Source organism: Saimiri boliviensis, chromosome 1 (genome assembly GCF_048565385.1).
Source record: "Saimiri boliviensis isolate mSaiBol1 chromosome 1, mSaiBol1.pri, whole genome shotgun sequence".
Classification (NCBI taxonomy): domain Eukaryota; kingdom Metazoa; phylum Chordata; class Mammalia; order Primates; family Cebidae; genus Saimiri; species Saimiri boliviensis.
The window spans coordinates 265,816,239-265,960,417 of NC_133449.1; the positions used below are offsets into that span (position 1 = coordinate 265,816,239).

Below are 144,179 nucleotides of genomic sequence, written 5' to 3' on the forward strand. Positions count from 1 at the left end.
AATCAAGCCCAGTTTGTGGATGCACCTGCATGACATTCTTGTATTAGTAGAAAGTCAACTGATGTAGCATTATCGCACCACTCAGCGGTGATCCCGAAGTGGGGGGAAAGAAAATCTGTCAATGGGCAGAAATTGTCAATGTTGCCTGAACATAAAGATGTTCAGGGGTCCAGGTCAACACAGATTTATTGGTTATGGCTAATGGGCACTGGATTAGCTGGGGAAAAGACATTTGGAAGGCAAAAGATTGTAATATTGGTGTCATGAAAGAGTGCAGATGTATATGACTAGAACTTATGGGATGGGCACAGAATATAAGGATATGTGTGACCTATACATTTGTTCACAATAACCATGTATTGATGAGAAATTGCTAAAAAATAAACTGGACACATTGACCTGTTTTGTGAATGTCTGTAAGCCTCTTTCCCCAGTCTGATGGATTGTTTCCTCACAATTAGACTCAGGGGATGCACTTTTGGCAGGAATGTCCCCCAACTGATGTTGTGTCTTTCTCAATGGAAAACATCAGGTTGCACATGATGCCAGTTTGTCTCATTGGATTGGAATTTGAGATTGCCATTGAATATTTTGGACAAATTGTGCTGATGAACCAACAGGCAAAAGAGGGGTCACTACTTTGTCAGCAGGGTGATTAATCCCAATTATCAAGGGGAAATAGGATTGCTGTTATAGAACAGGACTAGGAAAGAGTATTTTTGGAACCTAGGGGATCTTGTGGGTCACCTCAAAGTAATGTCATGCCCACTGGTAAAAGTTACCTTATATTTGTATTATATATTTAATTTACATATTTAATATGAACTTTTAATGCAAGACTGCCGAAATCTAGTATAAGCAGGATTACCAGAGGCTCAGAGCCAGCAGGAATGAAGATTTGGGTAACTCCACCAGATAAGTAGCCTGGCCTAGCTATGCTGCTGACTGAGGCCAAAGTAGCTCATAATAGGTTGTGGAGGAAAAAAATTATAAGTGCCAACTACAGCCTTGTAATGATAACTAGAATGATCATAAACATCAATATTTTCTTTCTTTCTCTGTTATGTATATTTTTAATATATTTATTAACCATTTTCCACTTCTTTCCCTCATCCTCACAATTTTATAAATGGCCTACTGATGTTGGTTAACTTTGTAAGGTAATTTATATCTTGTATAATATAATATAAACGGGATTTATGGTGGGGTTGTGACTGAACTAGAGAAGAAATGAATATCACCCAAAGATAGATGAAGAGACTTAGAGGACTTTGGATCTCTCCTTTTGAAGAAAAGTGAGTACTTTTTCTTTTTGTGGCATAAGAGACAGGAACTTTGAATACAGGCAGAAAGTAAGCATGTATGTTGAAAAGTCAGAGGAACAGTCTATGGACTTTGTAGTGGATTGGTGTTCAATATCCACTCAAGCTTTCTTCTAGAGTACTTTCTTCAACTACAAAAATTACAAAGTAAAAAAATTACTTTCCCCAGACTCTCTTGCAGCTAAGGTTTTGGATGGTATTTAAGTTGAGCTAGTTAAACATATTTTTGCAAGATCTGGACAGCAGGAGTGAGGTGAAGGCCATACTTTTGCTGCTCTGGCGTTCTTTTTTTCTGGAAAGCACAGTCATGGAAGGTTTTTTATCTTTTTTTTTTTTTTTTTTTTTTTTTTTTTTTTGCAGCGTTAACATAGATAACAGCATCTGATAACCGAGTTGATGAGCACTAAGAGGCTGGCCAGGGGCATTGCTTCTGCTGGTGTGTGTCATGGCAGGCAGGTGCAACTTCCTGATATGGCAGCTTCTGCATTGTTGCAGCTTCCTCGTCATGGTGGGGACAGTATGATTTCAGTGTCAGCTGCTTCCTGATCACACAAGAGATAGAAGCTCCGAGGTACCATTTCTACTTTGTGGCTTTTGTTCCTGAAAGGTTGATTTGGAGGGTATTTATTTAACTCTCTCAATGATTCAGTAAGCCATTTAATATCCTATAATAAATAGTTTTTCCTGCTTAAACTAGCTACAGTGAATTCAGTTCTTTGCAAGTAAACCCTGATCAATGTAGAGCTTTAGGGACCCAATGTCCGTACCAGTATTTTATATGAGAAGCACACAAGGCTCAAGTATGGCTTCTCCATTGTCGATCATGGTTATGCCCTCTATTATTATGGAAAGAAATCTGTCAACAATTACATGTCAGTTTCTATCTTGTATTGTTCTTTCATCAGCCTTTGGTAGGAAACAGTTATGGTCTGAAGAGCATGAGACAGAAAACTGTCGAGACACTGAGGAGTTAATGACAGTGCTTCTCAAACTCACCTGCATGTTAGAATTGTCAGGGGAGCTTTGAAAATGCCTAATTTTTGGGCAGTCTCCAGAAAAATTAAATCAGACTTTCTGGGTCTGGGCCCCAGGATTCAGTGTTCTGAAAAATTCCCAAGGAATTCCAATGTGCAGCCAAGGTTGGAGAAGCCCTGCCATCTGGGAAGAGAGAGAGGTGAACTCTCCCGTTATGTATGAGTAGCAGTTGGGGAGAAATCACATAGTAAGGTAGTAATTTACTATTTTACAGTGAGAAATTAAAAAATTGGGCTTAAATCAGCACTGTGTCGGCAGAGCTGAGTTCCTATCTGGAGACTCTATGGGAGAATCTGTTTTCTTGCCTCTTCTGATTTCTAGAGGCTTCCTGCCATTGTCAAAGCCAGCAAAGTCTGGTAGAGTCTCTCTGGCAATGCCATATCTCTGGTTCTGACTTTCCTGCCTCCCTCTTCCACATTTAAGGACCCGGTGATTACACTGGACCCACTGGGAAAACCCCAGATAATGTCCCCATTTCAAAATCAGTTGATTAACAACTTAATTTCACTTTCAGCTTGAATCCCCTCTGGACATGTAACCTAACATATGCATAAGTTCCAGGGGTTAAGATGTGGTTGTGTTTGGGGGGCCATTATTCTACTTATCCTGAGATAATAAAGGACAGGGGCACTGGGGAAGAGGTACCCTAGTGGATTCCTCCCACACACTTTTTAAATCAAAGAGGCAATTGGAGGGTTTATAGCACTCAAAAATCATCATGCTATTGATTCAGTTGTGATAGGAAGCCTGGTACATGGTATATTCATACTTCTGTAAGAAGTAGGTTTAGCCAAGCCAGAATGGATTGCTAAGAAACTAGATACATTTGTGATTTGTGCCTTGCCACTGTCACTTATTTGCAAAGTTATATTTAATGACTTGAAACTTCTTTGCAGTCACCTGGATGCCTGGTTATAGATGACGGGAGAATGCAAATACGCAAACCTTGCAGTTAGCTGACCTGTAGCCTCATGGTAGGGACCAGGAGGGGCCTGCTGCACAGAGGTGGTCCTGCTGGCTAGTTGTTTTTTGTTGTTGTTGTTTCTTTCTTTCTTTTTTTTTTTTTTTTAAAGAGTGACTGAATATTAACCATTCTAAATTGAAAATTGTTCTTTTGGCAGATGTCCTCCAAAATGGATTGCCTCATATCTAATCCCTGCCTACTGCAAGCTTATTCATCCAGTTCCGCTGGGGGCACAATGTGCAGCTAATTCATCCAGGCAGATTCACTGGGAAGCTGTTGCTCATGAGAGTATTTCTGAGATTATTTATTTATTTATGTATTTATTTTTGCTGACCTTGCTGAATGACTGGTAAGACTCATTTAAGTATTTTCCATGCCAAGAGTATCAGAGCCATGATCCACAGTATAGAACGCCACAAGCTTAGCATTCATTTGTTGCCATGCTAGAGCAGACTCTGTGTCTCCAGAAAATTCCTGGTTTTGCTCACGGGGAACCCTGCAGATGCTCACTTTGCCACTTGCTTTGCCACAAGCATCTGAATCTACCCTTAACCAGCATCTCAGACTCTCTACACACTGAGTTCTTGACTGGAAACTAGTAATCTATATCTCCCTGGGGCCACAGTAAAGGGGCACGAGGGGCAGAGTTAAGTTGCAATAACAAGACCAAAGTTGGGTATCTTCAGCTCACTGACTGTCTCCGTCCAGACGCTCAGGACTTTCAGTGTCCCCTCTGTGTGCCCCGCCCTACCGCCTTCCTGATGATTCCAGAGGCTCCTGCTGTTTCGTTCTCTCTGATCCCCAGGTTGGCCTCCTGGGCTCTGGCTCCCAGGTTGCTGCTCAGGCTGCCTGGATACTTCTCTCTCCAGCTAAATTTCAGTCACAATGGGCTTTTCTCAGTCTTGACTTTCTATTTTTGTTTATTTTGCCCCTGTTGCTGCTGATTCTTTATTCTAACAAATAATAGTATTGTATGTGTTCTTGCGGAAAAGCTCTTCAAATTCTCCATGGGATCAGTACAGGACACAAATAAGCAAACAAGAATATTAATCTTGATGTCCCTCTCTCCAGCAAAAGATTGGTGATGAACGTCAGCTGTTTATTTTAATCCAGCACATTGAAAGGGCAGGGGTGATGGTGCAGATTTCTCTCATTTCACTATGGGAGGTCTTGGTTGCCGACCAGGAAAGGAAAGCTTTACCCAATCAGACACACTTTCCAGATATTCCAGATAGGTAAATGGGCCATGAAACCAATAAAACCTGAATTGAATCTCAGTGATGAAGAGTGGAAAAAAAATCATCACCTGGGTCTTTTATTTTTGTAAAGAAAAGAAAATAAATAGAGCTAAGGGCATTTCCACTGTTGGAAAATGTTTTCTGACATAAATAAAAAGTATAACAATTTTAGTTCAATTGGAGGCATTAACAATCGGATAAAAATGGTCATTTTGGATTATGCATCCAGGGTAGAAATGATCCTGCGGGAAACTTGTCAGACTTTCTGGCTGATTGTTTCTCTTTCTTTTTCCTCTTCCTTTTCTCTCCCTCCTCACCTCTTACTGTGCATTCTTTCTTATATCTTTTCCTCCCTGTGCCTACTACTGGGTGGAGTTTCCATGTGGGCCCCACTGTTGTGCTAAGAATAGCACTAGCTACTATTTATCAAGCCTTTACCACTTGCCAGGCACTGTGCAGAGCACCCTAGATACATTACCTCACTTATTGCACCCAACAGCCCTCCAGGAGGATGGGCATATTTGTGTAATGAACCCGGTCTTGACACAGTGCTTCATTGCTGTATTATGCTCTTTGTCAGCACTCCAAATAATAAAGTTTATTGGTATTCTTAACTTTTCCATGCTTGACTTAAAATATATTGTAAATATCATGTTGGCCACTGAAAAGAACTAGCAGGCAGGTTATGGGGAATTGGAGTTATGTTTTATTATTATTATTTCTTATCCTTTCCCTGAGCAGTAATTACTGGCGGTAAATGAAAGTTCTGGGAGCTGTGGTTTCATATGGAAATTTAACTGCTTCCTTCCCTGCAGTAAAATAGATACTGGTGAGATGGAGCCAGGATGAGTAAGGGCATAAAATGCAGGAAGGTGCTAAGCCTTGAACTCAGCTTCTCCTTATCATCTCAATATTAAGCATCATTTTCAATGCATAATTATATGAGAAAATGAAAGTGCCAAGTCTCTACACTGTACATTCCCCAGGCAAGAACTTCCAGGTTGTCTCTGGAAGATCCAACCTTTTCAGTGGGAAATCAAGAGAGGAAGGTTGGTCAGTGGAGGCTGGGGTTTCTGTCTTGCCTTTGTCTTCCTCCCAGAGTGTACATTAGCTCCACTTTGCTCACTGTCCTAGTGAACTCACCTGTGTACAGAGTTCTCCAGAGTTCTTCTGCTTCCCAGGTAAAGCCCTGAAAATTACTTCCTAAGTCAGAATCTATGGGGCTCCTGGGACTGGCACATGGTCTACCGCCAGGCAGCCTGGTTTCCACATGGGGGCACAGAGCCAACTTGTTGAGGTACGAGCACACTGAGGGAGCACAGCCTTGCATCAGATGCTAATGACCTTTCATCACGTGCTCTGTAAATGAGGCTGGAACAACCGTGGTTAAAACTGATGCAACAGGACAGAAGGGGCTGGGAGCACTGGGAGTTAAGTTACCCTTGTGAAAGGGAAGACAGAAAAGAAGGTTAGAAATATCTTGAAGCACTGAATTTAAACTACCAGCTGCATATTTACCTGAGTAATATCTCACTCTTTTCAGATGACCTTAAAGGGAATATAATTAAGTCACTTGGAGGAAAAGTGGTGAGGGATGTTAGAGATTCATCAGAATATCAGCTTTTCCTAGTTGTAGTAACATGAATGAGGTCGCAACAGCAGTTTTGTTATTGTTACTGTCATTAGTTTTTGAAGGAATACTTTACTGTTGTTTTAAAAAAATGAAACAAATTACTGGAGTAGGCTGAATAATTGTCCCTGAAGATACCAGATTCAAATCCCTGGAACCTGTAAATGTTATGACATATTGAAAAAGTGTCTTTGCAGGTGTGATAAAGAATCTTCAGGTGGAGAGGCAATCCTGAATGACCCAGTGGGCCCTAAATGTCACCACAGTGCCATCCTTCTAAGCAAGAAGCAGAAGATCTGGCACACACAGGACAGGGGAAGGCAATGTGACCATGGAGGCACAGACAGGAGTGATGTGGCCATAAGCCAAGGATTGTTGGCAGCCGCCAGTGGCTAAAGGGGCAAGGAACAGATTCTCCTCTGGAGCCTCTGGAGGGAGAATGGCCCTGCTAATATCTTGATTTTGGCCCAGTGATACTGATTTTGGACTTCTGGCCTTTAGAACTGTGAGGGAATACATTTCTGTTGCTTTAAGCCATTGAATTTATGATAATTTATTACAGCAGCCACAGAAAACTAATGCATGGATCGAACTTGAACCTAGTGAGTTAGATTACTTCAGGGAAACACAATAAATAGTTAACAGGGCTTGTCGGGGGGATGGGAAGTGAGGTGAAAGTGTGAAGGCAACTTCTATGGTTTACTTTTATATTTCCCTATTTTTCAAATCTTTTACAAGGGAATGAATTCATGTACTATTTAAAAGGACATATAAAATGTAAGCAAAAGGATTTATTGTATCTCTTTAAAATAATTTAGAACAAGTAATGGCTGCAGAACCTTAAAAGGTTTTTCTAGCATGTTTCCAAGATACAGTCTTGGTTATTTGTGATGACCCAGACTGTGCTGTAACACAGCACTTCATACCAAATGTTAGACTGCAGTGGACTGTGTGAATCTTACCCAATATGACCATTTTATTATCAAATAATCTATTTATTTCAGATTTCTAACACGAATACAAGCTTCTCCTTTCTTTCCTTCCTCTCTCTTTTTCTCCTTTCTACAGCAAGTTCAGGACTGTGCTAGGTATGACCTGGGATAGAAAGAGCATATACTCAGCTTTTGCCTTCAAGAAAATTGGATATTGGCTTGGGAGATAAATGAAAAGGAAGCAGATGATCTGTTATAGAAAAGATAACACTGTAAGCTCAACATGTATGTGATTAAGTTCTAAAAGTGTAAACCAATAGGGAGTGCTGTGAGGTGTCCCTATGGGTGCAGATTGCAATACATCTGACCATACAAGTGTAAATAAAACCCTATTGAATGTCCCCTCTCCCTCACCAATTGTTTTTAGTGGTTGCTTCGAGATTTCTTCCCATCGTTCTCAAATTGTTACTGTGAGATTAACTGGCAAACATTTATCCTTAACATAAGAAGTGTGAACGGAATCCTACCAAGTGATTTTTGCCAATAGTTCCCATTCCCGCTGCAAACAGTGGTGTGTTCAGGCTTAAGTTGTAAAATGTCCACATTCACCTGTCACTTGGGAATGCCTCTGTTGGAATGCATCATGCTCACTTATCACACAGCCAGCATGAGAGGCAGAGTGGAGTTGAACCAAGCAGTTTGCCCCCAAAGCCTGCAGATGTAGCCACTGCCTTCAGGAAAGGGAAGGGAAACTAACCCTGCTGAGTATCTACTATGTACTAGGCACTCTGTTAAGCACTTTTACACACATCATTTAATCCTCATGACAGTATTTAGAAATAGCTATCACTTCCCAGTTCTGTAGATGGGAAAGAAAACGTAGGCTCAGAGAGGGTAGGTAAGTTGCCTAAGGTCACATAGCTGGTACAGAGTGGTAGAGCTAGGCTGAAAACCCAAGACTTTCTGAGTCCAAAACACATGCCTATTCGATCATTACAGGTAATAAGAATAAATGTCTTTCAAATTTAGTGGTGAGAGATGAATAAAAAATGGTTGTTGGTGATCCTGGGGCATTGGTGACCCTACACCCTCTGCCTGCCTGGCTTCATATCAAGCTTGTGTTCGCCAGCACCTGTACCCCGGCATTTCCCTCCAATCCCTGCCATCTCCCCTGTGGAGTCCTCTCCTCCTCTCCTACCCCTAGGTCTCCTTTTCACCCACCCTTCAGCCATTTAATGATCTCATCTTTAATTTTCATTTATAACTCTATGAGCTCCTGGATCACCCTCTCCCGAGATGGGCTTTTTTGGCATTGGAAAGCGTATTAAAGTGGTTTTGTAATGGGTACTTCTGTTTCTTTTGTCCTGCTCTGAATTTCCTGAGGGTAGGGACCACATCTCTTTTATTCTCTGTTTCCCTCAGGTTCTGTCATTATGCGTAGGCAATTAGCAATTATTTCCTTTTGTTTTCATATAGGGTCTCGCTGTGTTCCCCAGGCTGGTATGAATTGGCACGATCTTGGCTCACTGCAGCCTCCACCTCTTGGATTCAAGTGATCTTCCCCACTCAGTCTCTTGAGTAGCTGCTGGGACTATAGGTGTATGCCGCCTGGCTAATTTTTTGGTAGAGACAGGCTTTCACCATGTTGACCAGGCTCCTCTCAAACTCCGCTCAAGCAATTGGCCTGCCTCGTCTCCCAAACAGCTGGGATTACAGGCATGAACCACCATGCCTCGGCTCGCAATTATTTCTCGACTTGAATTGCCTTCTGGTTGCTCACAAGTCCCATGCAACCTCTTCTCCTCAACTTATTCTTTTTGTGCCACTTTACTCCCAATTTCCACCCTTCACTATCCATGACTGTGTCCTGAGCTCAGAGATAACTCAGTGAGTGAGACCTTCCACCATGATGGCAGTGTTCTGCATCCACGCTGTCCAACGTGGTAGCTGCTAGTCACATGTGGCTTTTGAGCACTTGAAACTTGGCTAGTGTGACTGAAGAACTGACTTTTTGGTTGCATGTTAAATATAATCAACCAATTAATTTAAGTAATTTATTTAAATAATATAGTTAATTTACATTTTAATAGGTCCTGCCATATTGGATCACACAGCTATCCAAACATGGAAGGAACAAGCTCCTCAGTCTGAAGCCCAAACTTGAGCACAGGCTTCTGCAAAATTCTGCAGAAGAATATTCTTGAGTTTACAGAAAAAAAGTCTGATGGAAAGCTGTACAATTCATTTTCAAGCGGGTCATGGCTTCTGTTTGTTCTCAAGTTGTCTTGAGCAAGTCATCATGTAGTCAGTCTGTGGACTCACTTGTAGATACCACCTGTTGTCTATAGGGTGGCAGTTCCATTAAAATAACATTCACATCTGGGGAACATAGGGGAGATGCCTACGTGGTCTGTAATTGAATTGCCCTAAAATCCCTCCAAAGACATTGAGATGCTAACTAGAAAAATTCCTCCCCCCCTTCATTTCTGTCAAATTTAATTTTCTTGTTTTCTTTTCCTGAAACTCTAGTAGCTGTCAAGAATGTATTGCTGGAAGCCAAATCTGTCATTTTGTCTTCGGCAGTTGAAGAACTTTCATTTTTCGTTCTAGGGGTAATGCAATTCTACTTAGAGGACAGCTAAGTGAAAATGTACTCCTGAAACAAGATTTGTTCTGCTGGCTTCCTTGAATTTGTCAAAAAGACAAAAATTTCACCAGCTTCACTTTGTAATAATGCCCTGAAATTACTTGGCATCATCTTCCACCTACTTTTCTTGGCTCTATTATCTAATATGTGTAGTAGGGAAGAATAAAATGAACACATTCACAATTTAAGGTTCTGCTTATACATGTATTGTCAAAGCTAATTGTTTTAAACAAGGTGTTTTATCTTTGATTAAAGTGATCAGTGCCTATGAGTATAAAAGAGATGATGGTAATTTCATGGTCTTTTTCATAACAGAGTCCCATACTTAACACTTCCATGTGCTGACACTGATAATGAAGATACAAGACCTGCCTTCAGCAATAGTTAGTCTTCAAAATAGAAAGGTGAATCGAAATTCCTTGAGATTTCTCCTTGTTCTATCCAGTTAGAAAGAGAAGCATTTTTTTAAAAAAAATCCCCATTGCAGAGAGGGAAACTGAGACCACCAGTCAATCAAAGGAAAGATTTTTACTTTCCCAAAACAAGTGGGTATCAGCAATGTCAAATATTCAACATAACTTGCAAGCTTTCCCAGCACTATCTTCAAAGCACATAAGGCATCTCTTCAGGTCAGCCACTTGCTCTTGACACAGACCTGATGTCTACTGCTGTGTGATTGATGTTAACAATGGATACTGAAAATTCCTCAGAAGAATTTTATTGTTTTTATTAAGTTGATCAAGTAGAAAGGTGAATACTATTGTCATCCCTGTCCTGACAAGGTGATTAACGTTTTTGTCTCTGTGGATTCCTCCTCCCTCCTTACTCTTTATCCCTAGCATGGGCAGACTCACGTTACGACGTCATTGCTACACAGCTCAACTTCAGTCACCCAAGAGGGTCTCCTGGACCCTCCTGTCATGCATACACATGACAGGCAAGGGCATCAGAGGTGAAATATACAGAAGCAATGGCATTACAGATGAAATGAAAACTTTCCATAAACATTGTGGATGCCCGATTCAAGGAAAGTATGTTCCATCCAAATCAGAAATGCCTTTTAGCTACAGTGGTTCTGAGGAAGGTACTTCTCAGAGGACGTTAAAAAATATGTAAAGGTGTTATATTTTTGGTTGTTACAGAAATGAGGATGAAGAGGTGGAAAATGGGAAAGGGTGATGGGGATGGCATCTGGTGTCAGGAAGCAGGGATGTCACATGCCTGCATTTTTCAGGGCAATCCCACCTTATGAATTGTCTCATCAAAAATGCCAATAACACCTGTACTGGGAAAGAATGGAAGGGAAAGGGCGCAGCACTCAAAGAGATGCCAACAATCGTCATTTGGAATTCACCATTATATATATGATTAAATTTATTTTTTTTTACTCTGTGCTAGGCACTGGGGTACAATGGTTTTAAAGACACCCACTTTTGCCCTAAAGAAGCATACAGTTGGGGAGACAGACCATATTTTGCCATGATAGCAGTAACCCAGGAGGCCAAGGGAGGCAAAGAGGGGTCTGGAAAGGGAAGGAGGTGGGCAGAGTGGTTTGGGGTGTGAGGGGACAGCTGGGATAGGGAGGCGAGGTTTCCAGGTGAGGACCAGTGTGTGCAACTAAGGCCTGGAGTTAGAAGAGCCTAGTGCCATGGGGCGCCATTTCGTTCTGCTGCTATTTCTTTCTGACAGAGGTGAGAGTTGCAAATGGGGATGGAGAGGGAAGCAGGGGTTCAGTAATTAGAGGCCCTGACACTCTGTGCAGGAGTTTAGGCTGTCCTGGAGCCATGAGAAGCCAGTGGTTGGTGTCATTAAGGGAATGACATTAACCCATGTCAGGGACGGCACACTGAATTGAGAGCTTTCTTGGTATTAGTATTATTGTCCCTTGTCTTTAGACACTGGACAGGAAGGTCAGGTGCGGTGGCTCATGCCTGTAATCCCAGCACTTTGGGAGGCCGAGACGGGTGGATCACAAGGTCAAAAGATCGAGACCATCCTGGTCAACATGGTGAAACCCCGTCTCTATTAAAAATACAAAAATTAGCTGGGCATGGTGGCATACGCCTGTAGTCCCAGCTACTCGGGAGGCTGAGGCAGGAGAATTGCTTGAACCCAGGAGGCAGAGGTTGCGGTGAGCCAAGATCGAACCATTGCACTCCAGCCTGGGTAACAAGAGCGAAACTCCGTCTCAAAAACAAAACAAAACAAAACAAAACAAAAAAAAAAACAGACACTGGACAGGAAATCCGTTGAGAGTCACCTGAGAGTCATTGGCCTCTCCTTGAAGCTTCACTACTGTACAGCCTTACTGGCCTCACCAGCGTGGCCAGGTCACCATCACTGTCATCAACCATCTGGCAAGGAAGTGTCTTCTACCAGCAGAGACCACTATGCTTTCGAGAACCCAGGCTTGTTACGAGGCTGGAACTACATGACTCCAGCATCCCCTCCAGAAGAAGGATGATTAAAGCCAAAACCTATAGAATCCAATGATCCAAGTTGGAATTCCACCTCAGGTCATGAAGTCAACAAATGGGAACAAAGATTTGTTGACTTCATGACCTCAGGTGGATCATTTAACCTCAGTTTTTTTCATCTGTAGAATGAAGATAATGATAATAATGGTTTTTGTAAAGATTAGATAATACATATAAAGAACTCAGCACTTAATAAGCACTCAATAAGCATTAGCTATTATTACAACAGAATGCAAAGAGTCAAATTCAGCTCAAAGTTTAAGAGTGTGTCCTCTGGAGCTACAGTGTTGGGTTTAAAAATTTTGGCCCAAGACTGTGGCCTTGGACAACCTACTTAAACTCACCCCACCTCATTTTCCTCACCAATAAAAACAGGGGGAAGATGATAGTCTTGACTTCAGAAGGCTGACATAGCTTGATTTTAATGATGTACATCTCTTAGAACAACACCTGACTCATATAGTAAGTGCTCCATAAATGTTAGCTATTATTTCAATGGAGTCAGCCAGGCAAAAGTGATGGAAAGGAAGTGGGACTCTAGACTTTGAAGGATTAGAGAGTGCCTAAATAAAATGACCGGAGGAAGAAGGGAATCAATATTTGGATCCTTAATAAGTGGCTTGAACTTAACATCAAAAAAGTTGTTTGGAGAGTTAAATAAGACACCCCAATGCCCACTGCAGATTGTTTTCTTATCCCAGTTTTGCTGCTGAGTCTTACTGAGTTTAGGTAATTTACCCAGGATCACATGTTAGGTTGTGGACCCTGGCTGCATCCAACTTTAAATCCTTGCTCTTCCCCCCCACCTTGCTGAGTTCGGCTACATGGAAAAGGGAGGTGGTCCAGGAGAGGAGGGGAACGAGGAATTAATTCTGCTGGAGTCAGGGTTGGTGCCTGGCTCCCAGGTGGATACCTTTAAGTTCAAGATGCTGGGGTGCTGGCCTCTCAATGACCACCAGATGTCAGTGCTAACAAGAGAGTCCTCCACTTGGGTCTGTTTCCAGAGCTAGGGCCCAGGGCACGCTTATTCATTCATTTGGCAAGCAGCACCAGCAGGAACGGCTGTCTAAGAGAAGTTTAACTTGGTCATGGTGCCCATCTTCAAATTCATCAGTGTTGGATAATTTTGGAGGGCTGGGTCAGAAGAACATACATTACAACCCCAAACTGAATTTGGAAAACATGTGGTGGTAGAACACTTGGCTCTTTAAGATAAAAGCCCACAGCATCACTTCCTAAGATACAATTTGTATTTGGAAGATAAAGCTCCTTGAAGATGATCAGTTCTGGACACAGCAAGGCACTCAAACTCTTGAATTCAAGGGGTAAAGAAGTTATTGATTGGTGATTGGTTACTGATCAGAAAAAACTTGGAACTGTGGCTTTACACTTGTTAATCATGAAATGGAAGTTACTCAAGTTACAAGCCTATACACACATGTGCACAATTATAATAAAAATTTCCTGAAACAACACTTTAATACATGTGATATTTTCTGTTCTACTCTACTTTCTTCTTTCATTAAAAAAATGCTAATTGAGGCCGGGTGCGGTGGCTCAAGCCTGTAATCCCAGCACTTTGGGAGGCTGAGGCAGGTGGATCACGAGGTCAAGAGATCGAGGCCATCCTGATCAACATGGTGAAACCCCGTCTCTATTAAAAATACAAAAAATTAGCTGGGCATGGTGGCACGTGCCTGTAATCCCAGCTACTCAGGAGGCTGAGGCAGGAGAATTGCTTGAACCCAGGAGGTGGAGGTTGCGGTGAGCCGAGATCGCGCCATTGCACTCCAGCCTGGGTAACAAGAGTGAAACTCTGTCTCAAAAAAAAAAAAAAAAAAAAAAAAAAAAATGCTAGTTGAAACCCTCTAAACTGACAACCTACAATTTGAAAAACACTGGCCTAGGAGATTATACCACAGTGTGTTTTGGATGAAGTTCTGGGTTTGCAGTGCTTGACCAGACTTAATTTCCATGGTTAAGACAGTCTAAGGGGGAAAAACACCTGCTTTGGATTTGGAGAGAGACTCAAATTGCAATTTTACCTTGAGTAGGTTACTTATTTTCTGAACCTCAACATTTTCGTGTGTAAAATGAATAGAATTATGTCTATTCACAGGATCGTTGTGAGGTACCAGCTACACAACAGCCTGCCTTCCCTCCCTCCCTCCCTCCCTCCCTCCCTCCCTCCCTCCCTTCCTTCCTTTCTTCCTTCCTTCCATCTCTTGCTCTCTTTTTTAGAGACAAGGTCTTGGTTTGTTGCTCAGGTTGGAGTTCAGTGTCATGATCATAGCTCACTGTGGCTTCAGACACCTTGGCTCAGGCAATCCTCCCGCCTTTGCCTCCTGAGTTCGGATTATACGTGTGAGCCACCATGCCCAGCCCAGGCTACATATGCCTTTCCCTTCTGTACTTGAAGGTTTTTTTTTTATTACATGTGGTAAGAGAACTTTACAATTTAACTAAAGGAGGCATTTCTAATGTGGATGGGGGATTAAGTTTTGAAACCAGCAACTGGGAATCTTTAAGAATAGAGTAATCCTGCTTGTGTAGTTCAGCCACGTCGATGCTCAAAAGCGGCATCACTGGATGAACTGCCTCGCAGAGGTGTGGGGAGAGGAAGATACATCAGTTTATAGTGTTGTTTCCCTGGGATGCCTCTGTCGGACCCTCTGACCCTCTAAGCATGATTTATTTCTGGTAGGGCCCTCTTCCTGGCTTGCAGACAGCTGCCTTCTCATTGTGTCCTCACATGGCCTTTGCTTGGTGTGTGCTTGTGGAAAGAGAGCTCTCTCTCCCTGTTCTTGGAAAGCCACTAATCCTATTGGATTTGGACCCCATCTTTATGACCACATTGAACCCTAATTACCTCCTATAAGCCCCATCTCCAAATATAGTCACATTGGGGGTTAGGGCTTTCACATATGGATGCTGATGAAGGGTGGGAGGACACGATGTAGTCCATAGCACCCCATATTGCACAGATATTAAAACCTACCTCTCTAGAGGAAGGGGCTTTATCGTCATTGCCCTTTACAGTAGGCATCCCATAAATACCTGTTGAATAAATGAAAGGAGGAACTGCACTTTCTCTCTACATTCTAGTGTTAGTGTGGGCACATTTATGACCCTATTATAATACCCGAAGCAAGCACATGTATATGTCAGTGACTTCAGCTTTCTTTCTGATCTAATCCTCAACAATCCTGGAAATTAGGAATGATTTTCATCATGACAGGGATGAGAGGAGGCACAGAGAAGTTAAGGAACTCCCAAAGTCACACAGCTCATAGGCAAAGCCAGGATTAGGGTCCTGCTCTGTCAACTCTGACGTCCATTTCTTTTTAGAGCCTAGACCAGTGGTTCTCAAACGTGGGGGTGTGTCAGAATCTCCTGGTTGGGTTATTAAGTCAGATGGCTGGGGTGGGTGAGGTGGCATGCACCTGTAGTCCCAGCTACTGGGAAAGTGTTGGCAGGAGGATCCCTTGAGCCCCGGGACTTCCAGGCTGTAGTACGCCATGAACATGCCTGAGAATAACTGCTGCACTCCAGCTGGAGCAATACAGCAAGATCCGTCTCTAAAAAACTCCCCCAAACCAAAAAACAGATTGTTGGGTACTACCCTCTGAGTTTCTGCTTCAGTATGTCTAGGGTGGGGTCTGAGAATCTGCATTTGTGAGTTCCCAGGGAATGCTGATACTGGTTGTGGGACCACACTTTGAGAGCCAGCGCTGTGGCCATAGCTCGTGGGTTCCTTTTTCCTTCAGACTTCGGAACTGTTTTCTGGCTCTCCAGCCTTCCTTGAGCCCCTCAGTGGATAGTTTGCTGGAAGTGTTCCTGTTTGCACGTGGCCTGCTCTGGGCTGCTCCGGCCCATAGGGGCCTAGAGAAAGGCCTTGACCGCAGGGTGGCAGCAGCGGCCCAGGCACAGAGAGTTTGTCCCCGCGCTCAGGACAGCTCATTAGCGCACCATCCACTGGGTTCCCACCGGCCGGGGCCGGCTGGCTCTCCGTTCGCGCTTGGCAGGGCAGAGAGGAGGTCAGTGGGAGGGGACCTGGCAGAAGGGAGGTCGCTGGCACATGGAGGGGCCGTTTTGTTCTCTGGGAGACTCTGCGAGAGGAAGCTGGGTGGTCTCAGAACATCGGATTGTGACTTTCACAAAACCGCCACGCAGCGCGGGACCGCTGGGAGAGCCCGCGGGACAAAAGGCCTCTGGGGAGGCGAGCAGGGGCTGCCGGGCCGCCCTGGGCGCAGAGGCCCGGGCCCCTCGGTGAAGAGGCCTGGCAGTGTCTCCTGATGCCGGTTTCCAAGGGTGACGGCCTCCGCAAAGCGTCCCCCCTCCCCGCACCCTCGGGCAATGTAGGTCTGTGGCCTCTTCGGGGAGTTCCTTCCAGCTCACAGCAGGCCCAGATGGCGCGGGGAGCCACCCTCCCTTCCTCCAGCGCCACCCCGTGCCTCTTCCTCCCTACTGAGCCGGGATTGTTCTGAACGTCTTAAGAATCTCCCTGAGTGCCAGGAACTGTGCTGAGAATTTTATATCTAGTTATTATCTATTTAATTCTCTTTACACCATAATAAAGAAGTTATGATACCCATTTATGATGGGGAAGTTGAAGTTTAACCTATCACATGCCAAGGTCAGTTGACCATTTAACTCAGGTATATTTTAACTCTAGCATCCCCTCCAATACACAGTCACTTGATAAGAAAGTTGGTTTGTAGCTGGTGGGTTTCATGCAATCCCCACATCTACAGATGAGGACGCTGAGGTACAGGGAGGGGACCAGCCAGGGGCTCTGAACTGCTTGAGAATTCAGGTGTGGCCGGCACGGTAGCTCACGCCTGTAATCCCAGCACTCTTGGAGGCCGAGACCAGCCTGACCAACACGGAGAAACCCCATCTCCACTAAAAATACAAAAATTAGCTGGGCATGATGGTGCATACCTTTAATCCCTAGGGAGGTTGAGGCAGGAGAATCCCTTGAACCCTGGAGGCGGAGGTTGTGGGGAGCTGAGATCACTCCATTGCTCTCCAGCCTGGGCATCAAGAGCAAAACTCTGTCACACACACACACACACACACACACACACACACACACACACGTGAATTCAGGTCTAACAGGTGTGGATGCAACCCATCTCTGTGCAGAAGTTTGAGTTCAGCCACCATTCTGAAGTGGAAGGCCTTTAAGTTTTATGAAGCATGAAGCTATTTTTAGTCTAGCCATATGAGTTTTCTAACATACCTACTGACTTTCTCGTGTTTTTTACTTCTTTAGCTAACAGCTCCTCATGGGCTTGAATGAAAGAAGACCTCACTGAGGCATTGGAGTGCCAAGGACAGGGGAATTTGGTGATAGTGGTCGGAGGCTTGTGTTGCCAACAAAAATCTTTGTGTGCTGAGTTCTCCCCGAGGGCAGGCCAGTCACTAGTTCATCGTGCAGGGCTGAGCTGACTTTCAGATGGTCTTCATTTTCCCCTGTGACAGCTATGTCTGGAAGCTCCTAGCTGGCTGCTTCCAGGATCTATGATCCTCTGAGGCTAAAGAGTTGGGAAAAAAAATCCAAAAGTTGTCATTTGACACCACCTTTAGGACACTCACTACCATCTTTACATGATTTTGCATATGTCACTATTGGAAAAGAGCTTATGATTTTATTTTGTTCTCCTTCTGTGGTGTCAGCTGGGTCTTGTTTTTTCATATCCTTCAGCCTTGGCTTAAAAAGGGGGTTTTTGTGAGAATGATTCCCATTCATGAAGGCTGGAGTTCCCTGAAAAGACTGAAAAGTGCCTCATTATTAACTTTACAGAGACTGGAAGTGATCAACTTTGAATAGCACAATATGAAAAAATATGGGTACTTTTCTAACAGGTGCCCCCCAAATGAAAAAACGTATCCATCATTGGAGAACAATATGTGAATGCCAAAATTTTCAGCCCTGTAATAGATTACAGAAAGCATTTTATGTTGGGGCAGGGGAGAGGGTAGAAGTAAGGAGTGAGAGAAGGAAAGAAGAAAAATAGGAGAGGGAAGAAAACAAAAGCAGATGTCAGCCTTAAAATATCTCAACTATGGAAAACTGAAGTGTTGCTTAATTTATTCAGAACAGTTTTGTGAAATCTTAGAGGTGATTCATCAAGCTTCTTAACTGTGGTCACAAGATTTACAAGCACATAAGCACATAAGAAGTGATAATGTCATCAGAACAATTAATAGTAGGAAATGTTAGATCTAAATTGCTTTTTAAAGCATGTTTTTGCTTTCAGAGAGACATTCGAAATGGGGATGATTATTTTACAATGAAGATCTCCCTACCCCAAACAACCTCTTTCATCTATAATGTCAGCTTCATAGAAGCAAATATAAATTGTTCTGAGTTCCAGGTTTCATGTGTCTGGAGGGTTGCCAGATTAACACATAAAATTACAGGATGTCCCATGCAGTGTTTTGCATACTTATACCACCACATTATGTGTTATTTAATACTCATACTAAGTGTTTGTTATTTACCTGAAATTCAAATTTAACTGAGTGTCTTGTATTTTATCTAACAACCCTACATGCTGTGAATGTTTCAAAATTGAAGGTTGAGGCAGCAGTTTTGTGGGCAAGATGAGGCGTGACCTGTAGGAAAATGTTGCCACGCCACCTTCTGAGTACCTATCTGTAGCTGCAAAACATGTTAAGTGACAGAATGGGAAGATAAGAATCCAGAAGAGAAGTTAAGTAAGGCACAAGGTAGACAAAACAGGATAGCCAGAAAGGAAGGGGGTCCTCTGGAAAGGCTGTTGGAGGAGCAGGGGGAACAGAGGGAAAAGTGACATTGGGGCACTGAGAAATTTTAAACCTGGCGTGATAGCTTTCACAGATTGCTCCTTCTCTGGCACTGCAGAGTTGGAATTCGACGTTACCCAAGTGAGATTTTTTTTTTTTTTTTTTTTTTTTTTTAAGACGGAATCTCCCTCTGTTGCCTAGGCTGTAGTGCAGTGGCAGGATCTCAGCTCACTACAACCTCTGCCTCCTGGGTTCAAGCGATTCTTCTGCCTCAGCCTCCCAAGAAGCTGGGATTACAGGTGTGTGCACGCCTGGGTAATTTTTGTATTTTTGGTAGAGAGGGGGGTTTTCACCATATTGACCAGGATGGTCTCGAACTCCTGACCTCGTGATCCACGTCGTCTCCAAAAGTGCTGAGATTACTGGCGTGTTCCGCCGCGCACGGCCCCAGGTGAGCTAAGAGGTAGTGCCGCTGCTCCCCCGAGGGCGCCTTGCGAAAGCGGCCCAGAGTGAGCTCCGGGCTCCCCCTGGTGGCCACTGTGAGGCTCGCTCCCCGCACGCCGCCTCGCGGATCCCGCGGATTTCTCATCTCCCGCTCTCGGTCTCGGACGCTGCGCATCGTCTGCCTCGCTCTTCCTTCCCTCCTGTTTTGTCAGAATAGCGATTTGGAGCCCGCCCTCGTCGTGACACCGCCCTCCTGTTCTAGCCCCCGGACGCGGCCGCACAGAACTGGCCATTGTTGTCCCAGCTCTGGGACCACCCGGGTGGGAGAAAGGGAAGCACGGCCGCTGCGGAGGCCGCTGGACTGACGGCAGCCTGGGGCCCGGGCCGGCGGCCACCCGGAAGGAGGGCGCTCGCCTGGCCCTGCCGCCCCGCGGCCCCTGCGGCGGGGATCCAGCCTTCCCGCCACGCTTCCTCCGGGCCCCTTCAGCTCGCAGAACTCACACGTGTTTTCAGCACTGTGTAGATGAATCAAGGATTTACTTTTTTTTTTCCTGTGCCTTTATTCATAGGCATAGTGCGGTTAAGTGAGATTTTTTTTCTCTTGAAAAGTAGAATCCTGCTTGCGTGGGACAGTGGTGGTGCCAGTATGAATGTGGGAACAGGAGGACATAGACCCCTAACTTCTGAGGGTAGCATTTAAACATTTTATTACATGTATTTACTTATAAGAAACATTTTTTTTTTAAATATCAGCCTGAGGCCGGGTACAGTGGCTCACTCCTCTAATCTCAGCACTTTGGGAGGCTGAGGCAGGGGGATGGCTTGAGGCCAGGAGTTTGAGACCAGTCTGAGCAAGAGCGAGCTCCCGTCTCTGCCAAAAATAAAAATGAAAATTAGCCCGGGCGTGGTGCTGTGAGCCTATGGTCCCAGATACTCAGGAGGCTGAGGATCACTTGAGCTCAGGAGTTTGAGGCTTCAGTGAGTCATGATTGCTCCTCTGCACTCCAGCCTGGGCAACACAGTGAGATCCTGTCTCTTAAAAAATAAAATAAAATAAAACGTGAACCTGAAAAATTTTCACAGTTCCATTTGTGAGCGTATCTGTGACTACCACATGTAGGGATCTATGCCCACTTCCGCATCCTCTTCGTCATACTCTGGCTGAGAGGCACTTCCCTCTCCACAGACCTCCCACAGCCCGACGATTTGCTTCTCCGGTCATTGTGGAGGTGACCAAAATCCAGTGTGGGCCGCACAAGGGAAGGAAATGGTCCCGGCAGAAGGGAGCACTTCCTAGTGGATTGATTTTATGTGGCACTTTCCAGAACATCTCACAGGGGGAAAATACTGATCTGCGCAGGGTGGCCTTGGTTCCCTCAGTCTGTAAAAAGCCTTTCTTTTCTCAAACTGGTCATGTGAATACCATATATGCCTTCAAAAAAGTTAGGATGTATGGTTCAAACACAGCGATTTGTGTAAAAAAAAATTTTTTTTTTAGTCGTGAGAACTGTTAAAGAAGCTGATGGAAATGAAGAATTTTAGCCCCAGAGAAAGGCAAATGCACAAAACTTTCCCCACAATTTCAAGGGCAATGAACCTATTGAAGTCTTCATGTGGATGACCCAGGGGCCCATGGATCCGATTTAAGAACTTCCTCTAGGTGGCTGCCACCTGCAGGTAGAGAGGGTCAGATTATAGTCTCCTGATACTACTGCAGTCTGGAGATTTCATGAGATTGCCTGCCAATTCTTTTTTAAAAAGCATGATGAAAAGTGTTCATCCGTAAGTTGTTCTTAATGAACAGAGCAGTTGACTAGCGTAATGGCTGTTTCTGGAAATACCTTGAGATCTTAGTTTGCTCTTTTCACAAATGGTGGTAATAATCACAGAGATTAATCTTCCTAATTTTAAGATCAGACAGGAAGTAACTTGTTTGGAAGGGCCCATGGTGGCATTACACTTTTGTAATCCCAACAAGGAAATGATTCAATTCATCTGAGAAATCTGAATCTGACATGGACAAGGAAGTGTAGCCTGTTGCAGCAAAGTGCTCTGCTCACCTCCTCCTGTTTCCAGCTCCAGTTCTTGGAGTTGAGCAGGAAAGCGCGTCCTTACTGATTTTCTTGTGGCTGGCTCCCCCAGCTGGCTCTGCCAAGATTTTACCTTGCTGCGAGGACCCTTCCAGAGCCTGCCCTGAGCTTATTGTAATACTTCCATGAATGGAAAATGTGTTTTCCTTTGAGGAGAAGAATAACAAAACCATGCAAAGATGTTAATGTAAAACTATTCTTTTTTCTTTATTGAAAATACATCTACAAAGTAATGCTTCCCAGTCCACACTGAGTGCATGTGTGTGCAGAGCCTGTGATGGCTTGGCGAGAGGATGGGCTCCCTAGAGGACTTTTCCATAAGAAATGGTTAGTATATATATTAAAACACACACACACACTGTGTAACAGAATTAAGTTGAGAGGATTAAGTCTTTGCTCTACTAGTGTCTTTAGATGACAGCCACATACATTAACATTTGTAGTGTATTTCCCAAATAGAGCCTCGACATTAAATGCTTACTCCGCCACAGCCTAATGTTAATTTTTATATACAGAATGCTTGGGATCTATATAAAAATATCTCTAATTGTAGATCAGGGGATGTATGTCTAGATTTTCAGTCTGTTAGCATAATTAAGTCCATTCTTCCCCGTTTTCAGCCAGAAACTCAAACACAGCTGCTACTGCCTGACAGCTCCCACTCAGCGTCTTTGACTGGATATTCCTCAGGGGGTAAAAATTAATATCTAAACCTGGGAGCTGACTCGCCTGAAACTAATGCCCCTGCTGTTTTTTCTCATAACCTCTTTGACAGTGTCTTCATACTGATTCATCTTCTACCATTTATCTTATGGACACAAACAAAACAATAGCAAACCCCATTCCGACGGAAAGTTTTGAATGATTTGATAAGTGGGATTCCAAAACAAAGAAATATTTTGTTTCTCTCATTCTAAGGACTTTTGATTAAAGTAAAACACTTTCAAATAAGGAACTATCCACTCAACTCATGGACTTCTATTACAGAGCTCATTCATTTGACTTCTTGCAAATATATAAGTGGTTTTATATTTTGGTAGGCAGACTTCATGGGGCAATGATTTTGGACCCGAGAGAAAAAGTGTTTCAGGTGAAAATAAAAGCCAAAAAAAAAAAAAAAAAAAAAGAACCATTTCTGTTTTATTCTTCCTTAAGGAAGACCTGTACTCTTGGTGTTTTAAAATCCTTTGTCGATGATGTTGTCTGTGCTCCACTCTTTCCTAGCTCTTTACTGTTCCATAGTGTGACCACAAGCACCCCTGCTAGTTGCTAGTCTTCTGTTCTGTTTTTGAAATCAATCAAAAGTTGAGGAGTGGGGGAGACATTCTTCCCAGAGTAGTCCATTCAGTTTGGGAAGAGTAAGAAAGAAGGAAATACTTCCCCTTTGGGATGAACCGGGCAAAGGGTTTTATGAATAATCCCACTCTTGGAATGGCTTCCTGCTTGGCAACTTGCATAACCTGCATTTTGGACACAGGACCTGGTAGGAACCGCACACAACCATTCTGTCCTTAGTTCACTCCCATTAAAGTGTCCTTTCTGAAGCCCCATGCTCTATGGATGGTACTTGGCACAGGGTGTTCTGAGGGGAAATAGGGGGCAGGCTCTTTCATGACATCATAGAATGTCCGGGCTGGAAGATACCACAAAAGCATCTAGGGAAGTCCCTCATTTTACAGATGAGGGCACTGAGACCTAGAAGTGAGATGTGACTTATTCAAGGCCACATGAAAACTGCGCCTTCTGCCCCGCTTCACAGCTGTGCCAGATGTATGTGCACCGAGCTACTAATGAAATAAGTATGCCAGTCAGAAGAGAAAGGGACAAAATCTTACTGTCCAACTGATAACCGGTTGTAATTCAAGTTGTGAATATTTTGAAACTAAAACTCAATTGTATTCTGAAAGATTTTTAAATTTCAAAAATTGATTTTAAAATGTTTTTAGCCTATTATTTGTTTCTTGAACTTATATTAAAAAAAATCACATTCACAAGATTATGTGCCACATAAACTTGTAAGATCTGATCTTAGAAGATCTGATCAAGATTATTTTTGATCTTGGTACCTTATTAGGTAAGACTAACATGAAAAGATTTAAAAATTTCAATTGTGGGATGAAAATTATATACTTTGGCCACTGCAGAATCCTCCCTTTTGTTTTTTGAAGGATTACTTTCCAATCTTATGAGAAGGGAGGAAAGGGGAGATAAGGGGCTTGCTGGAGAGAATGAGCCATAACAAGATGGAAAGATTTTATAATGGATTTTAACACCTGGTGCTCAAGAAAGCCTTTCTTTTTGTTAGTCTACATCTTGGTTTCACTGTCGATGGGTTTCTCAGTTTCACTGTCCTGTGCAATCAGCTGATATGGTTTCTTCATTTCATTCTCTTCAATCACTGAGTTACCCATTTCAACATCTCGGTTCTTCAGTTCATGTCGTGACAAGTGCTCCACAATCCCAGCTCCCAGGGAGTCTCCCAGTACGTTGGTGGTGGTCCGGAGGCGATCCCTGTGGGTAGGGTGGGGAGGAGGGAAAAATGAGGCTCTCACGAGCAACACAACACAAGGTTTCAACGTACACTAGGAACTGGCCAGGGAAGCACCTCTTACAATTCAGTTTGGTGTATCTACCAACTGCAAGATTACATAATAGACACATGATGTTCATAATAGTAGCTATTAAAAGTTATAAGGCCATATAGATGATGGATGTTCAGTTATCAGTCTGACTGTAGTGAGGGTTCCAACAGTGGGGAACAGCCCTTCTCTTTATGCTATTCTCATAATAATACTGAGATGTCATTTGTCCCTCTCACTCTCATTTTCTGATGAATATATAGCGGAGTTTTGCAAAGACCACATGCGTGATGTCACAACTTTCTGAAGCAGTTGTGAAACTGCAGAAACAGTTGGGAAACTCCAACCGTCTTGTATTAAGCCAAACATTAAGGAATTCAAAATACAAAATAGTGCCACTCTTTTCACTAAATTTTGGGTTTGAGGTTGGGCACGGTAGCTCACACCTGTAATCTCAGCACTTTGGGAGGCTGAAGTGGGTGGATCACTTGAGGTCAGGAGTTTGAGACCAGCTTGGCCAACATGGTGAAATCCCGTCTCTACTAAAAATATAAAAATTAGCTGGGCATGGTGGTGGGTGCCTGTAATCCCAGCTACTCAGGAGGTTGAGGCAGAAGAATTGCTTGAACCTGGGAGGTGGAGGTTGCAGTGCATCAAGACCGTGCCATTGCATTCCAGCCTGGGCAACAAGAGCGGAGCTTCGTCTCAAAATAAATAAATAAATAAATAAAATTTGGGGGTAAAAAATGGTAATTTTTTTTTGCAAAAAAATGCTATTTATGTTAGCATATACCACCTTTTTGTTTAAAGGTGACAGTAATACATTCATTTTATTGATTTATCCTTTTTTTTTGAGATGGAGCCTTGCCCTGTCACCTAGGCTGGAGTGCAATGGCATGATCTCAGTTCACTGCAACCTCTGCTTCTCAGGTTCAAGCGATTCTCCTGCCTCAGCCTCTCAAGTAGCTGGAATTACAGGGGCATGCCACCATATCCAGCTAATTTTTTGTATCTTTAGTAGAGACGGGGTTTCACTATGTTGGCCAGGCTGGTCTCAAACTCCCGACCTCATGATCTGTCTGCCTCAGCCTTCCAAAGTGCTGCGATTACAGGTGTGAGCCACTGTGCCCAGCCTATTGCTATCTTTAAATAAGACATTTAATATATTAAAAATGGAAACATAAGTTTGTCTAATATAAGTATGAATAGGTACAACTCATATAGATAAAATGCTTTTTTAGTTTTCAATAATTTTTTTTTTTTTTTTTTGAGACAGTTTCACTCTTGTTGCCCAGGCTGGAGTGCAATGGTGCGATCTCGGCTTACTGCAGTCTCCGCCTCCCAGTTTCAAGCAATTCTGCCTCAGCCTCCTGAGTAGCTGGGATTACAGGTATGCACCACCACACCTGGCTAATTTTTGTAGTATTTTAGTAGAGACAGGGTTTCACCATGTTGGCCAGGCTGATCTCTATCTCTTGACCTTGTAATCCACCAGCCTTGGCCTCCCAAAGTGCTGGGATTATAGGGTTGGGCCACTACGCCTGGCCTAGTTCTCAATAATTTTTAAATGTAAAGATCAAAGACTTGGAGAACTGTAACTTTCTATGAGAGTGCTCATGTTAACTGATGCTGGCTGTGGGCCAGACAGCAGGCTGCATACTTTCTGGGCATCACTGCACTGAATCCTATGGTACCCCCAGGAGGTGGAGGGCATGGGCCCCCTCATTTTACAGAGGTGGAAACCAGGATTGTTGGGTAATCTGCCCAGTTTCACACAAGGCCAGGACACAAACACAAGGACAAGCAACTGGGGAGTGAATCCCCCCCCACACTCGCCCATTCTGGGGCTTTACTCACACTGTCAAGCTCTTCATGGTCACAGTTCTAGTGAACCCACGTTGGGTTCCAGCACCTACTGTGTTCTTCTAGGCATTTGCTTTGGGCATTCTGGGTAAAGATTTTCAAAAGTGGAATGAAATGTTCAAGAAAAAGGCACAGAGAATGCCAGCTGGAAAAGCGAGGGAAGGGGGCACAGGGATGGTCCTGCAGAGGTTAGAGTTTGAGAGTGTGGAGGGCACATTTCTTGGAACTTTCCCCAGATCTACAACTCCATTCCACTTAATGACACCAGCTCTCTTCCCACTGCTGGCACAGCCCAGCCTCACCGTGTTGGGCTGGGATGGGAAAATCACAACCACTGGAATGGGAAGCACAGAAGCAGGGCCCGAGCTGGTATGTGGGGCCTGCAGCTTTGTTCCAGCCGCCGTGGCGATGTGTTGTGCAATTCAGAAACAGCCTTGCTGATTCATGTTGGCTTCACAGACAGCAGGTTTCCCAATTCCTGAATGCTTTATGGAGTGAGATGTGTAGCAGCCATATGTGCCCCTCAGGCTGATAGGGGAGTGAGTGCACATGGTGTCTGGGGTTCGGTCTCCAGATAAGGACCAGGAGTCAGATAATCAGGACAATTTAACTATGGGCCAAGTGGCCCCTCTCCTCAGAGTTCTTTCTGTAGGGATGCCAGGCTGCCTGGTGCCCTAAAGTGACAAAGGGGGCCCCTCGTGACAGCAAGCTGGATGCAGGCCAAGCATACTCACAGGAACCAGTCCACCGCAATGATGAGTGTGATGTCGTCAGTGGGCAGGCCGACAGATGTCAGCACGATGACCATGGTGACCAGGCCCGCCTGAGGGATTCCAGCTGCCCCAATACTGGCAGCTGTGGCTGTGATGCTGTTAACAGAAGTACCAGAGCAGAAAACACTTTTACAAAGCTCCCCAAGTAGACCATATACCCTGCAAAAATATACACGGTGCCAGTGCCTGACTTGACATATAACATAAGAGGACCTGCTTCAGAAAAAACGTAAATGTGGTATTATTATTATTATTATTATTATTTGAAACAGAGTCTCACTCTGTTGCTGAGCCTGGAGTGTAGTGGCACAAACTCAGCTCACTGCAACCTCCTGGGTTCAAGCGATTTTTGTGTCTCAGCCTCCTGAGTAGCTGGGAATACAGGCACATGCCACCACACCCAGCTAATTTTTCTATTTTTAGTAGAGACAGGGTTTCACCATGTTAGCCAGGCTAGTCTCAAACTCCTAGCCTCAAGTGATTCACCCATCTTGGCCTCCCAAAGTGCTGAGATTAGAGGCATGAATCACTGTGCCTGGCCCATAAATGAGATTAGAAAAAAAAAATCATTGAATGAATCGTCATGCTAACGAATATTTATCATGTGCTTATGATGTGTCTTCTGATATGCTAAGCATGGCCTATTTCATTCGGTCCTTATACAATGACCCTTGTGAAGTTGTACCTATTATTCCATATTTTTAAATAAACTGGCAGCTATGCACTTTTTAATATCTCTGAAAGTATTTTGTAAGGCAAGGTCTAAAATGATGTGGAGTTACAATAATAATTTGTTTCTAATAATTCCCCTCTCCAAGTGGTGGGTTGTAAAGTTACTGAACATACATGATTAATGTGAAAAGAATCAAATTTGGTTTATTAGTTTGGTTTGCTTAGTTAATTCAAAAGCAAAATGATTTATGAAAAAAGTTCTGCAGTTTTAGAAATACTTTTTATGAAGCCAGTGTAGACCTGGCTTGCAAAACAAATGTTTTATAAATAGTAAAGTATTATCTATCTATAAGTGGTATTAATAAAGTATTAAATCTGTCACAAAAAGTATTCATACTGTCCCCCTTCTAAGGTATCGGGACTTTTAGCTGGTTTATGGCTCCCAAGAATAAAGACTACATTTCCCAAACTCCCTTGAAGCTTAGATTAAGTTCTGGCCAATGGACATGCCTGAAAGCGGTTGAGCAACTTGCAGCGTATACCACCTCCCCACTTTCCACTGGTTAAAATTTAGGGGTGGTGATGAGCCATCTGGGACCACCTGGATAATGATAACACCCTACGGACTTAGTTCCTTATACCACAGAACACCTATCAATCGGCCTTGAAGGCTTTGTGGAGCAGAGAGCTATGCTGAATGAAAGAGAAATACATTTCTATCTTGTTTGCCACTGTTACTGTTATTTTTAACTCTGTCGCATGCAACTAAATCTTTTTTAATAACTCAGAGCCTTTCAATCAATATGCCAAAATGTAGGTTACAGATGAGCTGAAATAATGATTTCCTAAGCCCCACTGTTACTACTTTGGGCTGGAGGCTTCTGGAACTCCCAGGTCAGTGAGTGACCTCTGGTCCTGATCAACCTTGTCCTTTTTACTCCAATGCATCCTACTACAACTATTATCATTTTCTACCAACACAAAACATATACACAGAGTCTAATAACTTATTTCTAAATAAACATAACAAATGTGTGGTGACTGAGATGAAAAGAAACCAAGAAACCAAATGCAGGCCATAAATGTGGATTTGAACTTGGTCTGGAAGTAAAAGCTGTAAAAGACATCTTTTTGGGGACAATGAGGGAAATCTGAATATAGACTGGATATTCCGGAAGTATTTTTAAGATTCTCCCTAATGTGATTATATAGAAAAATATCCTTATTCTTAAGAGATGCATGCTGAATTATGTACAGGTGAAATGTCATAATGGCAGAGAAAGAGAAAGAAGCAGCAAAAAATGGCAAAACATTCACAGTTTTCAATCTAGTAAAGGATGGTTGTTATAATATTCTTTCAACTTTCCTGTATGTAGGGTAAGTTTCATAACAAAATGTTGAGTGATAAAAATCCCCCCAAATCCCACTTATTTTGCTCTCCAAAATATATTTTTAATTACAATTAAGAAAAACCCACAACAATGAAGAGCAGATGCTGATCTGGATTGTGAGGCTTACAGTGTCCCATTGCCATTAGACTCATGGATCCCTTGTGCAAAAGAACTTTCAATAAGCAAAAAGGGGAGATTACATTTGAACATGGGTATGCCTGGTGTATCTCTGAAAGGATACAGAAGTAACCTGCAGGTAACACTGGTTGCCTCTGCAGAAGGAAACTAAGAGACTGGGGAAAGATATGGAAAGAGAAATAACTTTTCACTAAACACCTCAAATACAATAATTTTTAAAAATTCTCCACAAAAATCAGATTCTTGCTCTGCTTGTCAATGGGGTCTGTCATCTCTCTTGCACTGTCTAATCTAAAAATTCACGCAAGAGAAAAAGTTCATCAAACCTTTTTTCTTCTTTTTTGAGACGAAGTCTCGTTCTGTCACCCAGGCTAGAGGGCAGGGGCGTGATCTCAGCTCACAAGCAATCTCCGCCTCCCAGGTTCAAGGGATTCTTTTGCCTCAGACTCATGAGTAGCTGTGACTACAGGCGTGCACCACCACGCCTGGCTATTTTTTTTGTATTTTTATTGGAGATGAGGCTTTTACTATGTTATCAGGCTGGTCTCAAACTCCTGGCCTTAGGTGATCCACCTGCCTTGGCCTCCCAAAGAGTTAGGATTATGGGCATGAACCACCGCGCCCAGCCCAAAGGCCTTCTTAAGAAAGGGTTGCATAGAACTCTTTCAATGTACCTGATTGTAATAATCTGTCCGAAGTTCAGTTCAAAGTTGTTAACTTGAGCAATGAAAATGGCAGCCAAAGCCTCATAGAGGGCAGTCCCATCCATGTTTATGGTGGCTCCTACGGGGAGCACGAATCTGGTGATGCGCTTGTCCACGCCATTGTTCTCCTCCAGGCACTTGAAGGTGATGGGTAGGGTGGCCGAACTGAGAACGGTGAAACAGGGCATATCAGCGAAGCGTCCTGGTAGTTCTTTCTGTGTGTTTGGTCTTTGGGACAGACACTTCCTTCCTCTCCCATGTCCTAACTTAAAGGGAACTAAGTCAGCACTTGCATAAATGAGGGAGCGGGTTAAGAACAGTGTGGTCCCCCCACGGGGTCATTTGGCAACTCTCCTGCTTCTGGGTTCCTCTGTGAGGCATCACTTGTGATATCATGCCCCCATCATGACAGCCTGTGCCAAGTCACTCTGCCACTTCTCCCTCAAGCGGATGTCAACTAAAGAGAGATGTGTCAGTTGATTTCCAATTTGTCCCCACAAAAGATATGTAGCCCGGCATTCCCTGAATCCCAAATGGATGTGATTGGCATCAGCAGTGAGAAAGCTAACTCAGCATTCCTGGAAGTTTAAAACCCAGAACAAAATGGCTCCTCCTACACCCTACTTGAGGGGTTCTGGTTCAAGGTAACATTTCAGACTCATTTTCCACACATATCTACATACCTTGAAGAGGTTCCCAGAGCAGTGACGAGTGCTTGCAGCAACCCTCCAATAAAAACCCAGGGGTTTTTTCGTGTTACCAAGAAGTAGAGGAGAGGCAGGACGATGACTGCGTGGATGAGTAAGCCAACGATGACAGTCACGGTGTACATGGCAAGCTGCCCCCCAATCACGCCCATGTCTTCCATCTCCACAATCTTCCCAGCAATCAGGAAGAGGATGCCCACAGGGGCGTACCTGGGGAGAAGCAACGCCAGCTCAGTTGGTTTCCACCAAGCTAGTCCACAGAAATGTCCAAGTGATAAATAAAGGGGAAAGACAGTTGATTGCCAAACTTTCCTGCTAAGGATACTGTGGACTTCTTTTATCTCTTTTGTAAATATAAATTTCCCCTGGTTCTTACAGAATTGGGCTTTCCCCTCACTCGGAATTGCTCAAGGACGCAATGTTTTTCTCTTAAACTTGGGGTAAAAAATGCAGATGCAAAGCTCTCGGGACCCACCTCTGTCTTCCTAGCCAGCCCTTCTTTCACCACACCGGGGTCACTTTTCTGGTCCTCAGATGCCATTCCATCCCTCAGCCTGCTGCTCCCCTCCTAAGTGTCCTGAACAGCCAGAATCCATCATTCCAATATGCAGACTTTTGGAGCATTTTCCACATCAGATTCTAATTCCCAGGTTAAACCAAGAGGCACACAACGCTATGCCAGTGTCTCAGGTTTGCAGTCAGCTCTCTGGTTCAAGGGCCACTTTTATTATCGCCTTTCCATATCTACGTACCACTTACAAGATAACTTAGTACTGTTCTTCAAATCACCTTTTTTACTTAAGTAACTTTAAGAGGAAATTTTATTTTATCATGCAAATGCAAATCTAGTTGCGCTTGCCATAAATAGAAGATGTCCATAAAATAAATTCATTATTAAACTTAATAATGTACATGTATGGACTACTGCAATCAAGTTACAGGTGTTCTAATGAAGTCATTATTCACCACAGGCTGCTACTGCCATTTGTGAGCTTTCCCCCTGCGGACTGCAAGAAAAAGCAACTGAGTCTCAAAATGACTTCTACATGTTGAAATAACCCAGGTTGCTTAAAGGCCTCCCTGACTGGCTTTCCCTTCTCTTTGATCTGCGCAGTAAACCACACCAAACTCACATCACCAAACACAGAGAAGCCAATCACCCTTAAGGAGAAGGGTCGCCTGGGAACTGTGGAGGACTTGTTTCAAATTGAAAAATACAATGCTTCTTTCAAAAGTCCTTTAAGAAGCCAGGCCAGGAAGTCATAGGAACACCTGTTTTCAGGAATATATTAATTCAGCCTTGACTGTGCAGGCGAACGTATAGCTAGACAAGCTGCATGTGAGGTTCGTTCAGTGGCCTTGAATGGGCTTCTTTCATAAGAGAAGTGAAAGGTGGAGGCATTTTAATCCTATGAAGATAAATGTCCACTTTCATTCCTGCCAGGATTTAAAGGAGCCTTCCAAGTGGGGCTCCTGTGGAGACCGTATTCTGATCCGTCTTCGTGCCCAAGTTCATATCCATCTTGTACAAATTCCTGAAAAATGGATTTCTCTGGGCTTTGGTGGCATTACAGACAAAGGACATTTTTAATCATGTTGGTAAGTGAGTACTTTTCTTAGCAATGGATGCTTTCCTGCCTCAGGTGCCACGGAGGAGACTGGATTAAAAATAATAAATGAAAGAGAGGCAACCTTCATACGAGGCCTAAGCTAATCAAAGGCTTCTCTCCTTGTTGGGTAAAGTTTACTTTCCAAGGTCCATGTTCCTCTTGGATTTATAGTCTCTTCCTTTGTCTCCTGCTGCCAACTTTATTAAAGTAAATTTTGTTATAAACTGTGGCTTGGCTTTTAATAATCCTTTAAACATTGCAGCAGAATGGCCATTTACATTTCTTAGGGCTGAAACAGATGAGGAGCCCTCAGCTTTCCTGATGGCCTAGGGGGCCTCTCTGTTTGCGTTTCCCTTTACTGGGAGCACCCTTCTTCTGGCATGGTGGTATGATTGGCTTCCTCTGTCATCAGGTCTTAGCAAAGTATGTCACTTCCTCAGAGGCCTTTCTGCATCATCCAAGGCAAATTTTATGCCTTCTCCTAGGTACCGGCTAGTTTATTTTATTTTTTCACGGCACCTGGACTGAAGCATATGGTTGATTGATTTGTTTGTTTATTGTTGTCACCCTTAAAAGAGAGTAAGATCCGGAACATCCTTGTATGTTTTCTTTATTGCTATATCCACAGTGCCTGGCACTATATGCTTAGCATATACAGTAGACACTCAATAATTATATCTTGAATGATAAACTAGATACAAAATGGAGAAATGAGGAATGAGATTCCATCAGCACTAAGGTAACAGAAGTGACAGCTTTTGAAAACAAGGAAGCAAACTTATTAGGAGAGGCTTGCAGATAGGTTCGGGGTCTCTAGAGGCCCAGAGATTCATTTATTTTCCTGTGCTTACCAGAGTGAGATCATTGCAGTTAGCCCTCCTGTCTCATGTTGACTTCCTCAGGACAGAGCACATGTTGATGGCAATAAACATCTTGCACATAACATGTACAGCAAATGGAAATACATACCACATTATTACTGCTACCAGTCTCATGATGGCTTCGTTAAGAGAATCAAAGAACTCTCTCAGGGCCTGCCCCTGTTCCTTCATGTTTCCAATCACAAAACCGAAGCACATGGAGAAGACAACTAGTCCCAGGGCATTGACTCCATTCACAGATCCTGGAACTGGGACCAGCTCCTCTGTGATCCGGGTAAGAGTCTCCATGGCCTCAGACACATTGTTTATCACAGCACCCACGAGCGTTTCGTTGGCCTGGATGGGCACTTTAAAGCTTCTCTTCTCATAGTTGGTTTTAAACTTAAAAATAAAAAGCACAATGAGCATTGTAGGTGACTTTTATTTTTTCTTTATATTTTCCTGTTGTCAAATTTTCTAAAATGATAGATATTACTTTGTATTCAGAGACTAGTGTTATAGAAAGTCTCTCTCTCTTTCTCTCTCTCTTTATCTAATCCGTGGAAAACTTCCACTACTTTATCAACATAGAAACATATACTGAAATACAAATAAATCATGTCACACATACACGTACACACACACAGACACACACACACTCAAATACATAACAAATGATAATAGGAAAGAGATATCCAGTTAAAGATGCTGGACTAAACACACACATGTGCTTTTGCTTTCTTCTGAAACCCTAATAAAATGACTACGATGGAAATTTTTTTAAACCATAAACCCAAATATTCACAATAATCCTTTTCTTTTCTGTGGGGATCATGCTATGGTATAATGAATAAATCACCTGGTATCCTTTCTCTCACATTCCACAGCTGTGAAACAAGAATAACGGTGCTGGTTCTACCTCACAGTGCTGTTGTGATGATCAAATTAAACAGACTATATGAGAACATCTTGTAAATTGTAAAGTACCATATTTAACGTCTGCTAATGGTGCTCAATGACAAAGCCCTTCAGGGATTAGACTTGGATTTCAGTGAGTATTCAAAATTAAAAATCCCTAAACAACCAGTCTCCAAGCCATTTTTGATATCATCAATTCTTTTTTTTTTTTTTTTTTGAGACGGAGTTTCGCTCTTGTTACCCAGGCTGGAGTGCAATGGCGCGATCTCGGCTCACCGCAACCTCCGCCTCCTGGGCTCAGGCAATTCTCCTGCCTCAGCCTCCTGAGTAGCTGGGATTACAGGCACATGCCACCATGCCCAGCTAATTTTTTGCACTTTTAGTAGAGACGGGGTTTCACTATGTTGACCAGGATGGTCTCGATCTCTCGACCTCATGATCCACCCGCCTCGGCCTCCCAAAGTGCTGGGATTATAGGCTTGAGCCACCGCGCCCGGCCTTGATATCAATAATTCTTAAGAATAGGTGCCTGATTAATAGCTGATGACGACAGCTCACTTTCTCCAAGTCTGTAATGGGGTTTCTCTTCTAACTCAAGAGATGGTCTTTTTTCCATCATCTCTTCAGTTTCTGCAGGGATGCCCCAGGCAGAAGATACTGGCCACATGAAACAAGTAAGCTCATCCCTCTACGATTTTAATGAGAGTAGGATTCCTGATCTTGATGGTGATCATAGGGAAAGCACCAGTGAGAGTAACAATGAATGGATAGTGAGTGAATCTAGAGTCTAGGGGAAGAGAGTGCTGCTGTATATGAAGTGCTTGGGCATCTCTTTACTAAGGGTTAATGGAAGACTTTCTTATCCACTGGGAAACAACTATTCCCAAACAAAGGCATGGCCAGCTGTCAATACTATGGACACATTCTTGAACAGTCAGTAGTACTGATAATTTCTATTATCAGCCACAAAAAAATTGGCCCCTGTCCATTTATTCCAATCAACTCTCAAATTTCTTTATTCTATTGGGTGCTTATGCATTTTATGGAATGTCCAGGGTAGATTTTCAATCCTGATCAGCCTTTCTTATGCCTCTAACTCATTCCCCTTAGACTCTGCAGCATACACAGAAACTGCAACCTTATTTGTATTCTGGTCTAAGCCAACTAGACCTGGGGAGAAACATTTTCCTTCCCTTCAAAATCCTGTAAATGCAACTCCAAATCAAACACAATCAATCTGCATGAGTCAGTACTTTTTCCATTTGAAAGATCTGGAAATCAGCATTTTTGATATCACCCAGGGCCAGCTGACTTACTGGAATCGTCAGCCCCATGGTGCTGGAGTTGGCTGGTTGGATTGAAAGGCACTTCTTATTTATAGTTATAGTTGTTTTTGAACAAAGAAAGTTAGATTTTGGCCTCAGGCTTATTTATTTTTTTTAAAGAAAGAATTTGGTATGAATGTTTCAATGTGTGCATGCATTACATATTAAAAATAGTCTTAAAAATTATTCAAGGGAAAAAAACCAAAGGGAGACTTACGTGTGTAAAACTAAATCTTCTACTAGGTTGGGGTTTTGTTTGGTTTGTTTTACAGATCCTAAGCTGAAGCGTTAGGGAATTACAACAGGAGTGAATTGACAGCATCTGGAGAAATGTTAGGGAAGTATTATTTAACCCAGAGTGTCTGTTTCCTTTTTAATATTTTGGGCAACAAAGCTTTTACATTCAAATGAGGTTAAAGTGAGCTTTATTGATTTTATCTACTAACAGTAAAAGATATTTGTATCCACCAGACAGAGGCAAGAGTTGCTTGTATATGAATTAAAAGGAGCTGGACCTCACTGTAGCCTCCAGGTTGGTATCTCATCACCCTGACTATTCCTTTCTTTGAAGCAGAATGGAGTAGCAGAAAGCAGATAGAACTTGGAGTCAATGCAATGAATTGGAATTCTGAATCTGCCACTTACTACTTGTGAGAATTTGTGAGTGATACATAATCCCCGTGAGTTCTTGTAGATGAGCTGTCCCGTCAGTGAAATGAAGACAATGATATTTATCATATTTATGTGAGGACTAAAAATAATGTTAGAGCCTGGCATGTAGCAGGATTTCCATGAATGATGATGCCATTCCTTTCTGCTTTAGCTCTCCCTTAGAGTCCATTAGTTCCTTGGTAGACTTAAAAAAAAAAAAAAAAAAAAAAAACAACTAGCCCATTAATATTTAAATAAAACCCAAAAATCTGAATAATGTCTCTAATCTTCTTTAAGGCAAGTTATAAATGTATTTTATATTGGTGTTTGCTTGCTTGGTGGACTTTTGACAGTGGGGAGCGGGGCAGGGAGAGGAGGGGGTCTTGTGATTAGCCTTCTTAACAATGCCAGACTCAATGAGCTATTTGTGTGCAAGACACACTGTGTCTGGCAACAGCTTTCAATACAAGGTAAGAACCATCCCTTCCCAAAAAATTTCCTAGAGAATGCTAGTGTTTTTAATCTAGTTGACAAGGGAAGTATTTCTTATAGCAGAGAAATGAGGGGGTGGAAAAAGAGGGTCCCACCTGGCTTGGTATACAAAAGAGGAATTTCAAAGGTGAGTCTGTAGAGTGTTTACCTGTTTAAAGCAGGCTTCTACCAGATTTGGAGGGAACATGTTCCTGCAAAGAAAATAATAGTCACTTGCAAAATTTTCCAAGTAATAAGTTTACTCCTTAAATTCTGTTTCATTACGTGTAAGGTAAAGATTGCATTGAATCAAGCAACAAGTGGAAAAAGAAAAATGTTAGTGGATTTCATGACTTGAAAAGGAATATATGGTCCTCCCTAAGTGTGGCCCATGTAGTTCATATTTTCAGGGGAGTTCACATTTGACTCATTTATCCTCTTGTCAGCCAATGGGCTTCTTCAGTCAGCCATGACATTATTAAAAACCATGCTACTAGGAATAATCAAAGTGAGAATGGAAATGCATTTTATCGTCAGCTTAATGGCTGAGTTATTGTTCAACAGTGGTCATTTTGGTTATTGAGCCATGAGTCTAGGAAACAAATGTTCTGAATCAAAAATTATGGTCAGCCTATGGAATTTTGCTCTCCAGAAAAGCCTCCCAAAGGCATTCTGGGGATTGGGATTTTGGCACGGAATTGCTAAAGCTTCTGCAGATCTTTGGTAGCCAATGGAGGGATGATCTACAAAATTTGAACTTGAAGTCCATGTGGCAGTGTTTGTTACTTCTTCTGAGACTGTGTCAAAACAGCGTTTGTATTTGTAGGGGGTAGACTGAGGTAAACACTCTGGCTGGGATGTCTGTCACCTACTGTGTGACACTGGCCAAGTCATGGCACCCATTTATGTGTAAGTTGACTCATCTCTTAAAGAGGAGATTGCATTAAACTATCATTAGGGCTTCAAGATGAAAGACTGGGAGAAGGAGACATGCTCTGGCAGTTATCTCAAGCTCAACGTTCCAGCAGGTGCATGTTATCAAAGTAGTATTTTAATATTATAAATTCTTGTCCCTTCCTTCCTACTAGACCATCCTGTTTTCTTTTTCTTCCTATCATGCTGTATGGGGTTGTTGCTATCAACCTTGACAGAAATGTGCATTCAGGAGATTCCAGGATAAATGCTCAAACCAAGTGATTGTTTGTGGGCAGGATACATTTGTCACTGGGGCAAGGCAGGGCAGAAACACGGTCCTCTGATGGATCAACCAGACTAGGGATGACAAGATTCCAATTCTTCAAACAAGGAGTAAAAATTTTAGAGAAAGAAAATGTAATATAATAAAATACTTCTAATCCAAACTATCAGTATAAAGTTCATGAAGAAATGGTTAAAAGCCTTAATTAATTGTATGAACTAAATAAAAACACAGCTATTGAATGTCAGCTTGGTATGAAATAACATTATAGGGTGGCTTGTTGCATACAGATCATTGTGATCAACTCCCTGAAAAAGGACTTTCAAGAAGAGGCCTCTTAGGGTTGGGTAGTGTTTACATACATAGAGATGGTGCAAAGTCACCCATGGTGGGAATTGAAAGGTGCTGCTGGAAGTATCCTCTGTTCCCCAAATCTCTTTTGACTTTACCTGCCGCAGACCCATTCCTTGAGATGGCACGGAGGAATTTCCTTCAGATTATCCACGGGGAATAAACCCTTTGGATAGGTATCTAGGATTGGCAACCCAGTCATTCTGCAGGTAAGTTAGCTGTGAATCTGGGAGGAAAGTGCTAGTCTTTGGGAAGACAGGCTGGGAGGGACTAAACGGTAGGAGAATGCTAAGCAGATGGGGGATCTAGAGGCCTGTGCTGAGATATTTTTCCTTTGTCCTTCTAGATTCACTCTCCTGGCCTGGGAACCTGGCCTCTATGGACCACAGCATGTGGGTTCTCTTGCCTTTTGGCTTCCTATTCCTATGGGCTTTGTCTAGTGCCATGCACTGACAGATCACAGGGCAGAGGGAATCTATATTCTCCCAGGGCTTTCTTTGATAGATTTGGCAGCAGCCCCTCTTCTCCATTTAGGGCCCCTGAGGCCCTTCTCTCCTGAGGCTATAGCTCTTTCTGGGTTCCAGTAACACCTCCGTTCCTTTGCCTCTTCATAGCTAAAGATGGTAACAAAATAGTTCCTTATTGTTAGTGCTGTAGGGGCCTCACCATCCTTTGTAGGTTCCTTTAAGGCTGCCTGCACCTTGGCAAACCTTCTTCAAGGTTCCTTTAGAGTATGTGATATGCTTCCTGCATGACTGAGCAAGGGCAGGTGTGTAGAGGAGAGAAAGCAGAAAGGTGCCAGGACTGAATTTTGGCTTACTTCACAGTTCTGCATAAGGCCAACTCTATTACCAAGTCTGCTTCAAGTAGTAGATAAGACTCATTTGTAATCAATGTATGGTTTGTACATAAAATAACATTAAGGAAGCCATTCTTTATCGTTTTATTACAGACCTGCCAAATTCTTTCTCCATAAATAGTATGAAAGGAAAACCTTGGGACATGTTTGACAAGATGATCTCTAGAGTCCCTCTGGGACCAAATTGTGTCTAATGCATTGTGCATAGTGGACCGTAATACTGATCACAAGTTCTAAATCAGAAGGGTCCAAAGAATAGGTCATACTTGAATAAAAACTAGCCTTAAAGAACAGGACTTATGAAAAATAGGTTAAGAATTATTAAAATTTCAAGCTGTGTAGTCGAGAGAACTCAGTGACCAGATTCTGAATCCTAAGAGCAAGGCTCTCAAAATCCTCCTCTCCTTGCTCTTCTCACTTCTCTCATACAAGATCAGAAAACAGATCTTTTCTTCAATTTCTGTCAGAAAGAAGTAAAGATATATGACCTTCACTTCAAGCCTGGCAAGGCTGGTGCAGTGAGACACCCCTTCCAGGGTTTGATCAGCTTCCCAGTAAGAGGGGCTTGATGGTCAAAATATACCTCAAAGGACGGGCTTGTAAGGACATACCTGATCAAGTCCAGGAAGGCGTCTGCAGCTGTTACTCGTACAATTTTGCCTTCTCTGTGCATGTTTTCCTTTGTGCCCTTCCCAGGATGGATGATGATAACAATGATTATGCCAATCACCACAGCAATGATGGTGGTAGTCATGTAATAGACTACAGCTCGCATCCCCATCTTCCCTGATGCCTTACTATCTAGGGCCGCCATTCCTGGTGGAGGCAAACAGAAGATTTTCAGGAAGTCAGTCCAGGGAATTCTCCAGTGGAAGACAATGGGAACAGCATTTCCTTTATACTCCCCTACCCTCATCCCACTTGGCAATGGAATTTCATACATGTTATGAGAACCTGGCTCCAAATTTTACCAGGTGAAGGGAAATGGCTGAGGCTAGGATGGCGAGGCATTGGTGGTGCCAGTGAAAATGCAGCCACTCATTTTCTGTCCCAATAGTTGATTCCACATGGCCAAATCAATACTGTTCTCTAATGGTCTAAAAATGCAGTCAGATTCTTTCCTAGGTTGTTACTAGTTGGGGAAGGTACACGTGTGAGTGGTGTGTGTGTGTGTGTGTGTGCCTGTGTGTATATGCCTGTGTGTGTAAAGAAGTACTTAAAGCATTTTTCTGGCAGGATAATCTAAGTTTACCTCACATTCAAGCACTGCGGTGATTCACACAAAGATTAACTGCCATTAAATTCTTTCAAAAGAATTATTTTATATATGTGTTTGGGAGTCTTTTTTGATGTTTTAATGCACAATTTAAACTATCATTCTGATCCCCTGCTGATCTATCTTCAATTTGCATTTAAAGTAGACATTGGGTTTATAAGGTTCTCAAATAGTTTCTCTGCTATTTCATTTCATTTCATCCAATCAAAAATTTTTTAAAAAATTATCTTGGCACAGTTCTCATTCTTGCACCCTGTCTTCCTCTACTTTGTCCCACAGGTCTGGGATGCCTCATCTCATGCTAAACTTCCCTCTTTCCCTCATTTTCAGGATGTCTTCAAAGCCTGCGTCAAGAAAGATCTCATCCTAGAGAAAAAAGGAGGCATAACTTTTAAGGTTTTCCTAATGGCTGTAGCTAATGGAACACAGTTTGATTCTTTCTGGGCTGAAAAACTACTGGAAAAGACACAAAACTCTCAAAAGATTAAAGCATCTATGTTAATATGGGCTCTTCTGTTTGTTTGTTTGTTTGTTTGTTTGTTTGTTTCTTTTGAGACGGAGTTTCGCTCCTTACCCAGGCTGTAGTGCAATGGCGCGATCTCGGCTCACCGCAACCTTCGCCTCCTGGGTTCAGGCAATTCTCCTGCCTCAGCCTCCTGAGTAGCTGGGATTACAGGCATGCACCACCATGCCCAGCTAATTTTTTGTATTTTTAGTAGAGACGGGGTTTCACCATGTTGACCAGGATGGTCTCGATCTCCTGACCTCGTGATCCACCTGCCTTGGCCTCCCGAAGTGCTGGAATTACAGGCGTGAGCCACCGCGCCCGGCCTGGCTCTTCTGTTTTAATAGCTGTATCTTCACTTTTCTTCATTCTTTATCCTCCCCAATCCCACTAAAATCCACTTATAGTATAATCTATTTATAGTTAAATGAGCTTTCTTTATTTTTTTTTACAATTTAAAATTGTGTTTCCACAAATGTATTAAAAAGTTACACTGTATTACAATAATGAGTATCTGATTCTAATGAAGGTTTAATATTTAGGTAGTGGCCCTGTTCACACATATTTAGAGTTTGTGTGAACTCTAAATATTTTCATATTTAGAAGATAAAGTACTGATAAAAATAATGTCTACAATTGCCATATAACTGGTTGGGTTTGCTCAAAAATCTTAATGGAAAGGTAATTAACTTAAGTGGAAATTGGAGCCATGATTATTTCATTTGTATTTGAATTGTATCATTTATAATTTCATTATAAGCCCTAAATATTTCATATGTTCGTATTTTTAACAACCTAGAATGCAGATTAAAAAGCAATTAAGTAACAGTCTGAGGACTTAACACCAAGAGGAATGGAAAGGAAACTTGAACTTGGGTCTTACATAACTAGGTTCAGTGCACTTTCTGCCTCTGAGAAAACCAGCTGCAGCTCCCACAGATAAGGAGGCCAACTTTGGCTTTGATGCCATGCACTTAGCCTCTTTTATCCTGGGCCACTTTCTCAAAACTCGGGGCTAAGTATTCATTTGTTAGGATGGCGCCACTTCAGCACTTCAACTGCGTTAAAAATGGGCTAATCTGTTCCCAGCCGAAGTATCCCATCCGCCCGCAGTTTCGTTCTCAGGTCTGAATCACATCTCAAAATATCTTGGCTTGGCTGTGTTCAGAATGATTTCTCCCAGAGGGGCACAGCTCTTTCCCATGAGTGCCTGAGCTTGTCACCACCAGCGCCTGCAATTCTTCCGGCTCTCTCCCTGTGGAACCGGCGAGTGGTGCAAGCACAATACGCCGGGTATCTCTGGGACCAGCGAGTACCAGGCAGCAGTATTTTCTTCCTCCGACATGCTTTTTCCCCCCTCTCCTTCTAGTCTGTGGTGCTGTTCCGTTCTCACGCCAACTGTTCCCTGACGCTCCTGCTCACTATTTTCGACCTACAGCTATTGGGGAGAGCACTAAGTGGTCAAGGCAGAGCACTGGAAACCAAAGTGGCCAACAAAGAATGAGGCTTCAATGTCCGTGCTCGCACCATGCGGAGAGGGACGGGGACAGTTATCCCAGTACCCACAGCTACAGGGCTGCCGACTCTATAGACAATTAAGTTTATCGGTTTTTTAAAAATGTTTAAAGTAAACACCAGGGTGAAAGCACTTTCTTCATACTCTCTAATTCTAAATAGCTAAAGACAACCATCAAGGCATTTTTTTCCCAAAAAGCACAGAAGGAGATTCAATAATCAAATCAAAGGTCTCACTCACCTCTGCATACTGGCCCTTATCCTTTGAAAGAGAATAAAGTAGCAGCTGCTATTGTTTCAGCCAAAAAAGGTAAGGGAGGTATATTCATTAACCACATCTCTGTGTGGGTGCTTCCCTTAAAGGAGGCTCGAAGTCCCACACAGTTACTTGATCACCTCCGTTCCAGGTACCCTGGCTTGGAAAACGAATGAGACCACTAGGAACAAGACAGTCCACTGTCATCCCGGCAACAGCAGGGCAGATGTGTACAATCTGTTCACATACGATGGCCTGTATACAGGCGGCCTCAGGAAAATGGAGGAAGAACTCTGGAAGACAAACCCCGAATGAGCAGGACATCGCTTTCCTCTCCCTCACCTAAACTCTGTGACCGTTTCCTTTCCCCAACCTCAAGAAATAGGAGAGTCTAACATTTACACCAGAGACTAAACAAAAATGTCAGAGTGTCTGGAACAAGGTTAAGGTACTAAATCACTTTGTAGAAAGAGGTACTTCAGCAGGAACTGCCCTAAATGTTTGGAAAGGAGGAAGTTTACAATTGAGCGTTATCACTTTAAAATACATGGGAGAAAAGGGCATTGGGATGATGGGGAGATGGGAAGTTACTTTGGTATGTAGGTAATTGTGGGAGTGTGTTACAACTGCCATACATTCATCTAAATACATATTTGAGAAACACATTCCAGAGCAAGTGGGAAAGATAACGATCTTGACTAGTTTTTCTTCATTTGATCTGGGCTTAGCTAAACTAGCCCAATTCAAGACATCATGACATCTTTATTACAAAAACCTGTCTTCAGAATCAACACCCCCCACTGAAATCCAGAGAAATACTATATTGTACTATTGCTACAAGTACCATAATGGCTCTTTTTGTTACAATGACACATGTGTATGTGTGTTTTGTCCCTTTTGAGTTATCTTTTGTCTGGTCCAAAGACTCATTTGCTAAGTCGTATCTTTGATTGATGGTAATAATCATTTAATTCCATGACAAATTTTATAATGCAGATATTGTTGATACTATATTGTAGATGAAGAAACAAGATACCAGAGAAGTTAAATAACTTGCCCAGTGTGGCACAGCTAATAAATGGCAGTGGCAGGATTTGAACCCACATTTCCAAGAGAGTATTCTTACTGCTATACCTCTCTTTTTATGGACAAGCTAGGAGTCACCCATGTTTTATTTGCTTGTTTTTCATGCTGACTTTCTCTAACTTTCTTGCATTTGAGCTAATTGCTAAGATGAGCCACTTGGCTTGAGGATAATTCTATGGAGGAATATAATTGTAAAAAAACTCCATCCAATTACTCAGCATTCCCTAAACCTACTTTGAGATCAAGCTGAGCAACATGGATCACCAGAAGGACTAGCTAGAGAGCTGGTAATATCAGTGCAAACTCTTCATCATCCTAGAAAAACAGCCCAGAGCATGTTCTAATGGAGGGTGGAGAGCCCTGCATATTTGCTAGCTGCTGTGAGCACTTAATCTTACTTTCTTTTCTAAAAATCTACCTATAAATAACCACTTATCAAGCAAGCAATCATTTCTGCAAACCTACTTCCATTCAACAATGAGTTGAGTATCAGAAGGAGACTGAATAAGACACTTTCTAGAAAGTAAAACATTAAAACTTTGCTTCAAATACCTGAGTATTTTAGGCAGTAGTCACTTGGAAGAGAGAGGAAAGAAAGACAGTCTTGCACCGATAGGTAATTATAAAGATAGTCTTTTGGTCATTGGTTTGTCACAACAACTATGCACCAAATTCATGGGATTTTAGAGGAGCAGAGAGGGAATGTTTCATAAATGTGTAAGTGGTACTCTGTAAGATTGTATTGTAAATTAGATCTCTTTTGGTATAATAATTAATATGACTTCTTGGATAAATAAAATATATATTCAGTCAAGTATTAAAGGACAACATAAAAAGTGCCAAGTTCCCAAGTTTCCATCACTGCCATGGACTTTATTCTCCTGTCTGCGGAAAATCTATGTCTTGGACATTAACATGCATCAGTATACTGCCCCCAGCAGCTGTGGTCTCCAGTTTTGCAATACGAAATCTAGAGAAGCAGTCTTCTGTTTTGAATTGTCTTCCCACTTATCCCCATGATGTTTCATTGTTCTTCCAGGGCCACTGGACGAGATCCAGGAGGAACAGAAAAGCATGATGGCAACTGCTGAGTCAAGAAGATTGTTCTGTTTCAGTTTTTATTTTAGATGTACTCCTTCTCCACAATGAGTTTCTCAAACACATATCTAATGAAAGCTGCCTGTTCTCAATCCTCCTAGAATTTCAAGATAGCAAACTTACAAGGAAAGCAAGGATGAGCGCAAATGTGTACTGTATTCATGTGAATACAAGATTTTTTTTTTTAATAAGAAAATCAAACTCTAAAAATACAATATGCTTCATAATTACAGATTTAAAAATGGACCCCTGTGTCCTAGGCAGCTGCCCACTGCTGGAGCCAGGGCACACTGCCATCCTAGGGAGAGAGTGAGAAAGAGGGTGAAGAAACTCACCCAGGAAAGGCAGTGAGAGGTGGGGAGGGAGCATGGAGAAAGTCATTTCAAATCTCTCTCTAGAACTTTATTGTTTTCCTGCACAAAAATATTTTCTTCTGGCTCCTTTATAGACTATCTTGTAAAAATACCGCAAAGTGCTACAATTCTAAGGGTTCTGGAACTGAAGACAAATCTTTAAAAGTTAGATTCCAAATTTTTGGTAACTAGTGATTATGTCACAATTTTGCATCACAGTTAGTAAGCCAGTGATAGTCTCAGAACGTAATCTAAAATACAGTGGCGTAGTAGTTAAGAGCCCTGACTCTGACATTAGAAGACCTGGATTCTACTTTTGGCTCAGTACCATGTGGCTTCTCCAAGTCTCAGTTTCCTCCTCTGTAGAATGTGAAAAATTTAAGCTTCCTCATAGAGTTTTCACTGACATTAAAGGGGCTTCCATACAGAAAGCCCTTAGTGTTCAGCACATGGTAAGCATTCAACAAACGTTTGTTATGTACCTGTTCTTATTACTCATTAAGCAGGTACATAATAAACAAGCTGGTCACAAAGCATTATTTCACCTTTGAGCCTTACTTCTGATGTAGAAAATAAGCTAATAATATTTACATTGCAAGATTAGAGAAAACATACTTAAAGGGTACAAAGTAGGTCCCTGATAAAGGACAGTTTTATCCATTCTATGTCTCCTTCTACCAGAATTTTAATGCCAAGAGAGCAGGACCATCTGTCTGATTCACTGCGGTGGCCTCAGTGCCTAGCACAGTGTCTGCACATAGAGGGACAAGGGATTCAATAATCATTTTTTTAATAAACAGCCATTCTTATTACTGTTTTTGTTGTTATGCTGGACAGAGACCACACACTTTTTTTTTTTTAACACTTAGATTGGGTTACTATATGAATTACAAATTCTAACATTGCTTTTGTTTAAACACTCTTTAATTCTGACTCACTAATTTTGGTTGATCTTCCCCCAATTAATCCAAACTAATGAGGTTCATTCTGTCTGGAACAACAAGAGACAAACCTTGTGGGGAAAGAGTGACAATGCAAACTCAGCATCACCCGAGTTTCATTTTCAGAGCTGGGAATGAGTTCCCGGCAAGGTAGCCCTCAGCTGGTCAGGAAGGCCAGCAGGCTGGAAAATCTCCACTTGTTACTCACCACCATGGAGTGGGCGCCCTCTTGCTATCCCTTCCTTTGCCTTCCCTCTGGCACTCCTATATCATTTTCCCCTTTGTTAATGTATTTCCCTCTTGCAGATGAGCATCATATAGAAGTAACTGCTATGGGATGGGTGCAGTGGCTCAGGCCTGTAATCCCAGCACTTTGGGAGGCCAAGGTGGGCAAATCACGAGCTCAGGAATTTGAGACCAGCCTGACCAACATGATGAAACCCTGTCTTTGCTAAAAATACAAAAAAATTAGCCGAGCTTGGTGACACATGCCTGTAATTCCAGCTAATCAGGAGGCTGAGGCAGGAGAATTGCTTGAACCCGGGAGGTGGGGGCTGCAGTGAGTGAGCTGAGATGGTGCCACTGCACTCCAGCCTGGCCTACAAAGCAAGACTCCATCTCAAACAAACAAACAAACAGAACTGCTATGGCTCTATCTGTCCATATGTTAACAGGTGAGTGAGTGAATAAACGAAAATAGAAATGCAGAGAAAGGAATGAAAGAGAGGGCTGTGGCTTAAATGTATGCCTTCGTGAAGTCAATTTAGTAGGTCATAACTAGTGTCTTCATCAATTAATCAAAGAGAATGGAAAATATCACAGGGTGTCACACGTGGTAAAGGTAAGTATTGCTTTGTGAGAATTTCTTTCTGTTCTCTGTGTGTATGTGTGTACTAGGTTGCAATACAAAATATATTTATTATTGTAGTTTCTGATTAAAAAAAAAAGTTTGCAAACACTGGTATAAACCCCCATTTGGTTAATAGTAGAGGCTTTACAAAGGAACCATGGGCTGGGTATGGTGGCTCACACCTGTAATCCCAGCGCTTTGGGAGGCGAAGGTGGGTGGATCACGTGAGATTAGGAGTTCAAGACCAGCCTGGACAACATGGTGAAACCCCATCTCTACTAAAAATACAAATTTAACCAGTATTGGTGGCATGCACCTGTAGTCCCAGCTACTTGGGAGGCTGAGTCAGGAGAATTGCTTGAACCCAGAGGCAGAGGTTGCAGTGAGTGGAGATCACACCATTGCACTCCAGCTTGGGTAAAAAAAAAAAAAAGCAAAACTCCATCTAAAAAAAAGGAACCATGAACTATGTATAGTCTTCCCTTCCTGTCATCTTCGCTTCCTGTGATCTTGGGCTGCCCATCATATCCAAAAACTTGCTTCATCTCACTAGTGGAGCCCACAGAATGAGCATACTGATATCTGGTATCGGGTCATTCCACTTGAACAGAAATTTTATGGATGTTGTAACAAGGGAATACATTTTAGATAGGTTCACTTCATGGAATTTTGAGCAAAGAAGGCAATTTACTTTCATCAGTGATTCTTGGTAAAAGAGAATGAAACCATCTTCATGAAGAGCGGGGAACAATTTTGCAGAATTAACAGTCCCAAGCATTTTCACATGTGTTTTCACCCTGGCCAAAGGTTCCTTCCCATTATGGCTGCTTATAACATCACAAATTGACATTTTATTAGCCTTGTAATGTTACATTGCATGAAAACACCAAGAAGCTTCCTTACAGATTTGTCACTTGTGAGGGCACATAATTTAAGGAACCTGAGTTTTTAAAATTTGACCCTTAAAACTTGTCAACACGTCTTTTTCTTTGAACTCTAGTGAAATGAAGTACAGAAAAGCAAGAGAAACATTCTCTTCTGAAAGACTGTTAAGTGGAAAAAATATCAGTGGTGAAGACATTATTAGTGGCCCAAAAAGTCAAATAAATCACTTGTATCCTCAGTCTGATAGGACTGAGCAGACAATCCCTTTTCTCTGGCTATAGTCGTCCTTTGAGAATGAACTTTAATTTGGGAGCAATGAGAGAAAACTGAGGCACAGCTGCCACCAGCGCTACCTCTAACGCCAAAGAACTAGCGCCTTTGGCTTACCCTTGGGGTGGAGACTGCCTCTCCCGGGTAAGCAGCCCGTGGCGGCCTCTGAGTGGTCAAGCTTTATTTCTCTTTACGCTGATCTTGACCGTTCAATTGACTCTCCTGACAGCTTAACAGAGCCCCGCGATCTTTCCAGTAATGTGGTTTGCCAGCAAGCCCACCGCAGGGACTTCCTCTTACTCTCAGCAAGGTGGGAAACTCTCAGAAGGGGCAGCTCTGAAATTCACTTCTCAGAAGCCCACAGCTGCCTGCGCGAGCCCCGCTGCGAGGTGACTTGGATACCCATTTACCCTTCACATGAGCCCATCCTTCGCTCACTGTATTGGAATGTGCCGCACAATATGCTTTTTTTGAAGAGGAACCAGGGAGTAATTCATCTTCTTTATGTGTGCTAAGCAGAGCAAGAGGGAGAGGCGAGCGGGACCCACGATGGGCTGGGGAGTCGTGATTAGTAACAGCTGACAGCCTCAGACCAAGACCCTTTCTTTGGCTACCTCATTGTAACAGGCGAGCACAAAGGAATGACTGTCCTCCTGCCAAGATTCAGAAACCCAGGACCACAGAAAATAGCAGCAAAAAGCAAAGTGTGTGTTGGGCAGTGGGGGCAACAGGCTGACGAAAGCCACGCTTGGATCTACCTGTAAAGCCTGGGTTTGGAAAGAAACCTCTGTCACGTGGAAAGCGCTGCCTCCGCGTGGTGCCCATTCACCAGCACCATCAGGAGCACTGATGGTAGCGGGAAAAGTAGTGAATTCACCCACAGAAAGAGCCTGGGGAGAGCAGCAAATTGCTTTGGTTTAATGAGAGGAAGTTCTTTGAGGGCCAGAGCCCCAGTCTGTTTTCCCTTTTTTCCCCAACCGTGATTTACAACTGACCACTGGATGAGTAGTTTGCAATTTCCACAAAAGCTGTCTTTACTTTGGATTGTGTTTCTCGTTAGGGAAAAGACCTTCCCGCATGACTGTCTTGGGAAGATGACGGAGATAGCGCGTTTCCTAGCTGGCAGGATGCTAAATGGGACCGAATTCCACAACCAGGCCTGACTTGTCCAAAATTAACCAAAGGGCTTCTCAAGTTGACTGCAGAGCATGTCAGACTCAAGGGGTGCCCTTTCTTCCCAAGGAAGGCCTGTCCCTCACAGAAGAAAAGGAATTGAAATGAAAGCCTCATAGAAGTTAAAAGCAATATATGAATGTTAAAGACCAATTCAAACTGCCCCTGCTTTGCCAAGGAATGGCTGATGCAGGAGTGTGACTCCAGGCCCAGCCATGAGGCTGGGGAGCAGTAGATTTTTGCAGTCAAAGGAGTCACACACCTGTGCCCACCCACACCCTGCAAAGATTCTGGAACCATAATCCAACCTCAGCACTCTGCAATGGACCGAGGTTAAGTTTGTTGTTTGAAACTGAAATTAAGATTTTTCAAATAGATGTATTTCTTTAAAATAACAACCAGGGAATAAAACATGTTCACCTTGTCTATTTCTTTTTCTTTTCCTTTTTTTTTATCTTTGAGGTGGAGTCTCACTCTGTTGCCCAGGCTGAAGTGCAGTGGTGCGATCTCAGCTTACTGAAACTTCTGCCTTCCAGGTTCAAGTGATTCTCCTGCCTCAGCCTCCCAAGTAGCTGGGATTACAGGTGCCCACTACCATGCCGAGCTAATCTTTGTATTTTTAGTAGAGACAGCGTTTCAACATGTTGGCCAGGCTGGTCTCAAACTCCTGACCTCAGGTGATCCACCCACCTCAACCTCCCAAAGTGCTGAGATTACAAGCGTGAACCACCAATTTGTCTATTTTTTAAATTAAATCCAGCTATGTGAATCTTACCTACAATACAAGAAAATACATTTTAAAAATTCAGGTCCACGCTTTGGCCAATAGAGTGTGCAAAATGAAATCTTTGGTGTTACAGCTGGGGCTGAGGAGAGGAGAAAGGGAAGATTGTGGAGACACAGTTGAGAGACAGATAGGAGAAGACAGAGAAAAGAGAAAAAGTAGAGAAAGAAAGGGAGATGAGAAAGCAAAGGAAGATGGTGGGATGGAGAAAAAGTTCAGAAGGGTCTTTTATCTCAGTCAGCATATTTCTTGAGCTGTGGCCAACAGCACCCCCTTTCAGTTCTGATTAGTTTTCTTAGCATTTAAAAGCTCATCAGTTGTTCTTCTCTAATCTATAAAAGATTAGTCCCACCTAGGGAGTGGGAGATTATTCTCTCAGTGACCAGAGCCAAACAATCAAGCAACGTACCTCATAGAGTGAAAACACTGTCGGAGTCAACTCTAGAATCGATTGGCTTCCCTTGTTTCTGGTTATCATTGTAAAAGAACATTCTTTCCTTGGAACAGGAAAAGCTACATTTTTGCCCCCAGGCCCAAGGGAAGCAATGGAATTAAATTATTGCTGATATATTCCACAGCTAGTGGCACGACACTTTTATAGCTATCTTCCTTCTGCAGGTTGGAGTTGTTTCTGCACATTCTACTTTAGTTTCATAATACCTGTGTGAATACTTTCTTCTCGGCTTCATAGTCTGATGTTTTTTTCAAGGGGTATTTAGGAATCACCAAAATTATCAAAAAAAATTGTGAACAGTCCCTTATATCAAACTTCACTTCTCCTGACTAGATTTCCGGGGTTTAGGAAGGCATACAGAGAAAGGATATAGAAGTAACATTTGGTTGGCCTGAGTTGCATGAGATGGTTGGTAAAATAATTCTTCAATCTGGAATTTAGGAATAGAGTGGTTGTTGATGATACAGTCACCAGGGTTTGGAACAAGTACAATTAGTGGATGGATACATTTGAGTAAAATATAGTCCCACTAAATGATTTAAAAAGAGAGAGAGAGAGAGAGAGAGAGAGAGAGAGAGAGAGAGAGAGAGAGAGAGAACTGGGGATGTGGCTGTTAAAATTAAGTATAGAATAGAAGACCTATACAGAAGGTAAAGAGAATCCAGGTACAAAACAATGATTTTTAAATGAAGGATTCAAAGGACTATGGCTCATCACAAATAACTGAATGAGCCAGTAAAGGTAGTGAAGTTACATTCAGGATAATGTGCTTCTTCTAAAAGCGACTATTAATTACTTCTACAGTAAAAGTTTTTTCACTTATTCATGCATTCTTTCAACATTTATTAAGGACCATCTTGGTACTCTGGCAAAGGACATAAACATTAAGCCTTTGATATATTTATTACAGTCAGTAGGACTTAAAAAATTATTGTGAAACTGGCCTAAACAAATAAAACACATAAAATTATCTGGCAGAGTGATTTGGAATGGAATCGGAGGAAAATGGAAATGTGTCGGTAGGAACTGGAAGGAAATGGTTGTCATCAATGTGAATCCGAGGGCTGCTTGGCTTGAATCCTGGCTCTCCCACTTATTAGCTTGAGACTGGTCAAGGTATGTCAGCCCTCACTCACTTGGTAAATGGATGTTTCTGAGAATTCAATAAGTTAACATGGGGCCGGGCGCAGTGGCTCAAGCCTGTAATCCCAGCACTTTGGGAAGCTGAGGCAGGTGGATCACGAGGTCAAGAGATCGAGACCATCCTGGTCAACATGGTAAAACCCTGTCTCTACTAAAAATACAAAAAATTAGCTGGGCATGGTGGCATGTGCCTGTAATCCCATCTACTCAGGAGGCTGAGGCAGGAGAATTGCTTGAACCCAGGAGGCAGAGGTTGCGGTGAGCCGAGATCGCGCCATTGTACTCCAGCCTGGGTAACAAGAGCAAAACTCTGTCTCAAAAAAAAAAAAAAAAATTAACATACGTGATGCCTTAAGAATATGTGGCCTGTGATGACAGTGATGTTTTTGTTTTTGCTTTTAAAAAAGTACTTTTAGCTCTGGAGGGCTCCTTGAAACACCACTGTAAACCATAAGAACGCTGTCAAATTACAGTCCCCTGCCAGGCAAGGCGCTGAGGGCTTCACCTCCTTCAATCCTCCTAAGAACCCTTCAAGGCGGGGACTAAAAATGGTCACCCCACATTTACAGATTAGGAAACAGTGAGGTTAAGTCCCTCACTCAGGATCACACTGCTAATAAGTGGCCCTGCTGGCATCTAAAGTCTCTCCAACTCCAGAGCCCACTGTTGGATCACTACACCTGCTGCCTTAGAGATTCTCTGTAAAGTAAATTCCTCTTCACACTAGATTGGTATCAATCACTGATCTGCATTTGATCTACCCAATGGGGAATTGTGACAGTAATCTGCTTAAAGTCATGTTTGAAGGAAGTCATATATTACTGTAAAAAAAGATGTGGAATGTAAAGTGCCACAGTCATGGTGAGTAGCTACAGTTCCAGCCCGGGGACCTGCCCTGGACTTCGTTTAACATCTCTCATTAAACTGTAGAGTCATAACATGGTGGCTTTATTCAGAAGGTGATATACTAATGGATGTCCTAAGTCAAAGAAGAAAGAAAAAAACCTCAACCGTGGATAATTACACATTGCAAAGACCATGGGTAATCCCTAGAATGCCCAGGCCATTTGATGAAGCTGCAGCATTCCTCCCCGAACTCTGTTGACAGTGTCAGTTACCAAACTTTCTCTGAGTCCTGCCACAGTGGTGCTCACAATCTTCTAGAGAAAGTCTTCATCACTGGGCAGCTTTGATTAAAAAAACAAACAAACAAACAGAAACTGCTTAGAAATCTAAAATCACATTTTTTTTTTTAACATTTTCCCTTTGAAATAAATTTTTGTTTCTGGAGGAGTCCAAAGCAAGCCTGATATGCATTTACCAGGGGACTTTGGTCTTCTTTTCTACAGACCGAAATGGGTCATTTCTCCGACTGATCCTCATATCATATTTTCTTTTTTTTTTTTTTTTTTTTTTTGAGACGTAGTTTCGCTCTTGTTACCCAGGCTGGAGTGCAATGGCGCGATCTCGGCTCACCGCAACCTCCGCCTCCCGGGTTCAGGCAATTCTCCTGCCTCAGCCTCCTGAGTAGCTGGGATTACAGGCACGTGCCACCATGCCCAGCTAATTTTTTGTATTTTTAGTAGAGACGGGGTTTCACCATGTTGACCAGGATGGTCTCGATCTCTCGACCTCGTGATCCACCCGCCTCGGCCTCCCAAAGTGCTGGGATTACAAGCTTGAGCCACCGCGCCCGGCCCATATCATATTTTCAGATGCTCACCAACCTGTAATGCCTCCCACTGCCTACCAGCCAATGTCCTCACATTCTGGCCCAAACCTTCTTTTTTCAGCTTCGTTTCCTACACAGGTCTACCCTATTCTGCCAGGCAATGCAGACTACTCAGTATTCCCTAGATATGCCTTGAGTTTTCCTGTCTCTGTCTCTTTGCTCTTAAGGCTTCCACTGCTCTCATCCTTATTTCCTATGGAAATCCGACCACTAGCCCAGCCCCTGAATTTCCACATTTCCTTTGTGCTTCTCAGTTTCATGGGGCACTTTGTTTTATAGTCATGTGTGTACCTGTCTGGCTCTCTATTTAAAATTTCAATTCCTTGAGGCTAGAGACTGGCAACGTCTCTTTGTATCTTTATTGCCTTCCCTGGTTAGCACATTGCCTGCCCCAAACAGGAGTCTAATAAATGTATCTTGGATTGGATTCAACACCCTCTTAGTAGCTACTCTCTTTTGTCAAAGCATCTCCTAAATGTGCTCAGAATGAAATTATTCCTGATACAGTGCAGTCAGTACAGACTACACTGAACTATTAATATGTCTACTGAGGAAGCACACGGCTACATTCATTCTTTGTTAGCCACCACTTCCTACTGTTGGTTCACATTAAGCCTTTAGTCACATGAACCGCTGCCAAGCTCAGTTGCTTCCCATCCTGTCATTGTGCAATTGCCTTTTGAATCTAAAAGCAGAAATGTACACTTATACCCTGCTCAACTTCATTGTCTTGGTTTCCATCCAGCACTGCAGCCTATTGAAGTCATCCTGAATCATGATCGCAGGCATATGTAGTAGAAGCCATCCTTTCTGGGCTTATGTCATCTGAAAACACTATGTAGATGCCTTCTATGTTGTTGAGTTGTTGATTAAAGTATGGAACAGGACAGGGTTTTTTTTTTTTTTTGAAAAGTACAAAAGGGTACTTCACCAGGTGACTTTCCAGGTTGACATGGAGCCTTAAGTACTCATTAGGTCTAGATGCTCAGCCAGCTTCAAAGACATTTCATGATTTTTAGCAGCTCCTATTTTATTGCTAAAGGTATTAGGGAAGATTCAGAATTTTTCAGAATAACCAAAACAAATTGTATCAGGAATTCCACAGTCAAAAGGTTATTATAGGAAGGGAGTACTTTTTAAATAAAAAAAGATTCCCTATAGCACATGAAGCTATTACAAGATGTTTTGTGCGAATACTGTAAGCCTGACTTTGTAACTTTGGAATTACTCTCTTTTCCTAAAAGAATCAGTAGTTATCAATCTACAGAAGAATAAGCTAATAAATATTCTTCCCTACTAAATAGGAATATGATACCATTTGGGCAGAGATGTAAATACATCAAGGATTAATACAAACATAAGTTATTCGTATGCAAAAGATATAACAGCATAATTATTTTAGGCTTCAGAAAAGTTAATTGAATAGTTCATTAGCAAAAATTTCTGGCTGTGCTGCAGTGATTATTAAAAAGTCCATTATTTTAAAATGTATGCCTTTAGTTTATCTTTGCTTTCATTCCTTCTGCAATAACATATCAACTTGTGATTTTCCAGGTCACAGCCCTTCAAGTATAGTAATACATGATGGTCTATATTGATCACTGTATGCCCAGTGTCTACTTGAAGGTTTGAATGGGTGATGAATGACAAATTCTGCAAACTTGGCAGGTGAGAATAATTAAGCAACTATACTCAAACTACCAATCAATGACTTATTTTTGTAATGTACTATAGCAAGAGTTCATCTCTGCAGCTGGAGCTGGAATGCAAATGTACAGATAGTAGTTCCTCTTCTCAAGGTTCTTTTGTTGTGTAGATAAGTAAGATTCTCACCAAACAATTAGACAAGTCACAACCCCAACAAAAATAGAATGTTCAACCACACATGATGTGAAAAGCTAAGTACATGAGTACAGAAAAACTGAAAAATATTTAGCTCATGTGGAGAAAAGACTTAAGGCGACAAATGCACTTTAGCATTATAAACTGATCCAGTACCAACCTAGAGGCCACATACCACATCAGGGGTTCCATGGCTCTAGAGAGAGGGGGCTTTAGTGACACGGAGATTTGAGTGTGAATTCAAGCTCAGCCGCTTGCTAGCCGGGAGACCTTGAGACGTGATGCAACCCCTCTGAGACCTAGTTTCCCGATCTATAAATGGGAAAAATAAAAATGACCTTCACGTGGAATAACAATTACATATGTTCAATAACCGGCATCTTTTTTATACCCAGTAGTTGCTAGCAATTATTATGACAAGTAAAATAAAAAAGTCACTGACCAATTATAGAATGAACCTGTAATCAAGATTAGGATTTTAGTACTTTTAGGTAGAATAAGTATAATATTTACGGCAACACCAATGTTCTCAGCCATATACAGCTTCTGATGTAATCACATCTTATGCAGGTAATTACTGAGGAGCAACCATGCGTCCAGTTCTGTTCCAAGCTAAGTAAACCTTATGGTGTGCTGCTTCTAACTTGTACTTATCTTAATGCAATGGAAACTTGATTGTAGAGAACATAATCCCACAGGGAATCTGCAGACACCCTCAGAAACCAGTTCTGTCATCAAAAAGCCAAAATTCAATGCCTAAAACTGGCCAGGGCCCTCCAGGTTTGGTGAGTGAGGCCAAGGAACCCAAAAGGCTCAATGATGTACAAAAGTTAGTACATGACCACTAGTTAGTGGTGAGGCTAGGATGGCATGAAAGTTTCATGGCCTTTTGATAAGGCAAAGTGGCTTAAAGCTTTGCTTTAGTACATCAGTTGAAAAGTGGTTACGTTTATGACAAATGGAATTTTCCTAATCGTTACAAGGTCATAAGCTTTCTTGGCAAAGTAGATTTTTAAATTCTAACATAGAAAATACAGTGACTTTTAATCGTTTTCTCAAGAGTCACCCATAAACAGTTTTCTCATCCAGAAACACCTATGAACTGCAGTAAGCAGGACTCAGGAGGCAGCCAGTTGGCAGAAAGGGGGTGAAGTAACGTGCTACATGATCTCTGAAACTACCTAACAATTAGTAGCAAAGCCAGGGCCCGGTCAGTGAGAATGCCATCATTTGGCCCAAGCCAAGACTGAGGAAATGATCCTCTCTGGGTAGACCCTAGATGCAAGTGCAAAGAGGGACTTTATACCTGATACTCTCCGGCAAAGAAGCCAAAAGGGCTTTTGAAGTTGGTGTTTATAATATTAAATCAGAATCTCAGAGTGTAGGAGTCATTGACATTAGCCGGTGCCTACAGATTCACACAGTGCACGCTCACAGCCATAATTCCCCGTGAGCTCACCTCCCGGTCCCCCAGGAGGAACATACAACAGACATTTTTATTACTGTCACTACTATGATTTCCACTCCATAAACAAGCCCTGAATACCAAAGTGACTTCTCTCACAGCTAGTCAGTGCTGCCACTGGTAGCTCCAGAAGTTTGTGTTCTTAAGAACCAAATAAGAATTACTACAAATAAACGCAGCCAGAGTGAGCGTCCCCTGTACCACTCAGGTAGCAGCACAGCTAACTAGAGCGCCTAAGTAATGAATGAATTGACAACCTCAGCTAGACAATAGCTGCCCTGCGTGACTCAGAGCACACATGCAATGAGGACAAGGAAGGGAAAGAAGCATGAAGACATATGGTAGATGCTCTGTCAGGGCTGCTTCCTGTATATCCAGTGAGGGGACAGAGCTATACAAGATTTCCTAGGAGAAAGAAAGGAAATGGTGGCTCTTGAGAAGCGTATTGGCATACGCAGTCTTACAGAGGCGGCAGCATTTGTAAAATGCCTCATGAATGTTTATGGAATAACCTTCAAATGCAGAGAAAGGCAAAACATTTCAGGTAGTGAGATAAACTGAGTAAAGAAGTCAGGTGAATGGGATATCCATGAACAGAGATCAGTCATCAAGATACACAAACCACCCTTCATCTACCACTGAGTGTTTTGAAACATGAGAACGTTTCCATTGGCTCATCCACTCACAGTGCATTTTCTGCATGCCCAAACCGTTTACACTGTGTTTCCTAACAGCCCCTGGAGGGGCGTAAGAACGCCTCAGATGTGGATTTTGAGTCTTCTGACATTAAAGCTGATTAAGAAGAAAATATTAATATTTTCCTTATTTTTAGCTAATTATCCTCAGCTCCTTTGAGATGTATTTATTGCGCACTTATTGTAGGCCACTCTCAGGAGCTCTCGACAGAAGTACAACCTAGTGTCTGCTCTCAAAGCTCACAGTCCAGGGGCGCACAGCAATCCGTGAGACAGAACAGTGCGTTGAGTTGAGAGAGAAGAGATCCGTGTGTGTCAGAAGCGAGGGTCCCAGGAGAGAGGCACTTGGGAAATGCTAACCTATACACCGGAGTCCTGGCAACACGTCTACACTGTCAGGAATAACTGCAAAGACTCCTCTAGAACGAAGGAGCAATTTTAGTGCCAAGTCAGATCTGCCTGTGCATGTTTACCAGATTCGACTTTGAGAGCCAAGAATTTAGTAGTGATGTTGTCAGAACCAACAAATAGGTTAGAGGAACTTGGGAGGGGTAAGTATGGAGTCAGAGGTTAAGTATTTACGTGAACACCGCAACACATTGAAGGCCTAAAAGCTGTTGAAATTGTAATTATCTGATGTGAAATAACCTAAATTTTGAAAACCAGTATCGCTCACAATGCTGCCAAACACCTAGCATCTGTTCAGTTCTGTTACAAACCATTTCCTCAGGGAGGGAACGTGAAAGAATTGTAAGCAGCTGCTGAGAAGCGTGCTGGCAGGGATGTGGCCTCCACACTGCAAACTTACGTGCTAACTTATTCGCTGATCACGGATATGCTGCAAGATGGGCAAAGCATTCAATCACAAGGCAAATATGAGGTCAGTGCTTCTAAGAGGTCATAAAACAAGAAGAAACATCTTAGAAAATGCATAAAAAGCAAACTAGCAAATCAATCTGACTTCTCACATTGGGTTTTGAAGATAGACCTGCATTCTCCAGCGGAAGCATTTAAATGTTCAGTATTGTACCCTCACTCAAAGCATTTCCAAGCTTGCTATTTATAGCAGGCATGCCAATTTCTCTAATTCGATTTTTAAAGGTATTAACTTTGTTTTGTTTTTGGGAAAGTGTGGGTTTGTCAGGTGGCTAAGAATCATTCTCGGTAAAATTTTTTTCCACTGTGCATTTACATCGAGAATCACTATGGGAGGAGGAGAATAAAGCCATGTGATACAGCAGTGTTAGAAATACATAGATATATTGGGTTACTTTCTTTTTACTAAACATTTTAGGCCCAGCTCTTGCTCCGTGGGTAACTCTGGGAATTCTCTGGAGACTGCAGAAGACATGAATCTAGCTCTTTGTGTCTGTAACTGTATACCTGTTATCGATGCAGAGGATGAAAAGAACACACCAAACACACATTGTTCTATTTTAAGCTGTTGTACTCAGCTGCAGGGGAGGGAGAGATGCCCTTTCTCCCCTTGAAAGTTACCAAGAGCCGTAGTGTAAACTCCATTTCCCAACTTTGAAGGCAGATGATCCTAAGTACTGAAGGAGAGTGAATGTTGTGGTTATTGTGTGCATGTGCTCACTCCAGTCGGAGCTGAGGGTGCCAGAATAAATTTTCCTCCCATCTGGAAGTGCCTGTCAGGAAAGCAAACTAGCTGCCAATCAGAAAACTCCCATATAATGCTCATGCTTTCAACGGCAGGCACACACGACTCTCGTGTCCTAGGGCAGAATTGCATGCCGTGGCTTTAGTAGGCATTCCACCAAATACTAACTGAAAGATTGAATCAGTGAATCTTTCCAGGAAAAGCATGGCAGAGCTCTCTTTGCCTGTTTAAAAAGACAAAAAAAAAAAAAAAAAGCCAAGTGCATAAAATAGCAGTAGGGTGGAATATTTCCCTAAGTCAAGAGTCCAGTGTTGGTTTTTCTGGTCTGACAGTGCTCAGGAAAGCAGTGTAATACTTTCAGGACCTTGGAACTTTGACCCTCTGCCCTTCCATAATAACTCTTTCTGAAAAATGTTATGCAGCGTATAGTACTTTTTAATATGAAAGTGGAGACTTTCACAACACTTTACATAATAACTTAAGACTCTCTGGAATCTCAAAACATAATTGCTGTCAGTCCCCAGGGATGGCGTGCTGAACAAAATGGTCCCTGTTTTCATGACACAGTTGGCTGGAGGAGGTGGAGATCGGTGTTGGGTCTGCCTGACTGCACTGTGTGTAGGAGATGTTTCCTGGAGGGAGTGACATGCAAGGTAAGACCTGAGGGTAAGGAGGGGGTTTCAGGTGAAGATGCTGGGGAAGAGAGTCAAGGCAGACACTAGGGTGGGAGTGACGTGGGGCTGGCGGTGGGAGGGTGGGGAGGAGGAGTGAGAAATAAGACAGAAAGGCACAAGCTGGAGCCATGTGAGAAGTTTGATCAATGTGGGAAATGAACTCAGAGTTGAGTTTTAAGAAGAACGTGCTGTCTTTGCGTAAAAAAAAAAGTAGGTAGGCCGGGCGCGGTGGCTCAGCCTGTAATCCCAGCACTTTGGGAGGCCGAGGCGGGTGGATCACGAGGTCAAGAGATCGAGACCATCCCAGTCAACATGGTGAAACCCCGTCTCTACTAAAAATACAAAAAATTAGCTGGGCATGGTGGCGCGTGCCTGTAATCCCAGCTACTCAGGAGGCTGAGGCAGGAGAATTGCCTGAACCCAGGAGGCGGAGGTTGCGGTGAGCCGAGATCGCGCCATTGCACTCCAGCCTGGGTAACAAGAGCGAAACTCCGCCTCAAAAAAAAAAAAAAAAAAAGTAGGTAAAAAAAGAGCAAGACCCTGGAGCATAGAGTAGAGGGACGGCAGGGAGATTAGAAAGGAAGTTATCATAGGTTAGGATCCATCTGGTGTTGCCTGGACTAGGGTTCGGATGGTGGCCATAGTCAGAGGTCGGTGGAGTTTGGGAAGTACAATCAACAAGCTTGGCGTGGGGGAGAAACCCAAGGAGGGGCCAAGTTTCTGGCTTAGCCCTTAGTTTCTACATTTCCTTTGATTTTTTTTTTTTTAGATTTAAATAGTTTCCCTACTCATATATCACATCTAAAATAGCTGCATTCCCCTTCATGGTAATGTTTTTTACCAATAATACATTTATTCTACATGCACTCACCATCTTCATAATAATGAACTAACTCTGCAAATCTTGGTAAACTTGAAAGGGAGCCTGGGAGACAGGCTTAGAATCATGAGGTCTTTATCATGTGTGCAAGCTTATTTTGCAGACAATTCTAGTTATGCTTATACTGAATGACTTATCCTGTAGCTTTTTCCCAGTTTTTTTTTTTTTTTTGAGATGGATTCTCACTCTGTTGCCCAGGCTGGAGTACAGTGGTGCGATCTCAGCTCACCACAAGCTCTGCCTCCCAGGTTCAAGCGATTCTCCTGCCTCAGCCTCCTGAGTAGCTGGGATTACAGGCACGCACCACCATGCCTGGCTAATTTTTGTATTTGTAGTAAAGATGGGATTTCACTATGTTGGTCAGGCTGGTCTCGAACTCCTGACCTCGTGGTCCACCTGCTTCAGCCTCTCAAAGTGCTGGAATTACAGGCGTGAGCCACCACACCCGGCTGCTTTTTCCTATTTTCAAAGAAAACAATTTTTGTGGGTCTGAGGAAGCAGCAATTGCATTGCCAAAGGCTGGCCCTGCCTGACTCAATATCCTTTGCTGATTGACTTGTATCAGCTTCTAAAAGCTGTGGTTACTGAGGCTCTTCAAGGCCATTTCTGCTCTGGAGTTTGAATGCTTATGTCTATCCTTTATGACTGAGAAACAGTGTTTTGGGGGAAAGAGAAACATGTTAAACAATACCACGGTGATATGATCATCAAAATCCAGATTGTAGAAAACTAATTTCACTGGACAACCTGGTCTCTTTAACAAGCATATTACAGAAGAAAAGGGTGGGAAAAGAAGACAGAGATAAAGCTGGAGATAGGGAGTTTTTTTTAAAACTTAGTTTCCCTAATCTTACATATCACATCTAAAATAGCTGCATTCTCCTTCAGATAAAGCTGGAGATAAAATTCAACAGATTCAGAGACTCTGTCAAATTCAATGTATGAATAGGGTTTGATTCAAACAAACTGTGAAAAGGGAAAGAAAAGAAATGGGGATTTTTGAAAACTGACTGGATGGAACTATTAAACGATGATTATTTATTTTTCAACAAGTGATAATGGGTATTATGACTATATTTATGGGGAGAAAAATCTTTTACAGATGGATAAATGACCTCAGTAGAGAGCAGCCTTTCCCTCAGACTACAGAAAATTCCTATCCTGTATTCAGGAGAGAGGACTTTCACCCTCACCTGAGAGTTAGAGGTCAAGATAGAAACGGTAGACAAGTTCACCCAACATTTCATCTAGTTTCCCCACCTGCCTCTACACTAAGAGTTGAATGCCCCCAAAACCGTAAGGCAGACCGCTATTCCCAAAGGAAAATTTCACACCTGCCCAGAAACGTTATTTCTGAAAGTAAAATCAATGCTTGTAAAATTTTGAGTCAAGTTTTAAGTGCACTAAAGTAATCCGTGATGGAACATTTTATAATTCATGGTTTTTGGAACACTCAAACAGTGATTTCCGATTGGGAAGGCCCATCTCTCTGAAGGGTTGAGGACTGGGTGTTATGAATATCGGGGTATCAGAATAATCTTTGGCATTTTTAAAAGCCATACAAATTAACATAGCTCCTTCTGCTCGCTCCACACCAACAATAAACGCAAAATCAAAGGGCTATATTAACTACTATTAATATTGAGAAGAATGACTTTTTATTCCAAAAGAATATTGGGATTGGAAAAATTTTGAGAATCATTGATCAGAACTTTCCTTTAGGATATTTTCTCAAAGTGAACTATACCTCATTCTTTCAACACAGTCAGGATTGTTTTAGAATAAATCCGTTGGGGTGAAGTTCCTAAAGGAAATACAAATATCTTCCTTTTTAGCAGACAAATAAAAACTATAGAAAGGCTGCAGCCCTGCTCTCTATGTCACTTTTCAATCTTGGTTTTGTCAACCAACAGGATTGTGTTTTTCTTTGGGAAACATAAAAATAGGAATTTATGTCAATTGTGCCTTTGTGTGTGTGTGGATAGAGATACAGAATAGAGATAGAGAATCTTTTACCAATGAGTTAATCAGATACAGTCATTTAGGTAGGATGGATGTGTTACTTTTATAATTAAACATACATAAGGACTATAATAACAACACAGTACATTCAGGAATGTATGTGCAGTATAAAAGCATATATTTGTGGTAGTTTTTTTTGGAAAATTTTTTTTTGGAAATTTTTTTTCTTTTTTTTTTTCTTCTATTGCAATTTTAGTAGCCCTTGAACCACAGGCCATGAATGCAGTTAGGATCATGAGAGATCAAAATCTTATACTTTCCCCATTAAGTCACAATGTATGTAGTTGAAGGGGAAAATGGTGAGATGTGCTATTTTAATGTCTTGTTGATGCCTAAAAAAGCCCTTTTCAAGTCTGTCTTGATGCTACTGCACTTTTTGAATATAGATTTGGATTATCTATTAACACGTGAGAAGTTGATATCAGTAGCTCAATGTCACAAGAAGGCTGGGGGGTTATCCTTCAAGAACACTGTGATTATGAATAAAGCCCATCCAAACCCTAAATACCTTCCAAGGGCAACCAAAGGTTATAAAAGCTAAACTCCGAAACTATTCTGAGGAAGGGACAGTATGAGGCATGGTACAGCATGCATTTCTAAGTTTTACAAAGATCTGACTTATTATGGGGGCAAAAATGGTAGACTCTGCAGGATCACATTAACTTAAGAATTGGGTTCCAAATTATATTAATCATTAAAAAAAAAGTTTCTTGACACAAATCTCAAATTTCCTTGAAAAGTTCCTAAGTTAAATTTCTGAAACTTGTTTGTTGCTCAGAGTGGTACAGTCTTGCCTACAAGTAAAAAACTGAAATGCAAATCTTTAAAAATTTTTCTTTCATCACTGAGACAGTATAATCATACAATAAAAAACTCTTCATAACAGAAATGTATTTAGAATAATAAAACACTATTGCTCACACATCTATATGCTTGGTCCTCAAAAAAAGGGATAAGCAGCCGGGTGCAGTGGCTCAAGCCTGTAATCCCAGCACTTTGGGAGGCCGAGGCGGGTGGATCACGAGGTCAAGAGATCGAGACCATCCTGGTCAACATGATGAAACCCCGTCTCTACTAAAAATACAAAACATTAGCTGGACATGGTGGCACGTGCCTGTAATCCTAGCTACTCAGGAGGTTGAGGCAGGAGAATTGCCTGAACCCAGGAGGCGGAGGTTGTGGTGAGCCGAGATCACGCCATTGCACTCCAGCCTGCGTAACAAGAGCGAAACTCCGTCTCAAAAAAAAAAAAAAAAAAAAAAAAAGGCATTATAATGAATGTAAAATTCAATACTACTATAAAAGACCTATACAGAGCTTTCAGCAATGAGACCACCCCATAAATTGAGATGTAGCTAGAGATCAAAGCAACTTGTAGTATCTACTTCATACCAGTGAGATTTGTATTAGTGCTTCACTTTTAGCATCCACATTCCTGAGAGGGAACTTGGGTATGTAATCCAGAGGTCCTCCTGTTGCAGCCATCTCCCCCCAGGCCCACCCTCACCTCCAACCACCTCACAAATCATAGGGGTGGCTGAGCAGTGTCTTCACTGGAAGATATCTGATCACTGATCCACTAACCAACATCCTGGATAACATGAGTTATCTGTATTACTCATCTCAGAAAGTAAAATCTAGGATAGGGAGTAGCTATCTAACTCAAAGCACTGTACAATGCACTTTGAAAGGTTTGTGTACAATTGATAACTGTGCTTAAGTTAGACTGATAATCAAAAGATCATTAGAATATTCCATTCAAAAGAATTGATATTAAAATATTTAAATCTGCCTTATTTTAAAAATTTTAATTATGGTATAAAACACATAATAAAAGGTGCCACCTTAACTATTTTTAGAGGTACAGTTCAGTAGTGTTAAGTATATTCAAAGATAGTTGTGTTAACCGCTTTATTTTTGTAATTAACTTTATTCACTACAACTGAAGAAATAAACTCATTATATTTTAGTGCAACAAAAAGTTATGACCGATGAGTTTACCATCTACATTTTAAGGGATTTCAACAATTATTTTAGTGTAGCCGAAGACTTAACATTTGAATTTTACTATTTCTGAAATGTGAAATGCACAATTACAATACCTAGACTACATATATTATGACTTCAAAGTTTTAGCTAAAACATGTATCCTGTAGATAAGAGCAAGAGTCCTCCCACGCCTAAGACAAACAAAATGTATTACTAATGAAGTCCCCCTGTATTTCCTTTTTCAGGGAAGGGGACACGTTTTATTTCAAAAGTTAATAATATTATAGAACTACTTATTTTCACTAGTGTTGTATTATTCACATTATACTTTGTAACAAGTACTTAAGAGTGCTTATTTAGAGCAGGTGTTAACTGCAGTGAGGAATCTTTCTCAAGGAGGGCCATAGACATGATTCAATGCAAGTGGTACAATAATCCTTGTATAGTCTAGTGCCCAGGGTTTTCACAAAGTGTAAGTTTAATATATAAAGAACAATTACAATTCAATAATAAAAAGCCACCCCAATTAAAAAATGGGCAAAGGATCTGAATAGACATTTCTCTAAAGCAGATGTATGAATGACTACCAGGCACATACAAATAGACTTGAAATTATTAGCCATCAGAGAAATGCACATCAAACTACAGTGAGCTAGCATTTACAAATCAAACCACAGTGAGACATTTATCAAATCAAACCACAGTAAGACAGCATTTTATCAGTACCCTGATAAAAAGATGAAAAATAACAAAAAGGCAGTTAATAAGACAGATAATAAGTGTCGGTGAAAAAGTGGAGAAATTGGAACCCTCATACACTGCTGCTGGGGATATAAAATAGTGCAGCCACTTTGGAAATGGTATGGTAATTCTTCAAAAGGCTAAGAAGAATTATCATATGACCCAGCAATTCTACTCCTAAGTATATATGAAAGAGAAATGAAAATGTATGTCCATGAATGTTCAAAGCAGCCTTATTTATAATAGCAAAAACCAAACCAAAAAAATCAAACCAAACCAAAAATAGGAAAAACCCAAATATCCAATAATGAATGGATAATATTTCATTATATGGACATGTCATATATGGAATATATGGACATGAGATATGTTATTATATAAATGGATAATATTCCATTATATGGACATATCACATATCCATGTATATGCAATATGGAGATATCACATTATTATTCAGCCATAAAAAGGAATGAAGTACTGATACATGCAACATCATGGAAGAATCTTGAAAACATTGTGCTGAATGAAAAAAGCGAGTCACAAATGATCCTATATTGAATGATGCCACTTAGATGACATGTTCATATTAGGTAGATCTATAAAGAAAGAAAGTAGACTAGAGTTTTCTGCGGCTGAGGGCTTGGAGGAATTGAGGGCTTGGAGGAATTGGGGGGTCAAGGAATGCAGGCCTTAATTCTTGGGTGATAAAAATGTCCTAAAATTGATTGTGATGATGGATACACAACTCTGTAAATACACTAGAAGCCATTAAATTGTATACTTTAAATGGGCAAATTGCATGTATGTGAGTTATGTCTCAATAAACCTCTTAAAAAATAAAGCACACTTGAAATAAGATAAACCTAGGCCTACCAATACCAAGAAATAATTTTAGAGAGTTTATACAAATAAAATAATCTCTTTTTCTATTGTAAAATAAGTTTCTACCTTCTAAGGATCCAATGGAGGTTAGTGGTGGGTGGCAAAGTTTGGCAACAAGTGTATTTTGAGCACTTGAAAGTTTGATACCCATTGCTACAAATGCCTCTTTCACATAAGGAAAACAAGCTTATGTGGTTTACACAGCACTTTCAGACACTTGACCTCACTTGGTACTTGTCAAGTTACAGTTCAGATGTTTATTTACGGGGACATTATACAGGGACTTCAAGTCATGTTCCCACAGGGCATCTGCCTTCCATAAGCTAAACCCAAATGTTTGCTGCTAAAATCAAATAATGATGCCATTGTACCCAATTTGGAGACAAAAAGTTTATAGATTAAAGTCAGTAGATTGAATTATCTCAATGTTAAGATTTTTCACTATAAATTTTTCTTCATCCTTTCTTATCCTCTACTTTCCTAAATGCTAAAGAAGAGCTTGAAAGCTTTGAAATACTATGCCTAAATGATATTAGAACACTTGAAATTGTCAATCATGCTTAGATTCAGTAGCTTTTCCTGTTTATGGAAATATGCTTATAACTTTACTTTTTATATTGTGTAGGAGCTATATTTCTCATAGTAAATGTGCTCCTACTTTATATTATAGAATTAAAGACATAAACTCTTTATTATACCCATAAGAATGGTATGAATTTTCAGTATCCTTGAGAACTACTACATCGATGTCTGGCTCTAAAACTATCTTCCGGGTCCATGCCAAAAGAATACTTTCAGGCCGGGCGCGGTGGCTCAAGCCTGTAATCCCAGCACTTTGGGAGGCCGAGGCGGGTGGATCACGAGGTCGAGAGATCGAGACCATCCTGGTCAACATGGTGAAACCCCATCTCTACTAAAAATACAAAAAATTAGCTGGGCATGGTGGCGCGTGCCTGTAATCCCAGCTACTCAGGAGGCTGAGGCAGGAGAATTGCCTGAACCCAGGAGGTGGAGGTTGCAGTGAGCCGAGATCGCGCCATTGCACTCCAGCCTGGGTAACAAGAGCGAAACTCCGTCTCAAAAAAAAAAAAAAGAATACTTTCAGATATGTTGTAAAGTACAGAGTCCCAAGATAAGACAACCAAATTCTATTCTAAATAGAAAAAGAAATAGCAAGATTCCAGTATAAAAGCAACTAATGTTTCCACTTTTTTTCCCTTTAAATATTTAGTGTGTAGTTTAAGTATGCTGATAATAGGGATTTTTTTGGGGGGGGGAGGGTATGAGTCACTATTTTACAATTATGGGAAATTTTGTAATATACTTTCAGGGACTTAGCTTTCAAATAATGAAACTTCAGCACTTAGCACAAACACTCTGGAGAATCATACATTGAAATTACAGTTCAACTAGAAATAATCTGGTTAAGAAAACTTAAAGTGCAGAAACAAATTCTGGAAAGGTTATAAACTTAAAAAGAGTTAGCAACATCAGAGGCACTGTCAGACTGTAATACATTTTAGAATTGGAAGGACTTTCGAAAAAAGAATAAACATACAAAGCTATGTGTGTTCATACATGCACATTATTCCATGATGAAAAATTGTTTCCCAAAATTTCATAGCATAAACATTTTACGCATCATTCTGTACTGAGGATGTATCACGCTCTGGCGGCAGAAGGGTTTTGGTAATTAATATAAAGCACTGGTAGAGAAGCTTATATCAGAAATGGAAAGCAAGTCAGTTAGTTAACAATTTCTTCAAGTGATCGTCAGCTCTTGTGGTGTGTGTGTGTGTGTGTGTGTGTGTGTGTGTGGTGTGTGTTTGTGTTGGGGCATTAAAGAAAAGTGAAATATGTTAATATAATCTTAAAATAGTACACCTGTCTTATGTTTCCGTTGGTTTCAGAAATGTAATGAAATATCTGCTGTAAAATAATCAAGTGGTGAGTGTAGGTAGGGGTGGTGGTGTAGATAAAGGAGGGGGGCCAGGGATATTACAGATGAAACAAGACTGTGTTTTTATATATAGGGGTTTCCCCCCTTTTTTCCCTTAACAGTACTGACAAGTCTTGGTAATATGGATGTCATTTTAACAGCCTGGATCTAGGAAGCTTACAATCATCTTACTCTTCTTATAAAATCCTTCTACAGGATTAGCCAAGAGCTCTTTTTGACTTATTTACTTATCTCCAGAATCACAAATCTCAGCTACTGGCCACCCTTAATCCAACGCTTTGTGAGAGGAAACTCCCTTGGTTATTTAAGGGAAATTTCTTCCCTCTGAAGAAAACCCAGACGAAAACTCAAAAATCGTTAAAAAATAAAAAATAAATAAACACAAAGATATGCCTATATCCCCATATGAGGCAGTCCAGATGAGAAGAACGTTACACTGGTAGTATAGAAGCTGATGGGTTAGTGAAACAAGTGGGCTAATGCCCTGGCTTCCAGTCTGAGAGTCTGAGATTGTTGCAAGGATCTTCACCACAAAGAAGCAAAAGGAAGTCTGTTTTGCCTGGTAAAATGAATTTGCAGAAACTTAAGACTTAGGAGCCTAGATTCTATCCAGACTCAAAATTGTTAGATCATTAAGGTAAATCAATCCTTCAGCAAAGAATAGCATTATTCCAAAGTTTTCTTTCTGCTTATAAAATGACCACCAAATACTGAACAGTGGGAAAACAGAACTGTCCCCTGGAAGCATACAGTTCATGACATGGCCGCAGAAACCCTTGCTGGATATAGACCCTTCCTCCTGCCTCTCTCTCCCTCTCTCTCTCTCTCTCTCTCTCCCTCTGTCTCCCTCTCTCTTTCTGCTAGCAGTAACTCCAGCATCTTTTTACTTGGCTTTATGGGGCACAGAGTCTTTTTATAATGGAATGTGCATTCCCAGCCATTTTCATGTTAATCAGTTCAGAAGTGTATTCAAATTAGAGTCAATATACTGGGGGTCTGTGTGTGTGTGTGTATGCATGTGTGTGCAGCGTACTTTCATGTTTTCCCTTACATATAACATTTTCCATTTTACTTATACAAACAGTAAGCATTCATGTACCACTTGAGCAATAAAAATGACTTTAAATAAAACTGTATGGAATTTATAATGGATGATATCTTGTATTTCTGAAGGAGAGAAGAAAACAGCATTCTTTTGGGAGAATAATTTTGGGAGGTAATTTAGCGACATCTCCCTGGATTTTATATGCACATGCTTGGTGCTGCTCTAACAGCTCTGCTTTTAGTCATCAATCATTCAGAAATAGACTACAAAGATACATACATGCTGAAGTTTACTGCAGAACTGTTTGAAAGAGCAGAACATTAGAGGTACCCTAATCATTCAGTGATAAGCCATATCTGCATGTACGAATATAGAAGAATACTATCCAAATAAAGCACATTATAAAACAATACATATGATTCCTGTTTCTTAAAAACAGTAGTATATTTGTGTGTACGCTTTTAAGAAAGAGTGTGAAAGTGCAGATGTGTCAGGCAGTATGCTTAACGGATATTAACTTACATATTCACAACAATTCAATGAGGTAGATATTACTATAATCCCCATTGTGTAGATAAAGAAACTGAGGCAGAGAGAGAGAAAGTAGCCCATCAAAGGTCACTGAGCTGGGAAGTGGCCATGTGGCTTCCACCTCAGTCCTTCTAGCCTGAACGCTTATTCCCTACCACACGCTGCTTCTCCAGCAACAGGTCTAACTCTGTTAACGGTGGTTACCTCTAGAGTAGGATTTCAATTTTTACTTTACGATCATCAATATTTACATGTGTCATTTCTAATATACAATGCACTGCTTTTGTGACTAAAAATAACCATTAAAAATGGTACACTTGTCAGGCGGGATGAACTTTGCTCCAGGTGCCACAAAAATATATAAACATGGTCCTGGTGGAAGCCTCCACTTCAGTTTGAAGCATGACAGCATGTGCTGGTAATGTATGAGTGACAGTGACAGGCACTCCAGGGAGGGATCCTTACTTTCAACTGGAGCAAGCAGGGCTAACTTTACGGAAAGACTGAAAGCTAAGCTGGACCTTGAAGGAGGTAAAGAATTCTGATGGAGCTGGGGAGGAGGGAAACATACTGAGGATGCAGTGCTGAGGGCATTAGGACGTTGAGAGAGGGCCAGGGTTTCTGCCAGGGGAGCAGCAGGCAAAAAAGCTGGTAGAGGGGCTTGTGAAGGCTGCTAAGGGTCTTATTTATTGTGCCAAGAATGTGGACTGTGTTCTCTAGGCAATGCAACGAATGTGCCAGATAAAGACACAGTATCTTCAAGGAAGACAGACATGTTACCAGCGCATTCCATTGCGACGCAGTAACTGTAATAAGGTGGAAATGCACCTACACTTCTGCAGTCTTCATTAGCAGAGGAAAGCCAGGGAAGGCTTCCTGGAAGAGGGGGTATCTGAACCAGTAAAGGTATGAACTAAAGTGGTAACACTGGGGGACTGTGGCATCAGAAAACAAAGAACAATTCTAGAAAAACTGTAAAGTGGTAGTTCTCAATTGTGGGTGCACAATAGAATCATCTAGAGAACTACAAAGAAATGTCAATTCCCAAGCCCCATTTCAGATCAATTAATTAAAGACCTCTGGGGTAAGGGGAAGGGATTGGTGGCTGGGCACTACCTCTATGCAGTGCCATTAATCTGGTGAGATAGTGCATCCTCTCAGAATGTGAACTCTAGAAATTAGAAGAGCCTAAGATGGTGTCTCACTTCAGAAGCAATCCCCGCCTCCAACCCCCACTTGCCACCTCCAATCCTCAGGCACAAACTTCCAAGTCAGAATTCATCAGGTTACTCACTCTCTTGGAAACCACGATCATATCAGCAGAAGATTTCCACAGCATTCCGAAGGAGAGATTTATTAAGTTGATAATTTAAGGGTGGAATCTCTTATTTTTCTTAGAGATACAGGATGCTTTAAATTCTCCTTTCTTATTGACATTATCTGTAAATGTTTCAAAACTTTCTTCCAAACCAGAACCGATCAAAATCACCAGCTCACTTGAAGCTGCTGAAATTAGCAAATAAGAATTTCTAACTTGTGCAGGCTCAAGCCTTGTGGAAAGCAGCGTCTCACAACAGAGCCATGTGCTGTTGCTGCTGATTTTTAATTGAAGAACAATTCCATTTTCACCACAAAAATCTTTCCATACTCAGTTCTGCAGGATTTAGCTGACCACGAGCTTAACTCCTCTAAGCCAATGATTCGTTGTGGCTGGTAAAGCAGTGGACCCAGCCTCGGCCTACATTCACAGAGGATTGGATCTAGACCCCTGTCCCGACCCAGTCACATGACATCTGGAGCACCAGGATCAGCTCTGGGAGCATAGCTGATGGCAGAGAGGCAGTCGGGATGGTGGAGGGCCTGGAGAACAGGCACAGAAGCAGCACTGGGACACTTCGCTTATGCTCAGGTGCCCAAGGGACTGCTAGCTGCTCCCCTGAGACCATCTGAAAAACTGCCATCCTAATTGTGCCAAATAACACAATTAGAACCAGCAAGTGGACCTCACAGAAAACAGACTTCATAGTCGAGGCCACCTAAAAATGGACCATTTGGTGGAGCTCCACGGCCACTTTCTGGGGCCTGGAGAGAGGATTCCTGCTGTGTGAGCAAGACTGTATGAGCTCAGAGATCCCAAGTCTCCTGGCTCCCCTCCTGCAAGCTCACCCCCTTCAGAAAGGGAAGGTTTCTGTAGATGAAAGCCTGTCAAGCACCTTTTCACCTTCACTTTCCATTTGTGAGGCCATGTTCCCCAGGTTGACTTTTGTTGGGAATTGCACAGGGCCTGACCTCAGTCTCTTTCCGCATTTAATGGTGACTCAGGTGAGAGGAAAACAATTCAGGGGGAAAAAAAGAAGGAAGAAAGGAAGGAGAGAGAGAAAGATGAAAGAAGGAAAAAGAAAGAAACGAAAGAAAGAAGAAAGAAAGAGGAAGAAGAAAGAGAGAGAGAGAGAGGGAGAACGAAAGAAAAGGGTCCTTCTTCTCTGCTAAGAGAGTTACTTCCCAGCAAGGAAGCCTGAACACTGGGGAGGGAGTGGAAGAGAAGGCTGCACCGTTCCTTCCCTAACTTGTTCCTTCACTGAGCTCACACTACCCGTTTCACTGACACCACGAATACTGCAGTCAGGAATCCATCTCCCAACCAGATGTTCAATGCCTTGAGGGCAGACATCTTAATCTTGTCCATTTTGATATCCTCCGCTCCTAGAGAAGCACCTGGCACATAACTGAATGAGTGGTCTGAAAGGGAAAGGGAAAGTTTTATGTGGTATAGCTAGACTTAAATGACTTTACACCTCACTAAAACCTAAATACACACACACACACACACACACACACACACACACACACACACACATTTAATTACCCAGATTTGCTTCCTACATGATGCAAAAGGTTTACCCCACAGATGAGTTTTTCTCACTGCATTTTACAACCTCCCTTTCTAGACAGGCATTCCTTAGCTTCCCTTCCCACATGTTTGTCATCAGCCCTAGAGAGACAATGAAGCAGGCCCAGCACGTTGGTTTCAGATGAACTGGGCCGAAGCTTTGTAATGGTTGCCTTGTTTCCAGGCCGCCATGAAGTGTGTTTGAGTGTCGAGAGGAGACAGTCCACCTCAAGTTTTGGTCAGCCAGAAAAGCTGTGCTCTCAGCATGGGTGCAGCATGTGGAATTTGCTGCCCCGTGGAATCCAGGGTGCCACACACTCGGGCTGAGTTTCTCAGAAAAGAAGGGGCAGTTGTATAACCAATGATAATATTTAGAATTATGCAGCTGTGATAGGGTAATTGAATTCCATGCTGCAGGGCAGAAACCTATCCCTTCCAGTAATGAGGAAGGAATTCTCGCTGGCTCCCATGTTGTTACTGGATTAATTTTATGGTTTCTTTAATTTACCTTAAAAGGACAGTGGTTGCTGCAGGGATCACAGACAAATGAGACTTGTGGAATCTGGAGCCTCAGTTCGATGCCCCTAACTTGAAGCTCTGTCCTCTTGGTCTAGAATTTTCATTTATACAATGGGAACCGCCAGAGGACAGCTCTTGCTGCTATTCTTACCGCCAACAGCTACCACTAACTGAGCACATACTATGTGCTCATAAATGCTCACAACAACCTTGTGACACAGGTATCCTATCACTTACATTTTACAGAGAATGAAAGGGAAGCCTAAAGAAACTCCTTGCCTGAGATAGTTTTTTCCAACACAATGTGGGGGTGGGTGTTGGGGGGGCAGGTGGTGAAATCTACAGCTCTTTTTCTTGACCACAAATTGCTCAGAGTATTCAAACAGCCTCAGCTATACCCCAGAGCCGTGGCAATGCATAGTTTAAGATATTACATTTCTCTTAAGTGATTCTGACTCTTTTTGGAAGCCCTTGAAAACCCTTCAGATGCTCAAGATTTAAGAATTGTCCAGCTCTCTTGTGCTAAATGAAATTACAAAACTTTAGTTCATCCTTACTGTAACTGAAGTATGGTCCTCTGAAGCCAAAGGACCATACTTCGAGGTACAACATTCATTATTTTTACTCTTGTTATTTTCTCAAGTAAGAAAGCCCTTTGCGGGTGATACCAGCTTGTTGCCTTCAACAGTCATTGAGTTCCACATTCGAGTGAAGTCACTGGTCTATAGATTTGAAAGGAAGCTGCCCAAATAATATGTGACACATCATGGAGCTTGTCACGTGGACAGGAGGACCAGGCAGGCAGGTGTGGTGTTTTGTTTTTCAGGTTTTTGAATTTATTTGTTTTATTTTGGATTTTAAAAAAAAGTATTATTAGACTTTTCCAAGGACAAATAGGTTCCAAAGATCTCTTGTCCTTGGAAATGTTAGGAAGAAGCTGGACAGTCACTTGGAAGGGGCGCTGCAGGAATGGCTGGACCAGATGAGTGCTTCCCAAAGCGGGGTAGGTACAGTGTTCTGGAGGTGTGGAAACCCTTCCTTAATTAATATTAAATCACAGTAGAAAGTCATTATTTTCAATTCTCTTTTGAGTCCTTGGATTACAGGAAAGACAGTCTTATTTTGGTGCTAACGTGTATTTAATATCTTCTTAACATTTGCTGATTTCCTCTCTTATTTATTTATTTATTTTGAGACAGAGCCTGGCCTTTTTGCCCAGACTGGAGTGCAGTGGCATGGTCTTGGCTCACTGCAACTTCAGCCTCCTAGGTTCAAGTGATTCTTGTGCCTCAACCTTCCAAGTAGCTGGGAATACAGGCGCGTGCCACCACGCCATGCTAATTTTTATACTTTTAGTAGAGATGGAGTTTCATTATGTTGACCAGGCTGTTCTCAAATGCCTGACCTCAAGTGATCTGCCAGCCTTAGCCTCCTAAAGTGCTGGGATTACAGGCATGAGCCACCACGTACTGCCATTTAAAAACACTACAAGAGTTGGGGAGTGGGGTCTTAGGCTCTCAGAGCCTTTGTTAGGCAATTATATCAATTTAAAATTCCTAACATTGTTACTTATCTCCTTCATATAACAAGCAATAGGAGGTTTCCATTTTGGCTAATGATTGTAGGTTTTGGAAGAAGAGTATGTTTATTTAAAGAAAATATTAAGTAAATGGGACTAAAGTGGTACCTATGATGGAAAATTCTGGATTAGCTGACTTTAGGATGGAGATGCCTTGACATGAAAATCAGATTTGAAATCATAGTCTTAAAAATCAACTTGTCTCTTTCTTGTTGGGAGTACAGAGAATGAGTCTTATCTCCTTTTAGTGAAGGAACTGGAATGGGAATCTGCTGACATGTATTGTGTGAATTAAGGGATGAGGGAAAACTCTCTCCTCGGCACCCAATACACATCCTCTTGGGGACTGTATCCTTGTTTTCATGCATCCCCAGAGTCTGACATAGTAAGAGTGCAATAAACAACTGTGAAGGAATGAATGACTGTTAAGTGAGAAATTTCCTCCGTTTGATAGTCCTGCCTCCAAGGTGTCCTGCCCTAGGTCCCAGACACTGTCGCTTTTACTCCTCTCTCACCTCTTTTACTTACGTTATGCCCAACTCCACAGAGCTTGCTTGTCAAAAGTTGTGCTCCCCACTTCCAGAAAACTGGGGTGACACCAAAGATTTCTTCTGAGGTAAGTGATTGAAGGGGAATGCACACTTAGAATGAGAAAAGAAGAAAGCACTAGTTTTCTGAAAAGATTCAGAACTGAGGAGGTAAAAGTTATGGCTATACAGCACAACCAGATGTGACATTTAGTTATTATCCAGTAAGTTTAATCAGGCTAAGTCAGCCAAACCAACTCATATTTCTGGCATGAAATCTCTAGTTTGGCTGCCTATCCTGCCAAATCAATAGAAACTGGCACCTAACTCCTATTTTATTGTGTGGTGTGTTGGCATAGACATAGTCTTCTTGTTCAAAAAATAGGTACTTGAGTACAAATCTGGCCATTAGGCGTTCTCCCAGCTTCTTTCTGGCAGCCTCTGGAATGCTAATACACACCAGGGAAGTTTGGAAAGATTGAAGTTTCAAATTCAGGAAAAAGGGAACATGGCTTACAAGGGCGATGGAGCCACAGCTCATAAAACATGGATGTTTCAAGTAAAAAAACACAACCTATATGTCTCCGAATTTAAATGTGGCTTTACTACACTTAGTCATACAGCATGTTTTCTAGAATCTTCCACAATAAAATGCTCAGTCCAAGAAATACAATAATAATTTTATGTATTTCAGTTTTTGTCTACACAGACCCTGGGACAATTAAACTGAGGAGCATCAAGTCTATATTTTCCCACTGGGAAATATTTAGTATGGGAGTGTGACCTCTGAGTTCTTACTCTAGTGTTCCTTCTGGTGCAGAAAAGACCAGGATGGCTACTACACAATGCAGTTATTCCCAGAAGATGGAGAGAAAAGGCTTTTCAATAGCAATTTGTTTTGTAAACATGATGTTCAGTAGCTAATTCCACATTCTCAGGTAAGTTTTGGCACAGGACTGCCAATGGTTGGATGAGTCAACATATGAAACCCAGAGATAGCTTGATGGGCACACAAGGTTAGCAGGACATGTCTCGTAATGAATAGCACTGACATTCAAACCTGAGTTCTAATACTGGTAGCCTGAGGGTTGGAATGGGCCTACAGATGTACCGTGTTTGCTTTGCAGTGTTTTGTTTTGTGAATTGTATCCAAAAATCTGCTGGTTCTTTAAAAATTTGAGATTTCTGGATACTTTTGAAAACTGGGAAGATCTGGGCCTTGCCTCAAGTCTCTTTGCCTTCCTTTCGCCACATTGTTCTGTAGTCGGGTCCTTCTCTGCCTATCATCATACTTGTCCCTCTGATTTCTCTTGTTGAAGAGAAGTATCTCTCTGTACCCATGACTCTATCAACATAGGAAAACAAAAAGTAGCCTGAAAGGGCAGCTTCATGTACATATGTCACCCACTGGGCCACTGGAGGCATTCGAGGTTGCCTTTCCACTCTAAAATAATGGAGCCTGACTCTGTTTCTTCCCCAGGCAACATAACTCCAGTAACATTTCCCGGTATCCTCCAGGGGTCTGTGTCATTTGTAAAAGTTCCTCCCTTCCTATTACAACTGGGTCATCCCCTCATTTGGGTTAGAACTATTGTATTCAAAACCATAAAGGACATTCTTATTAAATCAATCATTCATTCCATTTGATCATAAATATCTAAATTACTGTGTCATTTGGAAATTACTCATTTCAGACTAATACCTTAAAAAGATCTTGGGCAAACTAAATTATGCCCCTCAGGCTCTTTGTCTTAACACAATCCTGGATAAGAGCTAAAACTCTCTTAATGGTCCAATTTGGCAACACTCCCAACTTGCAATTAGGTTACATTTTTAAAAGTTCATTTTATATTAGTTGTTTGCAGCTTATAATTCCCTTCTCTTTGACAATATTATAAATGTTGACAATTTTTCCAAATTTTGACCAAAAATTCCTCTTTAGCTATACAAAGGGATTGCATCATAGTTTTTTTTTTTTCTGCAAAATTACACAACCAAAGGTCTTATTTCCTCAATAAAGTTGTTTGTTATTAGGTATTTAAAAAACATCAGGAAATTCCACTCCAAGGTGGTGGTCAACTGGGACTGCTAGTAAGGGGAAGTAACGCTTCTCTAATTACATCACATAAGGGCTTTTCTCTTTTAAAGAGTAACTCAGTGGGTTTTCAGCACAGTTAAGAGAAAGCAGAAACCTCTAAACATCGGTTCCACCCTTGAAGAGAATGTATAAAGGATCCAGAACCCCTCAGTTTGTGTACAGGAAGCTTTTAGGCACTCAATCCAGATGCCCGGCCAGCAGGGATGGTGAGGAGAGACTCTGCTCTACCACAGAAAGTGTCAGATGTGGGTTCTGCCTTACAAGTGCTTTCTATGAAGAGAGTGTTTTCCAGAAAAATGTCAGCATATGGATAATAAAATAAGCATGTGCCCTCATGTCTGCATGAATATAGCTTTGGTGGTAAGAATTGTAGCTGCTGTGATTACCCCTGGTCAGCAATGGACCATCCCAGCTTCACAGACAAGTACACCAAATCAACTCCAGGACTGTTTTATGGGCAATTCATTCTTCAATGAAAGCACGTGTACATGCAATCACTTGTTTAAAGCTCTGGACAAGTGGAAACCAGCAGAGACCTGCAAGGCATTGAGGAAAAATCTGACATAGTTCCTGTCCAAGTAATAGCCAGCCCTCCAAGGCATGTAATAGAATGTTGCTCCATGACTTTCGAGTTGTACTATGAAGTTCTCATTACACAGAGATCTTGAAAGCAGAGTATAAATATCCTTGAGAACTCCCTGGGACGAGGAAGGATTCTCAGTGGCAGCTCACATAGAGGCAGAGTGGTATGCCCAACAGGGGAACAGTGAGCCAAGAGTGGAAAAGAGAATAGGGTCAGTAATACCTGAGTTCTGGGCTTTATCTACAAACCCAGAAATCATCCCGCTGGGGCAGTGTCTATGGAAATTCCTTCTCCAAGTCAGAGATGTGCTGTGGGGAAAGAGAAGAGTGGGCAGGAAGGAATGTACAGTAACATTTTTCTGCAACTTCTTGGCTCCATCTGTTTTCACCAGTCGCATAGACAAATGACTCTTTCACCTTTTCCCATGCAGGAATAAATGATTATCTCACTGTCATAGAAAATAGAATCCTATCCTGCAAAGCTTCCACTTGGGAAAAATCCAAGTGTCCACTGATAAAATATTCAGATAGGGAAATCTCCCGCCCCCTCCCCCTTCTCCCACCAGCATAAAAGGTAATGGGGGTGGGAGGCAACTGGAGAAGGAAATGAAATCATGCGGGTACACCAGGAAAAGATAAGTGTTGGTGGCAGCAGAGTTCGTGAGTGTTGTGGGCATTACCTCTTGATGAGGCTTCCAAGAAGGCTCCCGTTCAAGTCCTGGTGGTTCTGAGAACAAGCATTCTTGCATCAATAGCTAATAGGCTGTCCAACCAGATGTTATCTGGGTGGGATAAGAGGGTGAGAAAACAGACCTGTTGTACGCTGTTGTCAACTACATCACTGTGGTCAGAGAAGGCTGGTGGTGTGGTGTTTAGCAGGGCACCTCGTTCACAGTGAGGCGGTCCAGATTACGTTGCTGTTTAAATTCGTTTCCTCTTGTGATTGGTAAAATACGAGAGTTATAATCATTCATGCATTACTAAAGCCTCCTTTCCACCATTTTGAAGGGACTTTTTTTTTTTTTCCTAGAACAGAGCATGCATCCAGCAGAAACCTAAAGCATTGGCTTTTCTAAGCAATCTTTTGCAATAAGCACACTTAAAAACAAACCAACCAACAACTGCTTATGGTACCTGTGACAAGACTGGAGATGATAAGTGGTAAGACCAGCATCTGTAACATCCTCATCAGAAGTTCCCCAGGGAAGGAGAAGTACTTGACTTCCCGGTAGCTCATTCTGTATGGTCGGAGGGCAAATCCAAGGATTGTACCTGAAGGAAAAAAAAAAAAAAAGAAAACTTGAGTCTTTTTTGGAACAGAAGCAACAGTTCTAGCAAAATGAGCATGTATTTGGCTGGTGGTTGCATTGGTTTAAGCAGCAAATATCTGCGCTGCTTTAGGAGCAAGAGCTGTATCTGTCTTTGCAGTCCTTACCTGTGAGGGTCTGGCTGAATTCATGGCTTCAAACAGAACTTATAGAAAAAAAACTATTTCTGGTTTGAACAAATAACAAAATCCCTTGATCTAACCTGAATGCAGTGGAACTCATTCTGACGTGGCTCAATACAGAGTTACAAAGATTGGGGCATAATTAGGAAACAAGTATTCACGAACAGGTGATATAGAAAAAAGGCTTTATTTTAATTAAGTTCCTTTATAACAACAGATGTTAGAATTGCTAGCATAATCATTTTAAAAGGATAGTGTGATTTTATTTTTTTCCAATTAGAAAAACCCCTCCTGCTCACATTGTTAATCCACTTTCATCATCTCCCTGTCTTCACACCGCATTTTCTCCCTCTGTCTGCATGGCCCTGACATTGCCTTGGTAACTGGATTGTACAGACTTGTTAGTTGCTGGCAAGAGAAGACTCCAAAATGAACAGAGATTTCTCTACCCAAAAATTTCCCTGAAAACATGGGCAAATATAGAGGAAAGAGAAAGCAATTTTCCCCTTAACTTTCCCTCTACAACTGGAACTTTACAATCTTCTTAGAATGAGAAATGTACATGTAAATCAAATCATGCATGATAATGATTGAAATGTTCATAAATTAATAACTGTATTGGTGTTAATAAAAGTGTGAATTTTTTTTTTTTTTTTTTTTTTTTTTTTTTAGATGGAGTTTCACCCTTGTTACCCAGGCTGGAGTGCAATGGCGCAATCTTGGCTCACCGCAACCTCCGCCTCCTGGGTTCAGTCAATTCTCCTGCCTCAGCCTCCTGAGTAGCTGGAATTACAGGCATGCGCCACCATGCCCAGCTAATTTTTTGTATTTTTAGTAGAGACGGTGTTTCACCATGTTGACCAGGATGGTCTCGATCTCTTGACCTCATGATCCACCCGCCTCGGCCTCCCAAAGTGCTGGGATTACAGGCTTGAGCCACCGCGCCTGGCCAAAAGTGTGAATTTACTCCCTCTCCTCTTTCCCTAATTTACTTTCTTTGCCAAAGAAAATTTACTTATGCCAGTAATGCCAATGTTGTTAAAGTTCTTGCCTTGCTCTTATTACTGAAACAAGTGATTCCAGTTTTTAAAAAGGTTGATTTAAGTTATAGAGAAAATAGCATGCCCAGCACTGAGTTAACTAGGAGCTGAAGGCTGGGGGTAGTGGGGTGGTAGGGGAGGCAGGAATAATACTGGGTTGGCACAGCTCCTCCAGAGGAGGCAAGAAGCCTTCTACCGAAACTGAACTATCTTAACTTTTTATGAAATGGGACACAAAGTTCATCTGAATTGTCACTGCAACTCCCATTTCAATTCTTGGGTCTCAGCAACCATGAAGAATCTATTTTTTTTTTTTTTTCCTCTATACTGTGATATTCTATTAAGAATCTGAATCTATGTGGCTAAAAAAACCCCAGCTGACCCAGTTCTCAGGGTCTTCAGGAAAATGTTTATTGTTTTTTTCCAACGCAACAGTAATACGGTTAAGAGAGAAAGTCGATTTGGAAAATGCAGAAAGATGGGGCAAAAACCTGCCCGTATTGGTTCTATCGCTGAAATAAACAGCAAATAATGAATGCTGAACGAGCTCTTGCTATATGCCAGGCGTTACCTAGGTTAGCAAATTTAATCCTTGCAACAACTCCAGGAGGTGGGTTGTTATCTATTTTACCACCAACTTACTGAGGGAGAAACCTAATCACAGTAAACTTAAAACTTGTTCAAAGTCAAATATACTCAAGTAGCAGAGCTAGGATTTAAACATAGGCAGTTTGGACCCAAATCCCAGGTTCTTAACCCTTTTATGTGTTTCCTCTTCTCCTGTAAAGCAAAGGCAACCACTTAGTGCATCAGTTGAGTTCTTTCCAGAATGTTCCAATACACAGTTAAACACACGGAAATCACACGGAGTATGCTTTTCCATATACCGCCACCATAAACATCACTTTTAGGTCTCCTGATACCAGATTCATTCACTGTATCAACAGGCTTTACTTAGTCCTTGTTCTGTTATTGAACACTTAGGTTGCTTGGCAGTTTTCACTTTTATGAAGAACGTTATGATGAATATACGAAGGCTATTTTACATCTGGGAATTTTTTTTAAATGTAGTTTTAGAGAAAGGGAACCAATACCTCAAAGGATATGACTACCTTAGTCCATATTACCAAATTGCTTTCTGCGCGGGTTGGCCAGAAAGCTTAATGCTCCGCTCCACTAGTGAATGAGGCTTTATTTCTGCACCCCCAGGAGCAGAGTATTATCATAAAAAGATGTTAAAACAAGCAAAATTTGCTAATGTAATGAGTTAATAGTATATATTTTGTTTTCTTTTGTATTTACTTAACATCTAATGATGTTGATTATTTTTCCTAATCGTATTTTCTCCCAGCTTCTATTAGATCCTAATCATTTAAGAGTCTATGTACGTGTGTGTGTGCGTGTGTGTAAATATTGGGTAGAGTATTTTATATAATAAAGATAATTGCCCTTTGCCTATGTATAAAATACTTGCTATAACTATTTTTCTGGTTTGTTTGCCTTATATTATTACATTAGACATGTAAAGGTATTTTGCATTTTTGTAACATTATGTTTGTGCACCTTTTTTATTAGGTAATTTCTTCATGAGTTTACACATTTTAATTTCCCTACCCCCTCTCAAGTTTGATAGAACTTAAGTTCATTTTTCTTTCTTTTTTTGCTTTTTTTCTTTCAAAATATTTAACTTTCAGTCTTCCTGAAACTCAATCTGGGGTAAGACATTTAATTCTGATTTACAATGTGAGTTATTTAACGTAGCAGCATCTATAATATACAGGAATTAATAAAGAATTTGGTTATATCTGTCCCAGGTTCAAGCGATTCTCCTGCCTCAGCCTCCTGAAGTAGCTGGGACTACAGACATGTGTCACTACGCCTGGCTAATTTTCATATTTTTAGTAGAGATGGGGTTTCACCATATTAGTCAGGCTGGTCTTGAATCCTGATCCACCTGCCTTAGCCTCCAAAAGTGCTGGGATTACAGGCGTGAGCCACCTCACCCAGCCCAATCAAATTAATTTAACTAGAATTGATTATGTGTTTTCTGATCTTCATTTAAATGCATTTAAACACTTGACATTCAATTATAACAAAACATGTGCATAGTAAACAAGGGGCTCATTTTGGTCATCTGGAATTTGAACATATCAAGCTGTTAGAGGCATTTTAGATATTCTTCAAACAACAGTTGAAGACCAGGCTTGGTTTTACAAATTCGTGTTCAAGTTGGCTGTTCGTTGTTAGAAATGTACTTGCTTACACACAGTAATATTTCCAAGGGTAGACAGGATCCTGTCTAGTCCGAAAAACTTCTCTTATTTATAATATATAAATAATTGATAGAATAGCTGGTCTGCTAATGACATAGTCTCTAGGAGCAAGAGTCAAATGAGTGCTGATGAAGGAAGCAATTTTTCTAAATATTAGGTGCACTTGAACTCATCTCCCGGAGTCTTACCTGTGCCTACACTATCTCTACTCCCACTGGTACAATGACACTGGCTGTGTATACGGCCTCTTCCTCTACTTGGGTGTTCCACTACCTTCTCTCCTTTTACCCCATCAAGTCCTGCACTTACTCAGTGCAACCAATTTTTATTTAGGTGTTAGGAGGGAAAATAAGCCAGCACCATGGATGAATTCTGAGCAATGTATGAATGACAGAGTCCATTACCTGCCTAACAGATGTCTAACAGAACAACACAAGACAGTCAGGAAAGCAAAGTCTCAAGAAGTAATGATATTTTGTGTGTTTCTCTCCTTACAGTCAAAAAGCTGGTCTTGCTGGGAAGCACAGTCCCGTAATTAGCTATTCTGGGATGTGTCTCTATTTCTTTACATTCCTCAATACAACACCTACGTTGTCTAAAAGCTCTTCTCTATAGTAGGAGGACATTATTTCTCTACTGTAGGACATCTCTTCTCTGTAGAGAGGAGACATCATTTATTTATAAGGGATAGTTTCAAGTCAAAAGTTTTGAAGAGAAGTGTTATTTAGAGTGATAGTAGATTCAGACACATTTTGAATCGTTTTTGTCTCTGACTATGCTTTGGTTGGTTTACTATCTCTGGGATTACCAGGCAGCCTATTTCTACTCTTGAAAAAGATGAGATTACATTGGGAAAGAGGAATGCATATTGAGCTCTTACTATGTGTTAATGGTGGTGTTTAACCCTTATCACAACTTTATGAGGTAGATACTTTTTTTTTTTTTTTTTTTTTTTTTTTTTTTTTTTTTTGAGACGGAGTTTTGCTCTTGTTACCCAGGCTGGAGTGGAATGGCGCGATCTCGGCTCACGGCAACCTCCGCCTCCTGGGCTCAGGCAATTCTCCTGCCTCAGCCTCCTGAGTAGCTGGGATTACAGGCACGTGCCACCATGCCCAGCTAGTTTTTTGTATTTTTAGTAGAGACGGGGTTTCACCATGTTGACCAGGATGGTCTCGATCTCTCGACCTCGTGATCCACCCGCCTCGGCCTCCCAAAGTGCTGGGATTACAGGCTTGAGCCACCGCGCCCGGCCCCGAGGTAGATACTATTGTATCTATTTTATTTTGTTTTCTTTTTTGAGATAGAGTCTTATTCTTATCACCCAAGTTGGAGTACAGTGGCAAGATCTTGGCTCACTGAAACCTCCACCTCCTGGGTTATGCAACTCTCATGCCTCAGCCTCCTGAGTAGCTGTAATTACAGGCATGAGCCAACAGGCCCAGCTAATTTTTGTATTTTTAGTTGAGACAGGGTTTCGCCTTGTTGGCCAGGCTGGTCTCAAACTCCTGACCTCATGTGATCCACCTGCCTCGGCCTCCCAAAGTGCTGAGATTACAGGCGTGAGCCACTGTGCCAGGCCTTGTATCTATTTTAAAGATTAATAAACTGATGCTCAGAAGTCAGTTAACTTTCTCAAACTTATAGTTCTCACAAGTGGTTGACTCAGGGTTCTAAACAAAGCCCAGTGCCCTTTCCACTACTCTTTTAATGCCTCTCAAACACAAATACGTCCTTGTAGCCTGGGCCTGAGTATAGTTCTCAAATGAGTCTGGCTCCTGGGTCTTTAGCATCTTGAACTCCTACATGGTACATGACCTGGAGGAATAACCTTGGATCTCCTAGACATGTCCTGCAAGCACCCAGCACAACTTGGAACCCTTTACAGGTCTTCTTACTTGTTGAGGATCTCAAAAGTGGCAGAGCCACTTTCAAAAATACCTATTCCAAATCTCTTTTTATGATTTAAATAAATTTACGTAAAGTTTATTAATTGAAATAGTCTGCCTTTCCCTCCACTGCACATATTTTCAATCACTAGAAGCCATCAGTAATAACGTGAAAAGGACATTTAATGAAGAATTTGATGAAGACCCGTGTCAACATTTGTGTCCTTAACAGTAACAGCTCCTAGACATTGACCACGTGGCAGATGCCAAGTCCTGGCAAGCACATTGCCTCAAACATTGCATCGAGGCCAGGACTATTATTATTATCCACACCTCACAGATGAGGAATCAGAGTCATTGAACGGGCATGTAAATTGCCAAAACCACACAGCTGGCAGGCTGGTGCCACAGTAGGCTTAAAGAGGGGTCACGTGCTCACCCAAGTCTATGGCGTGGCTGAGGTGGGCCTGACACCCACACTGTCCAACTCCAGGGTCCAGACTCACCCACTCTACTGTCCTCACAGCCTCTCAGCAACCATGGTACTGACTGAAGGAGCCTAAGTGGGTACACAATATTTTGCCTACTTTTTCATCTATTTTGAATGAGATTAACTAAATCTAGAGCTTAAGTTGGGGAAAAGTTTTGTTGATTTTACTTAACAAAGTCAACAGCTAGCTGTTCTCAACTCATTGCTGAATAAATAAACAAGCATCATTTTTCATCAGCTTTCTGCTTCTACAAGCCACGTTAGAGGTGAAGCCGGAGGTAGGGTCAGCCAGCTATCAGCACCAAATCAAGAGAAATGCTGTGTATACGAAGGCTGCTTTTCTTGGTAAGCAGTTCTGGTTCCTGATTACATTCTAGCCCAGCAATGAAAAAGCCTTCCTGAAAACACAGTCTGATGCATAGACTTCTCAGAGCTCTCTTCGCTCTGACCTTCCAACCAAGGAGAGGTAGCGCGACCAGTCTTTCTCTGCGGTAAAGCAGCTCACCCTTTGCAAAACTGAGCTCCATTAGTGGTCACTTATTTGAAACACATCGATTAATGGTCCCACAGCCAACAAAAAGCTTTACGGCCACCAGATCCTCAGTGCTAAAGAACAAGTCCTTTATTATAGATTACTCTGCAAAAATAGCAATGAAAATAAAAATAACTTCCTAGCAGGATTTGTTAGAGCTCAAACAAATTTTGCAAAGTTTGCATCTAGGTGATGTTATACAATATATGGATGTCATGAGTAATATTCAGATCGTGTACCCCTGGTTAACAATATGAATTAAGATTTCTGTTTTACTCCAGTGTTAGTATCTTAACAAGATTTCTATAATCTAGAAAATATCTTGACTAGAATGTTTAAGGTGATCAGAATTAACGGTGCTGGATAAATGCTATCAACAAAGTCGCACTTTTGCTTAAATACTTTCTTTTTGTTAATGTAGAAAGTTCAAGAAAGGAGTCCTTCTAGGGTTCCTTGTTTTCTCTGGGAAGTCTATAACAACAAATGCTTCTTTGGAAGATTAAATATCATCTCACTTTCTAAACTAAGACACAATGTGTACACAGGAGCCTCAGAAAGAACACATCATAGGTTTGCTTTTTAAGACCAAACACACAATAAGTTAAAAGCTAAAGACCTACTTTAAGAATTTGATCCCCTTTTAATCTGATAAAACTAATGAAAATATTAAGGTGCCAGAAAATATTTAAGAGTGAAAGGATGAGGCATAGTTTGAAGTAAAATTTAGACCAAATCACACTACTTAATTTTTGGGAGTTTGAAAGAGTAAAATTTTACTAACGTAGCTCCTCTAACTGCAAACTTTGTCATGAACAACTTGGCAGCCTTCTAAGAGTTATTACTATGCAAAATCTTCCCAAAAAAAAGAGGTAGTGCTCCAAAGGAGCTCAAATGTCAAAAGGAAATCTCAAAGCAATGGAGGCAATGATCTTGACAGAAAGACCTAGCATTCTGAGGCCAACCACAAGAAAACTACCAAGTGCCTGACCAAGATGAGCCAGCCAGCTCTTTGAGCATTAGTGCTGCAGGAAGGCCAGAAGACATTTGTACCCATTGCCCAGAAAAACCTCATCCTGCAGATCTTTAGCCAGAAGGGAGACCATGATGTCTGCTTTAATGGCTCAAGGAAAATCATAGCATCAAATATTTTTGTTGACAGTACACCACTCACTGGTTTTACATGACAAAAATGTTGCTATTTCACAGTTAGAATCTTTCCATTTAAGTAGCAACACAAAAACCAAACTTGCACTAATTTGTCTCAAGTTTACAATAATTTAATGTACAATTGTCATATAATCACAGGAGTGTCATCCTATCACCTCTGCCACATTCTGTTAGTTAGAAGTAATAAGTCCCACCCACACTTGACAAGTGAGCTATATGTGGCAGTTAGGGGTCAATCTAACATGCAAAGTTCTCTGGGCCTCTTTACCAGCCTGTTTCTATCTTCATAGAGAAGATGCTCTACAAATGTTTAAAGAACAGATGATGTAGGATTCTAGTCCTAGCCCTGCCCTTACTCCTCATGTGACCCTGGATAAATAAGTCTATTGCCTTCTGTGCTTCAATACTTTTTTTCTAATTTGTAAATGAAGACGTTTCCAAGATTAAAAAGTCACTCTCCTTATTGGCTGGCCTACTGCAGTTGACTTCTAACTGGTTTCTCTGCCTCCACTTCACCTCTCTCCAGCCTATTCCCAAAAGAACACTGAGACCTAGGTCAGGATCTCACTCCCCTACTCATTCCACTGACTTCTCCTCTCATGTAGAGTCAAAGCCCAAGGCCATGCAATCAACGGCTTCTCCTGGCCAGCCTCCCTAGATCCACCTTGCCTCAGAATCAATCTCCTACTCCGCTCCCTCTCACCTGTTTCCACACTTGCCTCCTTGTCATTTCTCCATTACCTTAGACATGATCCCCCTTTCTGGTCCTTGCGCTGGCTCTTCCTTCTGCCTAAAACACCGTTCCCACATAGTGACAAAGTTTACCTCCTTTAAGACTTAGCTCAGCCAGGTGCAGTGACTCAATCCTGTAACCCCAGCATTTTGGGAGGCCAGAGAGGGCAGATCACTTGAGGTCAAGCACTGGAGACCAGCCTGGCCAACATGGCAAAACCCTGTCTCTACTAAAAATACAAAAATTAGCCAGATGTGGTGGCGTACACCTGTGGTCCCAGCTATTCATGAGGCTGAAGCAGGAGAATCACTTGAACACGAAAGGCAGAGGTTGCAGTGGGCTGAGATAGTACCACTGCACTCCAGCCTGGGTGACAGAGTGAGACCTTGTCTTGAAAAGAAAAAAGAAAAGAAAAGAAAAGAAAAAGACCTAGTTCAAATGTCACCTTCTGAATGAGGTCTACCCCAAACTTTCTTCTCTCTTGCTGGCTTTGTTTTGATAGTTCCTATCATCTTCCAAATACAGTATAATTTTCTAGTTTATTATGCTTGTTGTTTATTATTGTCTATGCCTGCTAAATGTAAGCTCTACAAAGTTAGGATTTTGGGGGGGGGGGAATTTTTGGTCAGTTTTGTTCACTGACCTATATCCATCCCCTCAAACAGTTCCCAGCACACAGTAGGTGCTTAATATGTTGTTGAACGAATGAATAAACATGAATTATTTTCTTTCAGATGAGCAAGATCTACAGTGCCTGGCCCCCAGATGGTGTTGAGCATACTTCCTGAATGCAGGAATCTTTGTCCTATGCTCCTTAGTAAATCTGATTTTCTACTGCACTTCCTGAGCATAGTAGCCTGCCCCAAGGAATATCCCCTCTGTACAAAACCGTGTGATTTTGCTCTCATGGTCTGTGGGACTAGACCTTGACTGAATTATGACTTCTCACGGGCTTAGCTTTCTAACTTCACAAATGAGGAGTGATAGCTCTGGATCCCAAATTTGCTCCAAAGGTGGGTTTTTTTTTAGCAGAAGGGAGAGTAAGTGTGATACTGTAGAAAAACCACTCTGGGCCCGATTTTCTGTCAGTAACTTAGGGTAGGAGATGCTTTATGTGAATGATTTAATCTTCACATCAAACTGGTAGGATTTAATATAAGTATCTCCTTAATGAAAAGATTGAGGCCTAGAAAGAATAACCCACCTGCCCAAGGTTGTGCTGCAGTAGGTGACATGAGAGGATGGGGTTACAAGCTTAGGCCTTCTGGTTTCCATATCTTCAAATCACATAATCTCTTTAGGCATTTTTTCTTTTTTAAAAAAAATCTGCAAAAGAGATCAATTGGAACGATGGTATCTAAGATCCTCTTGAACTTTAAGTTCTGAGTTTAGAAGAACCATGCATATCAAAAGCATTATAAATCTTAGCTGCTTATAATCTTGTTTCTGCTAATGAATTCTAAACTCCTTGATAATACACATGAGAGCATTTAAGGAGCCATAAAATACTTTGGCAGTTTAGCCATTACAATTATCATGGCAGTTACGCAATAATTATTTGAGGAATCAAATACAAATTTCTATTTCAGGAATTGGCCCAATTTGGAGAAATCATAAGCCTGTCTCATGCCAGCTTGTTGAAGTTGGTGAACATAAATTTCCATTCACTTATTTTCATTATTGTTAGAGATAGTGTCTTACTTGGTTGCTCAGGCTCACCTCGAACTCCTGGCCTCAAGCGATGTTCCTGCCTCAGCCTTCTGAGTAGCAAGGACTACAGGTGCATGCCACCACACCCACCTGGCTAATTTAAAAAAAAATTTTAGAGACAGGGTCTTGCTATGTTGCCCAGGCTGGTCTCAAACTCCTGGCCTCAAGTGATCCTCCTGCCTTAACTCCCTGAGTTGCCGGTATTACAGGAGTGAACCACTGCACCAGGGTGCATTAGCTTATTTTCATGAAGAAGACAAAGCCATAATGGTGAATTTACCTGGGTAAGAGTTCTGCTGGTCCCTGGACTTTTGTTTCTGTCAAACTTGCAGGCATTTCCTGGTGAGAACCTACTCAGTGTTGGAGGCAACCTAGCAACCCTCCCCCACTCCTCTATTCCCACATCCTTGGGAGATTTGGGCCTTGGCCTGGCTCATTCTTCTGTCCCTTGGTGTTTCCTGCTGCTGAAAGTAGGAAATACCTGCCTCAGCCTTGTTTCACCAGGAGTGCCCAGATGAGCCAGCATGGGTGGCTGAGGACCAAGTAGAGTGAAGACACAGACTTATGTGCACACAGCATGTGACTCTTAGAGACAATTGCATCAGAAGAACCTTGGAGTTCTAAGAAAGGCCTGGTGCTGTCTTCCAAAACGGCATCGAAAAAGGCTATGAGAAGTGGTAATTTAATTTACCTAATTTAGTAATCCTACAGGTATTCCAAATGTCCAAGCCATTGTTATTTTTAAAAAATCTTCTATTTCAGAAATAGCAATTAAAATCAGGACTTGTTGCCTTCCTCTTGTGAAAAAAAAATATTGTTATGAGTGAGTAGAAAATGGGAATGAAATAGATTTAAAATTTGCCAAGATTCCCCTTGTGCCTTTTGTGTGTTATACGTTGGTGCACAGCAAGGGCGCTCCCATGTCCATCTATTCCTCTTCTGCTCTTTCAGAGCCTCTGTTCTACTAACTGATATGTCTCTGTGCAGCAAGAACAGTCAAGTTTGCTCCTGTCTCCTGATTTTATGTTCTGCCCTAGAGCCCGGTCGAGATCCATTTGTGCTCAGACTGTAAGCACCAGTATGCTGGGGAATTATTTATGGACAGGTTGCATCCCCTAAGACTGTACCTAAGAGAGCCAGGGTTAGCCTGAGAGCGGGGTGGTCCTAGCTTCTATCATCTTATTTCTGGTGATCTCTTATTTCTAAGTGCCCTTGACACATCACTCAAATGTTTCACTTTCTAAACTTCTGTTAAATTGGTTGTAGGAGGCAAGGGCTTACATTGGAGGAATAAAAACTGAAATCCTAGTCCATCTGTTTTACAGTTTATTGTGAAGATTGTAGATGGTAAGGGGTGTGAAAATGCTTCAAAAGTTGAAGGTAACATACAAATTAAAGCTTTGAGTATTGCGCCTGGATTAAATTTGGGCTTTGGAAGCAGGGAGATCCTGCATCGATTTGCTTCTATCCTGAAATTGCAGTTTCCAATGCACTGATTTCCTTAGTTTCCTCAGTTTGTCTGCAGAGTCTGCACAAACTGCAAAGTCCACTCATGCTTATATTTGGCAGAAGCAGTACCGAGGCTCTTTTTTAAATACCGCAATTTAGAAGAGCAATGACTACAAATTCTATGAGGTACAGATTAGCAATACTTAACCAACATCACAAATACCTATCTCTTCAGACCCAACAGTTTCACTTCTGGGTTTGTATCCCACAGATACATGGGTGAAAGATCATTCATTACACCATTTTAAAATAAAAATGTCTATAGACTGGAAACAGCCTAAGTGTCCCTCAAGTAGTAATTGCTTAAATAAATTATAGTTCACCCATGCAATGTAGCTCCAAGAAAGAGGGATCTGTCAATGTGCCAAGGAATAACATCCAAGGTATACTGTAAAGTGAAGAAAGCAAGGTGAAAAATGGTCTATGCACATTATGCTATTATTTGTATGCAAAGAGTTTAAAAAGGAATATGTATTTATTTTTATAGTCATAAAATGACTTCAAAGGCATGAGACACAGACAAAAGGTAAACTAGAACCCTGGGGGGCAGGAGTCAATGAGATACTTCCTTTTTATAAGCTTTTGTACTTTTTGATTTTGGACTATGCAAATTTATTTACTGCGTAAGTAAAATAAAATAAGCAAAAAAAAAAAAAAAAAAAAAAAGAAAAAAAAAAGAAAAAGAAAAAGGCCCACAACCTTTCTCTCTCTCTCTTTTTCAATCTTACTGGATTCTTTTCTGCAATATTTCTGCTGGATGCCTGCGTCTTTCTAAAAAGTCGCTTTGGGTCTGGATTGATTTCTCCTCAATCCTCTTTAATCGCTTTAACGATTAAAGTTTCTTTAGCTTGGGCCATGGAGAGGAAAGTCACTAATTATGCTCAGATTTATAGTGAGTAGATCACTTTCTGAGCAAATCACTTTCTTTTTTTTGGAGACAAGGAAATAGATCTGAAAAAACTTTGAACTCAAATCAATATGGGCTCATGTGTTGCTTCAACCAATGAGCCCTTGGAGCTGTTAAGTACGGGAAAACTGAAACCACTCAGCAAAGATGACAAGCTCCTCATCACCCATCATCTCGTGAAAAGCATTGCAATGTCAGAACATACAGGGCCCTGAAGTTTGCTGAATCTCAGGTTTGCTTACATACTTCATTTGCCTAAAAGTACAAATCTCAGAAAACAAAAATAAATAAAAAACTGAATAAAATCCTAACTACTTTTGTCACAGGCAGTCTCTTGACAGAATCATAATTTCCTTCTTGATGTTTCTCTTTACATTCATCAAGTAGCTGGAGATACCAGCAAGCTTCTAGACAAGCACAAGAAACCCAGGGTTTTGTGTTATCTGCTTGAAAGATGAAATTTCAAGTAATGCAATGTGTATAAAAGAAGGGACCATCTTTGCAGGGTGTATTTTTATCCCTACTCTCATTAGGGATAAACGAGCCTCATCATAGAAAGTTCTGAATAAGCAGTCTCTCACTGACAGTCCACTGTTTTCTCTCTGTGAAGCAGCAGCAGTTTGCAGCCTGGAAACACTGCTGGAGAACTAGAGAAGTCTCTCTGAGGACAGGAAGAATGGAGTTGTCCTCTCTGGAGACAGAAACTCCGTCTTGAAATTCAAAACTTGGTTGTGCCTTTCAGTTTGTTCCTCCTAAATTTACCCTCCAATCTTTGATAAGTTATACAAAGGGGAAAAGGGATTGCCTCCCTTAATTCATCCCGAGTATATCTTTCTTTATCTAAACCTCTTTGAGCCTTTTATCCTTCTCTTTTTGCTTTCAAACTCTCTTGAGCACATCTCTTGACAGCGCATAGTGATGTGAATATTCTCGGCCTAGGGAGTATGCTCTAGACAATCTTGAGAGCACTGAAGCTTGACATAAAACTCATCATTTTTATGCTCAGTGAGTATAGTCACTAAACTTCGTGCACTCAAGCGCTGTGTGTTCTCTCAGCTACCAGCAATGATGCAGCTCACCTAGCTGCCAGCAAATACTTGATGAATGACAGTATCCCGGTGTTCCATAAATATCAAGTACCTGGAACGTACAACTTCGAAAAGACAGCAGTTAAACTCTGGCTGCCTCCTCTAAATGGGTTAGGTTCTTCACAATCTTATTTATTCTGTAGCAAAAACAAAAGCCTACGGTTTTCTTCCCCCAGTTTATGAGAGACGGGCAGAGACTAAAGGGCAGAGGGGGCTCTTGCTAAATGTGCCCTCACGGTGTTCTCAAACACTGGTTAGAAAACGCTGATTATCAGACCCAGAGTCAGGGGCCCTCAAGAGATCAAAGGAGAAGGGGGCTGGCTATTTGTTAGGCTGGAGAGAGTAGTGAGAATGGGTTGTCTAGGAAAAAGATCTAGCAATGGTACAAAACAAAACAAAGTACCTCTGCATTATTCCACATATTCTGATACTTTAGAGGAAGATAAACTACACTTAAAATGATAGGATTTTGGAGCTGGAAGCAGACATTAGTCCCAACTTACTTTGCCGATGAGAAAATGAGACCCAGAGATTTGTCTTACATCAAAAGTCAAGTTAGTTGACGGTAGGGCCAGGCCTGTACCCAGGACCTTTAGACTCTCAGTGCTTTCTTAGCTGCATCCCAGACATCTGCAGATACAAATCAGAAGGAGGGTGGCCTGGCCTTAGCTTATATGCTGCAGAGAGTGCAACAGAAAGTGCTTTGTAAACTGCAACACCACCGAAATGAAAGATATTATTGCTGCAGATGAATTGTTCTGAACACACTTGTTTATTTGATTACCTACTTGAAAGAGAAATTTGAAATTGCCTGCTCTGTTTCCTCAGTATCTGAATTAACAAGAAGAAAAAGAGCAAAACAGAATCCGGAGAACAACATTAAGACTTCTACCCACTGCTTCAAAACAACCTTTCCTAACTCTCTTGGAAACCAGCCATAGTTCTCCCAGGGTTCCCGCCAACCCCAGTCTGATCAGAGTGGCAGTTAACGGACAGCAGACCCCACAGCGCTGGAGGAAAGAAGAAACCAGGGAGGCGGTGAACACTCAGATTGGCCCCGAGGAGTGCGAATAACGAATTCACTATTGAGCATATCGCAATACTTATTAAAAACATTTCTTAGCACCTCTTCATTTTTCTGAGAGAGGCGCCCCCTCCACTGAGTAGTCTACCGTGATAACAGCTGCCTGGGGATTACTTTCTGGTTCTGTTCAGGAGTCAGGAGAGACAGGTAAGGGACAGATAATGATGGTATCACTTACTCTGAGGCTCTCATTTCTGCATCTAAAAGCTCTTTACAACTATTAAGGCTCTTCCCACAACTCTCTTAGCTCTCTTCTCTAGCTAAGGAAATAGAAACCACTTCTAAACCAAAACCAGGTGAATATCTTCTCTCATCTCTGCCCCTCATCCTCCCCAAATGCTAGGGTCTTATAGTTCTCTGGCAGATCAGCATCATCAAATCAGTGCATATGACAGCTCGAAGCCATATCAGAGAGGTAAATAAAACATGCGAAGTTTACAGTATCTGTGGATACTTTACCTGGCAAGCATTTAAGGAAATCATTTAAGGTGGCACGGCTTGTGCATAGCAGAACTGGGATATAAGTCTTGGCAGAGAGTTTTCATAATTATTTACTTTATACAGGAAGAAACAGAGGCTCAGTTCCAGAACTGGACATAAACCTAGGTTGTCCGACTCCAGAACACATAGCTCTGATCTCCGCTGTACCTTAGGGGGCTACACCCTCACAGTAGGAGGCAGCTCCTGGAGTGGTTTTGGAGAAGCTGGGAGAGGGCGGAGATGCATCTGTGCTCTGGGCGCATGTGTCATCACCAGCCCTGACAATTTTTCTGTATTTCTGCTTCCAAGGGGAGAAGATAAAGCACAGAGAAATCAGACCCTAGTTCTTATACCCTATCGCAGTGTGGCTTCTCCAGAGCAAGGCTCTGTAAATCCACAGCTTCCTCTTCTCCCTTCCCAGTCTCTGCTGAGTGACAGTACAGCTGAGCTCTGGTAACACCAGGGGACTCAGGATCCCCCTACCCCCAGCTTCCTGAAGCTCCTCTCTCCCTGCTCATTTCCAGGAAGTGATGAAGAAACCATAAGTCTGAACCCAGATATCTGTCCATCATTCTTTGGATTGCTGTTGTTCAATCGGTGTAAAGATGCCCTGCTACCAGGGGTTCAGGAAATCGAGAGGATGTTGATGTGGGTGCCTGACTGTGCCTACTCCACGAACTCAAGCAGTTGGCTAATGTGGTCCCACTACAGGTCGGTTCAGTCCAGCAGCTGATAGCAAATCACATCGATTAACCTGCCTGGCTGACCTCACTGACTCGGCCAGTTATGTCCAGGCACAGAACGCCACTATGGCATTTCTAGAAAATGAGTGCTTTTGAGCATGAAGGAAGAGCCCTATAGTTATGGAAACTGTCCCGAGAAAAGACTCACTTACAGAATAGGCTCACTTACGCAGTAGGATAGCTCTATTCACTCATCCTTATTCACTTGAAATCCAAAGACGGAACTGTCTTCGTTCAGTCTGGAGGTTGTGGGAATACCTTCCAAATCTTGATCTAGAGCAAGCTTGTTCCATTGTATATCCACCTCAGTGGCATCCCACCTCACAAACTCAACAGGTCCAAACTGAACTTATCTCATGCACTCCCAAGGCCCCCATCTTTCTCCTGTATTCTGCTTTCAACAGTGGCATCATCAGCCATTCTTCCACTTAGGCCAGAAACTGGGCTGTTGGCCTGCAGTCCGCCTTCTCTCATTGAATCCATCACCAAGTCTCACCAGTGATCTTTCAGTTTGACCTCTCTTTTCCATCTTTTCCGTTGCTACCTCAGGCAGACCCTCAACAAATTGCTGGAGTAAAGCTAGAATGGGTATTCTCTGAGGCCTAGGAATAGTACCCAGAACAGTGTGGTGAATGAGAACCTGGAGACGGAATAGTGGATTTGAATCCCACTCAGTATCTACCAGCCGTGCGATAGGGATTTGAGCTTCGGTCTTCTCCTTTGTACGATGAAAGCAATAAAACTACCTCCCTCTCTGAATTTTTGTGAGAATTAAATAAAGTTAATATGCTTAAACACAGCGATGCTTGGCATACATGGTCAGTGTTAGCTATTATTATTATTATTTTCTTTTTTGGAGACAGGGTCTCGCTCTGTCATCCAGGCTGGGTGCGATGGCAGGAACATGGCTCACTGCAGCCTCAACTACCTGGGCTTAAGCAAGCCTCCTCCCACTTCAGCCTCCTGAGTAGCTGGGACTGCAGACATGTACCACTGCACCTGGATAATTAAAAAAAAATGTTTTTGTAGAGATGAGCTCTTACTGTGTTGCCCTGATTGATCTTGAGCTCCTGGCTCAAGTGATCCTCCTTCCTTGGTCTCCCAAATTGACGGGATTATAGGTGTGAGCCATTGTTCCCAGCCCAATATGGTGAACATCAACAAGACTATTTCTTTCTTTCTTTTTTTTTTTTTTTTGGAGACAGAGTCTCACTCTGTCTCCCAGGCTAGAGTTCAGTAGTGCAATCTTGGCTCACTGCAACTTCTGCCTCCCAGGTTCAAGCAATTCTCCTGCCTCAGCCTCCCAAATAACTGGGACTACAGGCACCCACCACCATGCCCAGATAATTTTTTGTATTTTTAGTAGACAGGTTTTCGCCATGTTAGCCAGGATGGTCTGGATCTCCTGACCTCATGATCTGCCCACCTCGGTCTCCCAAAGTGCTGGGATTACAAGGGGGAGCCACCATGCCGGCCATTTTTTTAAAAGATGGGGGTCTTATTATGTTGCCCAGTTGGTCTCAAACTACTGGGTTCAAGAGAGCCTCCCACCTTGGCCTCCCAAAGTGCTGAGATTACAGGCATGAGCCACTGTGCCCAGCCTCTATTATTGTTAGCAATACATAATAACTATAGCAAATATATATTATAGCTACAAGAAACTGAGACTCAGCGATGCCTCCTTTTGGATCACAAAGGTATTAAATAATACAGCTGGCACATGATCCAGATATACCTTCATCAAGAGCCACATTTTTCCTTTTTTCAGATGGCAGATTTAGGGCTCCTAATGTACCTATTAAAAGAAAATGGAACCTCTAAAGCAGGCGTCCCCAAACTTTTTTTTTTTTTTTTTTTTGAGACGGAGTTTCGCTCTTGTTACCCAGGCTGGAGTGCAATGGCGCGATCTCGGCTCACGGCAACCTCCGCCTCCTGGGTTAAAGCAATTCTCCTGCCTCCGCCTCCCTAGTAGCTGGGACTACAGGCGTGTGCCACCATGCCCAGCTAATTTTTGTATTCTTAGTAGAGACGGGGTTTCACCATGTTGACCAGGATGGTCTCGATCTCTTGACCTCATGATCCACCTGCCTTGGCCTCCCAAAGTGCTGGGATTACAGGCTTGAGCCACCGCGCCCGGCCCCCCAAACTTTTTACACAAGGGGCCAGTTCACTGTCCCTCAGACCGTTGGAGGGTCGCCACATACTGTGCTCCTCTCACTGACCACCAATGAAAGAGGTGCCCCTTCCTGAAGTGCGGCGGGGGGCCAGATAAATGGCCTCAGGGGGCCGCATGCGGCCCGTGGGCCGTAGTTTGGGGACGCCTGCTCTAAAGTACCAACACAGAAAAATGCCATATTATATAGAAAAATATGCATAACATGAACTCATTTAAAAAATATTTACAGCTAATTAGAAACTTCTCTATTACCACCTCTGATCCTTGTATGTTCCATTCTCATCTTATTTTTCATCCACGTCTCCTATGAAATTACCCGAGAACAGGGGATGCCCATTGCACAGCACAGAGCAAGCTATATAACATCCCATATTTGTTAAATTGAATGGCATTGAATTTTTAAAAATAAATAATTTAACTTATTTACTTAGTAGATAATAGCTAATAGTAGATAATATATGAATGAGGTAAAAAAAAAAAAATACAAAAACTTTCTCAAAGAAAAGCAGTATTCTTTCCACCCCATTCCCTAGACACCTAGTTCCTATCCCAAGAGGCAGACATGCTGACTAGTTTCTCGTATAGCCATTTAGAGATGTTACAGAATTGCACCAAACTTTAGTGCAATTTAAATTCATTGCCAGAGTATTAGGGAACAGGGAGAAATGTTTTGTAAAAATTTAGTCAGGATGTTTTCTTTCCTGGGAAGTCACCAATTTTTCCAAATTCATATAAAGGAGAACTCAAATGTAAAGTGTGTGTGTGTGTGTGTGTGTGTGTGTGTGTGTGTGTGAAGACCAACATCAGAGAAAGGTGCTAGTTACTGTGTTTGTGAATGCCTTGAGGTAAAACCACAGCTCAATTCTATGCATTCCTATTTATAAATATCCCCCTACCTCGCAGCTGATCTTATGACCCATTTCATTGTTTGGCCTGAGATTTCATTTTTATTGTGCAATTCATTCCCTAGCCATGGAAAGAGTCAGCGTTCTGTGAGTTGAACATGACAAAGGACTTTTCCTTTCTTTCAGTGAGATGTCTGAGGTCATTCTAACACAACTTACCACAGTCTGAAAGGAGAAACAGCTTTCTGCAGGAAGAAAGACAATAACCTCTCTTCTCAATGTGGTTTTTGTCAGACAGATATCACAACAGCCCTGGCAGCCCATTATCTAATGCTTTCATGATGGACTCTCTAAGGGATGTGGAGCTTGGCACTGTGTTCTCTCAGATCGCTAACCCACTCCTGTTACACTAGCTTTTGTGATGGCATGGCACATTCAGACTTTGACATTGCTTAGAAATGACAGTAGAAATGACATAAAATGGTACAAATGGCTCTATACTTATGCTTATAGATGAATTGATAATCAAAATATTTATAATTTTCTGCTTTATTTTGAATATATGGATTCACATGTCTTTATTATAATATTTTTCTAGTTTCCGCTTCCACACATTAAATCATATATATTTTATTTCAAAAAGGCAAAACAAAACAGACTGAACAAAACATTCAACCCAGTGCATAGGTTTCCCAGTGATTTTTTTTTTTTTAATAAAAGCAATAAAAATCTAGGAATTTGGAAACTAGGTAACAGCTATAGCTCTTCTCATCTCATCTTTGGGGAAAATAATTATCTCCTTCTTCCTTGCTAGCATCTTTCTTGTTTTTTCTCATGCTACAGCAAATAAATTAAGAGTTGGTCTACTGACACATTCTGTTCCTATCTCTTAGGACTGGTAGACATGGAACTCAGTGACAAGCTAAATGGAGCCTTTATATCCACTGGGCCCTCCAATGGAAGACACACTAACAGATAACTGAAGGGTTCTTCCTTCTCTCCTAAATCTGTTTGCTCCTAAGTTGTCTATTTGCTATTCCAAGTCTTTGGTGTAGGCTCAGTGGTCTCTTTGACTGTCAATGAGCTCTTTTCATGTGTTTCTTTGTTAGTGCCTTCTTCTTGCTGCTTCTGCCTCCTCAGTTTCCGTTAGTAAAGCCAACCATGAGGGCCCCCAGCCAACTTATCTACCCTGGCTCAGCCAACTCTTATTGCAATTCTCACAAATCTTAAAAAAACCCTTACTGGGTGAGGAATGATCCCAAACTCTTAGTGAAAAACAGACTTTTAAATCCTGGCCTTATCTTCGTTTTATTAGAGATGTTGTTTCTTTGTACTAATCACTTACAAACTTCCTTCTCCATCAATCTGTCTTCCATGTTCAAGTTTTATTGCTTTCCATTCCTCTATTTATTGTCTTAGAAATTCAACTCTTCTGGTGTTTACAACACCATTTTGAATGGTGTTTCTCCATCTTTTTCAAATGTACTCCGGTATTACTGAGCACTATTTATTATACGTATAGGATCATGAATTATAAATGAATATTTGTTAAATGAATGAGAAGGATGTGGCTTAATGGTCTATAAGAGAATTGTAAGTTTTCTGTTTACTTCAACTGGATAAATCATACAGTAAAATGGCAATGCTATGTGAATGCCTCTAGCACTGCTAGCTAACTGGCCTTCATCAACTCATGAGGGTATTTCTCTTCCTGGCATCTCTTACAAGATGTCAACTAGCAGCAGAGCAGAGGAAGAATAGAGTGGTTAAGAGAATGGCCTCTGGCACTAGACTGAATTTGACTTTCAGCTCCAGCGTTTACTAGTGTTGTGACTTTGGGCAAACTGATCTCTCCACAGTCAGTTTCATTCACAAAATGAGGAAGATTCTGCCTTCCCACTCGCTTCATAGGCTTATTTGAAGATTAAGTGAGATAATATAAACAAAATTCCTACAGGGTAGCTGGAATAGTACTATATAAATGTTTGCTATTATTACTATGCAGCTACTGCTTGGCTTGGCAATGACTTTGATTCAGAGTGAAAAATGAGGCATTGACTTCCAGGACCATGATGTGGGACTGAAATACTTCATCTAGGAATATATTCAAGCCTGTAAACCTACTATGGAAAGCCATTTCTTCTCTGTGTCAATTATGACATGTTCTCTTTGAATATCTCTAAAAGTAATTGAATCATCATTAATCACCTGTGATTACTAATGGGAGACAATGATGTTAAAGGGGGATGTAGCTAAAGTCTTCTGACAAACTCTCCTGTCATATTTCATTTGTTTACAATTTAAGAATTCTATTTTCTTGAAAAGTTATTGTATTTATATACTACAGAATTTTCTTAATCTTTATTAAATCATTATCTCTTTAAAGTCGATAGAAATCTTGGCAAACTCCAGAGTAGACATTAAAATTGTACTAAATGCCTCTTTTATGGTGGCAAATTGTTAGGTTAAGTTAGAATATTTTTACAACCTGGCATTGGCTCATATATTTGTCAACCTAAGGATTTCTATACTGGTTTGGTCAAAAATTCCAAATAAGTGGGTTTTTTTCAGCTATATTTTAAAGTAGGATCAATACCACCCATAAGTAATAAACTATAACTTTTATGATCAATAAACAAAACAAAACGAAAGTATTTTATTAGTACAGATTACTGTCAACCCTGCTAAATTAGTAACATGAAAATGTTTCAAGAAAGATATAGCTGCTTATGGTAGGCTCTGCAAAGCAATGAATGAAAGAGATCTGTGTTAATATTTTCTCCAATCCATCTTTCCCAGTTGCTGGGTGAGAGAGTACAAACACATAAAAGATTTGGCCTCTGTGTCTAAGCATTGACATTCAGCTTCAAGTCAGCACCAGTTAGACTATAATTACTATTCGGAACCAACATCTCATTTTAGGTGTACTAGTTGCATAAATTAGTTTCAAGTGCAACTGACACTGTATATAATTACATTTTGGTCAAATGTAGCATGCTTGATTTGTCATGCCTAATGATTAAATTATCACTTCTTTATCCTTACATGAAATGGGAAAATATTTTCCTTCCTCATACAGTTGATTTGCATAATGCCTAATGATGCGTAATGATGGGTTTACCATATATTGCTCCAAACATGCCAAAACAGTCATTTTATGGAGAAAAATCATCAAGTTCAGAGGAAAGCCTGGGCTATCATTTTGATACCTACAACTAGTTCACCTGATAATGTTCCTGGGGCAGCCAGATGCCCCAGAGAAACAAGATACAGTTTTGTTTTTAATCAAATGACTCACCCACAATGACAGCGGTGACAGTGAGCAGCACAAAAGCATTCCGAAACAGGTAACTTTTAACATCCTCCTTTGTAATGTTCTGCACTTTCTTCTTTGCTAAAAGTGTGCGTTTACGGACCCCCTGCTGGAATCTCTCCATCCTGCCCGCTGTCTTGGGCTCTTCTCCATTGGTTTTAGTCATATTTTACTTTTCTAGGAGTCTCTCTTCTTTGCACTTCAGTGTCTGGGAATCACCCACAGAAAGCCAAACCTCCTCTTTGGTGTTAGAAAACACAACTAGAATAGGAGAAAAAGAGACATGAGTTACAGCGTCCAGGGGTGAGAAATCAGTGCTGCTCTACACCAGGCAAGCTCTTGGCAAATTGCATAAACTCAGCAGGAATCAAGTACTGGAGAGCCACAATACCAGGCTTCAAGGCTGCAGTGTGCATATTTTAGTGGACCACGTGTGAGAAATGTGCATATATATTTAGAATATATATGCAGAACTTACGTTCTATTTTCTTTTTAAAAATCCATCCTTCCCTCTCCAATGAGGCTATAAAAGGGCTCTTCAGAGCTGGATCTGACTGTGAACCCCTGTACCCACCCTCACCCTCAGAACCCAGCTGATGCCTTGCAAAATGTACACTCAGTAAATGTCCAATCAAACTGAATGTAAGTTCTCAACAATTACTTGACAAATTATGCTGTATACATGGTTGAAGGCATAAAATAAAAATAATTGCCGGGCACGGTGGCTCAAGCCTGTAATCCCAGCACTTTGGGAGGCCGAGGCGGGTGGATCACGAGGTCGAGAGATCGAGACCATCCTGGTCAACATGGTGAAACCCCGTCTCTACTAAAAGTGCAAAAAATTAGCTGGGCATGGTGGCACGTGCCTGTAATCCCAGCTACTCAGGAGGCTGAGGCAGGAGAATTGCCTGAACCCAGGAGGCGGAGGTTGCGGTGAGCCGAGATCGCGCCATTGCACGCCAGCCTGGGTAACAAGGGCGAAACTCCGTCTCAAAAAAAAAAAAAAAAAAAAAAAAAAAAAAAAAAAAAAAAAAAAAATTAAGATACTGATAGATGGGAGTTGTCTCTTTTATATGTAGTAAAGTAACCAGCTATTTTCTTCATTAAGAAAAAATACGATAACGTCTACTAGTAAATATGATCGTAAAAAGAACATGAGTGCCCACAATACATGGGAAATACATGTGACTATTTTACAGGTTAACTTTCTCATTTTCTTTTTCCATGAAATAAGCAAAGTGCTCTGGGCACATCTATAAATCATCTGAAATCAGAATTCAGCTTCTTTTTTTTTTTTTTTTATCACAATTAGAAGTACAAAGTAGGGTCTGCCTTTATGACACACATACCAGGGTCTTCGGAGGAAACGATTGCTGACTTTTTAGCATTTTAAAATTTAGGATTTCTAGAACAGATGAGGAGATGAAACCAATTTTCATTCCAAACATTACAGTGTGTGGTTTCTGGTTTCTTTAAAGCTCTCAGGCTATTTACGTTTCAGTAAATCTCTTTCCTGGTGGAAATCAGCTGGTCTGAAAAATCAAGGGATTCCTCCTGGTGCTTTACGGGAGTTCTAATACATAGCCCTTCCCATAATCAATCTGAGTGAAAACCAGCCGTACCATGGATGTGTGTTGCTGCCAACGCAAGCAGCCAGCGTGTGCGCCTGTGGGGGAGGTAACTGGAAACCAACGGACTCCTCACAAATGACTCCTCGCAAGCTTTTAGCAAATCCCAGTGCAGGAAAAAAAAGACTTAACAGATTGCCTTTTAAATAAAATTGCACGTTGGGGTCAGTGATACTAAGACTTACAATTTGTTTAAGACTTCACACGGGATTAAATGCTTAGGGAGAGGCGAAGAGGGGGAGGAGATGGAAGAGACCAGATTTTTTTTTTTTTTTTTTTTTTTTTTTTTTTTTTTACTAATAGCTCTGATTCCTCTTACCAGTCACTTTCAAGCAGACTCGCTTAACCCTGATCCTTTTCTAGATCTCGCGCCACAATCTGCCCCCAATCCCCACCGAATGACTCAACTCCAAATTAACAGGGGATCCAGCATAAATAGACACCACACTCTCAGGACGTGAGATGACTAACATGGATTTTATCTACCAAAATGGCTAGCCTTGACTCAAACTACTCCTCTGCTTGGGAGGCAAAATACATCGGCAGAGAAGTGAAAGGCGAAATTAAACCCAGCAGGAGCACAGGATGTGACACTTACCTTTTCTGATTTTGTAAGGGGTGGAAGATACGAAGCAGTAAGGAGGTGAATTCCCCAGCAGGTCCAGCGGAGTAGCAATCCGCAGCGCGCGTGAGCAGGCAGGCTGGCCCTGACAATGTGCATGTGCTCTGAAACTGCAAGTTACTATCAGGGCAACTTAAGAAAAGGGGAGGAGTCTGTGTCCGGGAAAGGAGGAGTGGGGAATGGAAACCGCACAGGGTAGGAGGGGGAAACCCCGAGGTCTCCGGAATATTGATTCATCCTGGCACACCAGAAGCAGGCTTGCTGGCTTTGTTTTGCTCCTTAGACCACTTTCACGCTTTGTCAGTTCACTTTCGTTAGAAATGCAAAACCGGGACCAGGACGAATGTAAAAATAAAGCGCACACACTCGGAAAGCTGAAAGGCTTGATTAGAACGTTTCAAAGACTTTTCTAAGGCCAAATATAATTACCTCACATTATTGCAGGTTTCCTCCCCTTCAGGGAAGACTAGGGTGTGCTCTTTTGCCTGGTTGTACAACTGTTACGAAAAAGTCCCTCTTTTTAGAATCGGGAAATTAACTGACATTTTTTGGGAAGACCATGAATGCAGACAAGTATGGAGAAAAAAGTAATGCTTACTACGATTCCCTAAACTTGTCTAAAGTTAGAGACATACCTCTATTTCAGCAGTTTAAACTTCATTATAACAAATCTAATTTAGCTCACGCTGCCTGTGTTGTAGACAGAAAAGGTAACAAATGTAAAGAGACTAGGATTTTTGCCAAATTAGAAAATGAAAAGTATTTTAAGACCAAGAATGCAAAGCACACTTGAGATTTGGTGATTTCAAAAGGTAAATAGCTGTTCAGATGTCTCAGTTTTAAAGGATGCTAAATGTCCTCTCTGCCACATACACCATTTTTAAAGCTAAAAAATTCCCTTGAGAATGTGACTTGCACCTCTAGTCCACTTTTCTTAAAAGAAAAACAAATTGTGAAAATAGATATTAGAAAATTAAAAATTATTTTTGAGCTTGTTTAGCAGGAAGAAAATGTTTCATTAGAAACAAAAATTCATAGCAAAATCACAGCCTGAGGTTTGAATTCTTGTTCACTCAATTCAATATTCCCCATGCAAAATATGCTCAATTCTTGGTCTGTTATTCAACACAAAAGTATGTCTTTTTTTCACCTCAGTACAAATCTCTGGAGATCATGAAGAAATATCTCCTTTTACCTTCAACTGTATGTCCTTTTGAACAACTACTGGTTGGAAAGCAATGTCGAATTACAGCAACGCTTTACAATGACAAATTAGCAGCAATTATCACAGCTTTCTAACATGCTATCATTTCAAGAACTTACTGAAAATACATGCTTTTGACATTCCCAGGTCTCATCAACCTTTCCTTCCTCTTATCTCCTAGGTCACTGAGCATGTAGACTACATGGTTTAACATTTAATTATACCACGTTTTGTACTACATTCTTCTTTTAACACTCAAGTGCAGTTTTGGCTTCTCAACTAAATTATAAGTTTTTTGAGGGCAGAACCTGGCTTATGCCTGATGCAGAATCAATATTAAGTCACTCATTTTAAGTAGATGGCATAATATTAGGATGTGAAACAAAATGCTTTTCAATCTTCTGTGTTAAAACACAATTACCAGTTTTTACGTTGATGCCTCTGGTCTAGGTGCATGGAGCCATTTCTCAATGCCATGACTACTTTTAAAAGCATTTTTTACTATACCAAGTCCTATCTGAGCAATGCACTCCAGCATTGACGTGATTCGCCATTACTTTCCAACCAGTAGCTGTTCAAAAGGACTTACAGTTGAAGGCAAAAGGAGATATTTCTTTATGATTGCCAGAGTGTTTTGTTTTGTTTTGTTTTGTTTTGTTTTGTTTTGTTTTGTTTTGTTTTGGTGGAAATGACTTTGACTTGTACTGGAGGGGAACTTGAAAGAGAAATCTGATTTTAAGTGGGGTTTCAAACCCAGTGGCATTTCTGTTTTTTGTTTTTATTTTTTTTCACAGGCAAGAAAAGGAGCTGGAAAACCACACTTTGGTTAGTATAGAGATGGGAAGACCCTGGTGCCCTTTCCTTTTAACTTTTTTCCCCCTCACTAATCCCTAAAGCTTGGTTAAAAACCATTTCATTATTTCAGTTTGTGCAGACACTATGGGAGTCTGGTGTTCCGTTGAGAAGGGAAGTCATTCACCACTGAAAGTTTTGTTGGCTGTAATAAAACCTAATGAGAAAATGAGATGCAAAGAGTGTCAGTTCAGAGTTCATCTGAATTTCAGTCTGGGGGAAAATATTGGGAATTACGTCTTTAAGCACCCCTTTCTCTTTCTGGAAAGCTACAGCAAAAATAATGCTCTGGGGCCACCTGGGTTTCCTCAACACATGTTGCTACCTTTTTCTTTCTACTTTATAGGTAAGTCCCTCGAGCTTTAAAACGTCTTTTTTTCTTTCATAGAAACACTAAAATAAATGAAAGATCAAGAAATTAGGAACAAGCCTCTGTATGCTGTATTTCATTTACAGCTACTCCGGGTGGGAGACACAGAGCTGAGGGATCACACTAATGTTTGTATTATCAAATGAAGAAAACACAAACACCAGCAACAAATACTGTTCCTACTGAAAAAAATCTGCCAAGATCTTCCTTTGAACATTGTGTGATTAAGTATGTTATAGGGAAATTCTTTCTTTTGGGAAAAAAAAAGTCAGTGTAACAAGAAATAAGCAAATCCAACCTGTCCTTAAAAGGAGTATTTATTGGTTTGAAGAACAAGAGATTACAGTAATAAGCATGTGCAGATCTTAGCATGATACAGGCCAGTCAAACTTCACCATTCAAAATTAGGAAATTCTGGTTAATTGGAATTTTTTTTTTTTTTGAGCAACAAAATAGATTAGAAAACCTTTTAATCTTTTTTTGAATATTTTCCACATTTTTATTTTCATGAGAGTTTTTAAATCATTCCTTGTTTAAATAGCTTGCATTTTAGGATGATCACGAATGTGATGTGATTTGGAAAGTGTAGAATGCTAAGACAATCCAGGACCTGACAACCCCAGAGTGTAACAGTGGATGTGTTAGGGGCAGTAGGTGTAGAAGAACTTGTGGTAGCCGGGCGTGGTGGCTCTTGCCTGTAATCCCAGAACTTTGGGAGGCTGAGGTGGGTTGATCGCCTGAGGTCAGGAGTTCGAGACCAGCCTGGGCAACAGGGAAAACCCCATCTCTACTAAAAATACAAAAAAGTTTAGCTAGGCGTGGTGGCGCATGCCTGTAATTCCAGCTACATGGGAAGCTGAGGCAAGAATCGCTTGAACCTGGGAGGTAGAGGTTGCAGTAAGCCAAGATCACACCATTGCACTCCAGCATGGGCAAGAGAGTGAGACTCCATCTCAAAAAAAAGAACTTGTGGTAGTTGGTCTTCCATTTTGTCTTAATTTTTTTTTCTTCTTAAATATGAATGTAAAAAGCAGAACAACAAAAAACCTGTGGTGAATTCTGGTTAGTTGAATGTGTAAATAACTGGGTTTTATTTTAAAGTCATAGTCATATGAAGCCTAAAAAATTCAACTTCATGGCTGGGCGTGGTGGCTCACGCCTGTAATCCCAGCACTTTGGGAGGCCGAGGAGGTGGATCACGAGGTCAAGAGATCGAGACCATCCTGGTCAACATGGTGAAACCCCATCTCTACTAAAATTACAAAAAATTAGCTGGGCATGGTGGCGCGTGCCTGTAATCCCAGCTACTCAGGAGGCTGAGGCAGGAGAATTGCCTGAACCCAGGAGGTGAAGGTTGCGGTGAGCCAAGATCGCGCCATTGCACTCCAGCCTGGGTAACAAGAGCGAAACTCTGTCTCAATAAAAACAAACAAACAAACAAACAAAATTCAACTTCAGAGAGGTGATCTAAAATTAACCTTTATTATATTCGCTTATTCATTCAACAAATGTTGAGCAACCACTGTGTTCCAAATACCAGTTTCTCTCCTCAAGGAGCCCATAAACACGTTGTAATTATTAAGCAGTGGGCCAGGACAGGGCCCAACAGAAAGTGATGAGATCTCTGTGTGCTGAGGCCTATTTACCAGTTAGTCTGTCAAAAAGACTGGTAGCAACTTGAGGGAAGGGGCCGGGCCTGGATCCGCATATGTACACTGTGTCTAGCAGGTGCCTGCACACAGCAGGCATAGTGTGGCATGGCAGGGAGCCGGTATTGGTCCCTGCTGGAGAACAGACCAGTAGGGGCCAACACCAAACTTACAACTTACACTCCACTGCTAGTCAGTGGGGAGCCAGCCACAGGATTTAAGCAGGGCGAGTAATTTTCATTTTAGGTAAAATGCAAAGCCATGAAGTGACTAAGACTTGGGTTAGGAAGTCAAGGCACAGGAGGAGCATTTACGAACTCAGTGAGTTCACATGCACATTGAAAAATACTGACCATTTCAGAATATCGAGGCCCCTGAAGGGGTAGGCTGACACTGGCCAACGCTGCCCCCTGTAGGGGGAGTGCGCACTCTCCAGCCCGCTTGGCCTGCCCACTTCACTCACGTTAGTTATCAGCATGTGGCTCTAGCAAATTCTTCAGTTTTGACCTCTGATGGGGTTTCAAAAGAGGTCTGAGCAAGGGCAGAGGCCTCAGGAACCCCAACACAAAGGTGAAGACAAGCAAGAGGAACCTCCTCACATAGATTCCTACATAGCGAGAAGTTACACAAACTATTATTTTTATTACAAGTGAGCCAACAGGTGGACGTAATGATGCCTTAAAAAGCAACATGTTTCCTCCATTCTAAAGCTAAAGAGGGTCTACTTTTTAATGAAGGCTTCACAAGTGTTACTGTTATCGATTATTATTTATTTATTTTTAACTTTTTTTTTTTTTTTTTTTTGAGACTGTGTCTCATTCTGTCATCCAGGCTAGAGTGCAAAGGAAGGTGTGGTCTTGGCTCACTGCAACCTCCGCCTCTCGGGTTCAAGCAATTTTCCCACTTCAGCCTCCCGAGTAGCTGGGACTACAGGCGTGTGCCACTACATCCGGCTTGTTTTTGTATTTTTAGTAGAGACGGAGTTTCACCATGTTGGCCAGACTGGTCTCGAACTCCTGACCTCATGATCTGCCCACCTCGGCCTCCCAAAGTGTTGGGATTACCGGTGTGAGCTACCATGCCTGGCCACTCAATTATTATTTATGTTGAAAAGTGACATTTTCCCCAGTTGCTCAACATGAGGCAAGCCTCTGTAGAACCAGAATCTTAGTCTAGCTGGGAGAGATTATGTAGATTGATTGGAATTGAAGCTTCAGCAGGTATTTTGTATAGGGCTTTATAGTTTTATAAATACTTTTATACACATTCTGTAATTTGATCTTTGTGATAATACTTTGAGATCTGTTCTACTCTATTATTACTGGTCCTGTAGACCCAGATGTTAGAGATCAGTAGAGATTGAGTAATATATGCTCAGGCTTATAGTCAGCACTAAGACAAGAGTTCTTCATGCTGATTTCTCATATTTTCCCAAAAGAAGCCCCCAGGAGTTTTTACTAAAGACAGAAAAGAAAGGAGAGAACATTAAAAGGAAGGCCTACCATCTGTTATTTCTTCTGGGGAGTCAACTCTAAACTTCTCCCACTCCCCAAATCCAACAGGCTTGTTTGCCCTTCCTATGTGCTCCCAAGGCCTCCTGGGTTTAAATTTCCAGAGTTGTTACTACTTTGTGCTGCAATTCTCCCTGTCTAGACTGCAGGCTCTTGGAGGGCAGGGCCTATATGGACAACGACTGCATACTCAGGAACCAGAATGGAAGGTGCTCAGTAAAGAATTGCTGCACCAATAAACAGATGCAACACAGTCACAGACATGAGATGGGTCACCAGTCTACTTCCAATTCTAAGACTTGGAGAAAGGAAGTCAGTAAGCATCAAATTTAAGTGGAAAAAAAAAAAAAAGCAAGTAAGTTCCTTCTTCAGTCATTACAATGTAAAATAGATCCAAGTGTGGCTGCTCTAACTGAATGGGGGGGGGGGAGTCACAGACTACCTCAGTGTCCCTGTTTTCTTGCCCCCCAGGTAGGTCCCTGGGTGACGGACACAGCTCAAAGCTGCGAGCACACAGCTCAAAGTTGCCATCTCAAAAAGGACTATTATAGCAACTATTTCCAATTCTAAGGCTTGCCCCCCAAGTAGGCCCCTGGGTGAGGTACCTCCTCAATGTGTGGATTCTACACATCACAGCTGTGAAGCGAGGATGAATGAATGAGGAAGTCAAGTCTGTTTGCACCGTAATTCCTTAGTGTCAAGTTCAGGTTTCAAACCTGGATCTTTGGGCTCCTGGTCCCATTATGTGTGCAGTCACTAAGCCATATGCTCTCCCTTCCCAATTCTGAATGTCATCCATAAAACTAGGTTAGACTAGGTTGTTTTTCTCAAGTCTCTTTTCTGATTCTAAATCATGTCATGCCAATAACTGGCTTGCCATATCCACTTTGGTCTGTTTAGTTAAGGACACAGATTTTTATATACACTCAGTGATTAATGGCTTCTCATTAGAATTTCCCTGCCACAAATTAAACACAAACATAATACAGTCACCAAAGGAAGCTTATTGAAGGGCATGGGTTTTATGAAGCACAATGATGACATGAATCTTTTATAACTGTTTGCTGGTATAGAATCATAATTACAGCAATCAAGACAGATACACATCTTTTGTGAGGAAAAAAAGTAATTATAATTTAAAAGCACACAGCTCAAAGTTGCCATCACAAAAACGACTATTATAGCAACTATTTCACATTTGGACATTTTTTTGGCAGGAGGTCTGGGCATTGTTTATTGTAAGTCAGAAACAGGCACTGAGAAAATATGCAAATTTTTAAAGCAACAGAAAATGCAGTTTTGGGTTGAGAAAACAGAGTGAACGGTGGAAACTGGGTCTTGAGCACAAATCAACTTTAGTGGCTGAAATAACTTTTGGGCATTGGACGCTGTCATAGTAATCTGAGGGGTAAGGTTAGAATAAAGTTAGTTTATGTGTTAAAACATACGTTCAAGATTTGGGCTGTGCTCCTGAGTCAAATTCCATCTTCTGTGAATGCTGCGCCTATGGATTGATTCTAAGATGAAAGACCAGGGAAGAAAGACTTCAGAATGCTTAACAATCCCCTTTTCCTTGGCCAGGCAGGGAATTCCTATTGCCTTAACAGGCAGTTCATTTTTGAGCCATGAGAAGGAAATGCAAGCCTCCTTCCTCATATCGCTGCCTCCCCAGGAAGGAAGGAAGGAAGGATCACACTTGCTGAAATAGAATCAACACAGAATGACTAGTTCACTCCTACCGCATGCCTCAGTTTGCTGAAGTCCAGTAGATTCTTCAAAATCGCTTAATAATCAACAGGTGAAATCAGGTTAGGTCATGTGACATTAGAGAAAATTGCGTGGAGACTGGGGGTCAGGAGACCTGAGTGGTGCAAGGTTAGGCAAATACAGTATTGAAAGACATCCTCTCCTCTAAAGTGAAGAGTGAGGTGAGATCTGGGTTTCAATTTTTTTAACCCTTTGTTCCAATCAAATCTCATGACGAAACAAGCAATATGACATATCAGTTATAAACCTGAAGAGGGGGTTGGGAGCTGAGAGCCAGCGATTCACCCTTCCTCTAGATTCCCCTCCTCCTGTCTCTTCGCTAACTCCAACCACCAGCATCTGGACCCTGAGTGTGTTCCAAGTTGTTGGGGTAAGATTTGGAAATGACTGGATCAGCTAACTCCAAGTATTCAAATTCGAAGAATGAAATTCCCGTAAACTGGAATAACCTCTGGGGCAAAAAACAAAAAGCATGAATTAAACTCCAGGAACTCCACAGTGTTCATGATACCTCTAATAAATGGTGTCGCATGCCTGTAATCCCAGCTACTTGGGAGGCTGAGGCAGGAGAATCGCATGAACTGGGAAGCGGAGGTTGCCATAAACTGAGAACAAGAGTGAAACTTCATCTCAATCAATCAATCAATCAATCAACAAATATTCAAAACACGGCTTGTTTTAAAAGTTCAACCACAGGGCTGGGCACAGTGGCTCAAGCTTATAATCCCAGCACTTTGGGAGGCCAAGGTTGGTGGATTGCTTGAGCCCAGGAGTTCAAGATCAGCCGGGGAAACATCTACAAAACCCAGTCCCAGTATCTACAAAAAATAAAAAATTAGCTGGGCATGATGGCAGGCACCTATAGTCCCAGCTACTTAAGGGCCTGAGATGGGAGGATCACTTGAGCCCAGGAGGTTAAGGCTGCAGTGAGCCGTGTTCATGCCACTGCACTCCAGCCAGGGTGACAAAGAAAAAAATTAATTTCACTTGCTTTTTTTTTTGCTTCTTTTAATGTAACTAGTAGAAAAATTCTAAATTATATATATGACTCACATTATATTTCTATTGGTCAGCACTGTTAGAAAGTGATTGTTCTTTATAGAATAGTCTTTGGAAAAAGAATTGGCTCATGAAAATCCTCTCTCCAGCGCAATCACTCCTAATTTATTTAAATAGATTAACTTGAGGTAAGAATATTTTGGTCTCTGCAGGAAGGTTATTGCTAATAATAATAGCAATAATAATAAAATAGCTACCATTTATTAAGTCTTTTTGGAAAGACTTATGTGGCAGGCACCATGCCAAGTGTTTTCTATTTGCCTCATTTACTTGTCACAACAATCCCATTCCTAAGTTTTATTATTCACACTTTCCCAATGAAGGAGTTGAGATTCCCAGAGAATTAGCAACCTCCAAGGTCCCAAGCTGGTTAAGTGCTTGTACCAAGATTCTACCCCAGGCCTCTTGCATTCAAAACCCAGGAACTTAAGTGCTACATAATTCTGCTTTGCTGAGACTAACAGTCCGGATGAAACGCCGTCCTCAGAATTCCACAGATTCCCACTATATTTGAAGGCACTCGAGGGATGGGATACACAAAGTGGGGCAAAGTGGCCTTAGTCCTTGAGGATCTCGATAGGGAAAACCTGCGCAATGAAATACATGACAGAGGGCCGGGCACGGTGGCTCACGCCTGTAACCCAGCACCTCGGGAGGCCGAGGAGGGCAGATCACGAGGTCAGGAGCTCGAGACCAGCCTGGTCAACATGGTGAAACACCGTCTCTACTAAAAATACAAAGAAAAATTAACCGGGGCGTGGTGGCACGCGCCTGTACCCCCAGCTACTCAGGAGGCTGAGGCAAGAGAATCGCTTGAAGCCGGGAGGCGGAGGTTGCAGTGAGCTGAGACTGCTCCACCGTACGACAGAGCGAGACTCCGTGTCAACTACAACAGAGAAATAGGTGACAGAGGAAGACCTCATGAGAGAGATGAAAACAAAATCCCCCAGCGGACAGGACAGACATGAATTCATTTCAGTTGTGGGGTAAAAGGGAGGGTTTCATGGAAGAGGCAGCATTTCAGAAAGAACTCTAAAGATGAGGAAGGTTTTCTGGAGTGAGGAGTAGTTAGGGAGAGTTGCGCCAGGTGGAAATGGCAGGAACAAGACAAGTCCTGTGAGGGGACCGCAAGGGGGTCCAGATGGCAGTTTACACATGGCAAGAGACCAGAGAAAAGACTGAGGAGAGAGAGAAAGTTCCCAGCCTGGGCAGCTGAGGAGTGGGAATAAAGCAGAATCAAGATGTATATCCTGCTTTTTGACAAGGCAGTCACAGCATTTCTCCAGCTGAAAAGACGTTTTCGGTGTGACTTTCAAAATCAAAAGTAGGTTTGCGTTAATGCACTTTGGAGCTAAAGTCTTTTTTCTAGTATCCCCACAGAACGAGCAATAACACCAACCACAACAAAATCAGCCTTCTAAGACCTTCCAAGAATTACCCAGTCTTCATGAGCCAAAAACAAATAACCAAACAAACCAAAAAACCCAAACATCCAAATGTGACACAGATACCACGGGGGCAACCCCCAGGTGGCCAAAATTCTTCCATATTCCAGGATATCAATCAGCAGAAACAGCCCCCATCCATGCTTGGATCAAAACCCTGGTTTTTCTTCTCTTCCATCAGAGAAAGACCTCCAAGTGACCACAACTGCTAACACTCACAAGGCAGACAGACAAGACTAGAAGAAGCACCTGTCACCAGATGTAGAAGAGAGTGAATAATTTTATTAGGGAACCGCTTTTTAGGTGTCAGCTGTTTCTCAAACATAATATTTAAGATGGAACTCACCCCTCAAACCCTGCACAGGATAGCTGGAGTCCCCCCCCTTTCTAGAGAGCTACTTGGACTTGCACCTTTCCGCCATTAAATCCCAAAGGATTCAGAGCTCCAACTCCCCGCACCCCACAAAACCCCAGTTCTGCTTTCAGATTCTTCCAGGAAGTTGGGACCATCAGGTGAGGCCTATTGTTGTGAAGAAGTTTAGTGATTAAAATTTGGTCTCTGTCTAATCCCACCCTGGGGGTTTTCCTCTTGATTAAAATACGTGGCAGTGGAGTTAAGGAAAGGAGGCCTGCTGAGGGGTAAATTTACTGGCCCTTGTCAAGAGCCACTTACTGCTAATCCTGGATCTTCCTCTCTGACATTTCCTTTACTTACCAGGAATGTCTGGTCTTCCCAATTCCTCATCACAGACAGAAGAAAATCATCACAAATCCACAAGTCCTCTAAGTTTGGAGCTTCCAGCTAGGCAGAATTTATTGGTTGCTAGTTGTCCATTTCTTTTTGATGAGATTGCAATCTTTATTTGGAGATGTTGAGGCTTTATGGAAGAAAACCCTTCCATCGGTGTATCATAATTCAAGAGGAGCTTGCAGGAGATTTTTAAATGCCGATTGGCTGTATGAGTTGAAACTGATGTTGTGAGGATGAGAAAATGGAAAAGAGTGGGCAAGGGCACAGGTGTTCTTCAGGGATACAGTATCCGGCCACAGCTGGGGTTTGATTCTCATTACAAAGTCAGTGCAGACTAGAGCATGACATCTATCTCTTCTTCCTCTTAACTTTTAATTTTATCTTTTTTTTTAGAGATGGGGGTCTGGCTATGTTGCCCAGGCTGGTCTGGGACTCCTGGACTCAAGAGATCCTCCCACCTCGGCCTTCCAAAGTGCTGGGATTATAAGTAAGAGCCACCACACCCAGCTCCAATCTTCTTCTTAAAGTCTATTTAACATTTCCAGATTTTTCAGCTCTACCCACATTGGCCCCACGGATTTTGCTATCTGATTCTATTGCCCTTTCAGTCATTATATAGAGCTCGGACTTGTTAACAAGTTTAAGTAAGTTTTCTTTCCTTTTTACATTTTTGAAGACTGAAGACTGAAGTCTTCAAAACATCTCTTTGCAAAAGTATACAAGATATAGATTGAAATGTTCGTGTTGCCCTCCTGCCTCCACTGCTTTATGCTCCTAGCCTTCACTCCACATTCAGCAGTTTATTCCTTTTTTGGGCTACAAGTATTTCTTGAGCCCCACTCTTCCTGGAAGTGTTTAAGGTGCTGTGGATAAAGTGGTGAACAGAGAAAAGAAGGTCTTGATTCTCATGGAACGTACATTCTGGTTGGGGGAGACAGACCCCAAACAAATAAATGCACACTGCTTTAAGAAACGATTTTGGATCTCACTCTGAGTGAAATAGGAAGCCATCATAGAACTTCATGAAGAAGAACGAAGCCCAGGTGCCGTGGCTCATGCCTGTAATCCCAGCATTTTGGGAGGCCGAGGCGGGCGGATGACCTGAGGTCAAAAGTTTGAGACCAGCCTGATCAACATGGAGAAACCCCATCTCTACTAAAAGTACAAAATTAGCCGGGGTTGGTGGCGCATGCCTGTAATCCCAGCTACTCGGGAGGCTGAAATGAAGATGAAGAAGATTGAAAACTAAAACGGGATGGAATAACTAAAAATTAAATGGTCAAAGTTGCTTTATTTAACATTATAAATGCTAGTACCTCAAACACTATTACAAAAGCTGGTATTATACTTAATCCAATTTATATTATATTATTCTGCTTCGTTTTGTTAGCCAAATTTCTATAAGATTTAATGACTCTAAAATCAAGGTTTTTGGCCTGAGTAGCTGTAGGAATGCAGTTGTAATTTACTGATTTGGGGAAGACTGAAAACAGACTTGTGGGGTGTGGTCAGGGCAGGAAGGCACAATTTGAGACAACTGAGGGGAGAAGTTGAATAGACTGTCAGATATGAGAGAATGAATTCACGGGAGAGGTCTGGTTTGAGACCTGGTTTAGTGTTATCAGCTATAGATAGTGTTCCATAGGGCGTGAGTGAGTGTAGCTAGAGAATAGATAAGGACTGGGGCCCGCGGTCTCCAATGTCTAGAGGTGGAAAAGATATCAAGGAATTGAAAGGATGATAAGGGAGGAAAAAGCAGAAGTGGTATCTAACATGCCAAATTATCTTAAAATTACAAGAACTCAAAACATCAAATAGTCTCAGAGTCTCCCCTAATTTGGCACAAGCAAAGAATACTATGTCTTTCATTGACTTCACCTCCGCATTTAATTCTAACTTTCCCCAGGAGTATAGATACATGCCTGCTAACAAAATAATTATGTCATCCAAGCAATTTGGGGATGCTTTTCGAGGGGGATTTTTTGGAATTCTGTTTTCAGCTAGTCAGTTTTGCTCATTGCCTAGAGATTTTGGCTGGGTGCGACATATGGAGCTGGGCACGCAGCACACTGCCATGTGAAGGAAAGTGTTCTTTCTGTCTCTCTGTTATAAATTTGAAGGCTTGAGGGCACCTAACTTTAAGCAACCCCAGGGGGCTATCTCTTTTGATTAGACTTTTACATTTTATCTTTTGCATTTCTTTGTCTTTTGAGGTTATGCCAAGATCCTTCCCTGGAGCACTGCCCATGGGGTTGGAGACGCCTGCGAAGGTTCTGTGGATAGGCTCCAGGGGTCTGTGAACTTGAATGGGAAAAACAGTACCTCCTTATTTTCATTAACCTTCAATTGAAATTTAGCCATTCCTTCAATTAATGGATGTAGGCAGAAAATTACATGAGTTTCAGCATCACCCCGGCTTTGTCACCCACAGAAATCACAGATATTTTCATATCACCTTATAATTGTTTCAGATATCTCCAGATGTCATCTGTGTTCACCGTAACATCAGAATTGCAGTAGCCCCCTCACTTGCTGTCTTATTTATTTTGTTAGTAAAGAAGCACATATACATATAACTGTATTTCAAGGTAATCAGTTTGCTCTGTAATCTTATGCATTTCGTTTTAGAGACTTATGCATTTCATTGTATTCTGAGAAGGCTTGTCAGCAGACTGTGATAGGGGCCTGTGGTGCAGGCTAGTGGAGGACCCTGCTATCTCTAAAGATAGTGTAATGCTGTTCTATTGGATATATATGTTTTAATTTTTATTTTATCTTTTTGTAGAGATGGGGTTTCACCACATTGCTCAGGCTGGTCTCGAACTCCTGGTCTCAAGCAAGCCACCCACCTCATCCTCCTGAAGTTCTGAGATTACAGGAATGAGCCACCGTGCCCAATGTCTGCTTTGTTCAATGACATTAACTTCATTCATGGTGTCTTTTCTTGTCAGAGGCTTTACATTTAAGGTGGTGAAGTCTGCTATTACTACTTTTTCTCCGTGGCTTCTAGGCTTTCTGTATTTCTCGGAAAGGCATTCCCCATTCAAAAGTAATAAACATACATTGTAACTCTCCAATATTTTCTTTTTTCTTTTTTTTTTTTTTGAGATGGAGTTTCACTCTTGTTACCCAGGCTGGAGTGCAATGACGCCATCTCGGCTCACCGCAACCTCTGCCTCCTGGGTTCAGGCAATTCTCCTGCCTCAGCCTCCTGAGTAGCTGGGATTACAGGTACACACCACCATGCCCAGCTAACTTTTTGTATTTTTAGTAGAGACGGGGTTTCACCATGTTGACCAGGATGGTCTCGATCTCTTGACCTCGTGATCCACCCGCCTCGGCCTCCCAAAGTGCTGGGATTACAGGCTTGAGCCACTGCACCCGGCCCCTCCAATATTTTCTTTCAACATTTTAATAGGGCTTTTGCTTTGTTTTGTTTTCCTTTTTATTTTATTTGTTTATTTTGTTTAGAAATGGAGTCTCGCTATTTTGCTCGGGCTGGCCTGGAACTCCTGGGCTCAGATGATCCTCCCATCTCAGCCTGCTGAGTAGCTGAGACTACAGGTGCATGCCATTGTGCCCAGCTTGTTGTTTTTTATGTAGCACTTTAATCCAATTGGAATATGTTTTTATGTCTGTTGCAATGTAAGCATCTAACTTTTCTATCTGACTTTCTAAAATGGCAGCCAAATATTCCAATAGTATTTATTGGATAGTCAATAAATTTTTCATTTATTGTATTTTTAGTAGCTTTACTGTGGTATACTATTATACATATTTAAAGTGTACAATTTGATAAGTCTTGACATATCTATATACCTATGAAACCATTACCACCATTAGGAGAGTGAACCATTTGTATTTATTTTACTTATTTATTTATTTATTTATTTTTTAAGATGGGGTTTCACCATGTTGGCCAGGCTGGTCTTAAACTCCTGACCTCAGGTGATCCACCCACCTCGGCCTCCCAAAGTGCTAGGATTACAGGCGTGACCCACCGTGCCTGGCTGTATTTTTAAAATAATTTTCATTTTATTTATCTTTTGAATAGTTAATATATTTACATAGTTCAAAATTCAAAAATTTTGCAGACCCTGCACTTAGCTGGCAACACCCCAATCAATAAACTGGCTCATCTCATCCTGTGGCCCCCACCCAGGTACTGACTCAGACCAAGAAGACAGCTTTGATTCCCTGTGATTTCATCCCTGACCAATCAGCACTCCTGGCTCACTGGCTTCCCCCAACCCACCAAGTTATTAAAAATTCTGTTCCTCTAAGGTGGAGCATGGTGGCTCATGCCTGTAATCCCAGCACTTTGGGAGGCCGAGGAGGGCAGATCACGAGGTCAAGAGATCAAAACCATCCTGGCCCAACATGATGAAATTCTGTCTGTACTAAAAATGCAAAAATTAGCTGGGCATTGGCACGCACTTATAGTCCCAGCTCCTCGGGAGGCTGAGGCAGGAGAATTGCTTGAATCCAGGAGGCGGAGGTTGCAGTGAGCTGAGATTGTGCTACTGTACTCTAACCGGGTGACAGAGCAAGACTCCATCTCAAAAAACAAAAACAAAAAACAAACAAAAACCCCAACTCTGCTCCTCGAATGCTCAGGGAGACTGATTTGAGTAATAATTCAGTTCTGGTCTCCTGCATAGCCAGCTCTGTGTGAATTACTCATTCTCTTGCAATTCCCCTGTCTTGATAAATTGGCTCTGTCTAGGCAGAGCACAAGGTGAACCCCCTTGGGCAGTTACACTTGATGGCATCCATAGGATTGCTGCAGCAAACCCTGACTCTGGGTGGGGGGAAGACCCGGCATCCTCTCTGATTTGCTGAATTAGAAACTAGAATTAGCCAAGGCTGATCACCCACTCTCCGCCCATTCTGCCTTCGTTCCATGAGATTTGGCTTCATTAAAACCGACCAGCAGTGGGTCAAGCAAGTTTCTTCAGTGTTTGTCCAGCTCCTCCTAATCTAAATGTCCTCTAAGGAGAAGGATCATCTTAGCGCCCTTACCCATGTAACTTCTTCCTGGGACACACGGCTTCATGAAATTCTAGGGAATAGGCATTCTCATATGTTCTAACATGAAACAATGCTTAGCTTCAAACTGATAGATCAAGATCAGTATGATAAGTACACATAAGAGGAAGAATAATCTTAAATGTATATCAGTATTGGAAGTGAAAGAATAAATTTATTTTGAATATACAGATGAAAAAGAATTCAGCTTTATTGCATAACCTCCCATAGAGTTAGTGCAAGGCATGATTACAATAAGCTTTTATGGACTCTCTCTCTCTGTGCTTTGTTTCTGTTTTAAATTTTTAGTTTCCAAAATCATTCTCTAAGTGCCACTGAGTTCAAGCACACTTCACTGAGGAGTGTGTTAGTGTGTGTCACAGCATTTGTGTTGTATTTTGGGAGGTCCATGGGACTTAATTGGAAAGAAAGTTGGCTGTAATTTCTTCCTTTTGTCCCCTTACTTGAAAAAAATAAAGCCTGGCTGTTGCTGTTTGAAGACTCTTTAAAAAAATTATTCTTTAGCTTCCTCTTGATTTGTGTTTCTTGCTAAAAGTTTTCCCAGGGGAGGGTTGAAGACAACCCCAGAACAGTTCAGGCATTCTGTTGGATTCCCTTTCTATCAAAGGGCTCCAGATAAGAGCCCTGAAGGAGGGAACGCATTCAGTTCTCCCAGTAGGATGTCGGTTCTTTACAGTAACCTCTCCCACAGCCCCAAGCTCTCAGCACTATTCACTTTCTACCAGGACCCTTAACATAGCACAAAGAAAGACTTTGAAAGTTTCTGGACCCCACAACCCCGCTGAGAGCCCAGGATGCAGGATACCACACAGCAGTCTTCAAAAAGCCCCTAATTTTATTTCTGTCTCTGATTTCTGAACCACAGTTTTCTACTTGAACAAGGGGAAGTACAGCTGTGTAAATAAATACAGATGACTGAAACAGGCTAAATGCTTTCCCCAATCAACTCACATAGACTCTCTGTTGATTGTAAGACGAATAATGATATGGACAAAAAGTGCTCCAATACACGGTATTCCTTGGGAAGAGATTTGTTGGATATTAAGTACCCAGAATAGTGGGCTCTATAAAATAGGAATGTGGCCTGTTAATGACCAGAAACAGTTAATGGTATCACATTATTTTAGTTAGAAACTTTCACAAAGTTTTCCTAAGATCAATCATTCATTCAACAAACATTTCTTGAGCATCTACTATATAAAAGCATTTTTTTCCTAAGTGCTTTGAGGACACTTGGTAAGCCTGAATGACTTCTGTCTATGCCTTTAGGGCTGTGAAACAGAGCAAAGGGATAAATAGTGATTAAGAGTATTATTTCTGAAATCATCTGGCTTAGGTTTGAGTTCTAATTTCATTATCTGCTAGCTGTGGGGCTTTCGGCAAGTTACAAAGCTTTTCTGAGCTTCGATTTCTTCATCTTCCATATTATCTTCTTCACAATGACATTATGAGGAATAAATAACATGATGGAGGATACCTGCCACATAATAAAAATCTCAATATAAAGATTAACTATTATGTTAGTTGGGGTATGGACAAAGCTACTATAGCAAAAAGACTCCAAATTCCAGTAGCAAAGCGTAATAGAGGTTTATTCTTTTTTCTGTCCAGAGGTAGGAAGTCTGTGGCTATAAGAGGGCCTCCACACTTTCAACATGTGGCTTCCATCTTTAAGACCAAGATGGTTGCTCTGGCCCTTAGCATGTCGAAGTGAGCAAGAAAGGTAAAAGGCCGGGTGAAGACATGCTTTGAGGACATCACCCAGAAGTGGCTCATTTCATTTCTGGTTACATTTCATGGTCCAGGACTTAGTCACCTGATTGTGCCAATCTGCATCAGAAAGGAGGGGACTGTAGTCTTTAGCTGACCACGGGCTCAGTTAAAACTCCTAACTTCCATGGTGGAAGATGTTGGGTCATAGCCATCTCGGCCACAGCCATCACTATTCGCTGGCCATAGGACTGATGACAATCACTGCTGTAAGAGCCTGGAAAGTCACAGGAGGTAGACTCTGGGACACATGAGGAAAGAAGAAAACATCCGGATGGAGGGATAGACAGCTAGAAGAGGTGTTCAGAGTGTACGGAGAAGTCCAAATTATCAGAGTGTAGCAGGTAGTAGCAGAACTGTGTGGAAAATAAAGCCAGATCAGAGGTGAGCAGCAGGCCGGGAAGGGTCTAAGACATTCGGTCTGCATCTGTGAGGCCATGAAGACATGGTAAAGTTGTTGTTGCTGTTGTTCTTTTTTAAACAAAAGGTCTCACATCTTTATTACTCAGCTCAGGCAACCAGTGGTTTCATAATAGGTTCAGAGAGAAAAAATACATTCCGATAAAACATGTCCAACTCTCCAGACCGTGGTGACCTTCAGACAGCATCAGTGTGTGTGCCATCTCATGTGCAATTCCCTATAGACCCAGCTTGGGTCTTCCCCAATGTCTCCTTTTGGAGTTGTACCTGATTTTGCTACCGATTTTCATCCAAATCCACTGGGGAATGGGACAATTTTGCTTTTGTTTCTTGGTCAGGAATCACTTAATCCCAAAAGTCTTGTGAGGAAACACGGTGGGACGCGGAGTCAAGCACACACCATGATGGCGGAGACAGGAAGAGAGAGGGGAAGTGAGAAGAGAGGGTAAAGTTTTGTGAGCGAGGGAGGGAAAAATTGGGGATGACCTGATATGGGAACATATGTCTGACGGCAGAGAGTAGGATGGATTGACAAGGCAGTGAGTGGAGGCTGTGAGACTGACTGGGGAGGGCGTTCCAATACGCCGGGGATGAGATTCTCAGGGCCCAGTCTGGGCCCAGGTGGTGGTGGGATGGGAAAGAAAGAGCCAGGTGGGAGGTACCTTTGGAAATAGAATCAACAAGGTATGATAACCAAGTAAGTATGGGTTTGAAACAAATAGTGCAGAATGACACAAATTCTGCAGTTTTAGTTTTTGTCAGGACAGAGATGCCATTAACAAGGAGAGAGAAGCTGGGAGGGTGCAGAGAAGGACTAGGGTGCAGTGCTGGCTTGTGAGCCAGGAAAGAGACTCACGGTGCTCTTAGAATGGAATGTTCTTCTTTGGATAATTATTTAGTGTCTGCTTTCCCTTGCTATACTGTAAACACATCTATTGATGCAGGAAAAAACCATCTCAAACTTTGTGGTGTAAAACAAACAAATAATTGTTTATTATCACTATCTCTCATAGTTTGGAAGATTGCCTCTGCTCAGGTTGGCAGGTTTCACTCAGAGTTTCTCATTTACTTGTAGCCAGATGAGGGCTGGGTTGGAATCATCTCAGAATCTTCTCCACTCACATGTCTGGTAGCTGACAGTGACCATTAACTGAGCCCTCAGTCGGGACCCTCAGCCAGAACACCTATATGAGGCTTCCCCATATGACCTGGGTTTCTTTGCAGCGTAATGGCTGGGTTCCCAGAGCATCCCAGAGAAAGCTAAGGAGAAGTTTCAGTGCTATTTACTATCCAGTGACACAGTGTCACCTCTGCTGCATTTTATTCATGAGTAGCAAGTCACCAAGGCCAGCCCATATTCCAGGGTTTGAGGGGAGGAATGCTGGAGAGTTTATAGACACATTTTGTGAGGACAAGGGGCCGGTCTGTCTTCTTTTTAACCTCTATATTGTCAATGCTTGGGGAAAAGTCACATAATGTGTGGTCAGTGAAAGTTTGTTGAACAAATGAATGAAGACAAACATAAGCAGGTTCCAGTGCCTCGGAGAAATTGTTCAGTGTGAGGACTGGCAAATGCTGGCTCTTACTAACTGTTCATTACTAGGATGGCCATCATTTCTATGTGGAGGGACTCAATTTTCAGTAACTTGCACCAATTTGAAATTTGGGAAATGTTCAGTGGGAGAAAAAGGACATCGCAATTCCATTTTATTGGGTCATTGGCTCTTGAGTTTGGCACAAGTGGATCAGAGAGGCAAAATCGGAGCCATCCGATGGTTGCTACTGCAAGACAAGCAGCTCCTGTCTCGCTCCTCCAGGTCCTGAGTTGGGAATGTTCTTACCGGTGAAGGGGAAGCTGCATGGAGGAGGTGGGAGGAGGGTGCCAGCAGCCAGAGGCTCAACTTCGCTCATTTCCTACCTTCTAAGGTATCCCCTTTTCCTCTTTTTCAAATTCTGATGATGTAGCTGGCATTTCCAGAGGAGAACACTTTTAAAAAAAAGCTGTGTCTTTAAATTAAAAACAAAAAATACTAGCAACTAAAATAAGAGAAATATTTATTCATTATAGAACATTTGAAAAATATTGAGCATTATAGAAAACAAAAGCTGTACATGTTTCTACTAGCCAGGAACAACTATCTTAGGTAATATTTTCTTTGAATATAATAACAAGATAGTTGGAATAATACAATACAGGAAGTAGTACATATGATTTTTAAAACCTATCTTTATAATAAAGATATTTTTCTAAAGTTTCTAACTCTGCCTTTACTTGTTGTTTTAGCTTGGGAAAATTATTTAACCTTGCTAGGCATGGAGGTGCGTGCCTGTAGTCCCAGCTACTCAGGAGGCTGAGGCTGGAGGATCGATTGAGCCCAGGAGTTCTGGGCTGTAGTGTGCTATGCTGATTGGGTGTCCACACTAAGTTTGGCATCAATACGGTGACCTCTGGAGGGTGGGAGACCATCAGATTGCCTAAGGAGGGGTAAACCAGCCCAGGTCGGAAATGGAGCAGGTGAAAACTCCCATGCTGATCAGTAGTGGGATCGCACCTGTGAATAGCCACTGTACTCCAACCTGGGCAACACAGCGAGGCCCTGTCTCTTAAAAAAAATTTTTTTTTCATATTACTTAACCTCTCTAAACCTCAGTATTCTCATCTGTAAAATGGAGATAATAATAGTACCTTCTTCACAAGATTGCTGTCAGGACCAAATAAGATGATATGTAAATTTCTTAGCTTGCACCTAGCATATGGTAAACATTAAATGCTAGCTAATATTAATATTTTTCATGTCATGCATGAATTCATTGTATTATCAAAATATGATTTTTCAATTGGTGAATAATATGTCATTGTATAGCTGTACCAATTTATTTACTGTTTTCCTGTTTTTGGACATTTATATTAGGCAAAATACTTATTATTATAAACAACTTTGCGGTAAAAGTCCTTCAATATGAAACTTTGTCCACCTTTCAGAGGAAGGTGAATTCTTGGAAGTGAAAGTAATTTTTAAGGGAAGGGGAGAGAATATTGCGGGAGTTAGAGCTTTCCTAATCCACCTCAGCTCAGTTCTTCATGATCTCCCTCAGTTGCTTTGGATATAAGGCCCCTAAAAAAGGATAACAGTTTTGGGCTAGCTTCTATTTATTTATTTATTTGTTTATTTGAGATGGAGTCTCACTCTATTGCCCAGGCTGGAGTGCAGTGGCATAATGTCAGCACACTGCAACCTCTGTCTCCCGGGTTCCAGTGATTCTCCTGCCCCAGTCTCCCAAGTAGCTGGAACTAGAGGCACCCACCACCATGCCCAGCAGATTTTTGTATTTTTAGTAGAGTCAGGGTTTCAGAATGTTGGCCAGGCTGGTCTGGAATTCCTGACCTCAGGCGATCCACCGGTCTCAGCTTCCCAAAGTGCTGGGATTATAGGTGTGAGCCATCACACTCAGCCAGGCTGGCTTCTAAAGGGTTGAAGGAGAAATGTGGACACTTTGGGAGATTTCTAAGTCTTTCCTCCTCTTTGTTACAAATTCTCAAAAGGACAGGAGTCACTAATCTGGGGACCAGAAGACCTGAGGTCTAGTTCCAGCTCAATGGCTAATTGTGTAACTATCGGCAAGTTGTTAAACTTCTTTGGGCTTCCCCATGGTAAGATGAAGGAATTTGGCTTCACTTCTAAAGTGCCTTTGAACACCAGCATTCAAAAGATCAAAGACTCTGACAACTTCATAGCCAGTATCAACCTACCCCACCTCCTATTTCAAGCAGATAATCTGGTTCATTTAATCTTCATTCATTCATTCATTCATTCATTCAAGAAGCATTTACCTATGACCTACTATTCATCTATCACAAAAATGAATTACATGGTGTCTTATCCTTGATAAATTCTCAGTCTGATAGGGAAATAGGATGAGAAAAAAGTTATATTGACATACTGTAATAAGTGTTATAATAAAGATTATTACTAACTCCCATGGATAGACAGAAGAAGGAAATGTCATGTGGTGTGTGTGTGTGTGTGTGTGTGTGTGTGTATGTGTATGTGTGTGTGTGTGCTTGAGACGGAGTCTCCTCCTGTCGCCCAGGCTGGAGTGTAGTGGTGCCATCTCAGCTCACTGCAATCTCCACCTCTGGGGTTCAAGCGACTCTCTTGCCTCAGCCTCCCAAAGTAGCTGGCATTACAGGTGCCTGCCACCATGCCCGGCTAATTTTTGTATTTTTAGTAGAGACAGGGTTTCACTGCGTTGGCCAGGCTGGTCTGGAACTCCTGACCTCAGGTGATCTGCCTGCCTCGGCCTCCCAAAGTGCTGGGATTACAGGTGTAAGCCACCACTGTGCCCAGCCCCTTATGTGTTTTTAATGGTGCTGGGTGGGTGGGTCAGACCAGGAGTAGATTCATCTAGGAAAAAAATGTCAGTGTCCCCAATCTCCTTTGTGTATGAGCCTGATCCTAAGTATTAATAAAAGCTTTCTCTCTGTGAGACCTTTGTCTGCCTTAAATATCTCCCTAAAGCGTATGTTGTTGAGCATCTCTAGTGTGGGAGACAGAGAGTGGACTGCCAAGATGAACAAAATGGCAGCCTTACCCTCTAGGATGGTGCAGGTGCTAGGCAATGAGGCTGTGGGCAGCGATGGGAGTGCTGTGAAAGCCTTGGGAAGGGAGCCATTTTATTCCTGAGAGGTCTGGGGGAAAGGGTTCTTTCTCAAGTTCTAGAAAGAATGAGGGTTTGAAGTTGGAGGAGTTAGGTTCAGCTTCAGCATCTTGGGTGAGTTCCCTAATGACTGAGAGCATCAGTAATTAGTCCCAGGAACATTTACCTGCAGGTGGTGTGTGTAAAGATGCAGTCTGTCACACACTGCAGAAGTGGTCTTGTCTTCTTCCTTCCAGTTACTAACCTTTCAGAGTCTTAGTTTACACACTCTGAAAGTGTGAATAGTATCTCTCCCTGAAAGAGTGTAGAAGTAACATGGAAGGGCGGCATCTGGTGAGGCCAGAGCATTATTGTGGTTCTGGAGGAGGAAGGTTAAGAGCTGGGATCTTAAAGAACTGGCTTCTCCATTAGGCTTTTTAAGGAAGATTCTGGCATTCACAAGGGAGTTTTTGCTCTTTAACAGAAGGGCACTGGCCAGCAGCAGTGGCTGAACCAGAGCCTGATGGTGGCGAAAGCACTCAGAGGAAAAGGAAATGGAGCAAAGGGGAAGGCGAAGAGGGCCGACTGATCACACTGCAGTCAGACCTAGCTCCAGTGCCAGCAGGAAAGGGGCACTCTAGCAGGGTGGGGTCTGGGGATGGGGTGGCTGCCCAGGCAGTGCAGGCCACCTAGTACCGTGGAGAACGTGACAAGGAGCAGCCATCACTCCTTCACCTCTGTCCCTTCTTGTTATGTTCCGAAGGGAAAAGCTGTGATGAAACAGCTTTTTAAAAAGTAGGCCAAGGGAAAGATCAACCACGCTGGTTGCCAGGACAATAGTAAATGGGACAGCTGGGTTGGGTGCTTTGGCTGTGCAGTGGGGAGAAATGCCCTGACAAGCTCTGTGCTTTGCTGAACATTCAAAGATCGTGTACAAGAACCAGTGTCACCCTCCCCACCAACTCTCTTTCTTACCACTCTCAAAGTCCAGGAGAGAAAAGGAGGGAGAGAGAGAGGGAGAAAATTCATTTTGGTGTAGGCTGCATTGAAAATAACATTGGAGGGGAGGTAGTGGGCTCAGAGAGAGAGAATGTAGGATATCCTAGGGGAAGTTCACGCAGGCACCAGGAAAGAAGAGGAAATCCATAGAGCAGTGCTGGGAATGCTATCTCCACATGTACAGAGTGCGTGCTCTGTGTTTGGCTTTGAAATAGGTCCCTTTTCCTTCAAATGGAATAGGATTTGTTAGCACTTGGGATGAGATGCCTTGTAATGCGTTTCGTATGTGTGTTCTCCCAGGCAGCAGACTTCTGTCCCTCTGGGTAGTGTAGGTGTCTGATTAGATCTGCCAGGAACTTACGTTCTGAGGTGGATACACTGACATGGATATATTCAAAGAGCTCAAGAATAAAATGTGAATAAGGCACAAAACATAATGCAAAAAAGAAAGATCTGAGTGTAAGAAGTCAGTCAAAATTGATGTTGACTACCTCAGTAAAGTAATATCATTCTTGCTGGTAAAGTTTTAAAATTGTTTGATACATGAATTTGTAGCTATTGAAATTGTCATATGCCTACTGGAAGGAAGTCTCTAAGACTATCACAGAGATCATTTTTATCCTGGTGAATAATTTTTCATAACAATATTTTATTTATATAAATAATTATATAAATAGTAATATTTGACATGTTGCATTTAAAATTTAAAATTATTTTGTATGTAATAAATGTCATTTTTAAAATATTTTATTTAAATAATATAGTGAGCGATATCAACTATTATGTCATTTAATCGCTCCAAGAATCCTGTAATGTGAAATATTTATTATTATTGTCATTTGACAGATGAGAAAATAGACTGAAATTGCCCAATTCTATAGAATTAATGAAGAGTGGTGCTGGTATTTAGGCCTGGAATTATTTGAATCCAAGTCTATGGTTTTTTGTTTGTTTGTTTTTTGAGACAGAGTTTCAATCTTGTTGCCCAGGCTGGAGTACAATGGCGCTATCTCAGCTCACTGCAACTTCCGCTTCCCCTGTTCAAGCAATTCTCCTGGCTCAGCCTCCTGTGTAGCTGGGATTACAGCCACCCACCACCATGCCTGTTTGATTCTTTTTATTTTTTTATTTTTTTATTTTTGGTAGAGATGGGGTTTCACCATGTTGGCCAGGCTGGTCTTGAACTCCTGACCTCAAGTGATCCACCCACTTTGACCTCCCAGAGTGCTGGGATTACAGGCATGAGCCCCTGCATCCGGCCCAAACCTATGTTCTTAATGACAAATAATCCAAAGCTAATAATTCGGATGATCAAAAAAAATCTCATAACAAATAGAGCTATGAATTGAAACTAACAAGATTATATAAAAAGAGTTGGGTGGAAAAATTCTAAGTGTACGTTCATAAAACTAGCTATTTGAGTTTGAAATGGGAAACTATAGGTTAGTAATGGTTTAGATGAAATATACTTGGGGGAGGTGGCGGCAGAGGAATGAAAAAAAAAGAAAAAAAGAAACATCCTCCGGTGTACATTAAAAAAAAAACTTTTAAGTTTAATATAAGCCAAAAAATATGTAGCATGACTGCCCATAAAAGCTAATTGCTGAGGTTGCAGCAATAGAATTCTTATTTATAGAATACAACTATAAAGGGTCAGAAATTGGCAAATGGAACACTAAGAAAGCCTTCATGACAGTGAAGAGTCTGGAAAACATCCTGGTTTCTAACAATTTCAGCAATGAGGAATTGTTGAAGGAATTATAGTATTTGCTTTTTTCTAGAAAGCAGTAATAATTATTATAATAATATCTAATTCTTACATATTTCCTTGACCCAATCATATTTGTATTATTAACTCCTTGCAATGAAATTAACCTCTCTTTTTCAAGAATAGCATGCAGGCACTAGATGGAAAGACCCACACTTGAATGAATAGTGACAGCTCACTCCTCTTTTACGCTGCTGTCTCTACTGACCTCTTGGTCTACCAGTCAGTTGTACCTTGTATGTACTCAGCCATGTCTGGAAATATTCACAACCACAAGATTGTCTATCAGTAAAAAATATAGAAAATTACAGGTGAGTAAATGAGATATATGTGCTGGATATAAAGCTGAATAGTAGTGACACAAATGGCATATTCAGAAAATAATAAACTTTCTTGCTATATGTTTGGTCATTACTATTTTGTAACTCTTTTCAAAAATTTTGTAAAAAGTACTTTCAGCAGCAATGAGCTAAAAAACAAAAGGCAAATCGCAGCAATGATAATGACAAACACAAAACAAAACCAAAAGCCTGAAGGAGCATATTTAAAGAAAAATTAGATCTTAAATGTTCATTTTCCAAGATAGCTGATGATGGATATAAAACTTGCACAAAAATGTCGACATTTACAATCCACCAAAGAGTTTTAGTGATATCACTAAACATATAAAAAGCAGATGACACACATCTGCTGAAAAAGCAACAGCACCTACTTCAAAGTTGGAACTTAATAGGATTGTGCTCAGAGAAAACAATTTAGTATGTGCAGCTGTGGAAAGGTTTATTCACACATCATTCTTTGAAGTGACTTTTCATTTAGAGCAAATGTCGTTCTTCTAAATTAATTTCAATCATTTTCATTACCAACATTTCTTGTGCATATGCAAAGCGATGCTGAAGTGTTGGCTCCATTAACAATAGAAGAATTTTGCAAACAGTTAAAATAATTCCAATTGTATATCAAAGTCATCAGATGCTTCAACTAGGAAATTGATCGAGTCCATTCCAGTTAATGGCTTAATTTTCTTTTCACATGACAATTCATGAAATCAAGTTATGCTTTTGGAAGTTTACTTGTTGAAGGCAAAACATCTGACAACATTGTGCATACTGCGATAAACTAAAGGAAAAGTTCAATATTGAAAATAAAATTATTTGTTTCTGTGGTGACATGACTATAAATTTTGGCAGCACATAGCACCGCTGTAAAAACTGTGTTCTGATTATGATACCTATGGAACAGAAGTGTACTTGGATTGACTGTGGTGTGCACACAATACCTAATTGCTTACAAACAGATTCAGTGTTTTAACAATTTAAATAGAAATTGTCAGTGGTCAAATTTTACACATATTTTTATGTGTATATAGAGTAATTTTTTATCATAAAGCTGATGTTAAAAAACAAACAGAAAACTTCAGATGGCAGTATATACTTTCTCTTTGCCACGGAATATCAATCAGATCTTAAAAATGTTTGAGCTTTTCAACATCACTGATTTCTAGAGAAATGCAAATCAAAACCACAATGAGATACCACCTTACGTCAGTCAGAATGGCGATTATTAAAAAGTCAAGAAATGGCTAGGAGCAGTGGCTCACACTTGTAATCCTAGCACTTTGGGAGGCTGATGTGGGTGGATCACCTGAGGTCAGAAGTTTGAGACCAGCCTGGCCGGCATGGCAAAACCTTGGCTTTCTAAAAAAAAAAAAAAAAAAAAAAAAAAAAGTCAAGAAACAACAGACGAGGGAAGAAATAGGAATGCTTTTACTCTGTTGTTTTGGGAATGTAAATTAGTTCATCCATTGTGGAAGACAGTGTGGTGATTCCTCAAGGATCTAGAACCAGAATATCATTTTACCCGGCAATCCCATTACTGGGTAAATACCTAAAGGAATATAAATCATTCTATTATAAAGATGCATGCACACATATGTTTACTACAGCACTAGTCACAATAACCAAGATTTGGAACCAACCCAAATGCCCATCAATGATAGAATGGATAAAGAAAATGTGGTACATATACACCATGGAATACTATGCAGTCATAAAAAGGAATGAGATCACATCCTTTGCAGGGAGTGGATGAAGCTGGAAGCCATCATCCTCAGCAAACTAACACAGGAACAGAAAACCAAACACCTCATCTTCTCACTCATAGGTGGGAGTTGAACAATGAAAACACATGGACACAGGGAGGGGAACAACATATGTCAAGGCCTGTGGGGCGTGAGAGAGGTGAGGGGAGGGAGAGCATCAGGACAAATAGCTAACGCATGTGGGGCTTAAAACCTGGGTGATGGGTTGATAGGTGCAGCAAACCACCATGACACACATGTATCTGTGTAACAAAATTGCACGTTCTGCATATGTATTCTGGAACTGAAAGTAAAAAAAAAGAAAAAAAAAAAAGTTTGAGCTTTGTGAAGAATTACTTGGCAAATCAACCTAAATGTCAAGCATAATAATGAAGAAAGTTCTCTTCATTTTGGTTGCATCTTGTTCAAAATCAGTTGAAAATATTTAATGACATTATTTAGCAACAGAAACAATGAAAAGCTTTTATTTTTGAGTGTATAGCAAATTGTAATTATTAAAAACAAAGGTTTCAAATATATAGAAGCAAAGGAAGAAGCAAAGTTCAATCAATGAGTGCTCACGTAGTGACAGAAGTTAACATGCGGAAAAAGTCTTTTGATGAAGGTTTTAGCTTTAATTTTATAAGTTTATATTATATTCTAGAATGGATTGAAATTGAGAAGACCTATTATTTTGCAGAATCTAAATTCGATGACATATTTAGAAGAATCATAAAAAAGGATACTTTAAAATAAATTTCATCTTGTAAAAATATTTGTTGCCGAAAGTAGTCTCAATGGAAAAAAAAAATAGTGCCTGTAAAAATATTTGGGCTAAAATACTCACAGATCTCAATTTAAAAAGTCAAGATTTGGCCAGGTGCAGTGACTCACACTGGTAATCCCAGCACTTTGGGAGGCTGAGGCGGGCAGATCACCTGAGGTTGGGAGTTTGAGACCAGCCTGGCCAACATGGTGAAACCTTATCTCTACTAAAAATATATAATTAGCCAGACATGATGGTGCATGCCTGTAATCCCAGCTACTGAGGGGCTGAGGCAGGCAAATTGCCTGAACCCAGGAGGCAGAGATTGCGGTGAGCTAAGATCACACCATTGCACTCCAGCCTGGGCAACAAGAGTGAAACTCTGTCTCAAAAAAAAAAAAAAAGTTAAGATTTGAGATTAGCCTCTATTTGACCAGAGCCGCCTGTGCAGTGCCCAACATCTGTGAAGACAAGTAGTTTTTCCACATAAAAATAACATGGTCAAGAGAGAGAAGTCAACTGAAGCTGCCATGAAGTTTTAATTTATTAATTAAAAAACTCACCTATAAAGAATACTGCAGGCTATTTTATGAGAAAATTAAAAATAATAATTTTATATTAAAAGAATTATTCACAAAACACCAGTGACATAGTATTATAGACAAATACAGAATTACAAAACTGATTCAGTACATGAATATATACCAACTATAATTATTTCACTTTTATTCTTTGGAATTTTATTCTTTTTATCAGCTATGCTAATCACTATACCACCAACACCGTGGCTTCACGTTTATTCTTTAGTCTTCAGATATTAATATAATTTTAAAAAATATATGCTAATGAATTCAGATGCATTATTTTAACTTTTAAAGAAAATTTTAGTTTAAAAAATTATTGAAGGCAGCAAACCACATTGCCATGCATGTACCTATGCAACAATCCTGCATGTTCTTCACATGTACACCAGAACCTAAAATGCAATAAAATATATATATTAAAAAAAGAATAATTCGGCTGGGTGCGGTGGCTCAAGCCTGTAATCCCAGCATTTTGGGAGGCTGAGGCGGGTGGATCACAAGGTCAAGAGATCAAGACCATCCTGGTCAACATGATGAAACCCTGTCTCTACTAAAAATACAAAAATTAGCTGGGCATGGTGGCGCGTGCCTGTAATCCCAGCTACTCAGGAGGCTGAGGCAGGAGAATTGCCTGAACCCAGGAGGCGGAGGTTGCGGTGAGCCAAGATCGCGCCATTGCACTCCAGCCTGGGTAACAAGAGTGAAACTCCTCCAAAAAAAAAAAAAAAAGAATAATTCACAAATTCTCCAATAAAATAACACGAATTTGTTGATCATTGAATGAATATTTTTATAAATACTATATAATTTTAATTATTTGTTTTAGGTTTTTATTGTGATGCAATTTCAAATTCATAGAAAAGTTGCAAGAATTTTACAAGGAGCTCCAGTAAGCAAAATGGGAGCTGGTCAGGGCATACTGGAGCTATCTCTCTGCCTTCCCTATCTCTCTGCCTCTTCTCTTCCTGTCTCATATCCATATGTGTATTTATTTAAAATATTGTTTTTCTGAACCATCTGAATGTAAGTTCAAGACATCATTTGTCTTTTCTACTAAATCATTTGGTGTGGATTTTCTAAATATAAGGATATTAAATTCAGGCAACTTAACATTACTATAACACTGTTAGCTAATCCATATTCTCTTTGTAAATTTCATCTCTTGTCCCAGTAACGTCCCTTAGAGAAAAAATATTTTTTTCTCTGGTTCACGATCCAATCCAATATCACATGCAGCAGTAGTGGCCAGGTCTCTTTGGTTTCCTTTAATTTGAAACAGTTCTTCAACTTTTGTCTTATTTAACAGTGACTTAAAAAAAAAAAAAAAAAAAAAAAAAGAGAACAAGACAGTTGTTTTGTAGAATGTCCCTGAATTTGGGTATGATTAGTTTTGGGCCATGCATTTTTGGCGGGAATAAAGTGATACATCTTTCTCAGTATATCAAATCTGGTGGCATATCATATTAATTTGTCTCAATATTAGCAATATTAACTTAGATCATATGGATAAGATGATGTCTACAGAACTCTCCCTTGTAAGGTGGAGATATATTTTGTGAAAATTACTCAAAGATCACATGAATCAAATTTGTACCCACTATAATTAACAGCAGTTGAGTTTATCAATTGTCCTAGATTTGACCAGTGGGAGCTCCTTCAAGCTGCCTTTTTGTCCTTTTGATATGCTTTCTTATTCTTTAAGAATGTTCTACCGGGCGCGGTGGCTCATGCCTGTAATCCCAGCACTTTGGGAGGCCGAGGCGGGTGGATCACGAAGTCAAGAGATCGAGACCATTCTGGTCAACATGGTGAAACCCCGTCTCTACTAAAAGTACAAAAAAAAAAAAAAAAAAAAATTAGCTGGGCATGGTGGCACGTGCCTGTAATCCCAGCCACTCAGGAGGCCGAGGCAGGAGAATTGCCTGAACCCAGGTGGCAGAGGTTGCGGTGAGCCGAGATCGCGCCATTGCACTCCAGCCTGGGTAACAAGAGCGAAACTCCGTCTCAAAAAAAAAAAAAAAAAAAAAAAAATCTTCTTACTTTTCAGCATGAGATACCTCAGGATCGTCTTGTATCTCTTCTCTCCATGGAGCTCTGGCTTTTGGCAAACAATGATGTTTATAAGCCACAATTAGATACTAGATATGCTTATTGTTACATGTGTGTCATTGCTTAAGGCTTAGTGCTGTGTGTGTATGGACATGTATGCATGTCTCTATGAAAATTTTTTTTTAAAAAATCAGCTGGGCATGGTGGTACGTGCCTATAGCCCCAGCTGCTCAAGAGGCTGAGGAAGGAGGATCACTTGACCTCAGGAGTTCAAGGCTGTAGTGAACTATGCACTATAGCCTAGGTGACAGCAAATGCATAGCTCACTGCAGCCTTGAACTCCTGAGGTCAAGCAAACCAAAAATTCTGTGTCTAACAAAATAAAAATAAAAATAAAAATAAATAAATATATGTCATTTTTAGTTGTTTGTTGTGAGTACATGGAAACATTATACATTGGACTTTTGGGACTGAATTTTTATCCTGTGACCTTAATAAACTCACTTAATAGTTCTACTGGAAGTTTGGTAGAAAAATTCCTTACGATTTAAACTTATGATGTCTGTGATTAGAGAAAGTTTTCATTTTTTAAAAAACCCTTTTTGCCTTTTATTTATTTTACTTGCCTTATTACAGCAGCAAGAATTTTGTTAAAGTTTTTATCTGTGTTTTTCAGTTGCTTATGACATGCATAAGTGTGATTTTCTTTGTATGTATCCTGCTGGGGGATTGCTGAGCTTTTTGCATCTGTAGGTTGTTTTTCACAAACTTTGGGGACTTCATTGTTATTACTCTAAATACTTTTTCTTCCTCATTCTTTCCTCTCCTCTTCTGGAACTCAAACTGCATGTATGTTGGTCTGGTTGACATTGTCTTATAGGTCCTTAAAGTTTTGTCCATCTTCTTTCAATCTTTTTCTCTTTCTTTTTATATTGGATAATTTCAGTGAGTCCATTATTAAATGTATTGACATTTTCTCCAAACTCCATGTTCTGTTTCCACAGACTGGCACTTTCTGCTTGAGTTTGATTATCTTAGACTTGTGTCAACTGGGACAAACCCTCAGACAAAAAGCTATATAAACACACAAACACAAATTGTTCTGTTGTCCAGGTTGGAGTGCGGTGATGCAATCTTGGCTCACTGCAAACTCAGCCTCCCAGGTTGAAGTAATTCTCCTGCTTCAGCCTCCTGAGTAGATGAGATTACAGGTGTGCACCGCCCCATCTGGCTAATTTTTGTATTTTTAGTAGAGATGGGTTTGCACCGTGTTGGCCAGGCTGGTCTTGATCTCTTGACCTTGTGATCCACCTGCCTCAGCCTCCCAAAGTGCTGGGATTACAGGCATGAGCCACCACGCCTAGTTTACAAATTTAATCCAGTTCAGTTCTCTGATTTGAAACACTGACTCCCCTCCAGTTTCTGCTGCTTTTGCTCTCCAAAGCCTTCAAATTATTATTTAAGAATTTTTTTTTCAGCACTATCTACAGAAAGGTAAGTCAATACAAGCTACTCTACCAATACCAGACATGGAAATGTAATACAAATATTAGTCCTTAATTTTTCTAATAAGGAAAAATACGTAATTTATATCCAAATAAGAATATTTAGATGTATTTACTTGTTTAATAACTGAAGTGATAGAATAGTAAGTTGTAAAAATAAATAAATTCTCACAATTTAAAAGACTTTTAGAAATATTTAAGTTATGGTTGACACTCTTGCCTTAAAATATCTCATGTGTCAACATGAACCTATTTGTACACCTCTGGAATCTAGCTCATGCCACAAGCAATTTTCCTCATGGAAACAATAGCTCCTGAACTGCTCTATTTCCTGTTTAATGAAACAATCACATACTTGAATGCTGACTGTGTTAAGTTGCTATTAAGTTTTCTAAATGTGCATTCTGTATTTCCGTACTTATCTCATGGCAGTTCAGCCACAAATACCTCACAGACTGGCACCAGTTTGTGAAACTCACTGTGAATAATGTTAATATATGGGGCGTTTCCCCTCTGGCTTTCTGTGCTGAGTCTCTCTCCCTTCCCCTCCATTTGTATTCATCTTTTCTACTCTGCTCTGTACTCAGGACACTTACACGCACAGGCTATGACCACCTGCCTTCTGGCATCCTGTTGCATTTGGCCAACAGAAACATCCAGCAGGAGATAGAAAGGCAGAAGAGTGAGGTTGGAGTGTTTGTTCCTACAGCTCTTCTTAACAGGTCATGGAGGGTGAGTTTTGTCCCTGCCTCTCCACTGTAAGTCACAGTTCCTGTCAGGTAGCCCTTTCCTTATGCCTACCTCTTTAGGTACTGATCTACTTTGTCCCCTTGCCCTTCAGTCCTACAGAGGGTGAGGTCCCTCCTTTGTTACTAGCGTGGTATTGCATTTTCCTTCCCACCCCCTGCCACATCTTTAAATAGTGCTTTTACATGTGCCATCTCTTTGCTGTCAGGACTCTGACTGAGACATTCTCTTTGGCTAGAATTTGTGTCTGGGTTGTAAGAGGGAACAATTTGCACAAAAGCCAAAGAGCTTCCTAGAAGAAAGAGAATGGAGACTCCAATACCCTCTGTTTTGCAGATTAACATGAAGAGATTATCTCTGATGAACTGAGGTGGCTCAGATTGAGGGTCAACTGGCAGATGTGCACATTCACTATGAGAGAAAGGAACCAAGGCCAGATTGTCAAGGAAAGAGCTGGCATGGAGCTCAGGACATGGTTGAGGCTGTAAGTTTCCTCCTGATGCACCCTTCCTGGCACTCTGGACATATATCTGAAAAGCCTATGTGCATGATTGTTCAGAATGAGCCAGGTAACTAAAAAGTGTGCCTTTGTTGTGTAGTGACTGTTGTTTTTACATATATTCTTTTAAGAAAATAATTCACCTTGAGAAACTCCTGCCTGACCAGTGGCATTGATGTGAATTGGTGCCCAGGTTTTCAGTGATGGGTGGCCAAACAAAAGTGTGATAAATCACCACTGTTCTTGCAGCAGTGACTAAAGATTGAATCTCACTATCAAACCACCTGCTTTCCACAAGCACTTTACCAGCAGCAACTGCACCAGGTCCTGGCATTCTTCAGTGAATGAGCTCCTCACAGTTTCCAGTTTTCTTCCATCATGAGGATAATAACCAGGACTGATACCTTCAGCAGAGGAAGCCTCTTTGGGTTCTTTTAGTATGGGACGTGAGATACCCCAAAGAGGGAGGCAATACATTTTCACAATAGAAGAGTAGAACTCAGAGTTATTTAATTTGGATATTAAAAAAAGATTCAGCATTATTTTATACCCCATTTTGGCAAATCACAAAAACAGTTACAAGATATATCTAAAGTGGTAGGTAGCGGAGTCAAGGATAACACTAGATTTATAGTCTACATCATGTTCTCTATAGGTATTGGTGTTTTTAGGGCAGAAAGTTTGGTTGAGAAAAATACATTTACTAAGTAGATAAAATTCCTATTTCATGTGTGTAAGACTGATTTCTAAGAAGATAGAATTTTAGAATATCCTATTTCTTACTATATAAACTGGGGCTTGGTTAGATGTTAAGACCAATAGCAGGATGTTTGTGCGGAGAAAGGTCAACAAAGAATTAAATCTAACTGGTTAAATTTACCAAGAGTTATTGTTTTTGTGATCACGTTTTACTATGTTTGGGCCTGTGTGTGTGTGTGTGTATGTGTGTGTTTTCTTCAGCGTGTTGTTTTTGAAATGTGTTTCTGCCCTTGGAGAGTTCTGTGATGAGAACATTTGAAAAACTCTTTAAAAACCTCTGCAGTTCTTTAAATGCTGTCAATTGTTGGTATGTGGTCGAAACATAATTTACAATGAAACATTTGTTCTTTGGGATTAGTCCACATCCATCAGGCAAAAGCTTGTCTAGTCAGGTGCCTTTTCCAGAGGCTGTGATGGGTAGTCTTGCTGTCTGTATTGTTTTAGATGACTCATATCAAAGGTTAAATTCCTTGATCTTCACTCGTGTCACATGGCCAAATGTGCTGGGTACAGAGTTTTTCTTCTTCATCCACCAGCAAAAGCTTTAAGGTCCGTCCTTTTCTTTCTCCCATGTTGGGACTCACCTCCTCTTCATTCCTCCATTCCCGTCATTGTTCTCTTCCGCTTCCTCTCACTTCACTCACATGCTGCCTGCCTGGAAGAGGAGGCAGTGGATGAATTTCAGTTATATTTTCCCGTAAAAACTTTAATTGAACAAGCAAAAAGTGTACAGTCTGGTGGAGAAAATACCTAATTGGAGATGACAATGTTTGAGACATATGCGCTAATTGAAGTGAGCACACAGTGCTACAGCATGTATGGGAGAAAGCTCAAAAGGAAGGGAAGGTCCAAGAAGGTTTTCTATATTAGAAGATACTTTTCTAAATTAGAAGATACTTTTAGAAGATACTTTTCTATATTAGAAAATACTTTTAGAGGGGGAAGGAGGGACAATTTCCTCCTCCCTCCCCTCCTTGAAAAAATATTTTTTTAAAAAACGAAAAAAACTAAAACCCCAAACAAACAAACAAACAAAGAAAATACTTTTAGAGGTATAACTTGAAGGGTAAGCAGAGGCTAAATCATGAAAGAATTTGAATGACATGATAAGGAGTTTTAAGGAACCATAGAATACTTTAAAGTGCCCTTTTAAGGTTCATATCTTTGGAAGCCCTCTATAGTGTCATTACGGAGGATGCACTGAAGACAGAAGATCTAATGGTACACAAATGAATTGGAACAGGTGAGAAATTGTGAGCACCTGACAGTGGGGCAATAAGTTTGCATAGGAGGAGAGAGAATCAAGAGGCATTTTAGCATTTAGACTCCATGGTACTTGGCAACCAAGTGGATGGGCAGGTGGAGGTAGGGATGGTGAGGAGTCAGGGGTAGGTCCTCCAGGTTTCAGGACTGATGGATATTAGAGGCACTGGCCAAAAAAGGAATGTAGGCATAGAAGCAACTGTGTTTGGGGGTGAATGGATAAGAAATAATAAGTTTGTTTTTGAACATACTGGATTTAAGGTGTTTATAGAGAGATAATAATCAGATGTCTTAAGGAAATAAAGAAAGGTTTTCATTTCTTATTCTTAAAATTGGTAATATTTGGTAACTTTTTAGTTAATATCCAGTAACTTTTTATATTTTTTCAATCATACAAACATTGTAATAATTTTTTTTCTCAATCTATTTGGCCACACATAAACATAGTCCCAACTCCTTTGCATGCAAAGTTTGTGAGTTATTTTTGCATCATCGCTATTATTGGATTAAAAATATATTTTACCTTTAAATATGAACTTAAATTTCTTTGTTTGCATTACTGTTTGATATTTGAGAACAAATCACTTTTTTGTACACATCTCATTTTTCTCTATATAACAGTGCTACAAGTAGTTTTTATCAGATGAGGAAACTGAGGCTCAAGGATACTAGGCAAGTAGTTAGGCTTATGCAGAGAGGGGTCAAAAGGTGACTAATGCAACCAGGTGCAGTGGCTCATGCCTGTAATCTCAGGACTTTGGGAGGCCGAGGCAGGTGAATCACAAGGTCAAGAGATCGAGACCATCCTGGTCAACATGGAGAAACCCCGTCTCTACTAAAAATACAAAAAGTTAGCTGGGCATGGTGGCGCGTGCCTGTAATCCCAGCTACTCAGGAGGCTGAGGCAGGAGGATTGCCTCAACCCAGGAGGCGGAGGTTGAGGTGAGCCAAGATCGCGCCATTGCACTCCAGCCTGGGTAACAAGAGCGAAACTCCGTCTCAAAAAAATAAAAAAATAAAAATTTTTTTTAAAAAAAATGATTAATACTTGAGAAGTTGGCCTGCAATGGGTCTGCAGAATAAGCAGAACCAGAAGTGGATGTCAGATCTGGGATAAGAAGGAAGAAATGGGGTGGTGACATGGGAGAATCAAAAGGTCTTCCAGCAAGCAGCAGTAAGTGGCAGAATATTGCCTGAGGCTGGGCCTCTTCCACCTGTGTGGAACAGAATGGCACCTGGCCCATTTCAAGAACCTCTGGACATTTCACATTCAATTCCATACATTAAGAACATCTACTATGTGCTTGGCACAAGGCTAGGAACTGGGGATATAAAGAATAGGTTAGACAGTCCTTCCTCTCCAGGGGCTGGGAGTGGTAGATATATAAACAATTGACCATACCCAGTTGTTGAGTTCTAAAACAGAGTAAAGACTAAGATGTCTTGAGGCTAGGGAAGAGGGAGTAGTTAATATTATGTAAGAGTGCAGTAAAGAGAAGATGAAGAAAAAAAATATATTTGAGCTGAACCTTGGAAAGGCTGGTGAGACATTTCCTAGGAGGAGAGGAGGACAAAGATGTTCCAGGTATGGAAAAAACAGTGGAAAAGCCTGGAAGCTTACAAGCTTATGGGTGGATGTAGGTTGATGTAAAACATACTGCAAGGATAGAATAGCTCATGGAAGAAGACTCAGATAGAAAGGTGGACATTTTACTGCCAACTCAATGCTAACTATTCAAAGGCAGGTGAGGGAGAATGGGAGAGGGAAGGAAACTCACAGACCACCTCTCTCTGTGGTATAATCAGCTTGACTGCTGACACTTGTATGGCCCTAGAGACTTTAATAATCTCTATGTTCCAAAGACTGGACATCTGTGGGACAGTTTGGTTTTGAATACCCTGCCTTTCTTACGCTGGAGTCTGGACAAGGTTTTGGGCAACGAGCTTTCTGCATATGTTTACTTTAGGTCACAGAGACCACGATCTTGGGGTTACTTGGATCTCCTCACTCCCTGAAGTGAAGATACCTATGAAAAATTGGGCAGAAACCAAGTGTCACTTATGGGACAGACGGCTGCATGAAAAAGTCGGGGCTCATACTCCCCTTGAGGCCTAAGTGGGGATGAGCACCTCGCCCAGAAGGTAGTCTGTGCTCAGGCACAGATGTGGACATCAAGATACATGGGAAAATGTGGAAACATCCTTCGAATGAACAGACAGCGGGTGTCCCCAGGAGCAAGCTTACGTCAGCAAGGCTGCTTGTAAAGCATTTATATCGGACATGGGAGAACTGTGCAGGCTTCTGAGCAACGGGTAGTGAAAGGGACTTTTTAGGAAGAATTATTCTGGATGAGTGGAGAGCCTGGAGTCCCCGATTAAATTTGCATTTTTAATTCCTGGGTTCTTATGAAGTGGAAGGAAGCTTTCATGTAATTTTCATGACAAGCAGATTGAATGGACACCCATCAGCCTCTTACTCTTCACAACTGAGGGTTCTGGAGTTTAGGGTAAACATAGGACTGAGTTAAGGAAAAATAGCCTGAAGGTTGCAATGAGTAGCTGAAATCAGCAGGTGTTTATCATCCCTGTCCATGCCAGTGGCTTTTCCTCCCGAGTGTTTTTTATCTGTGTTTGCTTGAACCTCAGGGGACAATCTGTTCGGTCGCCATAAGGGATACCTTCAAAGAGTTTTCTTGGACAAGGTCCACTCATGTGGTCAGCTGTGACCTCATCTCCCTGCTCCGGGGGCCCTGGTTTGGGGCTTGATATCTTGAGTTTCTGCTTGAATAGGAAGCAGAAAGGCCCTTGTTTTGAATGTCTCTCATTTTGGAACACAACAGAACCACCGGTTAGCTTGTTAAATGTTTTTCCAGATTGTTTTTTTTATCATTTTTAAGTAATTTAGCCCATTGCCCTGCTTATTGTCAAGAGTCGTTAGGAAAGCCAACTGCTTATAATCTTTTCACAAACATACACAAAGTGGGAGGTTTGGGGAGGTGCGCTGGTGGAGAGAGTAAGGCCTTTCAATTTCTGGCACAAAATTTGGAACTGTAAGGAAAGGATAGAAATACTGGTTCAGACTTTCCTAAATTGTGAACTTGATGTTTTTACCAGCAACCATGATACTCATCTCATGGAAATTTTCACACTTCTGTTTCTTAGCTGTCTCTTTGAATTTGAAACTGTCCAGAGAGGGCTCTATATCTCCCCATTTTATTTATTCTTGAAAGTGAGGCCCCTTGTCTAACTTCTGCAACCCTTTGGAGAAGCCAGGTATCATGGTACCTTTCTCCTGCCTGGCTCAACCAGCTATGGGTACAAATTCAAGTGCCCCAGCAACTGTATTCATATTTTCCTCCAGTAGCAAAGGGATGTCTACGGATTCAGTGTGAAGAGAAGCTCCAGGGATCGGTGGGGTGTGTGAGAGGACTGGAGACAGGTCTTCCTGCAGCCCTGGAGAGTGAGACTGTGCACGGGACTGGACCTGCTTCCAGAACCTGCCTCCTCTGCCAGAAACAACTTCTTCCCTGAAGAGCCTCTGACTCATGCCTCTAATAGGACTATTATGGTTTCCTGGTGGCAAATTTGTCCTTTTGAAATGTTGGGCTTTTAAAATTTCTTTTTGAAATTTGAATTATCAATTGATCTATGTAGAAAAGTTCTCCTGGTCCGTGCTTTCATGGTACTTTTTGAAGCTCAATTTGCGATATCCATTTGTAGAACTAAATTTTAAACTCCTTGCATGCCAAGAATAGTTGTCTGTCCTAGTTATTAGTGTATGTCCAGTATCTGGCATAGTGAAAGGAGCATTATTCCAAAATGATTTTTCATTGAACAAGCAAATAAGTGAGTGAGTGAGTGAATGAATGAATGAGTGAATGGTGTGTTATTCCTATGTAGTCCTACCACGAAAGAAAGATTTTAGGAAACATTAAATCTCCCAAAGCCATAGCAGGGGACAACTAATGAACATGTCTAGAATTTTCTTAGGTTTTCATTGCGACACAATTCAGCAATTGTGTTCATCTAGTTTCTAGGCCACAGTAGAGTAGAAGTAAATTAAGGAGGTGGGATGCTGCTAGAGAGACGCGGCTCTGATGGGAAGAAACGGAAGAACCTGGAGACTGGCAAAAGAAAGGCCTAATTTTAGGAAAGCGTAGGGGTGTGAGCCTACTGAATGCAGGGGCAGATGACCCTAAATTTTACAAGCATTGAGATCATCCCTATAGTATACTAAAATACAATAGTTGGACTAGCAGTGGGAATCTTCGGTTATCTGGAAAGGTTACTTACATTAACTAGTTTATGTTCAAATGATGCTAGGCCACGGAGGTATTCTATTAGCACTCTTTAACATAGCAATGTTATGTCTTCTGAGCACTTTAGAAAATCCACCACTCTCTTTGATGCAGGTAATAATAACCGTATCCCATTCTGCTTCTACTTCACCTAATGTAGGATGAGATGTTCCTCAATGGCAATAGCTTGGTAGTCTTTTTGAAAAGGAAGAGAATCCTCTCCTAATTCAGCTTGGAGCATAGGGATCTTTATGCACATCTGTATCAGAAATTGCTTTCAACCAAAAAAGTGAAGACTGAGAGAAGAAAGCGTGACAGGAAGTAACTCTGAGGGTGACAGAGATGCTAAGACATGGAGTGCAACAAATGAAGAAACAGAAATTTCTAAAAATGTCACAGGAGAGGCAAACAGAGACACACAGCCTGAAGGAGGAGGGGGAAGTCGTTTTCAGGCCATGGAGTGGCAGGCGTTTGCCAAAAGGAGCTGTGACTCTTCCAAAACCCTTTTAATGTCCATGGCACACAGAACAATATTAGTTTCAAATTTCTTGGCAAGGGGAAAAACCTTGCATGACTTAAGCCATAAAGAAGTCCTTATCCCAGAATTTAATATTTGAGGGCATACATGGATTTCTCTTTTTTCTTCTCGTATTTTAAGCAGGCACCAGGTTGTCTAGTTTGGGAAATGCCACTCAGTTAACACCTGAAAGCACTAAGCACATAATGTGAAATACAAGAAACTGTCGCATTCAAATTATTATTGGAAAAAAACTTAAAGAAAAAGGCAAAAAGGATGATGAGGAAAAATGAACTCTTCAATATCCAGTTTATATCAATTGTGAAAACAAGATTATAAAGAAAACCAATTTAAATACAAAAAAAAATTACTCTTACAAAACTGCTTTCTGGTTTTATATATTATTTTCTAACCTTTGTCAATATGCTAGTATGTTTTTACATAATTACAATCACAGTGTATATGTATTTTTTTTCCTCTTTTTTTTATTGCATTTTAGGTTTGGGGGTACATGTGAAGAACATGCAAGATTGTTGCATAAGTACACACATGGCAGTGTGATTTGCTGCCTTCCTCCCCATCACCTATATCTGGCATTTCTCCCCATGCTATCTCTCCCCAACTCCCCACCACCCCGTCCCTCCCCCATTTCCCCCCTACAGACCCCAGTGTGTATTGCTCCTCTCCCTGTGTCCATG

The 144,179-nt window shown here is 41.4% G+C and overlaps 1 protein-coding gene across 1 annotated transcript; it reads right to left on the reverse strand.

Moving 5' to 3' along the window:
- Nucleotides 1-21,735: 21,735 nt before the first annotated feature.
- SLC1A3 (solute carrier family 1 member 3) lies at nucleotides 21,736-103,284 on the reverse strand. The gene is made up of 10 exons (XM_003925918.4): nucleotides 103,139-103,284; nucleotides 100,898-101,173; nucleotides 78,621-78,758; nucleotides 39,235-39,439; nucleotides 36,385-36,427; nucleotides 32,960-33,252; nucleotides 30,357-30,590; nucleotides 29,644-29,838; nucleotides 26,730-26,864; nucleotides 21,736-24,064 (listed from the first exon to the last, which is right to left on the reverse strand). Exons 2-10 carry the CDS (start codon nucleotides 101,076-101,078, stop codon nucleotides 23,860-23,862), a joined length of 1,629 nt encoding a protein of 542 aa, XP_003925967.1. The 5' UTR covers nucleotides 101,079-101,173; nucleotides 103,139-103,284; the 3' UTR covers nucleotides 21,736-23,859.
- Nucleotides 103,285-144,179: the final 40,895 nt, after the last annotated feature.

Excerpts from the sequence above, each read along its gene's own strand:
- SLC1A3 (XM_003925918.4), bottom strand. The coding sequence starts at position 101,078 with ATGACTAAAACCAATGGAGAAGAGCCCAAGACAGCGGGCAGGATGGAG. Across the intron at positions 78,759-100,897 it reads TGTCACCGCTGTCATTGTGG|GTACAATCCTTGGATTTGCC; the intron begins GTGAGTCATTTG and ends TTTTTCCTTCAG. Across the intron at positions 33,253-36,384 it reads TAGAAGCCTGCTTTAAACAG|TTTAAAACCAACTATGAGAA; the intron begins GTAAACACTCTA and ends TTTATTTTTAAG.